This window comes from Nuphar pumila, chromosome 12 (assembly GCF_984573655.1).
Source record: "Nuphar pumila chromosome 12, dmNupPumi1.hap1.1, whole genome shotgun sequence".
NCBI classification, from domain to species: domain Eukaryota; kingdom Viridiplantae; phylum Streptophyta; class Magnoliopsida; order Nymphaeales; family Nymphaeaceae; genus Nuphar; species Nuphar pumila.
The window spans coordinates 29,860,218-29,984,924 of NC_143260.1; the positions used below are offsets into that span (position 1 = coordinate 29,860,218).

Consider the following 124,707-nt stretch of genomic DNA (forward strand, 5'->3'; position numbering starts at 1 on the left):
CAGCCCCATATCCCTATTAAGTGATACTCTCTGTAACAAATATCACGAGAAATTGCCTGAAAGTTTAAAACGACAATTTCTCGTGAGTTTTTCAAAATATCTTGTGAAAAAAACATAAATACCGCGATTTAAACATGATATTTACGCTTTAAATGGCTATTTATAATGAAAAAACCATGTATTTTTATTTTTAAATAATTTTTATCAATATTTTCTTATAAAAATTATTTTTTGTATTTTTTAATTTATTTTTTATTGCCAAAATTTAGCCAAAAATGCAATATTTATGATTTTTTTTTTCAATTTCTCTCAAGTTTTTGACAAACGAAATTTTGCCCAAAAAAAAACGTTTGTCACTATGGTGATATATACTTCCAACAACACCTGGTTAGTTGCCATTTGGACCATAGTTACCAAGAAGAGAAGTGAATACAGGATGTGATGCGTGGAGCAGAGGCAGGGAAGCGAGTATTAAAAAATAATATGAAGCGTGAATCATGATTAGTTTTGGAAACATTTATGGAAGCGAGTGAAAAGCCAAAAACTAAAACTAAAAGAAACCGAGAGGGGAACAAAAAAAAAAGAAAAGAAAATAATAGCATGAAAGGCACGAAAACAAGAGAGAAAGGAGTGGAAAAAGATAAGGATGCGAGAGCAAAGCAAGTTTTCCACATGCTTCCCATTTCAAAACAATGTGGGAAGGTGCTTCTGCTAACTATGATTTGGCCATCCATCCGTTCAAGTGTATTAATGAGTACATGCGTCTATTATGAGAAACAAGTAAATTATCTAATGTGCTGAAAGATATGCTCTTTCAGTTCTAAAATCTTCACGTGGCCACTAGTCTAAACTCTCTCTCTCTCTCTCTCTCTCTGCTTAAATGCAACCCCCACACAAAACAATGTGTATGAAACTATAAAAATAAATCTTGATGTCAATTTTAAAGCAAATGAATTTTGCACAGTTCCAAAAGGGTTTGGTGCAGTGGGATGCAGCCTAGGTCGATAGGCAGGCAGTCTAGGTTCAAATCTCATGAGTGTCATCCCTTATGCAAGCCGCTTGACAGCTCCCTGAGGGTAATGAGTAAGCTCACAGAGTTTTACGCTGCACAGAGCCAGACCTACTAGGTCTCTGATCCTTGGGACGGTTTCTTTGTGTAAATAAATTTTTTTTTGCACAAAAACTGCCGCTAAATCAATTTCAATCACATGACTATCGTGGCAATTATGTATTTCTATCCAGTTGGGATTGATTTAATGCTCAACATTTGGTTTTGCTGGTGTTGGCCTCACCCACATGAACTCCCCCTGTTTGGAAACTTCACTTACTATGCATTAGAAATGGGCCCAAATGACATTATTTCAAGAGCTTCCCCAATTTGCTAGCTAAGGCCACATTCGGAAGAAAGGATCAATTGCCTAACGAAGCATGCCCTAACTTGTTTGGACCATTCAGGTGTTCTGGAAGCTTCCTGCTTCAGGTGTTCTGGAAGCTTCCTGCCTTTGCTACTGGATTTAGCTTTATTATAGCATTAGGCCACAGACATAATCTAGTGTTGTGAGCTTCCTTCGCATCCTATGGTGAGGATTTAGTCAATCCAAGTATTCATGATATTGTTTTATTTGGTTGTTTGTAGAGCCAAGCTGGTGGAAATATTCTCCAGTTGGATTCATGACTCGGCCCTTGGGGTAGTACACTGATCCAGCTAGGATATATGTTCCCATGTATATTGAAATAAAACATTCCAAAACCATGCTAACATAAGACACGTTTGGAAGCAAGAAAAAATCTCATAGAAAGGAAAATCTTTGCCTATGAAAAGTTCTCTTTATGAAATATTTTCTCTTGTTTGAGTGACATGAGAAAAATCAGGTTCGGAAAATTGTTATAGTGTTTTGATTAGCCTTAAAACTGAAAATTTTTTATAGGAAAATTTTCCCCATCTTTTGAGATGGAGAATTTTTTCCAACCAAAATCAAGGAAAATGGAGGAAAACTCTCTTAAAAAATTTTCTATTGCTAGGTAGGGTTGAAAAACTTGCCGTTTTTTTAACTTGCATTTATCGTAGCATTTTCCTACTTTCAAACCTGTCCTAAGAGTATGTTTGTTTCAGGGCATTTTTTATGGAAAAGTACATACTTTTCCCACTATTGACAATAGAAACAACTTTGCAATGGAGAGGAAAAGTATGGGCTGGCAGGTGTGAGCCCCAGCTTTTCTCACCTATTCTCTCTTTTTATGCCGAGTCACACTTTCTCCCATATGAAAATCCTTTCTCGTTTCTGGTCCATTCTAGCATCAAGTGGGCCCTAAAGATGGAAAAGAGCGTTGCCATCCACGGAACAAATGTACCCCAAGGGTGTCTTGAGATTCGACCTACTCTCTTCTGCAATCAGTTTTGCTACAGCACCTGCTACTTTAGCTAATTGTCCACTATCTATTCAAAAACTGCGTTTTTTAGGTCATTTCTTAGTCATGCTTTCCCTCATGTGAAAATCCTTTCTCATTCCTGGTCCATGCTAGCAGCAATGTGGGCCTCAAAGATGTGAAAGAGTGTTATCTCTAGCATGAAATAAGTGTACCCTAAGAGCATGTTTGGAAGCGAGAAAGATGTAGAAAAAGTGATGCAAAATAGAAAATTCTTAAGGATTTTCCGACCCTTTCATATGAAAGAGACTTTTTTGTTGAGAAAGTTTTTCTAAAAAAAATACTTTTTGATAAGAAACATTCTTCCATGGAAGGGGTAGAGGAATGTTTCCTACTAAGAGAAAATTTATTTTACACTCCCTACCACCCATCTCACCACATATCACAACCACCATCACCTTCCTCTTCCTCTCTCATTTTTTCACTTTGTTTTTTCTTATGCTATACATACAAGCGAAAAACTTTCTTTTGAAAAAATTTTCATATCCAAAACTCTCATAGGCAAAACTTTTTTTTCCTATGAAAGTTTCTTTCTTCCAAACGTGTCATAAGGGTGCGTTGGGCTTAAGCCTCAAGGGGTTTGGTGCAGTGGAGGGGACATTGGCTAATGGCTACTAGACAGGTGGTCATGGTTCCATTCCCATGAGTGTCAAACTCCTTGCATTAATTAGGGCAAGAGATAAGCTCTTGCTTAACCTAAGTCAGACGACTCCTTGTGGGTAAAGGGTGTACCACGGGTTTGAACCATCAATAAAGCAACCATAAGTACAACAGACTTACTCACTGTGGCTAGGTCTCTGATCATACTCATGCATTCCCCCATGTGAAAATGCCTTGTCATTCCTGTTCTATGCTAGCAGCAAAATGGGTCCCAAACATGGGAAAGAGCCACGTTTGCCATGCGAAAATCCTTTCTATTCATGATCCATGCTAGCAGCCAATGTGGGCCCCAAACATGGGAAAGAGTCACTTTTGCCACGTGAAAATCCTTTCTATTCATGATCCATGCTAGCAGCCAATGTGGGCCCCAAAGAAGTAAAAGAGCGTCCCTTTCCCTATCATAAAACAAATGAACCCTAAGTGTGTGTTGAGATTCGTCGGTCCAAATCTGATGAATTGGATTTGAGACCAGTGATTTGAGATTTGAGAATCTCTGACCCGAGATATGCGAATCTCTCTTCAAAAACTGAATATCACATCCTCAAAAAATGTGGATCTATTCGGATCTGAATGCAAGATCTCTACTACATCAGATCCTTGGATTTGGATTTGAGATACGAGGTAATCCCATGCATAATAAACACGGTCCACGGGTACAACTTGTATCCCACCTATTAATTAGCTTGTCTGTTGAAATCAATGAGCTTCTCATCATAAGATAACAATAGAAGTGTGGAATAGGATTGAATCAACAAATATCATGACTTCCATGGATCATGGATCAATGTTCTAACAACTTGGATGAAGAAGCCGTATCCCCATGTGGTAAACGGGGTCGTGTACCAAGCTGAAGGCCCAGGTTCGAATCCCTCTGCCACTTGGGGGCTTAAGAGATATCTGGTGGGGGTCTGCCTAGCCCCAGCTTGCCTACTAAAAAAAATAAAACTTGGACGAAGAAGTCGAGGGCTTAGTGTCTCTAGAAAGGTATTTTTCGCTTCTTCCAGTAGCTGACTCGATCTTCGTTACTATTGGTAAATTAGGGCATTAATAGTGAAGTTGATGGAGAAACCCAGAAAGCAGTTTTTCAAGGCAGCCCTAGGTGTCCTGTTCAAGGGTGGAAGTTTCATCCAAAATGCATACATACGGTCACGATGTCGGTATAAGCAAAAACACTCATGTCCAGCATGACCTGATCGGCTTCCGAGGAAGGGTGGTGGTGACAATAAAAAGTTTTTTTTTTTTCGACACATAAAGCTGAGGTTAGGCAGGCCTCAACCAATTATACAATCATACTGTTGGGATTCGAACTTTCAACTTTCCAACACAAAGTGACGTGCACTAGCAGATCCTGCCAGACAAGTTGAGCCCCCCCCGGTTGGTGGTGGCAATAAAAAGTCGGATTGTGCTAAAATTAACCCCATAAAAATCTAAAACTTATTGCCACCACAAAGCAGCCACCTATCAATACACTATAAGAAAAATGCTAATCAGCGACGGAAATTTGCGACGAATTTTTTTCATCGTAAATTTGCGACGAATTAGCGAGAGAAAACTATTTGTCGCTAACATTCGAAATATTTGCAAAATTAGCGACGAAAATATCTTCCTCGTTAAATCCGTTGCTACTTAGCGATGGATTAACGATAACATTTTTTCGTCGCCAAAACACTACAAAAAAATACTAATTAGCGACAAAATTAGCGAGGGAATTTTTTCGTCATTAATTAGCGACGGAAAAATTCCCTCGCTAATTTCGTCACTAATTTTCGATTTAAACCGTCCCACCTGAGGCGCAAAATTTTCCCTTCCCCCGTTTAAAATTTTTCCTCCCTCCGTTTTTTCCTCCCCTGTTCGATTTAAACTGTCTCCACCTGTGGTGCTTCTCAGGATGCCAGAAGCCCTGCCCTTCCTTTGACGACGCGCAGCGGCCCCCCGAGCTGTGACAATGGCGTCGGCCCTCCGAGCGTCCTCCTCCTCCCGCTACCTCTCCCATGTGCCGTCCTCCTCCTTCCGGCAGTGCCTCTCGCCAGTCTCCACTGCCCGTCCCGCCTCTCCCTCACCTAAGGCCCTCCGAGCGTGACAATGGCGTCTGCCCCCGGACCGTCCTCCTCCTCCTGCTACCTCTCCCCCACGCCGTCCTCCTCCTCCCGGCTAAGGGTGGCAATCGGGTCGGGTTGGCGTGTCAGCATACCTCAACCCGAACCCGACCCATTTATTAAACAAGTTGGCTGTGGCAAACACTAACCCGACATGACCTGCCAACCTGTTTAATAAATGGGTTGGGTCGGGAAAACGGGTTGGCGGGTAGCGGGCGGGTCGACCCACCCGCCTAACCCGTTTATTGAACGGGTCAGCCGGGTTGGCGGGTTGGCATACCCCTAACCCGAACCCGACCCGTTTAATAAACAGGTTGGTTTAAGCCCAACCCGAACCCGCCTAAGAGGCGGGTTGGCGGGTCGTGTCAGGTTTTGCCACCCCTACTTCCGGCAGTGCCCCTCGCCAGTCTCCACCGCCTATCCCGCCTCTCCCTCACCAGATCCCGTCTCCACTACGACCCCGAAAAGCTTGCAGTCAGCTGATCGACGCTGCTCCTCTTCCCCCTCCCGTGCGTCCACTCCTTCACTGACAGTTTATTCCGTGAAGCGGGCGCCGGAGGTCCTGCTCGCGTCCCTTCTCCCGTCGTGACTGGCTTGCTGTGGAAGAGCGTCCTGACGCTGGAACGCGCCGGTTCTGTGCAAAAAAAATTGCTCTCTGCCGGAGAACGCGTCGGCAGAGAACAATTTTTTTTAAAAAAATTTAACTACTGATATTATCCATCGCTAATTTAAAATAGCGAAGGACTCGCGATGGATCATGTCTGTCGCTAATCCGTCGCAAATTAGCGACGGTCACTACTTAGCATCGAAAAATTCGCGATGAACGTTATCCATCGCTAATCCGATGCTAATCTGTCGCTAAACTGTTTAGCGACAGATTTAGGTCGTCACTAATCCACAGGTTTCTTTTAGTGACAGGCTTATGTTGATAAAATATTTATCACCAAATTAATTTGAATCATGAGCTGCTCTTCTTTGCCATGAAAAATCTCTTTTTATTACCAACGGGGGCAACCACCTTGTGTTGGGACGTTGCAAGTTCAAATCCCAATGGTATCGTTATATGGGTCTACCTAGCCCCAGATTGCCTTTAAAAAAAAATCTCTTCTTATGCTCATAATTCATTCTCCTATCCTTTTCATTGCATTGGCCATCGTGATTTGTTTTTGTCATTGACGGCTATATATCACATGTACACAACTAAAAGGACATGGGATACATTATTATTTTTATAATTTCTTATTAAGAATACAATATAGACATAAGAGTAAAATTGAAGTGTCCCCGTCACATAGTTTAACAAAATATACCAGACAAACTGAAAGGCCCAAACACGGGGCATCGACTAGGGATGAAGCTAATGTTAAAAGATTGTTGGGCAGAATCAAGCGAGCACACCATAAGCCTAACAAGTTAGGGACATAGTCATAATATCATTGATATTGTGAAAATATCATGCTTTTTTCATGATATCTTTAAAGTCCGATATTATATTGAAAAAAAATGAGATATCGTCTATTTTTTTTTATTGGCAAAGAACCCTCACCGAGAATCGGGCCACTTTAGAACCCACTTCCCTGTGAGGCAAACCCCGGATGGAGCCCATGACCACCTTGTCAAGTGGCTTACCTTCGAAAGCTACAGATACACACGTGCACCAGTGGGGTTTGATCTCGCCTTCATCTCAATGCCATCATAACCACCTTATTGACAACGCGTGTGACCCTGTGCATTTTAACATGAAGCACATTTTTATACTGATATTTCCCCAAAATTTTCTTGAGAAAACTAGATTTTTCAAATTGATGTAAGATTTTAGCAACACTGATCTTTTTTCAAGAATGAGGTTTGTGACTATGGTTGGGTATAGTTTGTAAAATTTTATACCAGACTGGGACCCGACCCGAGTTTCAATTAAGATCTATAATTTTTCAATGTAAAAATGATAAAAAATATGGTTTTACTGGGCATGGTCCGGGTTTGGTTCATGTAGTTCTTATCAGGTCTGGGTATAGTTTTTCTTATAGTGGACCCGATTAGACCCAAGGTCCAGACTCGATACCAAACACCAAAATCTGCTCCAAGTCTGGTTTCACCTATGTTCAAACCAAACCCAACCCGTTGATACCCCTAGGTAGGGGTGGCAATCATGTCGGGTTGGTGGGTTGGCGGGTCGACCCGACGGGTTGGCGGGTCAGCACACCTCAACCCAAACCCGTCCCGTTTATTAAATGGGTCGGCTGTGGCAAACACGAACCCGGCCCGTTTAATAAACGGGTAACCCGACACGACCCGCCAACCCATTTAATAAATGGGTTGGGTCGGGTAAACGGGTTCTCAGGTTCGCAGGTCAGGTTGATGAGTCGGGTTGATGGGTTGACGGGTCGGGTTGGCGGGTTGATGGGTCGGGTTGGCGGGTTGGCAGACGGGTTGGCGGGTTGACCCACCCACCTAACCCGTTTATTAAACGGGTCAGCCGGGTTGGCGGGTTGGCATACCCCCAACCCGAACCCGACCTGTTTAATAAACGGGTTACGCGGGTCAACCCATTTATTAAACGGGTTGGCTTAAGCCCAACCCGAACCCGCCTAAGAGGCGGGTTGGCGGGTCGTGTCAGAAATTGCCACCCCTACCCCTAGGTATAAGCCACGGTCTTAGCACTAATCGAGCCTAAATAGTAGCATTTAGTTATTCAGGGTAGATCTACGAGGAAAATGAAGGGGGGTGCAAAGGAAGGTGCTTATAGCCGGTCTCCTTAGGTTGCGTATTCGGAGGCTCGTACTCGAGACGCAAGCGGGTAAAGATCTGATCTGTTTTAGATTCAGGGATTTTCCTATAAATTCAAGAGGTACCCCAAAGAGACCTCAGATTGATTATGATATTTTCTTCTTTCTTTCAACCCAGAACCCTTTCCCTCTTTCCCTTGAAGTTTCTCTGTTATTATTATTTTCCTTCATTTAATTGAGTTATTAGCTTTCATTTTAGAGTAAAATCGTAGCATTCTGTGATTGAGGGTGCATCAAAAATCTAGGAAGCGGTTTCCATTAGGATGAAAACTTTTCTGACAAACACACTTGAACATCACTTGATTGGACATTAGAAATCTAACTAACATTGCACCGTTCATTACCTACGATATTCAAAAATGTGCAAGCCAACAGCTCTGCTGCACACCTAGTTAGTTGAGTCGGCTTAAGGTGTTGAAACTAAAGAGCATCGCCATTTCGATACTCAGGATGTACATCTCTTGCTATAAGGCCGAAGAGGTCCGAAGACCTTCTTGGTGGGTAGGGAGGGAGTACCTTAGGGAGTTTTACAGTGTGAATTCCAGAATAGGGCCACGGTAAATATGACAGCTCTCGGCCCAATCAACTCGATGAAAAAGACATCTTCTTCCTTGGTTATCTCCCCCCCACCCCAAAAAAAAAGAAAAAAGAAAAAAAGAAAAATGTAAAACCACTTTGTGTGTTCCAACTAGGGTCATGCATTTGCTTGCCTATAAAGAAAATATCAACATATAAGAACAAAAATGGAGCTGTCTTGATTGAGATTGAATCAGAAAATGCCATACTTGATCTGGATGTATCACATAAAAATGTAGATTCTGTTCAATTTAACTCAATAAAACCTAAATCAAACCCATCGTTACCGCCCTAAGGGGAGTTGGCTTAGTGGGGTGAGGCCTTGGCTGCTATACAGGCAGTCAAGATTCAATTCCCATGGGTGTCGCCCCTCTGCGCAAGCCGATGCATAGCATAGGCCCTGGGAGCAGGGGTCCTAGCCTTAGATGATCATAGGTATGGCAGGCTGAGTCAGCACGACCAGGTCTTCATGCCTGGTGCATTTCTTCGAGTTATAAATTAAAAAAAAAAAATCCATCGTTACCACAAGTCAGCCACGTTAACCCACCTAAATGATCTCATGCTGGTCCAATTTCTCACCAAACTAGAATGACCAGTGGTTCTTATCCGTGAATTATGTGAATGTCATTTTAATTTGCTTTAGGTGAAAGCCTGGGTGGGCTCTGCACTCCTGCCTAGGGGTTCAGCTCCTATGTTTCAAGTTGAAGAGACTTGGTGTATTCCTTGCCAGAAGGTTGAAGCTGGGGGGCGGCGCACTCTCGGTTTTACAGTGATTGAGTTTGTTTGGACTAAGACTCGATAAAATTATAGTTATTGTCAGGAAGGAAGTCAATGGATCAGATTTTATCCAATATTGACTAAATCTTATTCTATTTAGTCAGATTTGGTAAGCCAAAACTTATTTAATTATAATTGGATGTGGATATGGTTTTAATTTTTCTACCAAATTTGACAGATATTGTCTAAATCCAGTTACTTGTAAAAATCCAGATTTAGTATGAGTTTTTTATCATTTTAATCCAAATCTAAATCTAAATCTAAATTTGTTCAACCAACATCAGCAAGTTAAGGTTTTGATTGATACCTTGTGTGAATCATTCTGTGTTCTTTATATTTTATCTATTTTTTAGGATTATAGCCCTCTTTTTTATTCGGATTTTAAAAAAGTATCCAATCTTATCATTTTGATTTTTGGATTCCTTCAGCAATGCCTTTAAGTTGTTAGTTTGAGTATATTAGTAATGGTACCTTAAGTTAATCTATACATCAATACTCCATGTGGTATATAGTTGGTGGACCCGGGAGGGAACCCTAATCCATAGCACCTTAAGGGACCTCACATATCCATGGAGTAATTTTTGAGGAGAACTAGAGTACATATTGTTTTTTAAAATCCCACATTACTTGTTTGAGTTTCTATTTAAACCATTATTTGGGGTATCATGAATACACAATATCAAACTCGAAAAATTGTCCTAATCCATTCTTGATGAGACATCTTTAAAAAATTTCACATATAAAATGTCAACCTACAAGATGTTTAACATCATCTTTCCTGAAAAATGACTTAGATTGACGTCCCTTATAAGCTTAAGGGCCATTGGAGAAAAGAAAAAACATTAGCAATCCTAGAATCCAGTGCATTCCAACATTCTCATCATTCTCGCATGGGTCTTCTTATGAAATATGAGACGAACACTTCAAGCACAAGTGACTATGCAAGGAGACGAGCCCCTAGGATCCCATATGTCAAAGCTTTGTCCAATAAAAAACTTATTGGCAAAAATAAGGCGGCATGTGAAAAAAGCAAAGAACATGATAGTAAAAATTCACAATAGGAAAGAGTATGTGCAGGCTTAGAAAGCAGAGACAGAAAGAAAGACCAAACGATCTAAAAAACATGAATATGAGAGACTATAACTAGTGGGTGAATCTCAGGTGTCTTATTAGGAAAGGAAAGTTCACAAACTTTTGTTAACCCATCTAATCCATACCATATTATCAGAATTAGATAGAAAAATAAAGTTCATGGAAGACATGGTATTGAACCTCAGTGCCATGAGATATATGGATATGGATCGAAACGAGTACTCTCTAACACTACAAGAAAAATGTTAATTAGCGACGAAAATTTGCGACGGATTTTTTCCATCGCAAATTAGCGACAGATTAGCTAGATAAAACTTTCTTCATGAATCCATCGCTAAGTAGCGACAGATTTGCGATGAAAGTTTTCTCTAGCTAATCCGTCGCTAATTAGCGATGGATTAATGACAATAATTGTTTCGTCGCTAATTCTCAATACAAGGAAAACATTTTAGCGAGAGAATTTTTCCGTCGCTAATTAGTGACGGATTAGCGATGGAAAAATTCCCTCACTAAATCCCTTGCTAATTTTCGATTTAAACCGAGCGCGAAATTTTCACTCTCTCCCCGTTCGAAATTTAAATCGATCGCGCTTGATTTAAACCGACTTCTTTGGAGGACGACGACGTCGGAGAGCGCGTTGGAGAGTGGAGGACGGCGACGCCGGAGGACGGTCAGCGATCGCTGGAGGACGTCGGTGCCGTTTCACGGAGGACGACGACGCCGGTTCACGGAGGACAGCGACGCTGGTTCACGGAGGATGACAGCGACGCTGGTTCACGGAAGATGACAGCGACGTCGGTTCACAGAAGATGACAGTGCCAGTTCATGGAGGACGGCGACGCCGGAGAGCACTGGTTCACGGAGGACGTCGACGCCAGAGGACGATCGACGATCGTTGGAGGACGTCGGCGCCGGTTCACGGAGAACGGCGACGCTGGTTCACGGAAGATGACGACGACGCTGGTTCACGGAAGATGACGACGTCGGTTCATGGAGGACGGCGCCGAAGAGCATCGGTTCACGGAGGACGGTTCACGGAGGACGGTTCACGGAAGAATGAGAACCCTTTATTAGAAATAGAAATACAACAAAAACATACATTTTGATTTTGATTAGAATTTCAGGCGGGTTACTTGTATTTAAGCTCAGTATGACACTAGATTCAATTTTTATATTGGATTTAGGTCCAGGTCTAAATCATGGATTAGTCCAAATAAAAAATTAAAAATCTAAGATAGCAATAAGTCAATGCCATTCATAAATTAATTTAAACCATTTATCAATTAAATAATTATTTAAAAATATTATCATAAAAAAATTAAGTCTTCCTATTCAAGACTAATCTCGAATCTAGATAGTTAATTCTTGGCACCATCTGCAGCATCCTGCCATTGCTCCATCTCATCTACTCATTAACTGAATAGTTATGATATAAGGGTTAGACTCATAAAGTCTCAATAGGAACACTATAACAATACATGTATGTATAGAACTAAGCATACATGAAAACATACACTCTTTTAGAACATGTGCAATGCAATATCAGATCATAATGCATTTCAATGAACAACTATAATAATTAAATTTGTTTAACATATAACAAATCAAGAACATATCTACGATTATACAACTACATTCTTAGGGCATGTTTTTAATATAAGTTTTCAAACAAAATAAATGTGATCAAGTGTAAGACTTTTGTTTTACTTTTTACCCTTCCTGCAGGTAGTCACAGTACCATCATCGAATAAAAAAAGATTGCTCGGGTAATGCCATGTATTTTAAATCTTTGAATGAGTTACTGGAATAGATCTACTGAAAATGGTATGTGGTCGAGAGAAATCCCATCAGTAGCAACAAACATGATTTATCCTAACACTTTTGCAAAAGACATGGATATACCACCTAGGACACATTGGTAATGTGGCCCCTAACTCCGAGAATTGGAGACCAAGTGAGATGCATAGCTCTCACAAAAATACCATAACAGTCCAACAAAGTTTTGTACCACATATTCTATCCAATGTAAGTTTGAGCCTGAATAAGTTATTAAGTATTTTTATTAAAACAAGATTCAATGTATTTTATCACATGTGTCATATATCATTCAACCTCCATGGCTAAATAGCCAAAGTACCCCTCTAGGGTGACTTTCCATATTGTCTTTTATGGCAAGAACATCATACTGCCCATTCATGACAGTTATACAATTTTATTAGCTCATTCATGTTGATAACCCATTTGGTATACTCTTGTGCCTTTAAACCAATTGAGTATTCATATGCCTCAATGCCTTTAAACTGGTTAAACTTTTATTATGTTATATGTGTATGTATATTCTTTATGTAACTTGGTGCACTTTTGGCATCTCATTGATTCTTTTCAACCATTTGTTTATTCATGAACGCTCCCATGTGCATGTATGCTTTTCATGGGTTACAAAACATTATTATCACATGCCACATAACATATTTGTGCACTTATGATACCACATTAGTTATTTTAAACCACAAATTCATTCATGAGCATTTACATGTGTATGCATATTTTTTATGTTTTATAGCACATCATAACATTATATAATATCATGTTGCATATCAAAATATTATGATGCATATCATAACGTCATATTGTACATTAACACATCATGATGCATATTTTAACTTTATGAGAAATTTTCAGCATAGCATTTAAAAGATGTTTACAAGTGATGATACAATCACACTCACACTACCTCAATAGACCCACATATTGTACATCATTATGTCATGTGTTCCGATGGTTCATTTATGAAATCATGTCATGTTCATTTAGTTCACTTTTGTAGCCATAACACGCATTTGAACACAATTCCTCAATTCAGTGTTGTTAATATAAAATTTACCTGTCATTGTAAATTTCTCCATAAATCATCCAGAATGATTTAGACTCTGAAATTTTAGCATAAGATTCGCACATGTGTTACATGCATACAAACAAAAACTCATAACTTATCTCATTATAGAACAAGAATTAAAAATTTTGTAAGCATAAATTATTTTTTGTTCACAAAATAGTCTTGTTCAATTTTGTCTTTCCAATAAAAAATTAGTCATAAATCCTACAAAATGAATTAAATGTTGGGATTTTTACTGTGGGTGCTTTGATATGTTTGATTTAAGCTCACAAAAACCTAAAATTAAATTTGATTCCAACAGGGAGTTAAAAAGCCTATAATATCTGTTGTTTCTATTATTTGATTGGACATGTTTAAAAAATTACGGGTTATGGGCCAAACTTTCATAAATTTTCATTTCCAAACCATGTGGAATCAACCTCAAGATTTTAACCATGTGTTCTTCTATATCTAGACTAACACACTTTAAAATCTCATCTACAAATACTAGGTATTTTAAGAGATATAATTTTTCTAAAAATATGTTATCTTCATAGTCTCTATCACGATAGGATTATTGTGTCGACTTGCAGAGAGAATATTTCTCAAATCATGACTCAACTGAGTCTAGAATTTAGATTGAGACTACTTTCATATATTTGAAACATCCCCACAATTTTACAGGATTTGTAAGTTCACAGTTTGGGTGAACTGGATTTATCATTAAGACTAGTCGAATCAAAATACACAGTTCAAGAATCAAACAAGAACTTCATAATTTCAATCATAAATATCTAGAAAACACATCCAATGATTTTGATCCATTAATAACACATCATATTCATGCATACATATCATGAATCTACATCCAAAATCAACTATTTTACCCAAGAGAATATGTTGATCTCAAAACCGGTTTCTAAAAAAGTATTTATGATTATTAAGACCTTCATGCACAAAACTATATCAGTGCTTATGTGATTCTAGGCTAATAAACATGTTGATACACATTCAGAGATCATCTCGTGGCATGCTAATGTATCTTACCACTATACACACATACAAAGTTATAGTGTACCTACCTTAAAAATGTTGAATATACTAGAAAAGCTCTCCCAAAATCATATTCACCAACCAGATTTTTTTTCAGCTGCACACCTAATAGAGCAGCCACACCAACCTTCAAAGGAGCTCTTCTCCAATGAAGTGTAAGGGAGGAAGAAGGAAGAGGGAGAGAGAGAAATAGAGAGAGAATAAGAAGGTAAAACTAGAGCGTGTGGGAGGAAGGAGGTAGACCGTCCTTTTATAATTCCTTCTTGAGTTTTCATATGGAATAAGGAAACGCCTTGCATTCATATCTAATTTGAATTTTCCTTAAATTAGATACTAGTTTAATGAATTATGACTAATTAAGTTTCTTATATAATAAGAAAACTATTAGACACATTAGCTAACTAGGTCTCTTAATAAAATAAGAAAACTAATTAGCTAGTTTAACTTAGACTAAGTAGAGGATTCATGAAAGTAGGTGAAAAAAGAAAAGTAGGCCGGGACTTTTCATTCTAAGGGTGGCCACCTCCTATTGGTCATCTCACCGTATGGATCCCAATTCCAAATTCAATTGAAATTAAATCCCAAATTGAAATTCAACATAAATTGGAATTCAAACCCAAATTAAAATTTGAACTCTAAATGAAATTCAAATCCAAATTGAAACATAAATTTTATCCTTATTTATAAGAAATTATGAAAAATTTCTTAGGTGTTACAAATATGCTTCATGGATTAATTATATGAGAAGCATTTTCTTTATATTGATAGGAAAAACATTGAAAAAGGAGTGCAAAAGAAGAAAAAAAAAACACAAAATGGGTAATGCATTTAGGCTAACACCTATTCTGAGTCTATAGCGTGGTGGTAGGCTCTGATCATAAGATTGTCTTAAGGATAGAGGTTAAAAAAGGAAAGCATGTGCTAGGAGAGAACCAATACTCACCATTGAATCTATGGCAAGGTGGTAGGCTCTAGTCATATGATTGCCTTAGGGGTAGAGGTTGGAATGAAAAAACTTGTGTTAGGAGAAAGTCAATACTTACCTCTAGACCTATAACAAGGTGACATGCTCTAGTTATATAGCTTTAGAGGCAAATGATGGATAGATAGTGGCATTCTTCGTGGATAGGGTAGCCATGTGACCCATGATTGCTAAGTCTCAAGTCAAAAGATGACAAAAGTGAGAAATAAACTCATTTTTGAGGTAAAAACAAAGACTCCAAGGAGCTTACCTAGGGATAGAAAGTGTAGTGTAGCACATTCTCATCAAACTCTAGTCTCTTAGAGTTCAAGCTTTAGTGAAGATCATTAGACCTAATAAGAATGCTTTGAGATTTAGTCCTATGTCGATATAACAAGTTGCTTAAAGCCAAGGCAAAATGAAAGGAAAAAAATCCTGATAAAGCCAAGTATCACTATTTTATAGCAACTTGAAAGAAGGAAAGTCTAAGGTGTATAAGCCTCAAATGCATGAACAAATTTGTAAGAAAGGTTCTAAAAATTTTTGAAAAAAAAACAGAGCAAAAGATTCAACCCTAAATGATTGTCGGTCGCTACTGCCACAAGCCAAACACTTTAGACTAGCTACTTTTCTACAAAAAACATACGTTTCATTGCATGTCATAAAAGCATATTATGTACATCATGCATCATATAAGCATAAAAGAGTCCAGTCATAGGAATCCAAGAACTAAGGTGTTCATGAAGAACTTTTTGCTTTTGCATCCTGAACCATCTGGTACAAGTGCCCCTCACTTTTCTCGTTGGGCGGTCCACCTCACATATGATTTTCCCTCCTAAGTAAGAGTGTTTGCAACTTGTATCACCTTGTTGTGACATGCCTTCTTTTGATAGCCCAGGGGCAAGATGGTGAGGAGAGAATGATGCCCAAATTGTTCCAGAAGCACTGGTGGTGGCTCCTATCGAGGCAACTCTACCTTGTTCGTAAACCCATTGGTTTGTTAGCATATCTATCATTTGATCTCTTATTTGTAATCGTGTATGGGTAAAGGTGTAGTATTATTTGTATTTTCACATACAAGCTCGCTATAAAATTTTGAAAAAAATTATTTCAAAGGCATCACAAATCAAAATTGACTTAAAAGGCATAAAGGAGAGCTACATACCTTTTGTGCTATCTTTGTTTAAAGCCCAACATTTTTCCTCTCCCATATAAATAAAGTCATCATTGAGAGCCAAAAGTAGTTGTAGATTCATACCAAGTTAGCAATACAGATCATGAGATGGTGCAACATGCACAATAGGCCTTAGAGTTGCCAGTTTCTCCTCATGAGAAAAGTTAAAAACAATACCCATTTCTCATTTTAAAACTGCCTGACCTCATTCGACAAGACATTCTCGACAACTCAATTCCCTATTTTAAACTATCCCGACCTCGTTCAATGAGACCTAAAATGGTTTTAGCAACCCAGTTTCCTATTTTGAAACATGTCCAACCTCATTCATTGAGACCCAAAATGGTCTCGACAACCCAGTTTTCTATTTTGAAATTGGCTCAACCTCTTTCGACATGACCCAAATGGTCTCAACAACCCAGTTCTCATTTTAAAATTGGCCTAAACTTATTCGGTGATACTCAAATGGTCTCAACAACCTAGTTTCCACTTTGAAACTAGCTTAACCTCATTTGGCGAGACTCAAACAGTTTTGACAACTCAGTTCTTATTTTGAAACCTGACCTCATTTGGCAATACCCAAATGATCTTGACGACCCATTTTTTTTCAAAACTAGCCTGACCTTATCCGATAAGACCCAAATGGTCTCGACAACCCAATTTCTTTTCGAAATTGACTCAACCTCATTTAGTGAGACCCAAATGATTTCGACCACCCAATTCATTTTAAAATTGGCTTGACCTCATTTAGCAAGACCTAAACAGTGTCAATGACCTAATTCATTTTAAAATTAGCTCGACTGTGTTCGATGAGATCCAAACGGTCTCGGCAACCCAGTTATTTTCAAAACTTCCCTAACCTAGTTCGGTGTGACCCAAACTATCTCACCAACCTAATTGTTTTCAAAATTAGCTCGTCCTTGTTCGATGAGACCCAAATGGTCTCGACAACCCAGTTGTTTCCAAAATTAGCACGACCTCGTTTAGCAAGACCCAAATTGTTTTGACAACCTAATTTTTTTTCAAAACTGACCCAACATCATTCGTCAAGACTCAAACGGTTTTGGCAAGGCAATTTTTATTTTCCAAACTGGTTTGACCACATTTGACAAGACTCACATGGTCTTAACAAACTAGTTTTCGTTTTTAGACTGACTCAACCTCGTTCGACAAGACCCAAAAGATCTCAACAACCTAATTATGTTCAAATCAGCTTAATGAGATCCAATCTGTTGTTTGGCTAAAATCTAGGGTTGTCTATTTCTTTGTCATAAATCGAATCACATTTGATTAAAGACAAAGAGGGGCATATGTGAACATCCAACTTTTCATGATCTCAAAATGCTAACATCCTTTGGAAAATATATTCTTAAAAAACCATAAAATTCTAGGAAAAACCAAAAAATCACATTTTCTTTACGAATGACAAATATGTTTTGTCGTCCATTTGTTAGATGACGATAATGTTTTGCCATCCATTGGATGGATGACATACACAACTTGTCATTCAATGGTCGAATGACAAACCTGGTTTGTGATCCAGTGGCCAGATGACAAAGGCGTTTTTCATCCAGTGTCTGAACGACAATCTCATTTTGTTGTCCAGTGGTCGGACAACAAATTATTTTGCTATCCAATGGCCAGACAACAAATATCCTTTGCCGTCCATCCCGTCGAATGTGGGGATAAGCCTCAAGAGGCATGTCCCTATCATATCCATACTCCTCATTCAAGTTTTCAAAGCAGAACACTTCATGAATGAGCTTTATCCCCCCTTTAAGATAAACACATATTCATTTAGATTTGATTCAAATAAAAAATCCTTGATGCATACCCCGTCCACGATTCCTATAAATAAGGAGCACTTGAGATATCAAGATATCCCTTGTCTGAGTGTTGCCCCCTAGAAAGAACACATACTCTAGCCTTGCCCTCACTCTTATCCTCTCTCATTTTGATCTCTAAATTATCATACTTATGCGGAGGTGTTGTCCGATCAAGGAGAGAACATTCTTAAATCTCCCTACATGCCCTAGGAGGGGGGCCTTAACCGTAAAAAAATAGCCATTTGGAGCATAAAAGACAATCAAACCTAAAGTCTGAAAAAGTTGATGCTTAGATCAATTCGTTTGTCTATTCTTTTATTTTAGTTTCTATATTCATTGTCTTGTATTATTCGTTTAGTAAGTTCTTCTATGTTCTCCTAATTTGATTTGCATATTTTGTTTTGTGGGGAGTCAAGATCTCGAATATGGATTTTTTTGATAGTGAACTTCCAACTGTCACTACAAGAAAATTGTTAATTAGCGACAGAAATTTGCGACGGATTTTTTCCGTCGCTAATTAGCGACGGATTAGCTAGAGATACAATCTGTCGCTAATTCGCGACGGATTAGCAAGGAAACAACTTTTATCGATAATCTGTCGCTACTTAGCGACGGATTAGCGACTGCAATTTTTTGTCGCTAATTCTTATTACAAGAACACCATTTTAGCGATGGATTTAGAGAGGGAACTCTGTCGTCGCTAATTCGCGACGGCGTAGCGACAGAATATATTCCGTCGCTTTTTTGGTATTTTGATTTACGACGGCTTAGCGACGGAATTATTCCTTCGCTAAGCCGTCGCTAAATGTCGCGTAAATCCCTAATCCCATCCCTCTTTCTCTTTTTCCTGTTTCGCTGTCTTGCTCCCGCCCGCCGCCCTCTCCCTCCCGCCGCCCGTCGGCTCTCGCCACCGCCCGGCCGCCGCCGCTCGCCAGCCGCCGCTCGCCAGCTGCCGCTCCCCGTCAGCCTCCCGCCACCGCCCGACGACGCGCAGGTAATCTTCATTCTTCTTCTTCTTCTTCTTCTTCTTCTTCTTCTTCTTCCTCCGATTCCTCTTGTGATTTGCCTTTGAGCTGAGGTCGAGTCATGTTCACTATATTATACTAAGAATCATTGTAATTTTAGTAATTGGATGCTATGTTGACCTGATGGGTGGATTCTCTGTTGCCATCCATCATTGTGAATGACTAACATGCACTTTAAGGTAGGGAATGATCTCTTTGTTGAGTTTTTTTCGTGCATGAATTGTTGCATTTTAGATCATCATTCTATTAGGGATATAAATTTGCTACAGTCGTGTGTACACACAATCTAGTAGAACACTTCTTTTCGCATTTTTCCCACTTTTTTGTAGATCTAACTTTATAGATGCGATCTGCATAGTTTATTTAACACAAGTAAATTGGATCATGTTTTTGCAACATGTAAGTTGGTTTCCAAGGGGTTAAAAATTCAGCGGCCTACAATGTACCAAAATTTCATGACTCAAAAATTATATTTTTACAATAAAAAAAAGATGATCCAAAGTGTAAGCCTAGCAAACAAACCATGCTGAACGTTTCTTGTGAATTTTTTACTGCTGATATTTTGCCGTTTTTAACTTTTGTCACTATGATTGTACATACAGTAGACAATAGCAAATATATATGTGTATATATATATATATATATTTCTTCTATCAGACTTTGGAATTTCTGATTAAAAGTGTTGGTTTGGAATCGCTGATTAGCGTAGGGTTTTGTTGAATTCCATAGAAGGTCATTGCAGTCTTATCATTGGTAATGCTGGATGCCACTCATGGTGGGTGATATTTTGAAAATAATATGAAAAAGTGATATTTTGGTAACCATTTTAAACAATCAAAATACCATGTTATTATTCTAAAAAGATTGCAATATTATCATTAAAATAAAAATGTCACAATTTTATCATGATAGTTTATGTTTATATCAGCTATATTACTAAGGGAAAATGTCTATTTTATTTATACATCAAATAAAGGTAAGGTAACTGATTGGCTTCAGTCACTTTCTTTGTTTATTCCTCTCTAGAAACGTGTATTGAACTCATTTCATGATATTAAGCTATTAAACTTGTCACCATGAATATCTTTGGATGGTCAAGAACATATGATTTCTTCAAACTCTCTAGAAAAGAATTATTTACTTGAAAATATTGATAAAAAAGATAATGCTTAGCAAAGTTATGATTTTGAAAACTATAATGCGTTGGGTTAGGGCTTCAAAGTGCCAAACCTAACACATGGATGTCCAGATGCCTTTCGTGTCTTTGTGGAGTCTTCCCTTAATTTTAAATAGTGATTGCCTATCTAAGTTAAAATAGCCAGTATTTATGCTATCAACTATAAGTTGAAACTATTTTGGTAACCTTCTTAATTTTTACCTGTTTTCTTTTCTTTCATTCAAAATTTTGTTTGTCCAGTTTTATGTTTCATGCTTTTATCTGATTTTTTTATGTCTATTTCATTCAAATTTTATTTTCCTGAATTTTTTTACAAGTTCATTTTTCTGTTTTCCTGTATTTCAATTTCCAATTGTGTTTTTCTCGTTATTTTCTTGTTTCATTTTTCTGTGTTTGCTTTTCATCATTGCATTTCATGTTTAGATAATTTCTTGTCTGCATTTCTTGTTCTGCTAATTTTTGTTAATCTTTTAGTTTTTCATTATTGTAAAAGTTTTGTTTAGTCTTTTTGCTTCTTTTGCATAAGTGTTTGTGTTTCCCTAATTAGCTTCAATATTCATTGCAGTACATTACTTGCACATTTTATTTCATCGCATTTCATCATTAGATATATCATCATCAGTTTAGTTGTTTTTTGCATTGCATAAGTGTTTGTGTTTCCCTAATTAGCTTCAACATTCATTTTAACACAGTGTTTTTTGCAGATTTCTCAACGGAACTCGCTTGTGCCCCGCCACCCGTGGTAAGTAAGTGACAAAAACAATGCAAATCGGGTAAAGACCCGTGGTGAGTAAGTGATGCAAGCGCATCACATGTTATTTAATTTATTGAATGTAACACTTTATTGTTCACACACTCACTTAGTTGTTGATATCTATGACTGCTTTGTTGGAGTTCGGAGATCATGCTGAGCATGATTTTAATGTATGAATATGGAAGTGTTCTTATTTTTGGAGTACGGAGTTCATGCTAGGCATGGTAGTAGTTAGTAGGATATTGAAGTGTGTTTGCTGCAGGTACATGTTTGACATTTGTTTGATATGAATTATTTCAATGTATTGCAATGTTTGGTGTGATTGTATCCATGCTTACATGTAGTTACTTTCAATTTGATTATGTCTTTCATGTGAAATTGTATACTGAAAGCATGCTTCAAATGAATGTATCATGTCATGAATAGTTTGCACATGAAAATATTAAGTTATCAATGCATGCATCATAATTCTTGTGATTGTATGACATCATATATTGCATGATAAATTTGATATTTTCTTCATCATAGCATTCTGATGGTTCTCTTTTAACTGGTTAGGATACTATTCGCAACATCATATGACAAAATGACTACAAACCGTGAATGGATGTACCGTAGGATAGTGGACAATGAGTTATCGCATGAATATATGGATGGTGTTGACAGTTTTATTGAATTTGCAACGGCAAGTGTCAGTACGGTAGATCCCACAGGTCGGATTAGGTGTCCCTGCAAGATTTGTAAGAATAATCGATTTGTAGAACCTCATGGCATTAGACATCACCTATACAGGAAGGGTTTTGTGAGTGATTATCAGAACTGGACGTTTCATGGAGAAGAATTTAGAAACGATTTTGATGCACGGGTGAATGTGGTGCACGATAATCCATATACGAATTTGATATTTGATGCCGCAGGAACAGAACTGGGTTCTGCTATGAGTTCTAGTGATGTAAGAACTGCCGTAGATGAAGAATCACCAAACGATGCAGCTAGTAGATTTTATGATTTACTTAGAGATGCTGATGAGCCACTTTGGAACGGTTGTGAGAGTCACACTATCTTGTCTGCAGTTCTTCAACTAATGAATTTGAAGTCCGAGTATAATTTGAGTCAATCATGTTTTGACCGTTTGTGCATGATTGTGAAGAGTATGTTGCCTAAAGATGAGAAATTGCCACAAAATTTCTATCGTGCGAAAGTTATGGTCAACGCTCTAGGTATGGGTTACAAAAAGATTGATGTTTGTCCAAATCACTGCATGTTGTATTTCAAGGAGCAGGAAAATGACATATCATGCCCGTCATGTGGGCATCCTCGGTTCAAGCCAAAGACAAGAGGCAATGGTAGCACGAGATCAAAGGAAGTTTCATACAAGTTGCTCCGCTACTTTCTTATCACTCCTAGATTGCAGCGATTGTATATGTCTTCAAGGACAACTAAACACATGAGATGGCATGCAAATAAAGTTCGACACGATGAAAACAAGATCACGCATCCTGTTGACGCTGAAGCTTGGAAGCACTTTGATCGTACTCATCAGAACTTCGCAATGGAAGTGCGAAATGTTAGACTCGGTTTATGTACAGATGGATTTAATCCATTTGGGGGTAGATCAACTCCATACTCATGCTGGCCAGTATTTGTAACTCCATACAACCTTCCACCAAGCTTGTGTATGAAACGTCCAAATCTTTTCTTGTCTCTGTTGATCCCTGGTCCGACCTCACCTGGCCAAAATCTTGATGTATATCTAAGGCCATTGATTGATGAATTAAAAGTACTGTGGGATGACGGTGTTACCACGTATGATGCCCACAAAAAACAAAATTTCAACATGAAGGTCGTTGTTCTATGGACAATCAGTGACTTCCCTGCATATGGTATGTTATCTGGTTGGAGCACACATGGGAGGTTGGCTTATCCGTACTGCATGGAGGATTCCAAAGCTTTTAGATTGAGGCATGGAAGGAAGCCTTGCTGGTTTGATTGCCGTCGTCGATTTCTACCCAGCGATCATCCGTTCCGACGTCAAAAGAATGCATTTAAAGCAGGCACAACTGAAACGGAAGGTCCATCCTCAAGATTGTCCGGCATAGAGATTCTAAGAAGATTGCGATACTTTCCAGATGTATTAACAGATGCCCGTAGTACTACACCCTTCCGTGGATTTGGGAAGGATCACAATTGGACAAAAAAATCTATTTTTTGGGAACTACCGTATTGGTCGACCCTATTGATACGACATAATTTGGATGTGATGCATGTAGAGAAAAATGTGTTTGATAATGTGTTCAATACAGTAATGAATATTAAAGGAAAAACGAAGGATAATCCGAAGGCCCGTATGGATTTAAAATTAATATGTAAAAGACAAGAATTGGAACTCAAAGAGTATAATGGCAAAGTACTGAAACCAAAGGCGAAGTACGTGCTCGGACCTGATCAAATAAAACATGTATGTCAATGGTTGAGACAACTGAGATTTCCAGATGGATATGTCTCTAACATTGCTCGGGCTGTGAAGATTGACGATGGACAGTTATATGGGTTGAAGAGCCATGATTGTCATATCTTTATGCAACGATTGATACCCCTAGCATTCCATGATATGTTAGACAAACCTATATGGGGGGGTATTGTCTGAGTTGAGCGGATTTTTCAGAACATTGTGCGCATCGGAGGTCGTTGTATCAGATGTAAAGAATCTCGAGGACTCTGTCATCACCACTGTTTGTCTGTTAGAAAAGATATTTCCGTCAGCATTTTTCGATGTTATGGAACATTTGATCATACATCTGCCATATGAACTAAGGGTTGGTGGCCCTGTGCAATATCGATGGATGTACCCATTTGAAAGGTATATGTTTTTTTATATTTGTCTCTTTAATGACAGATATTTAAAATTTGAAATGTATATTCTTGTCAGATGCATGTTCGACCTAAAAAAAAAGGTTCGTAATAAAGCAAGAGTAGAAGGCTCTATTTGTGAGGCGTACACTTTAGAAGAGATTTCAAATTTCTCATCTATGTACTTTGAACCTCATATTCCAACACGTTACACATGCCCGCCCCGTAACAATGATGGAGAACAAGTAACTGTAGCTGACAAGCTGTCGATATTTCAACCACTTGGGCATGCATTTGGTAGTTGTCGATCAAGGCTATTGACAGATTGAGAGCAAGATGCATCACACATCTATATTCTTTTTAATTGCTTAGCGATCGACCCATACATCGAGTAAGTATATGTATATGCAACTCAATTATAAATCCTTTTATGTTCTATATGTGGATACATGGCTCGGTAATATAAGTATTTGTGGTTTGCAGACGATTTGATCTGGAGTTGCAAAGCGAAGTTTCACATCTCACTGATGCAGAAGTACAAAAAGAACGTGAAACTAAGTTTGTGGAGTGGTTGAAACAGTTGGTAAAGAAGCTAACATAAATTTTGTACTTATAAACAACACTAAGTTACTTAATTGATCGTGATCACAATAATTGTTTATGTCTGTGCGTAGGTTCGCCATGGTGATGTTAAAGATCAAGAAATATGTGATTTAGAAAATGGTCCGACCAAAGTTGTGCAATGCTACAACGGGTATATCGTAAATGGTTATCGATTCCATACAAAAGACTACGGTATAAACAAATCAACGATAAATAGTGGCGTGTGTGTCAAGGGTAGCAGCTACGGTGAAAATGAACATGATTACTACGGTGTTATAGAGAAAATAATGGAGTTGACTTAGGCATGAATAACATGGTTACGATATTCAAGTGTCATTGGTTTGATCCAACTGCAACAAGACTCGACAAAGCTTCAGGCATTGTGGAGGTGAATCATAAATCCAGGTTTGGAACATATGAACCATTCATATTAGCCTCGCAAGCTCAACAAGTTTATTATACTTCATATCCGAGTATAAAAAAGTCAGATAGAAATGAATGGTGGGCAGTTTGCAAGGTGAAATCCAAACTATACCCCAAGTATGATCAGTTACAGGAAGATGAGTTAGCTGAAGACAGTGATTACTATCAATCAGATGATGTCTATGACTTCGCTTATGGTCACGATGTTGCGCATGATATGCATGTCATATCTCCATTGGCCGATGAAACATTCATAGAGGAATGTGATTCAAATGATGTACCAAGTGGATGGGCAAACAATGAAGAAGAAGAAGAAGAAGAAAGTCAAACTAGTGACGAGGAAGAATTCTCAAGCTAGTGAGCAAAATCTTATACTACAAACCTCTATTTAAATGCATTGTAATACTTGATGTGAGTTGTATTGCAATACTTGGTGTGAATGATTAAAAATTTTATTTGAATGTATATTAATACTTGATACGAATGATTCGAATGCATTGTAATACTTGATGTGAATGATTTCAATTATCTGAATGTATTATAATTTATGCAATTAACGAATGATTTGAATTAATGCAATACTTGATGTCAATGATTTGAATTATTTGAATGCATTGCAATGCTTGATGTGAATGACTTGAATGCATTGTAATACTTGATGTGAATTATTTGAATGTATTGTATGACATATGTTATTTGTTAGAATATGGTTCATGGAGGTTATAGTGGTCGCTCATTCAGTAGTAGCCAGGCTCAGCCTTCATCTTCACAGGCTCCTGTGATAGGTATATCATATAACTAATTAGATGCTTGATTAGTTCAAATGCACATTCTGAGAATTTCTAATGTATTTTTTTACAGATGATGTTGCGCCTGTACACGACCCACCTACACCAGTTGATCACACAAGTCAACAGCCAACACAGGAAACAAGGTCTTCTCAGGCTGGCACAAGAAGACTCATTCGAATAGTGTATATCGATAATCAGCCCTAAGTATTTTGTTTTCAATTATTGCATATCTTTTAAATATTTTATATTGATATTTACTGTGTAACAATTCATGTGCAGCACGAGGTTTGAGCCACAAGAAGTAGTACGAGAGATTAAGAATTCACTTCTTCAACATCTACCAGGACCAGTTGCTCAATGGAAAGAGTACGCAAAGGAGGTGTTAGACAGATTGTGGTCTTCATTAATGGTATACAGTTGTTCCTCATAGTTAATGTGTTTCATATTTAATTTATTTAAGCAATGTCTACTAACTTTCTGAAAATATTTGTAGGCTTCGAATCGCTTCGCAACTACGGTGGAAGAAAATGATGCAAGGAAGGTGTGGCAGAAGGTGGCTGCCAATCGATTTGCAGACATGCTGCACACTATGAAGACTGCAGCAAAAAAAGCATCTGGCGTAGTAGATGATCTATTACTGTGGAAGGGTCATGGTCCTATTACTATCAGGAGAGATTACTGGGATGAAATGTGCGATAAGTGGGCGGGAGATGCATTTAAAAATCGCTCTGCGAAGGCTTCACAAAATCGATCGAAGATGCCCGAAGCCCATCTACACACAGGTGGATCTAAGACATTTGGGAGCCACCTAAAGAAAATGGTAACTCATTAATATATAATATTAATTTTATAAGTATTGTTGTAAACTTGTGTACTAAATCTTTTGTCATTTAACTTCGCAGGAAGCAGAAAAAGGAGGCAGTGTACCATATAAGGATGTGTTTGTAGAAACACATAAACGGAAGACCACGGGAGTCTTCGTATCAGAGAAGGCGAGAACGACAACGGTATGTATTAATTCTATTAATAATCATTGCAATATATATGCAAGTTATCATTAATTATTAATGAATACTTTAAACATTATTTTGTAGGAGGCATATGAGCAACAGATGGTAGAGCGATATGGCGATGACGCTACTCAGCATCCATCATTTGATCCTACAGCATGGGTGACTGCAGCAGGTGAACCCAAAAAAGGTCGCGTGTTCGGGTTTGGGAGTAATATGAACACTTCACTAGTTATTGGTTCTTCCAGTTACGGCTCACCGACTTCTTGCGCCGACATAAGCTCCAAGCAGTCGACTATTCTTTCCGGTGATGATGTACGCCAGATTATTAATGAATCACTGAATAACTACTTTCAATACACCGTCGCCCCCTTTCTCCGAAATGAGATCAAGGCCGCTGTTCAGGATAGGGGATCTTCGATTCCAGATCCCTCTCAGGTATAATCACATATTCAGTTTTTTGACTGCCTTAGAGCACATATGAGCATGCTATAATAACATATAGAGTTTTTTTATTGCATTAGAGCACATATGGGCATGCTATAATCACATATAAAGTTTTTTTGTCTGCCTTAGAGCACATATGAGCATGATAGAATCACATATAAAGTTTTTTTGACTGCATTAGAGCACATATGAGCATGATGAAATCACATATAAAGTTTTTTTGACTGCATTAGAACACATATGAGCATGCTATAATCACATATTCAGTTTTTTGACTGCCTAAGAACACATATGAGCATATTATAATCACATATTCAGTTTTTTGACTGCCTTAGCACACATATGAGCATGCTATAATAACATATAGAGTTTTTTTACTGCCTTAGAACACATATGAACATGCTATATATCATTTATGATAGAATCACATATAATTTTTTTTGCTTTGCCTGCCTTAGAGCACATATGAGCATGCTATATTCACATATTCAATTTTTTGACTGCCTTAGCACACATACGAGCATGATCGAATCATATATATAGTTTTTTGCCTGCCTTAAAGCACATCTGAGCATGGTAGAATCACATATAGAGTTTTTCTAGATGCCTTAGAACACATATGAACATGCTATAATCACATATTCAATTTTTTGACTGCCTTAGCACACATATGAGCATGATAGAATCACATATATATATATATATATATATATATATATATATATATATATATATATATATATATATATATATATATATATATATATATATATAACTTTTTGTCTGCCTTAGAGCACATATGAGCATGATAGAATCACATATAGAGTTTTTTTATTGCCTTAGATCACACATGAGCACATGATAGAATCACATATAGTGTGTAATTTATTTCATTATATTTTGTTTATCAATACTGACTGTTCTTTTCTTGTGTAGGCTGCTAGCGATAATCAGGGTAGTGGAGCTGAAGGGACAGATAAAGACAATGAACAAGAAGACGCACAAAATCTTGGCGATGATTAGCGGACTGTGTTGAAGAAGTTCTATTTTTTTTATTTTTTCTAATTGTAATTGTTGAATTATAAATAATTAAACTTCTTAATTTTAAGGTGGAACGATTAATTGTTGTAGATTCTTGTTATATGATTTTTTTTGTGTGGTTTGTTTTTTATTTACAGGAAATATAAATTATACAGGAAATAGAAATTGTACAGTTCTCGGTATTTAATTTTTAAATAATTTTTTTTTTTAATTTTTTTTCGTGTTTACGACGGAACCATCCGTCGCTATTCATATTAATCTAGCGACGGAAGTAAATCCGTCGCCAAGCCATGGTCGCCGTTTAGTACCGGCGGATTGGCGACGGAATATAGCACTCGTTATTTCGTCGCAATTAGAGACGGACATGGCGACGGAATAATTCCGTCGCCAGTTAGCGTCGAAATATTCGCGACGTAAGCATACTGTCGCCTCGTTGTCGCTAATCCGTCGCTAACCATGTTAGCGACGGATTAGCGACGGAATGTGGTCGTCGCTAATCTACTGCTTTGTTGTAGTGTGTGAATATCAAACCTGCCTCTGCTTTACCTTCTCGCAGAGAAGGATGACCAAAGTTTGAAATGGGTGTACCACATCTTTTAAATAAATTTAGAAAAAGTTTTGTGAAATCAAGGTGAGTGCATATTTCTGTTATCGCAAAATGTTTGTTAACAAGAGCCCGTCGGTTAAAGGCACCCACACACCTGTTGGAGTTGAAACTAGGATGAAGGGGTCAACACATTCTCCCTAGGCCCGCTACCACTCGATGACTCAAGAGGGTTTTACTTTTACATGACTATATGATGCAATCCCAAGGTCAGATTTGTAGGGCAAACCACTCAAACTGTGGTCTATTCTAGGAAAAAGTAAAAATTCAAAGAAAATGCAAGAAATATCTAGGAAAAATTAGAAATTAACTGAAATAAGTGAAAAACTAACAATTCTAAAGTCCAATAAATCCTTTCTCATTTACTTATAGACAAGAAATTTCTAATTTTGATAAACTTTAAATAAGTCTCTTAATAGAGATAAGCATCCTAAATAGATATGGATCCAATATAAATCCAATATGTAAATGATCCAATGGACCAAGTTTGTTTTGCTTCGCTCCGCTCCTTTGTATCAACTGCATTTTTTCATAAAGGAAAAACACTATTTTATCAACTAAAGTCTCTTTTGCAAATTTAGTCAAGCTTAAATTAGTTCTTATCACTCTCCTTGTAATCAACATATTTTGCATGTTAAATTTTAGCCACCAATGTTTTTTTTTTGTTGGTTATGAAAGATCTAATTTCTAACAAACAAGCTTCAAGGAGTTTCGCAGAGTGGGATGGAGCATAGGCCACTAGGCGGGGCAGTCTAGGTTCAAATCTCATTGGTGCCACTCTCTTACTCAAGCCAAGACAAGGTGAGAGACCATATGTATCTGTATGGTAGGCAGAGCAGCACAACTGGTCTTTGATCTTATATATATATATATATATATATATATATATATATATATATATATATATATATATATATATATATATATATATATATATATATATATATATATATATATATATATATATATATATATATATATATATATATATATAAGGCAATCACATTTGTGATAAGCCTTAACCCAAACCATATCATATGGATATCTGTTTATTGGATATAGATCCAAATGAATCCAAAGCAAATCTCTTCAAAGTTTAGGCTTTATCATCATACGAAACATAAAAAAATGAAGTTTTTTCAAGCCCTAAACATACATAAAAAAAGAATTTGTTACATGAAAAGGTTATATTTTAAAGTTGATCTCTTGGAAAGAAAGAGAGGTAAGGATGTAAATAGGTTGGATTTGGTTCGGATGTGGGATGGATTTTCTTTAATCAGATTCAAATGTAAAATCATTTCAACTGAATCCACACCTAAATATATAAGAGTAAAATCCAGAACTGACCAAAATATGTTTTTTGATATTTACACGGAGAAACAACCCTAAAAAACAGAGACCTAGCCATGCTGGCTTTATCCTGGTAACGTAAAACTTTGTGGGCTTACCCCCATGCACTCAGGGAGTCGCCAAACTATGTTGGAATTAAGTTAAATATTGATAAAGGTTACCGCCACTAATGCTGTTCATCCATGCAATGGATAGGGGTGTCAGGGTTTGGTTTGGTGATACATAAGGTCTGATTACAATCTGGGTTCAGGTCTAGGTCTGGTTTTACATAGGTCTGAATCAAGTGTAATTAATGCCACCTATCCCACTGGTATTAATTTAAACGAGGCTTGTGTTCATCTCTACTTTCATGACATGATTGCCATCCGTACCCGTGACTTGATCTACTCTAAAGATACTCTGCCCAGTGATCCAATGCAATAGATTCCACCCCACCCATAGACCACGCCCATCTCTATTGTCTGAATGCTTGGCATCCAGTATCCGATCACTGGAACTACTTGGTTGCAAGATGTAAAATAGAATACGACACGATACGAAAGGACACGGGGCCAAAGCTTTGACCTAATTGATGCTGTAGAACGGTATTTTTAAATGTGTAGGCATTCGATCAGATGCAGCACAAGAATACGGTTAAGGTTTGGGGTTGAGGGTTTGGATGGACTCATTGTTATTGATACTTTTTGACAACACGGATCCGAGAAACGTTATTTTTTTCGTGTAATTTTTTTATAATAGTTAGCATGCTGGTAGACACGACACTGTTTAAAGTTAGAGTAGCTCTGTGACATTTGCGGATTTGCCGTTGATTGCCAAAACCAAAAAAGAGGGGTTCACCCCTTGTGTGGGTGCTCATGGGATGGTGATCGAAAGGAGAAGAACATAAGAATTCTCCTGAGGTGTCTACCCAAGGAGAAGGGAAACAATAAAAAAGGGAGGAAAATTGGTTTCTTGTTCGGTAGTTGGGGGCCAGGAGATGTTGAGGCGTCTTCACAGAGCCACTCAGCACCATGTTCTTCAGCTCCCCATCAAGCTTCAGGTCTTCCCATCCTCACCTTCCCCCAAAATTTCATTCACTCAAGGCGTATTGCTCATTTATCCCGTTCTTGTATTTGGTGTTGCGAATTTTATTGTTCTGTTTGTTTTTTGAAGAGAGGGGGAATACACAGCAGGAACAAACAGGCCATGGAGTTCATAGCGAGAGGGTGGAGCGCGTTGAAGGAGGTCGACAGGGTCATCGACTACGCCGACCTCAAAGACCGCCGTCTCGTTCCCCTTCTCTTGGTAAGGCCTGTTCAATGTTCACGCCCCTTACAAATTTACCAATGCCCACCATTTTTATTTTTCCTTTTCTCTTGTCATTTTTTTTACCATACAGTGGTAATCATGAAATCACAACAAGGTCTTTATGTTATTCTTTTTGGGTTTTAAATTATCACATGGAAATGCAACAAAAGCAATTTTTTATTTGTTTTGTTTTGGTATCTGAAGATACCTATGGAATTCAAAACAACCAACTCTCTCTCTCTCTCACGCACACACATACATGTAAAATTAACTTTAAACCCTCTTTATTAAAATACTCTCAAGTAGTGGCGTCTTTGTAAAACAAAAATGCAGAGTACTTTTTAAGATCAAATTATCAAAAATGACCATTTTACTTTTTCAAAGAATAAAGTCCCTTTTATTACTTTTTGAAATTTGAGTTTGATTAACCCATATATATATATATATATCAACAGGCATATGACTCATATTGTTATTTGTGGACATAGACGGCAAAGGAGAATTTTGAGTTAGCTTTGGAGGCAGATAATTTGAACACCCATGCTCGATATTGGCTCTCTAGGTTGCATCTCAAGTACCACGTTCCTGGTGCCTGTAAAGCTGTGTGAGTATTTGCCTTCTTCATGTATTTTCTTACCAATTCTTTTATTCATGTTATATCTATATGCAGTTCTGATGCCAAACGGTTGATGGAATTGTTAATTGCTAACTTTAGTTTTATGAAAGGGACCATTTTGATTGAAATTACCAATCTTTTTTATTGAAAACAATAACATGGATCTGATACATCAGCAATCTATAGAAGTTTGTGTTGTGGCAGTTGCAATGAATTAAAATAAGGTTAAAATCTAAGTAATTTATTATGGATCATATATACAAATCCTTTTTTGTGTGTTACCGAGGATAAACCATATATTTATGGTATGACCTATAATCAGACTGGTTTGATGCCAACTGTATGCACTATCAACATGAAACTGAAGAATGGGCCTGCTTAATGAATTAAAGCCGGAACATATGATATAACCGCTAAACATGACCTAGTTTTGGTTTATCTACAATTTGGACCAATAAATTGCAGGAGAAGCATTGATGTCAAAATGCTATTAAGTGCCATTATTTGTTTCAGGAAAAAAAATAAAATCCAACACCTAGCATATAACCTGATACTTGAACTGGTTCTATAATGCAAAGAATTTAAAATATTTTGTCATAAATTATCAAGCCAGTTTTAGTTAATTCCATCTTTCCTACATCCATTGTCATGTCAGGCTTTGAACAATGGTATATGTTTGAGCTATATTTGGACTAGAGAAGTGTGTATATATCATTGCTTATACAAGAAGCTATGTTGTTGTCTACTTTCATGTTAGAGGTATATGATTAGATTCTGACTTTAAGGCTCCATCTTGGTCCACCAGAAAATAAACAAGAACAAAAGATACTTATCCCGTATTTTGAGGTATCCCTGCATTGTACTACAGAAGCTTTAATTATGACAATCAAATTCTAATGGAAGTAAATATACACTAGTGGTGTGATAGAGAAAGCATATTTCAGTGTTTGGGGGAAAATCACTTGCATTTGTAATTTTTGGATTATTCGAAAATTTCCCTAGATGGATATTGCTTAATTGTTTGAGGCAATTAGTACAGAAGGTGCAGTCTCATGTTCACTGTGGAGATGCCATAGATGTTCAAGCAGATTGGGCATTTGAGAGATGGTTGTCAGAAATCATGGAATCTATCTAATTCCACAAGTGTTAGATGCAAAAGACATCCAAATTCGTGATGACTTCATTGATGAATAGTGTCTTCAAGACTTTGACAAAGGTATTAGCTGCCATTCACAGCAGGAAGAAGAATTCATGAATTGTGGTATATTACAAACAAAGTCATTCATACCATGCATAAGGAGAATTGATCAGCCTTGCTACCTAAAATAAGATTCAAAGAAGTCTTTAATTTGATTGTCTTTTTTTTCTCTCCCCTTTCTTTCAATGCTTGGATGGTATGGATCTGATGTAAGATGGAAGTGATAGATTAGATAGACTAAAGGCATCCTTCAATTAGCTGCTACTTCAATTTTCCTCAAACGGAGCATTTGGCCTTTTCTTTATAATGTTAAGAGAATTGAGGTAACTAGATTTATTGTCATCATCTTGTTTTATTACATGCGAGGGCTCTAGTCTGCTCATGAAAAAGGTAGTGGAATTGAATTTTCTATGAAGCCTTTCTCTACCTACTATCCTCATTTACCCACATTCAATTTTCTGATGATACTTTTGTTTTTCTTTACAATGTTAAGAGAATTGAGATTACTAGATTTATTGTCATCATTATGTTTTAATACAACATGCAAGGGCTCTAGTCTGCTCATGAAAAAGGTAGTGGAATTGAATTTTCTTTGAAGCCTTTCTCTACCTACTATCCTCATTTACCCACATTCAATTTTCAGATGATACTTTTGTTGTTGGTGAAGCTGATCCTAACTAGGGGTGTGGTTATGTCCCACTAGTTGGGCAGAACACTCATACACTGGATCTGCTCCCTCCTAACTATGGGCACATTTGCAACACCTTGTGATTATGAAATTTTCACAGCTTTTTGTGATTCCAAATCACAATCACAACGGAATCACAAGGCATTGTAAACATGAAAATTCTTGCCTGTGATTACAATTCTCCTTGTGAAAGTTCTAGAACATGTTTACTTTGGTCATATGTTTCACAAGTTGTGAAAGTTTGCCCTTGAGAATGTTGATGATGTGACACAGTACAGCTTCTTAAGGGCAAACTTTCTCATGTTTTCTTTTGTGAAAAATCATAACCTTTGATGTGATACACATTCTTAGGGCCAACTCCCTCATGTTTGCTTTTGCAAAACAACACATTTTTTTTTAGAAAAAAACAAAATGTCAAACCATTGCTTTTATGAAAGCTAAAAAGATGTCAAATTATTTCTTTTCCAATGAAAGCAGATTGTATCCTATATTTAAAAAAATTTATGAACTCGCTCGTGTGTTGAAGTGTCAAATGTCATATAGTACTTGTGCCATTGCAAGATAGGTTGAGATTCATTTAAGAAGGATTATAAGAAAAGGCCTTGGTGCTGGTACACTTATCAATGAAATGATGACAATGCCGATAAGACCAGGGTTACCGAAAGCACATTAGGATCTGGGGAAGCACTAAACATGGTGCTTCCGAAATGTGCTGAGAAGCGCCAAAAAAAATTGGGAGAAGTGCGCTTAGTGGAAGCTCACTTCCCCTTCACTTCTTTTTTTGCTTCCCCTCGCTTCTTAGGTCACTTCCGTTTCGCTTCCTAGGTTTCTTCCAATTCGCTTTTCTTCTCGCTTCCGAGATGATTCCTGGTTCACTTCTAAGTCGTCCCGCATTTTCTGCTTCCTAAAATTTTGGAAGTGTCTCGCTTTCCGAAATGCTTCCCGCTCCCATTTCCCCAACTATCAACTCTAGCTAAGATTGCAAATGATTTTCCTGAACTTCTGATCTCTCTCCTTGTGGTAAAGTAAAGCAGCCAAGGAAAACTCTTCTAATCAATGAGCAAAGGTAATATAGAGAAATGCCTATTAAGAGATAACGACATTGGATCTGGGATCCAAACCCAGATCCAATATTGCTGCCATTTCCTATTGATGCTGGTTTCCTATTGTTTCTGGGTTTCTTTGTTGTAGAGCTTGTGTTATATGCAAATATGGAAAGCCTTGTAATGCTTTCTATATAATAAAATAGACCTACCTAATGTCCCGTCATTGGGAATCATTATACAAGGAGCTACAACCCCAATCTTCATTGTCTTCTCTTCTTCTTCTTTGGTTATGTCCTGGAACACCATAAGGTACCAAGTCTAATATGGTGTCAGAGCAGGGGAGTGTTTGATCATATTTATTAATGTACGTTTTAAGAGATCTTGGGTTCCCTTTTCCTGTTTGCCTCTCTTCAAGTTTCTCCTCTCCTGTTCATCTTTCTTCTTATGGTTCTTTTACTTCTTTTCTGCTTTAAATCCCTTGTTCTTCCAATATTATTATTCCCAATCCATTTAACTGAAGTTACAACTCAGTCTGTCCAAAGGAAAAGATTATGATTCTAATTTGTTTTTCTTATTCTCTTATTACCCTTTTGACGTCAGTGTCAGTTTTTCTCCTCTTTCATTTCTTTTGCCTTGACAATTGACATCATAAAGAATTTCAATAACCTGTTATTTCTGTCTTTATTTGGATCCAAATCGAGCATATCCAAATATGCATATTTTGTTTATCATCTTCAAATTTTCACAGATTTGCAGAGTTCCTTCTTGGTTTCATATATCATGTCACCCGTATTGAAAGTTCATAAAATATTTTTTTTCAGAAACATCCAGTTTCTGATCAAGCTAATTCTGGTCTCTCCTTGCTGTGACATCCAGATCTAAAAAAAAAGTCACCAATTATTTTTTTTTGGTGTGATAGTCTGAATATTTCATTCTTTTCCTTCTCTTATTTCCTCTACTATTCTTATTATTCTTTTATTCATGGATCCAAACCCACAGTTGTTCCTATCTTCAAACTTTTTACCTCAATTACTCTTTGAAAAATTGAACAATTCCAATTTTCTAACTTGGAAGAGGCAAATAACTCCTTTAATTAGAAGTCAAGATATCTCTAGACACCTTGATAAGTCCATCGTCCTTCCACTAGAGTATATTCTCAAAGAAGAAAAGGATGACAAAAGGGTTGTGATTTCTTTTGTTCACGTCAGAAATCCAGATTTTATTTCATGGATGAAGCGAGATCAGGCATTGGTCATCTATATCATCTCCACTTTGTCTCAGGAGGTGCTAATTGGAGTGTGTGATGATTGCTCAACATTGCAACTATGGACTAGACTAGTCCAAACATATTCGCAAATTTCAGAATCCAGGATAATGTTTTTGAAGCGAGAATTTCAGAATTTGAAGGATCCATGTCAATCATGGAGTATCTGAACAAGATGAAGTGCATCACTGATCAACTTGCTATGGTTGGCTACGAGGTATCAGATAAGGATATGGTTCAACATGCTCTCAGTGGTCTTGGTCCTGTATATCACATCCTCTTTACCACCCTACAATACTCGGACTTGCTCCCTACATTTGAGAAATTATGGGCCAAATTATTACATTATGAAACGACTCTTTCGGCTGATGCAGATGCCTCTAGAGAGAAACTCAAGAAATTCTTGTCACTAATGTTTCACGAGGCTGTGGAAGAGGTGGATACTTTAGAGGAGGCAGGGGACGTGGTTGTCGAGGTAATCAAGAAGGCCGAGGTATACTGCCCACACCAATTTTTTCTCCTGACACTGTTGCTCAAGGGCGACACCTTATTCCTACTTGCTTTATATGCAAGAGACCAGAGCATGTCAAAGCAAATTGTTGGTTCAAGGATGATTCTAGATATAATCAAGGGGTAACACAGAAAAAGAATAAAGGCAAAAGCCAATTTGAAAGTTAGAGTAATGTGCAAAGTAGTGGAGAAGGTCAAGTGTCAATAGATAAGCAATTGCTACTTGCTGCCCTTGCCGGACTCAATTTAAAACAGAATGAGCAAGGAGTCCGGTACCTTTATTCTGGAGCTGCTAACCACATTATTGGTGATGAGGGTAAGTTCTTATCTTTGGTTCGTTATTATGGTAAATATAGTACTGTTACTGAAGATGAGACTTGTCGCCCCATCACACGCTAGAAATGTGTCCATTCCTTTGTCTAAGTCTATCTCCAGAAATTTCTTAAATGCCTTTTTTGTTTTCAATACCAAGAAAATATTATTTCTGTTTCTAAACTTGTGGATAACACTATTCAAGTGTGATATTTATTCCGTCCTCTATTTATGTCAAGGATCTTCGCACAAGAAGGATATTCAATGAAGGCAAAAGATCGGAAAATATGTACATTTTTAAAGAATATCTTGCGTCTAAGTCAGTTTGTTCTCTTTCGAAGCCTAGTCTAGAGTTATTCACTCCAGTTTTATTTAATACTTTTAGATCAATTAAAGCCAATGTTCGACATAGTCATCTTGCTCATTATAGTCGTGGTTTCATTGAAAGATTGGTTTCTAATAAACTTATTCCTGAATCTAGTTTAGAATGTGAGTCTGCTAGTGTCATTTGTTCAAGTTGTCAAATTGCAAAGAGTCATGTACTTCCTTTTAACTCTCTGAATGAAAGAGCTTCGAAACCTTTTGAAATCGTGCATTCTGATGTATGGGGACCAAACCCAGTGTTTCTCCTTTTGTTAGTTATTATGTTTTCTTCATTAACAATTTTCTCGTTATACATGGATATATTTCATGAAACACAAACATGAAGTATTCAATATATTCACAAAATTTCATGTGTTAGTTAAAAATCAATTTTATATGTCTTCTAAATTTTTAGTGTGATGGTGGAGGCGAGTACTCTTCGAAGGAATTTATTACTTATCTTGAAAATAATGGAATCAATAGAAGAGTATCTTACCCTTACACTCCTCAGCAAAATGGACTAGCTGAAAGAAAGCATTGCCATATTGATAAAAGTGCTATAGCGATATTACATGCTGAAAAAACTCCTTTATATCTTTGGACATAGGCCTTTTATTCAACTGTGCATGTTATAAACATATTGTCCATGAAGATTCTAAATTACAAGTCTCCTTATTATGCACTGTTTGGAAAGCATCTTGATTACGATTCTCTATGAACTTATGAGTGTATTTGTTATGTCCATATAGATAAATCCCAAAGAAATAAATTTGAACCCAGAGCTCATGTTTGTAAATTTGTTGGCTATATTGATAGTTATAAAGGGTTCAGATGCTGAAAATAGATGTATTCGTATTTCTATATATGTAGTTTTTGATGAAAATTCCTTTGAGTATGATTCTACTATAGAACAGGTTCATGCAACAAAAGAGAGCAGCATTGAATATTACCAGCCATGGTTAAGCGAAGAGGTTCCATTGATAATGAAACAAGGCAAGAACCAGGAAACGTGGACAATCATGAGGCTGCCATCGGCTCGTGTGATGAAATGATAATACAACCAGAGTTTAGAAAATCAAACAAAGTTAGACACCCTATTGACAGATGGGTAAGTTATGAAATTTTAGTGCAGATCACCTAACTTTTCTTATGCAAATAGAAAAACAAGAAGAGCTGACTTCTTATTCACAAGCTATTCAAAATAAGAAATGGGTTGAAGCCGTGAACAAAGAAATGAAAGTGTTGCATGAATGCCAAGCATGGAAAGTTGTTAAAAGGCCTCCAGATAAAAATGTGACAGGGTCGAAGTGGGTTTATAAGATTAAATATAAATCAGATGAGACTATTGAAAAGTGTAAAGCTTGACTTATTGCAAAGGGTTTCACGCAAGAGTATGGCATAAATTATGATGAGACATTCAACCCTATAGTTAAAACGGGAAAAATACGCATTATCTTGTCTTTAGCAGTGGTTCATTGTTAGGCGCTGAACCAACTTGATGTTAAGAATGCACTCTTATACGAAGACTTGAAAGAAGAGGTTTATATGAAACAACCATAAGGGTACACTGAAAATGATGCAGTTGAATATGTTTGTAAGCTTAAGAGGGCTATATATGGCCTAAAGCAAGTCTCTCATGCCTGGTTCGAGAGCTTTTCCTTGGAAATACAAAGACATGGCTTTTGTAGATCTTCACTTGATCATTTCTTGTTTGTCCGTAAGGGGTATATGACTGTTTTGTTAATATACATGGATGACATCATTGTTACATGGAGTTCAAATAAACATATTCAGGAAATAAAGGAAGTGATGAACAAACGTTTTAAAATTAAGGATCTTGGTCAGTTGAAATACTTCTTGGAAGTTGAGGTTGATAAAAGAAAAGATGCTTTGGTCTTAACTCAGCACTATGGATCTCCTACGCAAAATAGGTATGTCTGATTGCAAGCCATTGTTAACTCTTGTCCCAGTACAACAATTGAGTGTTAATGATCGAGAGTTGTATAGTGATCCTACTGAATACAGTAGTATTATTAGAAACTTCAATGGTTTATATCTTTGCTGCAGCAGCTTAACTTGATGAAGGAAGGGTGAGAAAAATAAAGTATGTTCTTAATGCTTGTACTTATTGAATCATGTTAACAAGAGACAAATCCAGGCAAATAATCATGCCAAATTGATATGATAGTTCAATCATGTTAACAAGAGACAAATCTAGGCAAATAATCATGCCAAAGTGATATGATAGATAAGGAAGGGATCTAGGGATACCATAGCAAAGAAGTCGAGACCTAACAAAAGAAGTAGACTTGAAAGGAACGAGTCACCCTTACTCTTCCCTAGGATCCATATTGTTGCCAACATGGAGGTGGTATGAGAATGGGTTTTCATCCCTCCCCTTTTGTATATCGGTTTGTTTCATCATGTTTGTTTCATCAGAGGTGGGAAATGAGCATAGTGCCAACTCAGTGATTTCCCACTTCTTTCCGTAAAACAATAGGGCCTGAAGTGTCATCAAACACTGGGACAAGAAACAAAATGGGAAATGCAAGGCTTTTAGCACATTATATCAACATATATTTATATTTTGCTGCTTTTGTGTTCTCGTACTTCTAACTTTGCTTCGTCATTTGCTTAATTGCATCATGGAAAACATGTATATGGGATGTAGATACCAGCAAGGTTGTATGTATCGTATCGTAACCTATGTATTTTATCGTAAACATATTATAAATTTAAAAAAAAAAATTCTAAAAAACCAAGAAAAATCAGAAACATTTAGCACAAATTCTAAAAAAATCACATCACATAAAACAATGATGAATTGCACAAAATGCAACCATAAAATCACATATGAAGCATTTATGTATACATGAGCCACATAAGACATCAACTAATATAGAATCATAGATAATATTGCATGCATATCTCACAAGAACAATGCAAAATATTAAATATCTTGCAATTAAGAACATGACACAAGAGTGACAAGACTCATAGTTTCATATTACATAAACAAAAACAAAAATAACCAAGTTTATGAACAATTAATTGTTAAATAACCACGTTTTTTTTAAAACATATTACATAAAACCTCAGTAATCATAGTCATCTTCTTCATCATCATTATCCTCTTCTTCTTCTCCTCCGACATCCACATCGTCTCCAAGATACATGGGGTCTTCATCATCTACCTCTTATATTCCTTTTATGTTAATCCACTGAATGTCCTCTTCATTCAAAAGTGTCTCTGCTTCTTTTTCAACCCATGCGTTCAATTCATCAAAATGTTCCAAACTGATGGGATCAAATTGCTTTTTGTGCCTCCTTGCTGATAACTTTTCGATTTGCCTAAAAAGATGATATGAACAAATTAAAATTTGTTGAGTTTTGAATGAAAATGACAAATAAACTTTATAATTTTATATCTCTGACTCAATCGTAAGTTGTAGTGGAGGTCATTGAGCCTTTTGTACTCCAATCTATTTCTTCTTTTGGTATGGATTTGCTCAAAGACAGTTCGGTTTCTCTTAAATTCACTTGCCCTATATATTTGACTAGGAATGAAAATGAGAAAAGCTTTCAAATTTGAAACATCAGTTCCAAACCTGACTCACCATATGTCTGAAAAAAAAAATAAGAAAATGAGAAATCAATAAGACAATAACATATATACAATCATACAAAACATCATAACTAAATAACAATATGAAATTAAAATTAAAATAGACAAAATAAATTACTTGGATGCATCGTGGCATGGTTTCGCATTGCTGCAGGTCTCCCCATATCATACAATGCATTATCATAAGTTTTCATTTCATTATGAATTTGATCTTGAATGTTATAACCAGGGTTCAACCTTTTGATCCAATCCAAAATTCTCTTATTGACTTCCTTGTCCATTTTAAACGTAGGGGAGTATCTAAATGTAGGATTTAAATAATATGCTGCAACATGAAGAGATTGATGAAGTTGCCCAATCTACTTATGATCAATGATGTTTCATGTAGTTATGTAAAATATTTTCTTCCCCTTCAAATTATCTCTAATGACCTCTTTTGCCTTATCCATGGCCTCATAGAGATAACCCATAACTGGTTTGTCTTCACTGTCAACCAATCGAAGTACCTTTACCAAAAGTATAATTATTCTCAACAACTTCACGCACAGTTTTTCTGGGCTTTCTTTTTTGTGCAAGAGGATATGCATTCCACTCATTTGATGAAAACTTTTTTTTAGTGCAACTCTATTCTTTAATAGACTTTTTACTGTCAAAAAATTCATAGCAAATCTAGTAACTGCACTATGAATCAACTCATCACCACCAATGTACTTTCTTATTAGGATCAAAACTCATGAATGATTATAAATAAATTTAGTAATTTCTTGGCAGTATTCAATTGTCTGTTGTACCTCATCCATGATGTTGATGTCTTCAAGCATGAGGTTTATGCATCGGGCAATACATAAGGTCCAATCGTCCAAAAGAATGACCCAAAATTTTGTGCCAATTCTTTACCTACTTACCTATAATTTGCAACATTAGTTTTAGATACTAATGTAAAAGAAATGAAGGCATATTGTGATGAGATGAGAGTCATGGAAAGAAATTGGGTGTAGCATCATGGCAGATAGGTGGACAAACAGAAAGTCAAGAGCCTTGATAAATTTTTTTGTCTATTGCCCCAAAAGTAGGGGAGTATCAAGAACTTTGTTGACTTCAAAAACATAGTTCTTTTGGGGCAATAGACAAGAAAAATTATCAAGGCTCTTGACTTTCTGTCTGTCCACCTATCTTCCATGATGCTACACCCAATTTCTTTCCATGACTCATCTCATCACAATATGCCTTAATTTCTTTTACATTAGTATCTAAAACTTTTCTTCTTAAAGCATGATATGAAGGCATCTTGTATCCATGCCCGATACTAGTTATGGCATCTGCCACCTGAAAATGAAAGGAATTTGCCACATTAAAAGGAATACAAGCATCATAGAACCATCTCTCAACCACGACATTCACTTACTCGACTAAATGTTGAGTAATCATAGCAGTATGAATGTCAGGTTGCGCCCCAGGGGCAGTCCTACTTGGGGAAAATCTCCTAATAGAGCCTCTAGCTCTACCTCCTCTCGTAGAACTCCCTCGTACTCATCTTCTTTTTGTGCCCACGACACTACTACTAGCACCAACCACACTTGTCCCTTTCACTGCAAAACTTCCTACTTATGATGTTATGCTAGGGGCTGTAGGATTAGAAATAGGGAGCTCATCTATGTCCTTCCAGGGCTCTACATACTTTATTTCTGCCTTACTCATCTCTTTTTCTTGTCTTTTTTCTCTTAAATCAGTAAGTAATTACTGGCATTGTCATTTCACGGTATCCGACAATTTTATTGACATACAGGTCACAACATTGAGATTTTTCTCAGCTAAATGATGCTTTAACCGAAAGATACCACAAAAATAACAGTATGAAAATAGTTGCACTCGATTTTCACTCATTATTCGAGTGCCCCATTGTCATGTTGGATCATTTGATGTCATCTTCCCCCAAAAAAGCTCAATAAAAAGGAAAAAATAAGTTTTTTTACCTTAATCCACTTCCTTGAGTGGAAAAATGATGGAAATGCACTCTTACTTGATGAAATTGCAAAAGCTCTATCCCTTGCGCACAAATTGGCCCCCAAATCGCTCTCACGAGTCTTAGGATATATGGATACCTCTCTAATGAACTCTACACAAATGAGGGAGTCGGCCCTCAAGAGGGCGTTAAAACCCAAAAATGAAAAGTTTACTTTTTGGCCCTTTTTAGGTGTGTCGAGCTTGTATCATACGATACACCCTGTATCATACGATACAGGTATGATATGCACTCGTATCGCGATATGAGTGTATTGTATCGTATGATACAAACAACCTTGGATACCAGCTTTACTTTTACTTTAGAACCTCATTATTAAAGATTTTCTAAAATGACCATGTTTAGTATGCAAAGTGAAGTTTATGAGGCATGAGAATAGCTTTTGTGTAATTGCCCAATGATGAATTAGTTCATTCTGACTAACTGGATAAAAATTAGTCTTTAAAAAAGCCTTTTCAACTGAGATATTTGCTTCCCATGAAAATCCTCTCATGGTCAACTTTTATCTTCTTCATCCTTCTCTCTCTCATCCAATTGGTAACTATAGACCTCGTAATGTTTCTCCCTATTTGACATTTCAGAAAGTCTATCGAGTTCATCCATTTGGAGTGAAGTTTCTAGTGTGTATGTGTGTGCTCCCACCGTGCTAACTTTGTTCTTTCTCCTGATTCATCTCATCTCATGCATAGTGTACTTTTATGGGAATCTGGGATGTAGATACCAGATTTATTTTATTATTTTCTGCAAATTTTGTCAAGAGTACCAGCTTGTTTTATTTTCTGCATTTTTTTTTGAGAATGTCACTATTGTATGTGATCACAAAAATGATTATTTAATCATGATGTTTGTTATTTTCTGCAAATTTTATTGGGAATGTCACTATTGTATATTCTCCTACTCATCTGATAACCTTGGGCTATGAATATCTAGCAGGCAAAATGAAACTTATGAGGTGAAAAATTAGTTGTGTATAAAGTTACGGACATAAATTAAAAGCGACACCCAGTGTCAGCTTGGAAAATCTGCAAAATATATCTTCATTATATGGGTAATCGATGGTTAGCTCCTGCTGTTTTACACTAGAGCTTGTTCAAAAGCTTCATTCTAATCAAAGGTTAAAAGTCTTTGTTTTATGCAAAATAATTGCCAGTCTGCACGCTACATTCTTCCAGTTGCTGATGTGCATGTTATGTTTATTTCTTTGATCAAAGGGGTGCTGCTTTGCTTGTGGAAGCTGCGGACATGGGTGATCCTGATGCACAATATGAGCTTGCTTGTCATTTACGAGCAAAGGTTACTCTTCTCCAGCATAGTTTAGCATTCATCATGTTTCTATTTGTCATCTTGTGAACTAATAGATATGCAAAATTATATGGTTTATTCATTTCTGTCATTGAACCTACTCTGCTCTGTTACTTCCAGTGCTTTTGTTCTTTTGACCATCTTTAGCTCAATATTAAATGTTTTGAGTGATCTTAGATTAAGCTTCTATGACAAGACCAACATGTATTCCTGTATATAAAGATGAAAAGGATTAATATGCACATAAATATCAAGAATGAAGCCAAATTAGTATATATAGCCATGCCTCCATACCCATCCTCTCAGAAATCCTTGTGTCATAACCCCATACCTGCATCCATACCTATGCAAAATAGGTGCTTAGGGAAGGAGAAATTATTCATGTCTGTACTTGCATGTTTATAAAGCTCACATATATTGGAGGTTCACAATTCTTATTGCGCACGAACAATTTGAGCAAATGCTATATATGGGGGGAATATGTGGAACATAATCTAGAATGATGAGAAGCGCCAGTATTCTTGAGTGTTTTAGGTATTGTTATTCCATTTTGAAATAGTCTGAGCATTTTATGTGTTTTGTTTCTCCACTATTTTCAGTAGACATTAGCTAGTTTCACCAAATTTATGTCACTATCTATTTACCAAGTACCATGGTGGTGCCTTTTAACTAGTAGGCATCACCAGAGGTACTTCAGTAATTTTAAGAAGTGTACTAGTCACACTTATTTTTTGTATGTTCATATTATCAAAAAGTGTATGAACTATATTCATTAGTTGATTTTTTATAATTCAGTTTATGAGCCACATGTCATTAGTTATATTTTCATGTTGTAAAGAATCTTTACAAAAACAGTGTCTCTTTCTATAAGATTTAAAAAAATAACTGGTGTGTACTGATGCAGATTATGACAATGGTATTTCAAGAAGAGTAAAATAGGAAGGTGGAATATTAAAATTCATTGTCTAAGATCTATGACATGCTTATGTTAAATAATAAATAATAAATAATAATTGTTGGCCTATTTTCTATGCTTTTACTAATGTTTCTGTATTGATCTATTTGAGAAAAGCTCTCCTACAACCGATAACATTTTTTTGTTTTTTTTTTACCTTTTCATGCCAGCATGATGTTATTCGTGCAGAGCAGCAAGCTTTCTGTTATTTAGAGAAGGCTGTTGACCAGGTAGTTATGAGGCTTAATATGACAAGTTACCTCATCAGAAACATTTTGAAATCTTTTATATGATTCTCAGAAGGTTAGCAGCAGTAGTTATCATAAAAAGGATGCACACACACACACACACACACACACACACACACACACACACACACACACACATAGATATGTATTGGTTTAACATGGAAGCCGTCTCCAATATCCAAGTCCTAAATTGAACTGCTTTAATTACGAGACTTTCTGTTTTTCAGTTACATCCAGGTGCTTTATATCTTCTAGGAGTTATGCATCTGACGGGAGAATGGGTTAAGAAAGATATTGATTCAGCTGTTTGGTGTTTTCATAGAGCATCAGGAAAGGTAATTACAATGGCTTTTATACTTTAAGGTATTATGTATATGTTCATCTGCATGTGCACACTGTTCTGTCATTTAAACTGACATCTATTGAATGATAGAAGATTGTGTCAGGTTCCACTTCAATGCTTATCTGTGGCGTGTATCTGTTCTCACTATGGGAACATATCTTTATGGATATATTGCACAAATGGTTTCAACTCCAACATAAAATTGTTAAATAATTTCAACATATCTATTGATGAACCATATAGCCAAGAGAAACCATAGATCAGAATAGAATTTGCCCCAACTTATGTGATCTGTCCCCATTTTTCTTATATACTTTCAAAGGATGACTCATTACTTGGAAAGAACGGTTCAGTCACAAAAAAAAAAGAAAACTGATTTGATAATATGCAAAGAATATAAGAAATAACAACAAGATACATTCTAAAAGCAAATTGGGGCCATGCTTCATGTGTAACCAGGGGTTCGGGTTATCCAAGTACATTTATAGGGTGCACACCTTTCATTTGTTTTGTTACTGATTCCATATATATAGTTATTGGGATTTGCCATTTAGATATAAAATAAAACACTCATTTATTGATTCTAAGCATACATTTCATGCGAGTCCACTCTCATCTAGTGGGAGCATCCTGGAGTGTGAATCATGCTCTTCATTTGCCTGAACATGAATCAAAATCTGAAGCACAACTCAACTGGGAGAGTTATACTCACATCTAGGAAGTAGGTAAAATTGTTCTCTTCATGGATTACACTTTTTGGTTTGAATCATTTGATGATTGAACTGACATGATGATATTATGTCTTTAAAACTGAGAAATGTGGAGGTGGTTTTATTACCGCAATAGATTCCAAATTTTCATGGATTGAACTTCCATCTACTAGTAGCTGAAAGTAGGTAACCAGAATACTAGTGAAATAGTTTTAGCAGCATCAGAATTCCAAAAGTAGTGTGAGTATTGGCATCCACATATAACAACACCACTGGGATCGTACTGCATGAAATTCTCAAAGATCATGAATAACTTTAGAGTATGATGGATGCCCAGAATCCTGGTGGAATATTATTGGAGCGCAAGCAGCATCAGAATTCCAAAACTAGTGAATTATTGGCATCCATATAGTCGGATACAAAAAATACCATCAGGAACATATTGCATAAATTTTTTATGCCATAGCAAATGAAGAATATTTTCCGTTCCTCATGCAACTATCCTTCATTTAGCAACTCCAATTGAAGATTTCATGAGAATGTTTTCACCCCATGAATCTAAAAATAAATGGTTATGTGTAAGCACTATTTGTCATTCAAACCTTTTTGTTGTGATAAGTGGTTGGCTAAGCTAATTGTCAATTTTATGTTAGCTGCACTCCAATTGGATCACGCTTTAGAGTGATGGCTAGTCTTATGTAAGATGGTGTTTGTATAAGAATGAGTCCATTAACAAGAGAATTTACTTTATACAAAATTTCCAGGGACATGCCGGTGCTGCAATTGCATATGGGTCACTTCTTCTGAAGGGTACACTTTTCTCGCTATGAGGCTCAAAGTTTTCCTAGATTATTGCTAATTTTTTTATAATAGTATGAACAACTATTTTTGCTTGAGCTATAGACCACATGTATCTCCTCTCTTTTGAAATTAGTATGATATTAATGAGATTTTCATAAATGGTGTCTGGAAGCATTACGTTGCTGTAGTTCAAAATATGAACAATATTCAACATATTGTGATAATACCTGCAAAAAAATTCAAATTTAAACAAACTCTTTCTTTATCTTTGTAACTTTTTCAGCAATTTGTTGCTTTATACTTTTTATATTATATGGAAAAATCAAAACTTTTTGGGTAATTTACATCTAGCAGCTTCACTTATGGCTAATTTTATGCATAACTGCCTATTCAATCCAAATCATCAACTGACTTTGGCTTTTCATGAAATAGCTCAAATGAGCATGTTCTTCACTTCTGTTAATCAACTGTAGTTTCTTGTTAATCCTAGCTTATTAAGTGAAAATGATACTTCTACTCTTTCTTTCCTCTAAATATAATGGGTAACCTAAGTCACGGGGACTCGGCAAAGCAGGTGCCGCACCCGCGTCGACGCGACCCTGGGTGCGGTCAATACACCCAGGGTCGTTTTCGTCCAATTTTCTAACGTTAAAAAAAAAATTCTGATGCCCGATCAAAAGGGGCTGCGAAAGAGGATTAGGGCAAAATTTGTTTGCCCTAATCCTATTCTTGTCCTCCTTTTATTGTGGTTTTGGAGGAATGTGCATTTGGATTTAGGTTTGTTTCAGAGTTGAGGCCAATCATGAGTACTGCATTGAAGATCTTGGAAGGAAGAATTTGGATTGGTGAACTTCCAAAGCTATTACTTCATCAAACAATTAGAAGGACAAATCATTTTTTCAATTGGTGAAGGGTAAAATTATAATCTCAGAATTAACTTTCTGTTTGAAAAACAGACAAAATCTAACTTATGCATTCTTTGAGCAATTTCATGAAGTCAAGGAGTTATTCTATGATTTGGATAATTTAGGCAGTGTGTAAAATAGCCATAAGATATGCCGAGTGTGTAGATTTCCCTTCTTTCCTTTTTATCTATTTTCCTTTTTTTAAATTGCCAATTATTTCTAAATTCTGATAAGAAATTGCAGTATCAGCAACTTGCTGATATTGGTTTTGAAGTCATATTTTTGTTTCTGAGGTGATATTTCATCTTCCACACTGTTATTTCATGTACTTTGACCCTCATTTTAGGGGATCAAATTAAACTGAAATATCTGGGGAAACTTGTCCACCACCAGTTTCTTTTTTCCCTTTTTTTTTACCTCTCTCTCTCTCTCAACTAGTTTATATGTTATTCAAAAAAATGCTTATTGTTCTACAACATGAAGGTGTGAAGGTTCCCGAGTCCATTAACAAATTCAACCTTAAGAGGGCTGTCTCGAGCAGGAACACCAAGACTGACAACACAGATCCTATTGAACTGGCAAAGCAGCAGTTTGAAATAGCTGCAAATGCAGGATGTGACCTTGGTTTCCAATGGTTGAAACGACTTTCCGAAATTGAGAAACTAAAATCAGACTGATGGCTTGGTCAATGGAACAACCCGATTCTAACATCGGGATTTAACTTGTTTCTTGTTTCTTTTCTTCTCAATAGTGGTGTAAATTTCTGTGCTTGCCTCTTGAGCATAAATCACTATCAGAGGCTGATCTGTGAATGCCTGTTAAGAGTAAATCGCACTGGTCATAAATGGTTCTGGTTGTCTTAAACTGGTTTCCTTTTTCTCTTCTGGAAATCAAAATTACAAATCAATATTTTGCTCTGAACCCTGCCAAATTTCTTATTTCATATCTGAACACTTCGGTCAAGGTGGTCGATGATTTGGATTTTGGTTCTTGAAGAATTGAACTCTTTGCTCAACTTTGATAAGATGTGGACTTTGATTAAGCTTATTGAGACTTTACCAGGTCTTGTGATCTTTTTCTTACTATTCTTCATATTGAACCAACTCCTTGCTGTCCTAGCTGTTAATAAAATGGAGTATGTCTCAAGCAAACAACACTGCAAGAACCATGTTGCATTGGCAGCTACAACTGTCTAACATGAGAGAAAGTTGCTCTCTCTCTCTCTCTCTCTCTCTCTCTCTCTCTGTGTGTGTGTGTGTCTGTGTGTGTGTGTGTGAATCTGCAGTTGGATGACCTCAATGATCCTTAATTAAATACATACTCGGGCCTTTGTGGCTTTCAATATCATCAAAATTGGGTCTTGCTTAACAATCTGAATCAAATCTTCCCTTCTAGAACTAGTCCAATTTTCTTTTACGATGATGAATCCACCAGGATCGAACCTTAATTGGCCTCACCATGTATCGATTAACCACAGAGAATGGGCTCTCACAATGCTGCTCTATACTTGTTGCAGGTCTGAACCCAGTGGGAATCGTGACATCTGAGTCCTCTGGACTCACATGCTATGGGGCTCTTGCAGTCACATCCCATGAACAAAATTATACGGAACGAAACATTGAAATCCCATTTCATTAACTTAACAATTATGTTTTGGCAAACCTACAGTAAGAAATCTCTAGTTCACATTTAAAAGCTCTTGTTCATCACTGTAGTTCGTGCATGATTGTGAGCCACAAACGCTGTTGCAGCAGGATTTGCAGATGGAAACATTCATTTTCATAATTAGGGTATGCTTAACCCATGCAAATTATTCTAGTGAATACAGCTACCACAACCTCAGGGGAGTCGCCCATGCATTTTGATTTTGACCTTGTGGGTATGTTTGGATTAGGAATCAACTTCAAAAACTTGGCAGTAAATCAAAATCAGCTTGATTGAGGATTCCTACAAAAAGACCGTGAAACCCAAGCGATCAGCAAACCTTGTGATTCTCTAAAAAAAATCGAATTGTCATTGGTACATAAGGTGACAAGGTGCTCAGAGTGGCGATATAGAATCACCTTAAGAAAGATTATGCTTATCCTCATTTTGAATAGGGAAGTGGGGGTGAAGTTGTCATTGACTTTAGCCTTTCCATTGGAGCAAAAAGAAAATGCTGGAAGTCCACAAGTTAACCTTTACCTAGATCATTTTTAACTGGTTTTCTAACAGCAATCAGGATAGGAAATACATTTGTTAATTCCTCATTCCCTGTATGCTACGCATCAAAAGAAAACCTCCATTGACTTGCTTTTAATCCCAGAAACCACAGTCAATTCGTCTTCCCGAAAATGCTCTCTCTCTCTCATTTGTTCTGGAAGTGACTGTTCATTATAGCATTCAAACGCTCATTTTTTTACACAATAAGAAAAAATGGATAAAGGCCAGTTACCTGCACGGGGCATTGCCTGCCTCATTATAAACTTCAATACTCTTGGTCAATATCTGACATTACTAAGGAAACCCTCTATTTCACTTGAGGAACTGAAGCACTCACTGTCGAAGAGAGCATCCATGAATTCTTCTCATAATGACATTATTTCAAAACCTAAGAACTATTGCAACAGCAAGCTGAAAGGCATGAAATACCAATAATCATCGCCCGATATTCAAATAATGCTGCAGTGGCATTAAGATTCTTCTATTGAACTTCATGCAACACAATCAAATGAATGCCAACTGAAGACAACTGGGCAAACATACAACTAGAAAAGATAAGAATCACAAAGAAAAGAAATGGACCAGGAACTCTTCCTACGTTCTGACAACAATCATAGTTTATGGTAGATGGAATCCCAGGATCATCCATGGCAAAAACTCCTGATCAACTAAATGAATCAAGATGAAATATCTGCATGTGCTAGTGAGAAAGAAGCTTCTTTTTTCTTTTTGTATTCATTGTACCGCAGGAAGAAGTACCCCAGGTAATCAAAATCTATAGGAGACACCTTTGCCTGTCCATCGGAGAAGAATAATAAATCTGTAATTATTCTCTTGGCAGCAGAAGCTTCCAACATGAGAATGTTGTATTGTTCACGCCAAGAAAAATGTCATGGGCTAACCACCAAGGGAAATGAAAATTACCTGAATCAGTGCCCATAAGGCCCAGTATAGATGCGAAGCTAAAGCATAACAATTTGTCTCAACATAAAGAGCATCTAGGTCTTCATTAGATGCCTGTATGTTAACAAGTCAAATACTTGCAATACTTGGAAGTATGTCGGATAGATTTGAAATGCAAAGAATGAACTTCTTCACCTTAATCTAGCTTCAATTTTAACACCATCTACTTTGATTCCCATGACAAGGAAAAACTATGAGAAAGAAATTCTAAAGATCAACTGTCATGCAGTAAATTTGAACAAATGACACAAACGCTAGTAATAACCTTCCAAGCTTGGAACAAAATCTAAAAGAAATTATCGAAAACAATGTTGTAGTTATCCTTATGACATGGTTCAAGAAAGTGCATGAAAAATCACAGTAGAAAACACTGGCTGATCAGTCACCAAGTAAAAATTTAGGTTGTGAAGCAATCTACTTTGATCACCATGACAAGGAAAAATTGTGAGAGAAATTCTAAAGATCTCTATCATGCAGTAAACCTAAACAAATCACACAAAAGGGAGTAACAATAATATGATATCAACTGTTAAAATGCATTGTTTATATATATATATATATATATATATATATATATATATATATATATATATATATATATATATATATCAGGGGTATTTTGGTCTTTTTATGTATTGTAATATATGCAGTTCAATAGGGACTTTACAGTCTTTTTATTTTTTATTTTTTATTTTATTTTATTATGTAATTCAGTAACTGATTGGGAGCAGTCCAACTAATTGTTGGACTACTCCCAACGATCATAATTCTGACCGCTGGGAGGCAGTCCAACAGACCTCCCTTTTCTCCTTTTTGGCTGTATTCCATGCTCTATAAAATAGAGCCTTATGTAAACCTGCTAGAATTGCTTTCAAACATATTTGATAAAGAATACAAAGAACAATTATCTTTTCCTTTGTGTTCTTGTGAAGTTTGGGTTTTTCATCTCTTCTATGAGATTGCATTCGATCCATTAGAGACCATAGTGTGATTGTGCACTTGTATAGCCTTTTGTTGGCATTGTGGTTGTGCACTTCTTGTTTCATTTCATAGTATAAGAGCCTTGGGCTCTTGTAGTGTTGAAAATCATCTTGGGTGTTCTCTCTTTGTGGTGGTGGTCTTCAAGCTTTATACTTTTACTTCAAGCCAATTATTTCACCATTAAAATGGGTGAAAGAGAATCCGCCTCTGTCATCTCCTACAAGCTCAATGAAAACAACTACTTGATGTGGGCTACCGCAATGAAAAACCACATCAAGGGAAAAAAGCTTTGGGGTTTGTTAGTGGGACCACTAATGAACCCCAACTAAAGCTAACTAGTGAAGCTCTTTCTGAAGAAGAAAAGGAGAAGGCTTTGCAAAACTATCAAGATAAAATGAAGGATTGGGAAGCTAACAACGCTCAAATATTCTCATAGTTCATGAATACCATGGAGTTCAAGATTGTCACTAAGATCATCAAGTTAAAAACAGCATGTAATGCATGGATCTTATTAAAGAGCTCATTCATTCAAAAGGATATCGCTAGACTATATTATCTCTAGGACAGATTTTTATGGTCTCTTATCACCTATTTGGGATGAATTGGCTATGTTAGAACCCAAATGGGAAGGTTAGGCAATTGAAATGAGAAAACAACAAATTGAAAGAGAAAAACTTTTCTCTTTCCTATATGATCTTCGACAGAAATTTGAGCAAGTTAGGTCCTCTTTACTTCATAAGACTTTGGTTCCTTTTATAAGTGAAGCCCTTACTCAAATATGTCAAGCCAAAACTAGACTTGGAATGCACAAGTAGGTGCTTGTCGTATCAAGACCTGGTAACTTTGTTAAAACTTATAAACCTCCTCATTTTTTAGAGAAAATTCAATAGAAGAGGACATAATGGAGGAGAATATAATGGAGGATACAAGGGAGGAAAAATTACTTGTCACTATTATAAAAAAACAAGGCACATAAGACCGAATTGTCCTAAACTCAAAAAAGTGGCCGCGGTAAGTGAACCTTAAGAATCAAAGAAAGAGGGCAACTTCAATGATTTGACAATTGCCCAACTTCTATGTCACATTAGGTGCGGGTGCGGGTGCGGGTGCGGGTGCGGGTGTGGATGCAGGTGCAGGTACGGGTGCGAATGCGGCACTTTAAAAAAACTTGGGTGCAGGGGTGCGAGGAGGGTATATCTATATATATAGTTTTAAGTCAATACTACGTGTATGCGTGTGCGTTTATGTATTTATATATATAATATAGATAAAAATGGACTTGATTAGGGTTAACTGAATCTACTTTTGGATAGAAATGGACCTCAATGTGGTTGACTTCACCTAACACAAAAGAAGATGTATCCAAGTGTCGTGTGGGTGTGGTGCCCTGTTAGATGAGTCTGTGTTGCGTAGCCCAACTTGCAGAGGCTTTTTCACAAATACTAAAAATCACTCCTACTTCCGGTGTTGTCGTCTCTTCTTCTCCTCCAGGTAAGTCCTCTTGGATTTTGGATTCAGCAGCATCTTTTCACATGACTCATAATGAGTCGCTACTATCTGATTGCACTAATTCATATTTTTCGTGTGTGTCAACCGCTGATGATACTTCTTTAAAGGATAAAAGTATAGAAAATCTTGACAATAATTGAAAAAAGTTCTTTGTTCCAAATGTTAGGGTTATTCCAAAACTTGATTTAAACATTTTTTCGGTTTCTCAAATTTTCGATTATGGGTGTAAAGTATTCTTCTCATCTAAGGCTTGTTCAGTGCAGGATTTTCAGTCCGGGAATCTGATTGGGCAAGGCCATAGAAGAGAAAACCTTCACTATATGGATTCCTTATGTCTACCATCATATTCTTTTTGTAATCATATTTAAGAAATTAATTTGGATCTTTGGCAGAGAAGGCTAGGACATTCAAGTGTATCCAGATTCCAAACTATATATTTTTCCGTTTTTGGAAAAAAATTGTAAGGAAAAGGAATTTGTATATGAAGATTGCATACTTGGAAAAATGCAAATGCTGCCTTTTGGATCTAGAACTTTCTTGACTAATAAAAGTTTTAAATTAGTGCATTCGGACGTATGGGGTCCCGCTCCCGTTATGTCAAAAGATGGTTATTTATACTATGTCACATTCATAAATGATTTTAGTACACACACCAAATTTACTTCCTTAGGCTCAAACCTGAAGTTTTTTTCGTGTTTTAAAATTTTTCATAATCTTGTTAAAAATCAATTTAAAACAAATATTAAGATCTTCCGCTCTGACTCAGGAGGAGAGTTTCTTTCAAATGATTTTTAATCCTATCTAAAAACCCATGGTATTTTGCATAAAAAATCTTGTTCTAGGATCCCTCAACAAAATGGAATTTTCGAAAAAATACATCATCATGTTATTGAAACTACTTGGACCATTCTTATTTCAAAAGAAGTCCCAAAGAAGTTTTGGGCGGAAGCCACCCTCACCGTGGTTTACTTAATAAATAGAATGCCTTCTCAAATTTTAGAAAACAAATCTTCAATTGAAAAACTCTTTAAGGTTACTCCCGATTTGAAAAGATTAAGGGTTTTTGGATGTATGTTTTGTGCTTCTTGAAAAATACAACAAACTCTCTCCTAAAGCTATTAAATGTGTTTTTCTTGGATATGCCGAAAATCAAAAAGGCTATCAATGCTATGATTTTAAAAATGATAAACTTTATGTATCTAAAAATGTAACATTTCTTGAAAAAGAAGAGGAATTTGATCTTGAAAAAACTAGAGAAGAATCCGAGTATGCTTTCTTGTTTGACTTATTGCTTAAATTCAACATTGAAAATAATGATGAAATTAGTGATAATATTGAAACAAATGATGAACCAAGTGAAGAACCAACTAATAACATTATACAAAACTCTAAACGAGATAATGGGAAGCATCTATGTGCCATTTAAATAATATAGTCAATCAAAAAATATAGAAGAATCTAGTGTTAGAAGATCTGAACGAATACCTAACCTCTAAATAGGTTTGTCTTCTACGAATCTTTTTTCTCAAACTATAGGGCATGTCTTCTAGCAATTCACTCATATCATGAGTCATCTAACTATAGAGAATCCAAAGACATAAAATAATGGGTAAAAGCTATGAAAATAAAATTAGATGCATTACATAAAGCATATACTTAGGAAATTCAACATTTTCCTAAGGAAAAGAAGACAATAGGATTTAGATGAGTATTTAAGGTGAAAACAAAGAGTAACGGATCCCTAAAAAGATATAAAGCAAGGTTAGTTATGAAATGATACTCCCAGGAATATGGTATACATTATGAGAAAACCTTTGTCTCGGTAGCTCGCATGACCACAGTTACGACTCTAGTTGCAGTAGCATTCATTAGGAATTGGCCTAATGCTTTTTAAATGCCAATTTAAATGAAGAAGTTTACAAGGATCCTCTTCCTGGTCTGACTATTGAAAATAAAATGGATCTTCATCTTCAAAAGGCTTTATATGGGCTTAAGCAGGCTCCTAAAGCGCGGTATGATCACTTTAGTGGAACTATGGTTAATTTTGGATTTAAATCATGTTATACTGACACGTCTCTTTTTATAAGATCTACAGGTACTTTGCTTGCCATTTTGCTCTTACATGTTGATGATATGATCATCACTGGAAATATTCAGAAGGAAATTGAAAAAATTAAAATTATGCTTAAGAAATCTTTTGATATGACTGAACTTGGTTTTTTGAGGTACTTTTTAGGTATTGAAGTAGCATATTCGCCAAGAGGATACATTTTGTCTTAAAATAAAGTTTGCAACCGATATTGTTGCACATTCATAAATCACAAATACAAAATATCCTGACATAACTGAAGTGATAAATGTCATAATGAGAGTTGAAGATGGAGTTTTATTAGATGATCCAATTCCTTATAGGCAACTTATTGGATCACTAATATACTTATCTATTACTAGACCAGATATAGTTGACAGTGCATGCAGCAAGTTAGTTTCAGCATGAGCCTACGACAGTTCACATGAGTGTCGTGTTAAGAATAGTTTGATACATCAAAAAAACTATATCTAAAGGGCTATTCATATCCTCTTCTTCAACTTTAAATCTTATTACTTACACTGATTCTAACTGAGAAGATCCCAATAATCGACACTCAACTATGGGTTTTTGTGTGTTTGTAGGTGATTTCTTCATTTATCGAAGATGCAAAAAGCAACAAAATGTGTCTTTATCTTCCACAGATGTTGAATATAGGGCGATGACTAAAGCAACAACCAAGGTTGTATGGATAGTTTGATACATCAAAAAACTATATCTAAAGGGCTATTCATATCCTCTTCTTCAACTTTAAATCTTATTACTTATACTGATTCTAACTGAGAATATCCCAATAATCGACACTCAACTATGGGTTTTTGTGTGTTTGTAGGTGATTTCTTCATTTACCGAAGATGCAAAAAGCAACAAAATGTATCTTTATCTTCCACAGAAGTTGAATATAGGGCAATGACTAAAGCAACAACCAAGGTTGTATGGATGACATTGTTACTTTCATATATGGGTATTGATGTTTCAGAATCTTCAAAGTTATGCTGTGATAACAAAAGAGATATACATAGCCAACAATCACACATTTTATGAACGAACAAAACATATCAAAATGGATTGTCACTATGTTCGAGAAAAATACTTAAAGATAATGATTACATTATCATATGTTCAGTCTGAATTTCAGATTGCGGACTTCTTCACCAAAGCTCTTACTCTACTATGATTTTTGTTTCTTCTTAACAAACTTTTGATGATCTCATCGAAAGTTTGAGGGGGAGTGTTAAAATGCATTGTTTATATATATATATATATATATATATATATATATATATATATATATATATATATATATATATATATATATATATATATATATATCAGGGGTATTTTGGTCTTTTATGTATTGTAATATATGCAATCCAATAGGGACTGTACAAATTTTTTTTCATTTTATTTTATTATGCAATTCAGTGACTGATTGGGAGCAGTCCAACTAGTCGTTGGACTGCTCCCAACAGTCATAATTCGGACTGTTGGACTTTTTGGCTGTATTCCATGCTCTATAAATAGAGCCTTATGTAAACCTGCTAGAATATTCTTTCATGCATATTTTATAAAGAATACAACATTTATTTTTCCCTTTATGTTCTTGTGAAGGTTTTTCATCTCTTTTATGAGATTGTATTCGGTCCTTTAGAGACCATATTGTGATTGTGCACTTGTGTAGCCTTTTGTTGGTGATTGTGCAGCACTTGTTTCATTTCAATCAACATTATTAGCTTACCAAGCTTGGAATAAAATCTAAAAGAAATTAATGGAAACAATGCTGTAGATAGAGTTATCCAGGAAACTTAAGCAGCAAATCACGCAAAAGGTAGTAACAATAATATGATATCAACATTATTAGCCTTCCAAGCTTGGAATAAAATCGAAAAAAAAATATTGAAAATGAAGTTGTAGATAGCATTATGACATGGTTCAAGAAAGTGCAAGAAAATTTGCAGTAGAAAACACTAGTTGATCAGTCACCAAGTGAAAATTTAGGTTGTGAAGCAATGATCTCAAATATCTAATGAACTAGTAAATGCCCATATGACAACCAATTCTGGACCTGTATCAAACATCCCAAATACACCAATCCATGTCACAAGGATATGGCCTTGGATATGGGGTTACAGCTATCTTTATGGAGTTCACTACAAATGGCACAAGGAGATTTGGTATGAGGGTAATAAGAGGTACAAGTGGCAACTGCTAATACATAATTTGATTCCAAAGGGAGAACAAGAAGAGATACTACAAAATTTGAGCAAGCAATGTAGCATGGAAATCTAAAGGATATTTTGGGTATTTCAAGGTCTGCAGACCAGAGTTGTCAGTCGGGAAAGCGGAAGCGGGAAGCGAGGCACTTCCAAAATTTTAGGAAGCAGGAAGCGCTGAACGACTTACAAGCGAACCAGGAATAGTCTCGAAAGTGACCTAGGAAACAAACCGGAAGTGACATAGGAAGCGAGGGGGAAGCGAAAAAAGAGAAAAAAGTAAGACAAAAAAACACAAAAAAATTTAAAAATAAAGAGAAGCGGGCTTCCCTAAATGGGAAGCGCGCTTCCCAAATTTTTTTTTTGCGGTTTCCCACACGTTTTGGAAGTGCCACGTTTCGCGCTTCCGAAACGCGCTTCGCTGAAGCACGCTTTCCCATATTGTTGTAATGAAGAATGCGAAAATACAAATAACAAGATAACTCTTAAAAGAGTTTAACAAAGAGCCAAGTAGCACAAGCACATAATGTGCACAATACACAAACCCACTAAGGGGCAAATGCCAAAAAGGCAAAAAAGAATATTATTAATGAGTGAAAAAAGAGAAAAAAGTATGTTAATATGAGGGAGAGCACCTCAATTTATAGAAGAGGGAGCCATTATGGCTCCCATTATAGTCGTTGGGGAGCCCCAACGGTCATTAATCCGTTGGGGACCCCAATGACTATAAAGGTGGGGCCCCCAATGGTTCCAATACATTGAAAAATAAAAAAGAAAAGAAGAAGAAAAAGAATACAAAAAAATAAGAAAAGGAAAACCTAAGAAAAAATAAAAAGTACAGCAAAATTACCAAAATACTCCTACCAGGTATTTTGATATAAATACACAAAGAAGAATATATATATATAAACACCCCTCGTCAAACTTTACGGGGAGAAAACGAAAAGTTTGCTAAGGAGAAACAAGAAGCAAGAAGTCGGAAGCACCTTGGTGAAGAAGTCAACCAGTTGATATTCTGATGTAACAAAAGATAATGTAATAGTTCTCCTGAGGTATTCATCCCGAACATAGTGACAGTCCATTTCAATATACTTGGTGCGCTCATGGAAAGTATGATTGCCTGCAATGTAGATCGCACTCTTGTTGTCAGAGCACATCTTGAAAGGAATTGAGATGATGACCTCCATATCACAAAGAAGGCTTCTAAGCCATACAATCTCCATGATTGTAGTCATCATAGCACGATATTCAACTTCTTTTGAAGACAATGATACTTTCTGTTGCTTCTTGCACCTCCAAAAAATAAGTGAATCCCCTAAGAAAATACAAAAATCAATAGTTGAGATTCGATCATTGGGATTACCTCCTCAATCGACATCGGTATAAGCAATTAAATCAAAAGACGAAGAAGAGGATAAAAAAAACCATTTTGAGATAGTATTATTGATATATCACACAATTCACATGACAGTTGCCATATGAACTGTCATAAGAGTATGCTGGAACTGGCTTACGGAATGGACAGCATGAGCGATATCCAGTCGGGTGATGGACAAATAAGTAAGAGATCCAATTAGTTGTTGATAAGGAGTAGGATCATCAAGTAGAACACCATCTTCAAGTCTTAATTTGACATTTATAGCTTCAGGAGTTTTTACTTTCTTATCATCTGAAATCCCCGACTTAGCATAAATGTCCGTTGTCAACTTCATTAGGGATAGAATATAACCTCTCTGTGAATAGGCCACTTCAATACCTAAAAAGTATCTCAGAAAACCCAAGTCAGACATATCAAAAGTTTTCTTTAACATAGACTTAATGTCATTTACTCCCTCTTTATCACTTCATGTGATGATCATATCATCAACATAAAAAAGAAAAATCACAATAAAATCACTTGTTTTCTTAACAAAGAGAGCAGTCTCAGTGCAACATGAGACAAAACCCAAGTTAATTAATACATTACTAAATTTGTCATACCAAGTCTTGGGAGCTTGTTTAAGACCATATAATGCTTTCTTTAGTTTCAAAACTTTTTCATTTAAATTCATACCAGGAGGAGGATCCATATAGACCTCCTCACTAAGATCTCAATTTAAAAAGGTATTTTTAACATCAAGTTGATAAATATGTCATTTTTTAATAGAAGCAATAGCAATAAAAGCTCAAACATTTGTTATTCGAGCTACCGAGGCAAACGTCTCATCATAATCTACCACATACTCTTGTGCATATCCTTTGCCTACCAATCTAGCCATATATCTTTCTAAGGAACCATCACTTTTCGTTTTTACCTTAAAAACTTATCTACATCCTATGAGTTTCTTTTCTTGGGGAGGATTAACAATTTTCCAAGTTTGAGCTTTCTTAAGTGCATTAAGTTCATGTTCCATGGCTTCATTCCAATGTGCATATTGTCTAGCATCATTGTAATGAGATGGTTCATAAAATAAGTGGATGACTAACAAACAAACTCTAAAATGTGGTGAAAAAGACTCATAAGACAAATCTATTTGGTGATTTAGAGATACGATTTGACCTTCTTTGAGATGATTCTTCTAAAGATATATTTTGAGAAAATTTGTCAAAAGCACATGGATGAGTATTTTCACTTCTAGTATAAACTTGAGTATTATTTGTTAAATGTACATCTATATTTTTATAAGAGTCATTTCTTTCATCGTTAAAGGTTTGTTTATTTTGATTTTCAACATCATTAGAAATTTCAAGGTTCTCAATTGAATTTGATTCATATTGACGAGGTAGTAAATCAAGTAAGAAAGAATAGTCAATGTTTTCTTTTGGTTCATTATTTGTAAAACCGTTTTCTTCTTTAAGAAATGTAACATCTTTTGAAATATAAAGTTTATTATTTGACAAGTCAAAACATTGGTAACCTTTTTGTTTTTCACCATACCCTAAGAAAACACATTCAATAGCCTTTGAAAAAAGCTCATCATTTTTTTAAGTAAAAACATAACATTTGCAACCGAAAATTCTTAGCCTTTTAAAATCGAGAGACATTTTATAAAGTTTTTAAAAAAGAAAAACATTTTTTAAAGATTATGAAGGAGTCCTATTATTAAGATATGTTGAAGTTAAAGCGGCTTCGGCCCAAAAAGACTTTGGAATATTTTTAGAAATTAAAAGGGTTCTAGTTGTTTCTATAATATGCCTATGTTTTCTTTCCGCAAGACCATTTTGTTGCGGTGTGTTAGGACAAGATCTTTGATGACAAATTCAATTTTGTCGTAAATAAGTTTAAAATTCATTTTACATATATTCTCCTCCAGAATTCGATCTTAGAATAAATAAATTACTTAGAAATTAATTCTTAATCATTGCATGAAAATCTTTAAAGACGAAAAACACATCGGATTTTTTATTTAAAAAGAAGATCCATATGTATCTAGAGAAATCATCCACAAAAATTACATAATATGAGAAACCTCCCTTAGACATGATAGGAGAAGGACCCCAACCATCGGAATGAACCAATTCAAACGGTCAAGTAGAGACAAAACTTCATTGTGGAAATTGAGTGGCTTTTAATTTACCAAAGATGCAATCTTCACAAGTCATGACTTTTTCATTACAAGAATTTCCCAAAAAGGAGAAAAAAGCCATCTTTGAAAAATTCAGAAGGCAAAGTCTCTTGTGTCAAACTTCTATACTTTTGACATTTACAAAATTATAAAATGACTTGGATGGTAGAGTAAAAAAATTCATAAAATATAGATCACCCCTCCTATATCCTTGCCCAATCAGCTTCCTTGACTGGAGATCCTGCACGGTGCAATCTTTAGGTGAGAAATATACTTTGCAATCTTGATTAGTAAGTTGAGAGACTGAAAATAAATAAGTTGATTTTTGGAACCACCCTTACTTTTGGAACAAAAAAACTTGAGAATGTTTTAAATCAAGTGTTTCAATATTTTCAATTTTCAAAGAAGTCGCATCGGCCGTTGAAGCATAAAATATTATGGGGGTGGAATAGACATTAGAAAGAAAAAATTTATGTGGTGTCATGTGAAAAGAAGAACCAGAGTCCAAAATCCACATACCTGGAGGAGATGAGGAGGTTGCGATGGTGGCACCCGAAGTAGAGGAACACTTAAGAAGATGTTGAAGTGCCTTCGAGATTTGATTTAGAGTGTCTTTAATGTCTCCTCCATTGTTGTTCACTTCTTTATTTTGGACATTTTCAACCGCGGGCACTTTTCCTTTAGGCTTGTGGCAAACCGGTTTGATATGACCCGATTTATTACAATAGTGACAAATAACACCCTTTCTAAAGCCATTATTCTTGGTAAAGTGGGCAGGCCTATAGGGCTTAACATTAGATCTCGGCCTAGTAACAACCAAGATCTCATCACCTTTATGAGCCATACAAAGACGTCTTTCTTTTTTGCATACTTCGGCAAAAGCATCTTCAATAGGTAAGGCCTTGCTTCTATGAAGAAGGGATGCCCTTACTTGCTCAAATTTCAGTCTAAGACCATGAAGAAATTGAAAGAAATGCTCTTTTTCAATTTGTTCTCTTCTTAATTTAATATCTTCCGGAGCCACCCACTTGGGCTCAAGAAGAGCAAGTTCATCCCAAAGGAGAGACAAAGCACTAAATCTCGGATACTCATGTCCCCTTGTTTAGTGGATCTAATATTTTCTTGACAAAAAAAATGTTTAGCTAGATCCTTCCTTTTGGGTATGCATACCCTTAACAAAGAACCAAGTTTTATTGGCTCTTCTAAATTTAACAATGTTGGCACAAATCTTTATGTCAACATTGTTCATGAACCACGCCAATATTTTCCGTGGTTACTTTCCCAATTTTCTACCTTAGTTTGATGCTCATTGATTGCTTTAATGTGATCCTCACCATCAAGAGCCTTTTCAACACCACCTTTGATCTTGGTGAACTTTAATGTCGGTTCAAAAGTGGTCCTCATCACGAAACCCCATAGTTTCTTTCCACGAAGGTGATTCTCCATTGCCCACATTAAATAATTTGATTCGTTGAGCTTGAAGGAGAGCTTCACTCTTGTGTCATACTCCATGATGACGAAGAAATGTATAAATGAGAAAAAACTTACAAAAGAACTTCCAAGATTACAAATAACCCAATCGGCTCTAATACCATGTAATGAAGAATGCGAAAATACAAATAACAAGATAACTCTTAAAAGAGTTTAACAAAGAGCCAAGTAGCACAAGCACATAATGTGCACAATACACAAACCCACTAAGGAGCAAATGCCAAAAAGGCAAAGAAGAATACTATTGATGAGTGAAAAAGAGAAAAAAAAAAGTATGTTTACATGAGGAAGAGCACCTCAATTTATAGAAGAGGGAGAAGATCACAAGAGGGGGCCATTGGGGCTTCCATTATAGTCGTTGGGGAGCCCCAACGGTCATATTAATGACCGTTGGGGACCCCAACAACTATAAAGGTGGGGCCCCCAATGGTCCCAATACATTGGAAATAAAAAAGAAAAAAAGAAAGAAAAAGAATACAAAAAATAAGAAAAGGAAAACCTAAGAAAATTAAAAAAAAACAGCAAATATATATATATATATATATATATATATATATATATATATATATTAACAATTGTATGGTGCTTCCGGTAACTCTGTTGCAAACCAATCTTTAACCAGCACAAACAGTTTTAATTTTTTGATATCCAAGTCATCAAGGCCATATATACATATTAAATAGGATGGATAATATGTTTAAAATATTATGGGCATTTTAGGATAAACTAATCACTGACTTTAAGCATATATATATATATATATGGAAATAGAAACCTACAAAATGGGCAATGTGCTAAATGAAACACGCTATCGGATTTCTGGTGTTTTTTGAAATTCCGACAGTATAGATGTGATATATATGCTTGTTTCTATAGGAATCAATTCTTGGAGCATTTGATTCCGATGCATGGATGGGTTTTTATAAGGTTTCAAAAAGCGCCGACCTACAATTTTCATAAATTTTTGAGGCTCAAAATACCATTTTTTTCATCCAAAATGCATGATCCATGTGTCGATTTCTAGTAAATCAATCATGCTGAACACGTCTATGGGGTTGAAATTTGAAAAAAACACCTGAAATCCATTAGCATGTTTAATTTATCAACGTGCCCATTTTGTAGGTTCCCATTTTCCTTTATATATATATATATATATATATATATATATATATATATATATATATATATATATATATATATATATATATATATATATATATATATAAACTAGCAACTGTCTTTTTCCTTTATTTTTTATTTGATTCAAGGGAATGACAGTGCAGATCTTAGTTTTCTCAGTCGATTCATTTCATAGCTGTCTGAGTGTTGCATCCACTCAGAAAATATGACCATCTTTATCTGGCATGGGTGTTATATTGGCAGCATTTCACCCATTACCAGGAAGAGAAAAAAAAATAAGACAAAGATTATAAATGACAATAAGAAGCTAAACATGCATTAAATAAAAAACTGGAAAATATGCATATGCCTGCAATGAAAGGAAACAAGCCAACCATTTAAAGCATACCTCATTCGGTTTCTCAGGATGTAAATAGTGTTGAAAGAAATGGTATTGTGAACCCTTGTCAGGGTACCTACATCAATATCTGAAAACTCAAATCATATTTTGGATTTAAAGGCTTGTTGGATGAAGAAGATGCAACAAATATCAAGAAACATACAGGCTGTAGTCACAATCAAATCCAGCATATTCATTGAAGTGATTTGCAATGTCATATCCTCGATAGCTGTAAGATCCATACTCAAAATCTATGAAGTATAACTTATCTGAAAGAATGAGGGAAAAGGTCAGTTCAGGATCAACTGAATCACAAAGAAAGAAGACCAACATAAGATGACAAAAGACTTCTGGGTCAACATGGACAATCCAGTATGCATGATATTAGTCTAAGTGTGAGACTACCAACAAATTGAAATATGTCACAAAATTTGACATAGAAATAATATGTTCACAATGTGTTAATAAACCCTATTACATTGTGCTTTCATTTTATAATCATCATTGGGATATCTTCCCAAGCATCTTCACCGTCAAAGAAGGTTTAGAAGACTGACAGCAAGAATGCAAATGCCTTGATTTTTCTGTTTTTGTTTTTTCTTCCCAGTTGTCAATGTTTATATCATCATGGAATCAAACTATACTTGTCAAAGAGTTAGAAAGTGAGGTAAAAATACCACAAGGAACATATCAAATGCACCCAGAACAGAGTCAAAGAATTAACAGCCCTAGAAATAAATGTATGCAGTGTTTGATGTATGTAATTACGGTTTATCTGTTTATGTTTAGTATAAGCAGAAAAAAAATGTTCAGATGAGTACAGATGATTTCAATCTCAGTATACATATTTGGGACAAATACACATAAATAGACTATAATTAGAAGCACGTAAAGATTGTAATATGTTCATATAAACATTAGACGCAACATTTATTTCAAATAAAAACCTAAAAAAACTTGTATCCATCATTTACAATGTTGCCACAAATAGTCATTCTAGCGAAAAAACCTGACTTTTCTTGCTACCTGTATAATCATCCGTCTATTTATAGTCAGTTCATTTTTGTACTCATACAAGCTTATTTTTTGGGGGAATATATTCAGTTATATCTATTGCTACTCAATACTTTCTAATTGCATATGCTTGATTATATTCATTTTCAGTATGGCAAAGATAGCCGGTGAAGGCATTGGTTGAAGATTATCAATGAAGACCTGGATTCTTCCCTTTGTTTTTCTATTTTCAAACTTTCAGTAATCACACCTAAGTTTGAGGGGAAGTGTTAAAATGTGTGTATATATATATACATATAACTGCTTATTATTGTAATAGGTTTTGCCCATGCAAGGGCATTTTGGTCATTTTATATATGTAATAAGTACTGTCCATTAGGGGCAGCTTTATCTTTTCTTATTTTTTATATTTCTTGTCATTTTCCTTTTTCATAAGGGCATATTGGACTTTGTCCAATGTAGCCGTTGGGATCTTCCTAACGGTTATATTTATAGCCATTGGGAATTCCAATGACTATATTGGCCTTGTATGGTCTATATAAAGGGGTTAAAACCAAGGTTACCGGAAGCGCCCTTATTAGAGGGGAAGCGCGCTTCTCCGAAGCACGTTTCGAAAGCGCAAAACATTGTGCTTTCGAAACGTGCTGAGAAGCACACCCAAAAAATGGGAAGCACGCTTCTCCCTTTTTTCATTTTTTTTTGTATTTTTTTCTCTTTTTTCGCTTCCAAGGTTGCTTCCGGTTCGCTTCCTAGGTCGGTTCTGAGATGACTCTTGGTTCACTTCTAAGTCGTCCCACGCTTCCCGCTTCCTAAAATTTTGAAAGTGCCTCGCTTCCCACCCTCGCTTCCTCGACCGACAACTTTGGTTAAAACCAGAGTTACCGGAAGCTTCTTAGATAGGTGGGAAGCCCACTTCCCGGAAACTCGCTTCAGAAGCGTGATACTCCTATCTTCTGAAAGTTGATGGGAATCTCTATTCTCCCATGCTTCTCCTATTCTTTCCATACGCTTCATTTATTCTTCTTATATGTTTTTTCACTCTACTTTTTATGTTTTTTATGTGTTTCCTCTTACGCTTCTCACTCACTCTCATGTGCTTTTTCTAAAATGGCAATCATCATTTTTAGATTTTGTTAAAAATTTAATTATTACACTAAAAAATCATGAAATTTAAGAATAGTTACTTTTATTTTAGTTTTTATTTGTGTTCCATTTTGATTCCCATTCAATTCTTATATTGTTTTTTATTCTTCGCTTCCCGCATCCTATACATTTTAAAGTGCATTGCTTCTCGCTTTTGCTTCCCGTATCATTTCCCTCTTTCGCTTCCTAGTCTGGCAACCACTAGCTCCGTGCTTTTCTTTTGGTTTGTCCATTATTCTGCAATTCTTTCTTTTTTTTTCATTTTATAATAAAAGTTGCTTTTGATTGGCAACTTTTCTTTTTCTTGGCACCATAATTGACAACAAATTATGATCTATATCACAGGGACATGCCATTTGGGTGTGTGTCCCTGGTGACACGAGCAGAATACGACATTATTTTAATATTTTTAAATAATATTTTATTATATTTTAATTTTATTTCAATAAAAAGCTATTTTTAATGTTAAAATATTTTAAAAGTATTTTTATTGATTAAAAAAGTTTAAAAATTATGTTTCCTCATGTCCCATTTATTGAAAAAAAATTCAAACTTTCGGGTCAAATCCGAATCTCACATCCTCGAGTCCATGAATCATTGTGACATAGATTATGATATGTATAATGTTGACTAGGATCTTTTATTGCTAAGTTGTATCTTTCATGAATGCACTATTGTACAACTCACAATGATCTAACCTAGTTGACTCCTAGCAAGTTAATAAGTCTGCAAGCCAGGTCTAATGACAGTTCTAGACCTTAATTGTGCTTCATATGGATCAAAGCATCTCAGAAGGCCAATCTTGACACTTGCATAAATTGCTTACATACAGAGCACATCAAAAAATACACTGCTTGATTTATATTGTCAAGAATTTAACATACAGAAAATGCACAGTAATGTGGATTCGACGTGCAAGGAGGGCATTTACTCATTAAGGAAGCAAACATAATAATGATTGTTTTGGTAATCTGAAGGAAGGATTAGTTGTTCTTAAACTGGGTGCAAATCTTGTCAGCAACCCCACCACATTCACATGGTTTGGCCCTTAGCCACAGACTTCTTATAAAGAATATCTAAATAAGAACAGCCAAAAAATAATGCACAACATAAGCTCAACAAAAGATAAAAGTAGAATGGTGATATCTTAGCCTCTATGTCACATAGATGCATCTAACAAGCAGCCGTACCCATGTCGACATGGCCCGACATGGGTACGGGTACCGGACACGGCACGGATATGTGTTGGTCCAGACCGGGTCGGGTCCAACCTTGACCCGACCCAAATAACATTTTTTTTTACTTTTGATCTGGGGTCGAAGGGCAGGGAGGAAGAAGAAGAAGAAAGAGAAAGAGGAGGAAGAAAAAGTAGACGGGGAGAGAGAGAGTACCGAATCTTCTTCCTCAACCTGCTCCTCTTCTTCTTCTTCTCCACATCTGCCAGAGAGAGAGAGAGCAGATGAAAGCCCCCTTTTGTTCCCCAATCTTCTTTTTATTAAAAAAAATTCAAATTCCTCCCCTTCATGGAGAGCCACACCTGATCCATACCCAAACTCTCTCTCTCTCTCTCTCTCTCTCTCTCTCTCTCTCTCTCTCTCTATATATATATATATATATATATATATATATATATATATATATATATATATATATATATATATATATATATAACTGTGTCCCCATATCATCGATTTTTGAAATTGTCGTGTCATACCTCCATACCCATACCCATGTGACATAGATTAGCTTCTATATCCTCAAGAAACCGACAATTTGTAAAATCTTTAGATTAATGTTGTAACCTCTTACCTTCATCATCACTGAGCATCAAGTTTCCAGCAAGCAAATCATTATGAGAAAACACCACAGGAGCAATTAGACTGTCTGTTAAGGCCTGTTAAAATTGGACCAGAAGACAAAACATTTGAATAGCATAAGGTAAGAATGCCCAGATTTCTTGAAAAGTTCAAGTTAGAGATCTTAAGTACATGAACTAGAATAGCAATATATAGAACAAATGGAGGCTTTAAGACTTATAGTATTAACTTAGCATGTTATAGATGGAAGATAATAATGCATCCTCACTTGAAAAAAAATTGGGAATTCTGCATATGGAACATGTTTAACCTCCATCGTATATTTTTATAATTTTGTAATGGTAAGAACCCCAAAACAATATCCCAGAGAACCTAGTTCTGCTCTTTTTTTCAGTCTAGTAGATGTTTCCTCTTTCCTTTCCAGTGTTGTCAGTATTGTATTGTATTGTACGATACGATATATCGTAGTATTGGTGGGGGAACTAGTAAATCGTACTTGGTATGATTATCATACCAATACAATATGTATCGTACGATACAGGGTGTATCATATGATAGACCCTGTATCGTACGAATCAAACCTGTTTTTTCTTTTACTTTTTTGGCGTCGGAAAAGTGGCGACCAGCCACTTATGTGGGCCATTTTTTAGCCCCCAAGGGTCATTTTAACCCTGTTTTTTCATGTTCTCCCTCCCCAAACCCTTTTCCTAAGCCTACCCTAAAAATTGGGGCCTTTGCTAGATTCGAGCCCTAGAAATGTGATTGTCTCAAATCTCATCAATTTCCATCCTATCCAACCTTTTTTTTGCTTTTAACCCTCAAATCTCACCCATTTTCATACTACCCCACACTAGAAATAGGGGCTTTTGCTAGATCCGAGCCTTAGTGACATGATTTATTCTAATCCACCCATTTTCATCATACACACATTTTTTGTGCCTTCTAACCCTCAAATCCGAACTCTAGAGGGTTTGATTCAACGTATTTGGAGCATAGCTAAATCAACAAATTCAACATGAGATTATTGTGCACGTTTATCAAGAAAATAGGATGTTAAACAGGTGCAACTATTGTAAGAGGCAGATTCATGGAGGCATTTTAAGGATGAAGTATCATTTAGCCGGCACAAGGAAAAATACAATAGCATGCACTTCTTCGAATATACCAAATGTTGTGAAATGTATATGCATGAGCTTTTGAAGGTATCTCAGAGGAAAAGGCATGAAAAACAACAAGAGGCGGTAGAAATTGGGGGGTACAATATGTCCCAACCTTGAGAAGAGACAAAAATGCCACCTGAGGCGTATAGGGAAGCAACTGACAGTGTGACTTGCCTGCCCCACTGAGGAGTTGGAGTTTTTAAGGCAGCAAAAGGGCAAGGGAGAGGAGGTGCGGACAATAGTGGTACTGGACATGTATCATCTCGTGGTGGACTTGGTGGTAGTAGTAGGAGGAGGGGAGAAAATAGGGGATTTACGAGTCTAGGATGTGGGATTGGTACCTATTTCTCACCTAAAACGACCCCTTGAGCCCAACCAGATATACGTTCTACCATGGCTTCCAAGCAAATAATTGAGCAGGCAGCTCTAGCAGTTGGGCATTTTTTTTATAAGACTCGTGCACCATTCAATGCTGCAAACTCGTATCATTTTCAGGCTATGGCAGATGCAATACTCAGTATATGAGTTGGTTACAAGATGTCCACCTATCATATATTGAGGGGTGAGATTTTGAAGAAAGTTGCAAAAGTGAAGCAGTGGTACGGTGAGTTTAAAGAGTCTTGAAAGACTACAGACTGCACCATCATGGCACATGGGTGAACGGACAGACGACAATGAAATCTGGTAAATTTTTTGGTTTTTTGTCTTAAAGGTGTTATGTTTTTTAAATCTGTTGATATGTCTAATAAACAAAAGATGATAGATGAGCTGTTTGTAATTTTTAAAGATGTGGTGGAGGATGTTAAGCCTACAAATGCGGTCCAATTCATTACTGATAATACAATAAACTTTAAAGTTGTTTGATTAAAGCTACAAGAGGAACATAAATGTTTTGTTTGGTGCCCATATTCAGCGCATTGCATTAATCTCATGCTTGAAGATATTGGTGGGATAGAGAGCATTTCTAAGTGCATTGAGATGTGTAAAAAAATAACAAAATTAATTTATAACCATTCAGCCATCCTAAACTTGATGAGTAGGTTTACCAAGAGAGCCGAGTTGATACGCTCTACATTGACAAGATTCGCTATGAATGTTTTGACTGTACAGAGCCTCGTCATTAACCAAAATACATTAAAGCAAATGTTGGTTTCAGATGAGTGGTTTGCAATGAGAATTGCACATAAACCTATTGTGGTTGAGATAGTCTTCCCCATGAAGTTTTGAAGAGGCACAATTAGTTTTTGAGGATGACACTGCCACTCGTGAAAGTGTTGATGAGAGTGGACAGTGACAAGGCTCCAGCTCTGACCTACTTGTACGATGACATGGACAGGGCAAAAGAACATATTCGAGAAAATTTTAGAAACAAGAAAAAGTATTACATGCCAGTTTAAAAGGCGATTGATAAGAGATGGACTCACCAACTCCATTAAAACATTCATGTTGTTGTCTCTTATTTCAATCATGCCATCAAATTCTCCCCCACATTCGTATATGATAGGGAAGTACAAACAAGTGCTTTGAACTCTATTGAAAAACTTCATAGAGATCATAGTCCAAGTATGAACAAAACGAGAGGGACTTTGGACGAAGGAACACAATCCAATTGCATAGCTCATTGGAGCTAGGTATGCATTTGAAATTCAATGTTATTATATTTAATTATGTATTTTTGTGTTGTAAGGTTTTTCTCTCATGATATATTTTTCTTTTGTTGGTTTAGATCAATGGTAGAATAGGTTTGGTAGAGATGTTCCTTCATTATCTAGGTTTGCACAACATATATTGATTCAGAGATGCAATGCAAGTGAATGCGAGAGAAATTGGAGTTTTTTTTAGCTCATTCACATAAAGAGAAGGAATAGATTGGAGCATTCTTGATTAAATGATCGTGTATTTGCCGCCTACAACATGAGATTGAAGCAAAGGTAACATTAAGACTTTCATATATTAATGCATGAATTCACAGAGTTTAGGGTTTAGGGTTTAGGGTTTTAGGGTTTACGTTTTAGGGTTTACGCTTTAGGGGTTTAGGGTTTAGGGTTCAGGGTTCAGGGTTCAGGGTTCAGGGTTCAGGGTTCAGGGTTCAGGGTTCAGGGTTCAGGGTTCAGGGTTCAGGGTTCAGGGTTCAGGGTTCAGGGTTTCAGGGTTTTAGGGTTTAGGGTTTTAGGGTTTTAGGGTTTAAGGTTTAGGGTTTAGGGTTTAGGGTTTAGGGTTTAGGGTTTAGGGTTTAGGGTTTAGGGTTTAGGGTTTAGGGTTTAGGGTTTAGGGTTTAGGGTTTAGGGTTTAGGGTACATGCATACCAGCACTACAACTTTGATCTCTATCATAATAAAACCATAAATGGTGAATTGATTATTGATGAATACTCTAGGAGATCCACTGATTTGTTTTGAGCAAGAAAGATCCAAGAGGAAGCTTCTTAGTCTAGTGTAAGTATTGAACTTTGGAGTAACATAATATTAATATATGGCAATACATGCATATTCTGCTAAGGGTCGACAGCTTTCAACCACCCCAAGTTTATATGAGCACAAAAAAAATCAGAGATTAACACTACTGCAGAGACACTTTAGTCAATTCCTGTACCACGTTATCATATTACCTTCTTACATATGTTATCTTGATTTCTTTATGCATGGTATAAGGTTTGTTTGGCTTTTCCAATGTGCATTAGCCTGTATGTGATTGATGATTTTGCATTATCTGAGGTATTTACATAGTTCTGTCACACTGAAGATGTCACACACTTCAATGTTGCCTAATAAAATCAATATCAACCCAAATTATTCTGCAAAATCCAACATTATAAGAAATGAATTTATTCCAGAAAAGTAGGCAGTGTCACCAATATTTGAACTGATTGCATTACAATAATGAAAAAGAATCAAATTTGAGTACATTAAGAACTAGAAATAATGAAGCTATATTGCGTAAATGGTTGAAATTTATAAAAGCAAGCAAAAGCAAGGTTAATCAGGAACAAAGCTACCTTAAGTTCATCAATCTCATCTCTGATTTTACTGAAGGAAATTGTAGCATATTTCATTTGTTTGTCATAATCATCAAACTCAAGAGCAGATGCTGCGAGTTCAAAGCTCGATTCAGAATTGGAGAAGAGACAAAACACATGCATCACACAAGGGAAGTCATCAAAGTATTCATGAAACACGCACATACTGTTAGTTAAACACCAATGCTAAAACAGGGAAGAACACTTCATCTAGTGAAGAAAGCACCTCTCTTGAAGAACTTGAAGATATCATTCCATAATTGTGGCTCTTTAGAACCTGGTATCTCAATCTGATGGAAAATACGTAGCTGTCTTGCAATTTCAGCCGCAAGTTTTGGCTTCCCCATGTCTGCAAAAAATTGGAGATCAATGCAATGATTGCTGCATAACCCAACTCAAGTAATGAATGTCACTTGTGCACATACATTGGATTTGTGCACCACAATTTCTACAGAAATCCATGTCACTAAACTAGATCAAGAGTCACGACCAAAACATGCCTAATTACACACAATACCTAAGCACCAGCCTTGTGTTGATAGACAAGTCCAAGTAATAATGGCTTAAGAGAAGATGTCCCTTTCTCTCCGGTCAAGATGTTGCAAGACAACAGGGAAATTCTGCTTTTGCCACAAAAATTTCTTTAACAAGCCTTACCACAGCCCAAAGGCCAAGTGGCAGGGTATTGAATGCAATCAGACAACCCTACTTCAAGAAAGGTTTAGTTATGATAACCTATGTCACATAGGTGCAGGTGCGAGTGCGGCGATGCGGCACTTTAAAAAAACTCAGGTGCGGGGTGCGGGAGTGTGTGTGTGTGTGTGTGTATATATATATACACGTCCCACCCCGTCAAGCCCCTTCTGGACACTTCTCGAGCCTCAAGCCCCTTCCCCTCTCTCTCTCTCTTCCCCTTTTTCTCTCTCACCTATGTCACAGGTGCGGGTGCGGCACTTTAAAAAAATTCGGGTGCGGGTGCGGCACTTTAAAAAAATTCGGGTGCGGGGTGTGGGAGGGTGTATATATATACATATACCCGTTAAGCCCCTTCTGGACCTCTCTCTCTCTCTCTCTCTCTCTCTCTCTCTCGGACTGCTGAGCCCAAAATCGAGTCCTAGATTAGCTTGGTCTGTTGTGTGAAGCCCTTATGAGCTAATGAGACAGGCTGGGCCAGGCTCGATACCCAACACGAGTCAGATTCGAGCAAGATCGGTCTAGGCTCAGATCGAGCTTGAACCCGTCTAGTGTCCTAGTCTATTTTGGATAAAGATAACCTTGGTGCAAGTTGAACGCACCTAGGGTTTATTGACCGCACTGGTGCCGCACCCGCATTGTGTTGCATCGATGCGGGTGTGCCGGCCTATTTGGCAAGTCCATGTGACATAGACAATAACAATCCCCGAATATTTTACAATAGTGGGCATACATATTATGTGAAAATTAAACTAATCTTTTGTTATATGATTTTTGTTACAAGGCTTATCCCTAAAAGTCATTCTCCAATCTTCTTTAGTCTTGTGGGCAGGAATATTATGTGAAAATTAAACTAATCTTTTGCTATAGGATTCTTGTTACAAGGCTTATTTCTACAAGCCATTTTCCAATCTTCTTAGTCTTATCTCTATTCCTTTAAGTGCGTATTGGATCACACATACCACACACACATAGGATTATGATGATGTCAGTTCTCATCATCAATAATATATCATTTCTACATTGTTTACAACTCAAGTTATGCTTCACTTCAGCATGCTTCATCAAAATCAACTAATGTGTAAGGTAAGAATTAACTCCAATTCCCCCTCATGCAATGAGACAATGCACATATATAGCTATTACATGGATGGATAAAGACCGGGATCGTATTCAAATATGACAAGTAGGTGTAGTCTCCAGTCTCCACTGCGTCACATCAGCAGCCGTTGTAAATATCTTTCTTAGCAATGTTTCATTGCCTAAATATGCTGAAATTTAGATCAGGGAAACATTACTTGTTAGTACCCCTTGTATCCAATGCTTCTCAAATTGTTGACCATACTCAAGCTTGAACGTGCTTCAGGCAAGTAGGCAAGGTAGCAAGAGATCTTAATCAGGAAAATCAAAATGATGATCTCTACCAAAAGAATTCAATATGATAGCTAGAACAAAACACCTAACTGACAAAAGGACAGGTGGAACTCAATGAATTCTTTTTAAGAGCTATGTTCGGAAGGAAGTTTTCTCCGACTAAACATTAATTTCTTTTTCAAAGTAAAAAGATACATATTGATGAGTCAACCCCATTGTAGAGTGTAGGAATACAGCTTAAGATGGACATAGGTTTCAGCCACAACAAAATCGGTCCCCTGCCATTTGGCAATAGCAGAAGCATAAACATCAGCTAAAATTATTTTGTGGATAATATAGATGTTTAGAGAGTGATTCAACAAAAAATACCCTCATATGTGTGAATATATGTTTTATAGGTTGCCTGCTCTTACTAGAACTTACCAGGTGGAGAAAGTGTGCGAGCATTGATGTAACTCTGCACCATCCCATTTCCAAATATTCCAAGCAACTTTGCACCAAATCCTGCAACTGAGAGATGATATATCGCCTGAAACAATCAAGGTAAGCAACCTCCAATAAAATACAGAGAATGAGAATGAGAATGTATTGTAACAAAATAATTTAAACAGATGGAAATGGTCATAGCTTGGTAAAGAACAGAGCTTAAGAAATTGAGAATTCAAGAGATCTACATAGAAAGCCATCACATTAATCTGTTGACAAGATCCATCAGCAACGGGGACACAGAATCAAACTAACAAGAGATACTTTTCATCCAGCATTACTTGCTCTATAGAACAGACTCAGTGCAACCAGTAGAGAGGTTTAATTCATATTTTCTATCCTAAAAAGCATCAAGCATAGCTACAATAAAGCAATAATCAGTAAACCAACAATGATAGTCTTGAGGAGGGCACAAATACTGAACCCCTTGCCCAGGGAAAATGCATGGATCATCATACATGAGTTCTCCATAAATGCAAGGAGACCACTGGTAGTCAACCAATAAAAGATAAAATCAAGATTACCTATTATCAAGGCATATATACAAAGAGGGTGAGAAATAGAATATGCACAGTTACTACATAACGTACGGTCTATGGACACCTTTTTTGAGAGAGAGAGAGAGAGACAATACACACCTAAATTTGACACATACGCACTTCACCACAACCCTCAAAATGGTTGAGGGATTGTTCTTAAGGATTGGTGAGATAAAACAAAGGCAGCAACATTAATCTCTAAAGGCAATGGGTTTAGCATTTATAATGCAGTAAAATTTTCAAGAACATGGGAATAAGTTAAAGACTATTCAACACAATTATGTATAAAGCTATAAACTAGGGGAGGCACGTTAATTTTATCTGTGGGCTAAGGGCCATGAACATTTTCATTGTATGATAGCGCCCAAGGTTGTCCATATCATGTCGTATCGTATCGTTACTTTTTGGTCTAACGATACAATAGACACTCATATCGTGATATGGGTGTGTATCGTACCTGTATCAAGTGTATCGTACGATAAACCCCTGTATCGTACGATACAGGTTTGGCGCACTTAAAAGACCCAAAAACATTTTTTTTTTTCATTTTGTGTTTACAAGCCCTCTTAAGGGGCTGATTTTCTCAATAGTGCATTTTCACTCATTTTCTCAAGAGTAAGACTGAATATATGGAATGTCGGTTTAGTAAGCAACGAAGTAGTGATGGGAGTGTAGTGAAGCTTGGTGAGCAAGAAATACCGGTGAATGATTATTTCAAATATTTGGGATCCATCATTCAAAAGTATGGAGAAATTGATGGAGATGTAAATCATAGGATAAAGGTTGGGTGGATGAAATGGAAAAGTGCAACTGGAGTGTTGTGCGATCGTAGAATGCCATTGCGGTTGAAGGGAAAGTTTTATAGGACGACTATTAGAACCGCTTTACTATATGGTACGGAATGTTGGGCTGCCAAGAGACATCATATTCAAAAAATGAGTGTAGCTGAGATGCGGATGCTTAGATGGATGTGTGGAAATACAATAAAAGATAAGATTCGGAACGAGGAGATACGTAAGAAGGTAGGTGTTGCACCCATTGAAAATAAGATGCGAGAGAATCGTTTACGGTGGTTTGGACATATTCGGCGAAGGCCTAATGATGCTCCAGTTAGAAGGTTGGAGAAATGGGAAAATATATTAGTTAAAAGAGGTCGGGGTAGGCCTAGGAAGACTTGGATGGAGATGATAGGAAAGGATATGAATGCTTTGAACCTCACCGAGGACATGGCATTGGATAGAAATGATTGGAGGAAAAGGATTCATGTGGTAGACCCAAAATGAATTTCTTTTTTGGTTCATAGCGCTGACCCCAATTGTTTTGGGATGAAGGCGTAGTTGTTGTTGTTGTTTGTTTGTTGTTGTAAAAAAATCCCTATTCTTTACTTAATATTGAGTGGTTTTAGGAGAATATGGCATCGAAAGATCAGGCATGGGAATTGTAAAGAGTCTTACACACAATCAAGTCTACAAACAACTTGACAAAACATGCATTCACCCAATATGGTAAACCAAAATAGCATACAAAATGCTCCACAGCACAAACATAAGAATAGTGCATAAATGCACTTGAATCTGAATATGTAAGAGGTAAAACCCTCTACCTTTATATTTCAATTACAATGGGCAGCATGCCCTTATTTATAGAGAGATTACATGAGAGGAGCTATTGGAATAGCTGTTGGGATAGTTGTTGGGCTACTCCCAACAGCTCTAATTAGAGCCGTTGGGAGTAGCCCAACAGCTCTATTCAAACAGTCAACATTTTGACTGTTTGACAGAACCTGACAAAAAGGTTGTTGGCTGTTTTGACAGCCCAACAGCTCTAGTCAATTATGACTGTTTGACAAAAAGACAAAAAAAATAAGAAAGAAATAAAATTACAAAAATAAATAAATAAAAAAGTATTACAAGAATATAAGTATATACTTTAAATATATAGTTATATATATATATATATACATATACATACTCTTGTATTACGAAAAGTATGTATATATATATATATTCAAGTATATACATATATATGTTATTTTCTAAGAGTCTCCCTCAAACTTATGGTGAAATCACCGAAAGTTTGTCAAGTAAAAAGTTGAATCTTGGTGAGCACAGTGCCTTGGTGAAGAAGTCAGCAAGTTGATATTCTGATGTCACATAGGGAAGATTAATAGTCTTCTTCAAATATTCTTCACAAACAAAATGACAATTCATCTCTATATGCTTAGTTCTTTCATGAAACATATGATTTCGAGCAATGTATATCGAACTCTTATTGTCACAGCACAATCTTGTAGGATTTTGAAGGTGAATCTCCATATTTGAAATCAGTTGTTTGAGCCACATGACTTCCATAGTAGTAGTTGTCATTGCTCTATATTCAGCTTCTGTAGATGATAATGACACTTTTTGTTGTTTCTTGCACCTCCATGAAATCAAAGATTCACCTAGAAATATACAAAAACCAGTTGTTGAGCGTCTGTTATTTGGATCTCCTCCCCAATCAGCATCAAAATATGCAATAAGATCTAAGGAGAAAGAAGAGGACAGAAAGACTCTCTTATTTATAGTGCATCTGATGTATTTAATAATTCTCATAACTGCACTCATATGAGCTGATGTTGGAGCATGTTGAAATTGACTGGCTATATGTACACCATGGGCTATGTCTGGTCTTGTAATACTTAAATACATAAGAGATCCCACTAGCTGTCTGAAGGGAGTTGGATTGTCCAAAAGAACTCCATCATCGGCTCGCATTTTCATTCCGACAATCTCTGGAGTATCAACAACTTTATCATCTGAAAGTCCTGACCTGTCAATAATATCTGAAGCAAACTTTGTTTGTGACAATATGTATCCTCGATTAGAGTATGAAACTTCTATACCAAGAAAGTATGTTAGAAACCCAAGATCTGTCATTTCAAAAGAATTTTTCAAAAACTGTTTTACTTTCTTGATTCCCTCCTTATCACTACCTGTAATTAACATATCATCAACATATAAAAGTAAAATTATAATACCAGCAGAAAAGTTCTTGATAAACAAAGTTGTATCAGTATCGCATGGTTTAAAACCATACCTTGTAATAACATTGTTAAAAGTATCAAACCAAGCTTTAGGTGCTTGTTTGAGGCCATATAATGCCTTTTTTAATTTAAGCACTTTACATGAAGGAATTATTAATCCAGGTGGAATATCCATATATACTTCCTCATTGAGATTCCCATTTAAAAATGCATTTTTAACATCCATTTAAAATATATTTCAATTTTTAATAGCTGAAATAGCTACAAGCATTCGAACTGTGGTCATCTTGGCAACAGGAGCAAAAGTTTCTTCGTAATCTACTCTGTATTCTTGAGAATATCCTTTGGCAACTAGCCTGACTTTATGCCTTTCCAAGGATCCATTACTTTTGGTTTTTACTTTAAAAACTCATCTACAACCTATTGTCTTCTTTCCTATAGGTAAATCCAGAATTTCCCAAGTATTAACATCTTTAAGAGCTTCTAATTCTATGTGCATAGCTTTTATCCATTCAGGTAAATTTTTTGCTTCATTATAACATGAAGGTTCAAAATATGAGTGGATAGCTATAAGACATGCTCTATGTTTAGGAGAGAATGAATCATAAGACACAAATTTATTTGGGATTCTTGAGGTTCGTTCTGATCTACAAATAGTGGTTTGTTCTGAAAGAATTTCTGATGCTTCATGATTACTTTGATTTACACCTTCATTGGATGTATTTCGATTTCTTCTAGTGTATACTATTGGTTCAACTGTTGTTCTATTTTCAATAAGAGGTTCTACATAAATATTTTCATCATTAGACAATAGTTTGAACAAGAAAGAATAATCAGAGTTTATGTCTTTTGACATGTTTTCTTCAAATCCACTTTCATTTTCAACAAAATTAACATTCCTTGAAATGAGAAGTTTATCATTTTTGGTATCATAACATTTAAATCTTTTTTGTGTTTCTGAATAACCAATGAACGCACAGGAAATAGCTTTAGAAGATAGTTTATCTCCTTTATCATTCAAAACATAACATTTGCAACCAAAGATTCTCAGTCTTTGATAGTCAGGTTGATATTTGAATAATTTTTCAAAAGGAATTTCATTAGATAAAGTTTTGGAAGGCATCTTATTTGCAACCAAAGATCCTCATAAATCCGAATGCACTAACTCAAAGGGTCTTTTCGAAATGAAGTGGCTATGTTGAAAATGAAGAAAATGCATTTTTTCAAGGATACAATCATTGCATATAAATTCATTTTCATTATAAAATTTCTCAAAAAAAGGGAAGAGATATACTTAAAGAGACTAGGATGACCAAGTCTTTTGTGCCAAGTGGCAACATCTTTTGTTTGAACATGATTGCAAAAAGACTTAGATGATAATGACAAAAAATTCATATAGTATAGGTCCTATGTCACAGGGACTCGGCAAAACAGATGCCGCACCCGCGTCGACGCGACGCGGGATCGCTTGCGGGTGCGGCACCGGGTGCGGTCAACACGACCCTGGGTGCGGTCAATGCACCCAGGGTCATTTTTGTCCACATTTTTGGGCGAAAAAAAAAAAATTTCCCCCCGATGAAAAGGAGGAGGATTAGGGCAAAAAAATTTTTTTGCCCTAATCTCTCCTCTCTCTCCCCCTGAGCTCGAGCTCTCCCATCGCCGCCCCAGCTCCGCCGCCCCCAGCTCCGCCTCCCAGACTCCTCCTCTCGGCTCCTCCTCTCCTTTCGCAGGTATGTCTCTCACTCTCTTCTTGGGTCGGCTGGGGAGGGGCCAAGCACCCCCCCCCCTCTCTCGGTCTCTTGTTGGGTCGGCAGGGGAGGGGCTGAGCCTCCCCTGCTCCCTCGTTTTTCGGCACAGGAGGGGCCGAGCCCCTCCCCCATCTACTGTCAGAGGAACACGTTTTTATTTTTTATTGAACTGTACATTATTTTAACTGCAATTGTTATAAGTCAGCCAGCAAGACAGCCTCTTGTCAGAGGAACACATTGAGGGAGCTAAATCTTTTTTACAATGGGATCTGGAAGAAATGGTTGTTTCCTTGGCATAGTAGTTAGACATAGATATGACGAACATGGTCGCTGTATGCAAACCAATTAACTCAGCAGTGTGATCAGTTTATTCTCACGCATTCCGCCCAGTTAATCTGGTTTCTCAGCAAGGGGAGAAGATATGGTGAATGGACTGCTTCACGTCAGTGATGCTAATCTTTTTTCCGCTAGGCCCTTCTTTAACCTGCATCCCCAAATTGAACATGTAAGAAAGTATCTTCATTAGTTCCATGTGTGTGGAGTACGTGAGTTTATGACAATGTTTACTGTTAAATGTTAAACTGTTAAAACTTCAAAATTAAATATATATATATATATAAATTTTTTTTTTTACATTTTTTCCCCTGCCGCACCCACACCCGCACCCGCACCCGCACCCATGTGACATAGTATAGGTCTCATCTTCTATGGCCTTGCCTAATCCGCTTTCCGGACCAAAGATCCTACACGTAGCAATTTGATGATGAAAAAGAGGCACTACAACCAAGATCGGATATTTGAGAAACCGAAAAAAGATTTAAGTTTTGGAATAATTCTAATTTTTAGAACAAAGAATTTTTTTTATTGATTAAAGTGGTTTCAAGAGTTTCTATTCACAAAATATCTAAAGATGTACCATCGGCCGTAAAAACAAAAGATTTGAAAGAATTAGTGCTTGGTTGGGATAAAAGCGATGCATTTAGAGTAATATGAAATGAAGCACCCGAATCAAGAATCTAAGAAGACATATCGGGAATTGATGAAAGTGTGACACCAAAAGTAGAAGGTGTGAAAGAGTTGTTCCTCACAAATTGTTGAAACACTTCCGTAAGTTGTGCAATGGAATCCTTGATATCTCCATCCCTTTTTTTAATCTCCATTTAAGTTGCTTGAGTTCTCTCCAACGAAAGCCACCTTTCTCTTAGGACAATCGGGCCCAAGATGCCTCTGTTCATTACAATGATGACAATTTTTTTTCCACCACCATAGTTATAGTTATTTTTTCAAAAGTAAGGAGACTAATATGTCTTCATATTATTACCCGATTTAGATACCGAGTGTACTTTATCAATATCTTTTTTTAGACCCAAGCATATTTCTTCTTGGCATAGATAAGCAAGAATTTCACTAAGAGGAGTTGAAGCCCTATGAAGTAGGGATCCTTGTAGTTGTTCAAATTCAGGCCTAAGCCTATGAATAAATTGAAAGAATCTCTCTCTTTCCATTTGTTCTTGCCTCATAACAATAGTTGTAAGGACCCCCAAACTGATCATCGAAAAATGCAAAATTCTTTTTTTTTAAACAATTGCGAAAAATCTCTCAAGGACCAGGGGCGCATTACAAATTTATTATTTTCATTCCATCAATCATTTCAAACATAGAGTCAATTTAAACTATAAATTGAAATTCATTTATTTAATCAAATAAGTCAAGAGAGTTCAGAAATTCAAAATCAATTATATTTTATCTTGCGCACATCAGAACCCGAGCCACCAAACCATAAACCTCGAGTCTTCCAGCCAACCAGTCCCTCTCATTACTGAGTCTCAATGCCTGAAAAATATTTTTAGAAAATGGGTAAGAACCGAAGTTCTCGTACGAGATCCTTTAAAAATACAACAGTAAAAAATAAGATAAATTAAATCAAGCACAAGTTTAAAAGGAAATCGTAGGCAACAAATCATCATAACTAACTTACCATTTAAGTTGTTCAAGCAAGCATTCAACAATTTTATGCCAAATCAAACATATCAAAGATTTAGAGATGCATGAAATTAATGCTAAACATTTAAGAATGCATGAATCAATGTAGCATGCATCAATAACTTTTTAAGTTAATTATCGTAATTGTTTTTGCATGCATGTCCCTATTACATGCACACAAATTTAATTCACTTTCTTACAAACATGTGGATACTCAAAACGGGTAAAGTTCTTGATGTTCAAGGCAGTTCATAGTCATAACTTAACACACAATTTGTATTTTAATCAATGGATTCTACATTTGTTTCCTGATCGATATCAAGAATCATAACCATCAATCGAAACATTAAGAATTATCACCTAATGTCGGGACATTAAGAAAATCATCATTCATTAATGTCACTTTCTTGGTATACTAATAACTACAGTTGAGTCAACAACATCACCCTCAGGCAAAGTTACTGAAAGTTCCCTATAACCGTGGCCGAAAACACGAACCACACGTCAGGTTCTTGAGGACAAAAATTGCACACGGTGTTTAGTATCCTCACGGTCTCCCACAACCGCCATCCAAGATTCTCACCTTTTCAGAGGGACACTAAGGAAGAAAATTATTACACTGTTTGATCTCTTTTATCATCTTAATCAATTAAGAGTTCTTTTTACAAGAACAGTTATGCAAATCATGATGCAATAACAAATTCAGGCTCTTGCCCCATCAAATTCAAAATTGTAATTAATTTAGGAAAATCAATTTCCAACAAAATCATTTTGCAATGCAAAAATCACATTCTAAGATTTCGTAAGCAACACATGCTCACAACCTTCAATGGCCTGCCAGTGGATTAAACATTACCACAATACATTAGCATTGCAAAAATTTTCAGTGAACATGAAACACACATAATAACCAAAATTTTATTCTCGAATGCAGACAACATATTTACATATCAACACATATATTGTCGCAAAGCTGTTAAAAAAGAAAACAGCATTTATATCTATTTTATGCAGTGCACCCATTCAAAAACAATCCGCATATATATATATATATATATATATATATATATATATATATATATATATATATATATATATATATATATATATATATATATATATATATATATATTTGTTAGACTGCGAATCTGTTCAAAAGCGCAGAGAACACACACAACCAGTGGCGGAGCCAAAAGTTTTTCTTTGGGTGGGCAGATTTCGGGTCTCGGGGACAATGCTATGGTCCTGAAGGACGATCCATTTATTCGGACCAGTGGCGGAGCCAAAAAAAAATTGCCCACCCATCGTCAGAAGAAATTTTGGTTGTGCGTGACAGATCTGACATGCTCTTCTAGAAGCGGCCTCCCTGGCTGGAGAAGGCAATGGCCATCAAGTTGATGGTACCATCTGGTTTCATCATTCTGAGGGCCTTTATGACATCGGCCTGCCCGTGGCCAGGCTACAACACACTTTCAATCCCTCTTTTCCTCCATTTAGTGAAGCAAGCATAGTGTTTTGCATGACACCCATAACTAGATTTAGGTTTCGGTCATCCATGTCGCCATTCCTGTGATTAGGACCTCACCGATGCAAGTTGTTTCATCAAATTGGACCCTGTGTATGTGATCTACATCATCCATTTAGTGAAGATCGACATTTGAATAGACAGAATCCGACTTATGTGCAGGACTTTTTGTTGATTCAAAAATCAATAACCAATTAATAAAAACATGATTTTTTTTGTTAAAGAACGTTGTCAAAATAAATTGAAAATCATGTTTTTTTTTGTTAAAGAACACTATCAAAAGATTGATTTCTATTAAATCAACTGTGTTGAACCCATCGATAGAGCCAGATTGATCAAAACAACTTAGTACCAATGAGATCCCAGAGGGAGTTATGACCACAGAGGATGATACAGGGATAAGTGGAGTCGAGTTCCCCATAAACGTAGGTTACACGGTTTCACAAAGAACAAATGACAAAAGAAGAAGCTGGGGGAAAAGCACACAGATCTTCGTTGAATATTCACAAGAGAGAACTCCAACTCCCACGAACTAATAACCCGTCTCTTCTGCGGTTTTTACACAGTTCAATAAGGTAAAAAAAATTAAGGGAAAAGATTAGCACTACCATCGTCAGAAGAAAACACACATGGACGCATATTCTTTCTTTAACATCGTCAGAAGAAAAAAAATCCGGTTTCTAATTCTGGGGTGGGCGACCGCCCACCCATGCTCACCCCTGGCTCCGCCAGTGCACACAACCAACATAAGGCACGCAATATAGCGTAAACAACATAATGCAGATAGCATATGTAAACAATGTACACAATTGGCATGTGCAAACATTATATGCAAATGACATGTGCATGGGCAGCAGGTGTAAACAGCATATGACAACTTATATATATATATAGGCTGTTGCGAATCTGTCCAAAACGCGGACTGATTTAAATGTACATCAGTGCTATGAATATAGTCAAATTCACACACTGATATACATGTAATTCATGCTGTGAAATCAACCCAAAACGCAGGTTGATATACATGTACATCATGCTACGAACTCAAAACGCAGGCTGATATACATGTACATCATGCTGCTGCAAAATCAGCCTAAAACGCAGGCTGATATACATGTACATCATGCTGCAAAATCAGCCCAAAATGTAGGCTGATGTGCATGTAATTCATGTTGCGAAATCAGCCCAAAAGGCAGGTTGATATGCATGATCAAGAACGCAACAATACATGTTTTATATATACAGAAAATTATAGGCACGATTAAGGATGCAGAAAATAAATTTTTAAGCATCAAAACATAAAAAATATTATCAATATGCATGTTGAAAATTTGCAGACATGATTAGAGATGCATAATCTTGGATTTAAGCATCAAGAACATCAAAAATACATGGAATATGCATGTAGAAATTTTAAGACAAGATTTGGGATGCAAAAACATGGATTTAAGCATCAAGAATATAAAAAATGCATGGAATATGCATGCAAAAATTTCCAGATATGATTTGGGATGCAAAAACATGAATTTAAGCATCAAGAACATCAAAAATACATAGAATATGCATGCAGAAATTTTCAGACATGATTTGAGATGCAAAAACATGAATTTAAGCATCAAAAACATAAAAACATATGGAATATGCATGCAAAAATTTTCAGACATGTTCATGGATGCAAAAATATGGATTTAAGCATCAAGAACATAAAAAATACATGGAATATGTATGCAAAAATTTTCAGACATGTTCATGGATGCAAAAACATAGATTTAAGCATCAAGAACATAAAAAATACATGAAATATGCATGCAAAAAATTTCAGATATAATTTGGGATGCAAAAACATAGATTTAAGCATCAAGAACATAAAAAATATATGAAATATGCATGCAAAAAATTTCAGACATGATTTGAAATTCAAAAACCTGGATTTAAGCATCAAGAACACCAAAAGTACATGGAATATGCATGCAAAAATTTCCAGACATGTTCATGGATGCAAAAGCATAGATTTAAGCATCAAAAACACCAAAAATACAATGAATATGCATACAAAAATTTTCAGATTTGATTGGCCCTTAAACTCATGATTTAAGACATGTTAAACTCTTGTTCTATCGAAAAAAGAGAGAAACCCGTACCTTGTTTGCTGAAAATACGCAAAAAAATAGAGGAAGAAAAAGAAGAAGATGGTGGAGAAGGTAATGCCTCTCTCTCTCTCTCTCTCTCTCTCTCTCTCTCTCTCTCTTATAGGAGAGAGGTCTTTAGGGGGTGACGGCCCCTTCTAGATGGATAGGGGTAGAGTTCTACCCAAGGTAGAACTCTACCTCTACCTGCTTCTTATTTTTTATTCATATTATATATTTATTTTTTTATTATTATCTTGTAGAAGTTTCCACATTAGGGGGACGCCCCCATATAGATGGGTATTAAGTGGGTATCATATCCTCTTTAAATAAATATATGTATTTTACTTATATGTTTCTTAAATTTTATATTTGTTTTTTTTAAAAGGTATGGATGGATTATGGGTCTGGGTTGGACCCATGACCCAAATCCATATCCATAACCAATTGGATCTCAGCCCATTCATGAGCACTAGTCAATATGGACCTTGGAAACGAAGTGGGTCGAGTCTAATCCAAAACAAAAAAGACCTAAAAATAGAGGTTGGTCAAATCAGAAAAATGCATTTTTTGAACCAACCTATATCCGAATTTGATAAAACAGATCTCCTACGAGATCTACGCTCCATAATGGATCTAACTACGGTCCTAAATCTATTTCACTCCTAAATTTTGCCTGAATTTAACCTGAATTTCGCTCAAATTTAAAGGTTAAAATAAATAGATTCCACATGTTTACATATCATATTAAATATCTTAAATGGGCTTTAGACCAGGTCCAAACCCCCACTAATGTCAGCCATATTTAATGATTTTTAAGCAATTTTGATATGTTAAATGTAAATATTTAATTAAAAATTATATTTTTGAGCTTAAAAATATGAAAAAAAATTATGAGATATTACAATAGCACTTCCTTTCCATTGGGGTTCAAGGAGAGCAAGTTCATCCCATAGAGGAGATAAAGTGCTATAGTAATCGTTAATACTCATATCTCCTTACTTGGTTGCTCTCACTTTTTCTTACAAAAAGAAATGTCTAGCAAGATCTCTTTGAGTGTACATAGCTTTTATGAAGAACTATGCTTCATTTGACTTCTTGAATTTGGCTAGAATAGCACAAATTTTGAGCTCCACATTGTTCATGAACCATACCAATATATTGGCATGATTACTTCCTAATCTTCAACTTTGGATTGGTATTCATCAATGGCCTTGTTTTTTTCTTCTTCATTCAAGGCTTTTTCCTCATTTCCTTCCTTCTTGGTAAGCTTTAGTTGAGGTTCCAAAATCGTACCACATACAAATCCTCAAAGTTTCTCACCTTTGAGGTTGTTTTCCATAGCGGCCGCCCACATTCTAATAGTTAGTCCCATTCAATTTAAATGAGAGATCAATCTTTGCATCATTGTCGGCCATTATGGAAGAGAGGAAGGGAAGAAGATAACAACAAGTGTGCAAAATATACAACAACAACAACTACGCCTTCATCCCAAAACAATTGGGGTCGGCGATATGAACCAACAAAGAAAATCATTATGGGTCTTCCACATGAATCCTTCTCCTCAATTCATTTTTATCCAATGCCATGTCCTCGGTGAGGTTCAAAGCATTCATATCCTTTCCTATCACCTCCATCCATGTCTTCCTAGGCCTACCCCGACCTCTTTTAACTAATATATTTTCCCATTTCTCCGTCCTTCTAACTGGAGCATCATTAGGCCTTCGTCGAATATGTCCAAACCACCGTAAACGATTCTCTCTCATCTTATTTTCAATGGGTGCAACGCCTACCTTCTTACGTATCTCCTCGTTCCGAATCTTATCTTTTATTGTATTTCCACACATCCATCTCAGCATACGCATCTCAGCTACACTCATTTTTTAAATATGATGTCTCTTGGCAGCCCAACATTCCGTACCATATAGTAAAGCGGGCCTAATAGTCGTCCTATAAAACTTTCCCTTCAACCGCAATGGCATTCTACGATCGCACAACACTCCAGTTGCACTCTTCCATTTCATCCACCCAACCTTTATCCTATGATTTACATCTCCATCAATTTCTCCATACTATATAAGCACACAAAAAATAAAATAAAAGAGAGTTCCAAGAGCGCTCAATCACCTAGGGGCTTTGATACCATGTAATGAAACACTAGTGCAAAGAACAATGTCACAAAGTGACTACAACGAATGCACAAGCACATAAACAAGAAGCCACCTATGTCACACGGACTCGGCTCCAAGGTCGCCGCACCCGCGTCGACACGCACCGACACGGGTGCGGACACGGGTGCGGCTCGGACTCGGTCAACCCGACCCTGGGTGTGGTCAACGCACCCAGGGTCATTTTGGTCCATTTTTTGGAAATTTTTTTTTTTTTTGAAATTTTTTTTTAAAATTTTCTGGGCTACAGCTGTAAGGAAAAAAACCCATCACAACTAAAAAACCTGTACACTTTCAAGTTTTAAGTACAGAATGGGCACAACTCAAGTTTTTGTGGTTTTTTCCTGTATGAAGAAAGTGAATTATTACAGTGTATGAAGAAAGTGCCCAAAAGTGAATTATTCTTGTATGAAGAAAGTGTACAGAATGCCTTCACAACTCATCACCTGTCCCCTAATGGGCACACCTTTGACCGAGTCTTTTATATATATGTATATATATATATATATATATTTTTTTTTAATATATATATAGCCGAGTCCCCGTGTCCAAAAATTTTGAAATTGCGCCGCACCCGTGTCGCACCCGCACCCGCACCCGCACCCGCACCCGCACCCATGTGACATAGGAAGCCACTAATGGGCAAAACACAATAAGCCACAAAGGGCTAGGCACCAAACACAATGTGAGAGAGAGAGCTTGAAATATAAAAAATAATATATTGAATATGAAAAGCACAATTTGAAATATAAAAAATAATATATTGAATATGAAAAGCACTGGAGAGAGGTAGGGGCAAAAGCCCCTTTTATATACTTTATGGGACCAATGGGGGGTCCCATAGAGTATGGGTTGGACCCTCTTGCCCCTTCACAAATGAAAAATAATAAAAAGAAAGAAAAATAAAAAAAACAAAAATATCCTTATTGGACATGTCTATTTACATAATAAAAAAAGATTAAATTGCCCCTAGTGGGCATTACAAAAGATAACAGAGAAACAATATATATATGGTATACACAGAAATTACTAAATTTATTTACAATCATACATGGGTTTTGAGCCTAATGAGAAAGTACACTAATGGTGTTGAGTTGATTCATAGTGCAGTTACTAGATTTGCTACGATTTTTTTATAGTGCAAAGTTTAGTAAAGAATAAAATTGCACTAAAAAAAATCTTTTCATCAGAATAGATATTGTATTCAGAAGTGAATTCTAAGATTCATGCGTGAAGTTATAGCGTGCTTTGATTGGTTGATAGTGAAGACAGACCAAATATGGGTTATCTCTATGAAACCATGGATAAGGCAAAAGAGGTCATTAGAGATAATTTAAAGGATAAGAAAAAATTCTACGTACTTATATGGAACATCATTGATCATTGGAGGATTGGGCAACTTTATCAACTTCTTCATGTTGTAGCATACTATTTAAATCCTGCATTTAGATACTCCCCTGCTTTTAAAATTGACAGAGAAGTCAACAAAGGACTTTTGAATTGCATAAAAAGGTTGAACCCTGATTATAGCATTCAAGATCAAATTTATAAAAAAATGAAAACTTATGATAATGCATTGTATGATATGGGGAGACCTGCAGCAATGCAAAACCGTGCCACAATGCATCCAGATAATTTATTTTGTCTATTTCAATTTTAATTTTAAATTGTTATTTAGTTACGATGTTTTGTATGATTATATATTTGTTATTGTCTTATAATTGATTTTTCATTTTCTTGTTTTTTTTTCAAACTTATGGTGGGTCAGGTTTGGAAGTGATGTTCCAAACCTAAGAGCTTTTGTCATTCACATTTTAAGTCAAATATATAGTGTAAGTGGATGCGAGAGAATTTGGAGTGTCTTCAAGCAAATCCATACCAAAAGAAGAAACAAATTGGAGTACGAAAGGCTCAATGACCTCGTTTATGTTCGCTACAACTTACGACTGAGGCAGAGTTATATAAAATTGTAAAGTTTATTTGTCATTTTCATTCAAAACTCAACTAATTTTGATTTTTTTCATGTCATCTTTTTAGGCAAATCGAAAAGTTATCAAAAAGGCGGCACAAAGAGCAATTTGATCACATCAGTTTGGATTCTAAAATATTTTGATAAATTAGATGCATGGGTTGAAGAAGAAACTGAGGCTCTTTTGAATTAAGAGGACATTCAATGGATTAACATGGAAGGAGCACAAGAGGTAGATGATGAAGAACCCACATATCTTGGGGACGATGTGAATGTCGAAGAAGAAGACAATGAAGATGATTATGATTATTGATGTATTATATATTCATGTTTTATTAAAAAACTTGTTCATGTTTTTGTTTATGTAATATGAAAGTATGACTCTTGTGGTATGTAATAGAGACATAAATGCTTTATAATATGATTTTATGTATGTAATTTGTGCAATTCATCATTATTTCATGTGAAATGATTTTTTTAAAATTTGTACTGATTTTTTTTATTTTTTTGAATTTTTTTATTAAAAATTTACAATTAGTTTACGATACGATACGATGTTACTATTGGGTCAACCGATACGGATAACGATACGCTATTTACAACCTTGATAGCGCCAAAACCAATAGGTGCCTCATGATATTGTTACTTCAGTATAGTCTAACAGATAAAGGATAGAAGCACAAACCTGTAACTCGCGATTTCGATCAATCACATACTCCGTATTTGGGCCATAGACACGAACTGTAAAAAGTGCATCTTTCCCATTGTTTTCATTGACAGAAACCTTCAGCACTGCAAAAGCACCAATTGCAGATAATCAGATGGGCAAATTTTTAGTATCTTATTCAAATAAAAGGTGCATAACAAATAGAATGTATATATAATTAGATGATTGTAGTCAACAGAAAGATCAATAGACAAAGCAAAAAAAGAAGTCTGAGGCAGAAAAGATGGATGGCCTAGAAAGTGTTCATACATCATAAGGGTAATACATACATACAGAACACCTACATATATATACATGCATGTCCGCATATGTACAGACTACAAATATACATAATTGGTCTATAGTGGCCAACACAGAGGTCAATCAGTAGGGCAAGGAATTGTGAGGCAGAAAAAATGATCGGCCGAGAGCATTTGCACAAATATATATCTGTATGAACAAATGCATACATAAATACATAATATATGCATATATAATAAAATTAATGAACCTGACAAAAATTATCTATCACAGCATTATGTATAATTATGTATATATGCATGTGAAGATACAATCTGTTGTACAATATAGAAGTGTTGCATTTATAGGCATTAGATTTTAATGCTTATTTCAAAATATAAATGGAATTATAGGATTTGCATTATGATAAACCTTAACCTTATTAGGATGTGAATACAAGGTTATGTGATGTTTTACATATGACGCCTTAGGAAAATGTTGAATCTTATGTTATTTTGCATCCATGATTACCAAAGCTTCTATGGGAATCTTGCTTTCCAAAAAGCCACTTCCGAAGCTGGAAGCTAAGTGCTTCTGAATCTTGGTTCCCATATCATGGGGACCATGCTTCCAAGGACCTAAGATGTTCAACATGAGAATTTAACTTTCACTACGAAAATCACATTTATATAATTAATGAATTGCAGTTCTTATAATGAAAATACCATAGTTGACCTATTTTAATTATATTGAAAACTTTATCTTAAATGGAAATATATTTTTATGGTTTCTTAAAATACAAATGTTTTCATTTTTTTAAACTAGATATTTTAGGCCATTTATTTAAAGAAAAAAAGTCAAGGCACAAATATTCAAAAAAAAAATCTCATTATAAGAGCTTGTACCCTATTATGTATTCTCTAGATCAATTACTTGCTGCTCGTTTTTACAAAATTTGACTTTTGCTTATTCCCCAAGCTTGGTTGTTGAAGAACAAAATAAATAAAATAAACAATGCTTTCAGTTAGCATATGAAGGGAGACCTTTTATTTGGAAACCTTATGCAGATCAGTATGAGTTTAAGCTACATGCCAGTGCTTCACCTCATGTTAGGATAACTCCTTGTTTGTTACCCCAACCATATTCACATAGAAAACTTGCCCCAAACAGTATTTATTGTCAAGTTAGACTAATTTCAATCGTAGTGGCATTGAACGGGATCACCAAGAAAAGCCTTGAAATTTCTTTAACAAGAATTAAGCACAAATAAAAGGCCAAGAAGATCACTGCCAAATGCCCCTAAATAGCTGGGTTCCAAAGGTCTACATACCCAAACACCCATATTGAACTGGTGTTGTACTTGAATAAACAAGTTTTTTTTTCGATAGAATCAATAAGTTTATGAAAGAACAAAGGATAAGCATACCTAAGATAACAAGCATACTATTTTCCTTATAACACAATAGAAAAGGTTTCAAGCTAAAACTGGACAAAAGAGAGGACCAACAAACCGAAAAGTTGGAAAACCCCAAAAGACAGAAAGAGGGATGCACTCACGTAGATTGGTGATGCCTCCAGAAACCGTCTCCACGTCGAAACAAGAATCATCCAACGAATCCCATTTCTTGAACAGATCGTTGCACAACTTTCTGGACGATACCAAGCGAGACTGCTCATCAATAATCCCAAAAAAAGAACACCACATACACACAAATTGGAAAAAATGCAAGAAAATGAGGAAAGGGGAGATGGGGTGTGGCTAATTCTGTTGAAATACGGACATGATCTGCTGCTTGATTTCAGGGAGCGGGTGGGCAATGTCGACGGTGATGGAGGAGGATGGAAGGTCCTCGGTGGCGCCATTTCTCGCTGCTTCTCGCGCTAAAACCTCCATTGAAGTATGATGGTTGCTCTGGTGGTGAGCGGAGTCTCTCTTCCCGACCATTCTTCTCCTCGATCGGGGGATTCGAGTATTTGGAGAGGGTCCTGAATTCCAGGAGATCGAGTGGTCTCTCTCCCTCTCTCCCTCTCTGACCAAGCCTAGGCTGCTGTTGATAACGAAAGATATTGAATGGAACACCGACTGAATCTCTCCCTCTCTCTCTTTCTTTTTCTGACCAAGCCTAGCCGGGATATTCATAACGAAAGGTGATGAATGGAACCGACTAAATCTCTCTCCCTCTCTCTATTTCTTTTTCAAGCCTAGCCAGATATTCGTAAACGAAAGATGAATCATGAATGGAGCCGACCAAATCCGTGGCGTCTCTCTCTGTAGTATATACACCCTTGTTTTCCACGAGCCTAGGTGGACTGGGAGGTCCGGGTGGGCCAGACAGTCCTAATGTGGGGGAGGGGAGTGTGTGGTTGCTGGTTGGCCTTACTCCAACTCATCCAGACAATGAATCACTGGCTTTGTAGTCTTTTTTATTTATTTATAACCCCAAGAAATTACACCCAGGCTGAAGATCTGATCACAGCGGCTCAGCTTGCTATACCTACTGTCGTCGTACCGACACGGCATAAAACTTCAATTTTTTTTATAAAATTTATATGTTTTAAAATAATTTCAACTGTATTTGAGAACTGATAACTAAGATGAATATGCATTCGGTAAAAGCCTATTCCAATTACCTTAGTGGTGGCTGTTGGAAAATTGATGTTACGAGAGTTTATACATTTTGGTAAAAGCCTAGTCCACCAAACTTCGTGGTAGTTATTTGAAAAAATCATGTTGAGAGGTAGTTTATGCATTCGGGAAAGGAAGTGAGATGGTCTCCCTTTTATATTTGCAATAAACTCTGAATTTAGTAACTACCACCTTTTAGAGATCCGTAGCTGCCAAATCCAACAATTGGAAGATATCACTTTCCGACTTTTGAAACAACCTTTTGTACAAGTGATTGACGTAATACAAATTATTTTTTTGGCTGTTTTAATTTTCAAATATTTAAGATAAATTCTCGGCTGTTTAAATTTTCAAATATTTATGATAAATGCTTACCTTATCAAGGAATTGCTCAGATGGCTGCTTGAGTTACTTTCTATATGACTTAGCTGTAATAACTCTTTAAGATGAGAATTTTAATCTTTTTTTTTTAATTATTGACTACCACTTTTTTATCTCCTCATTTTTGTAACTATATTTAAGGACAAATAAGTAATTTGATTTTTTTTAAATAGGCAAGTAATTTGAACATTAAGAGTACCACAAATGAACACTTGAGGAATTTCTTAAAAAGGTGGGCAATTATTAGAATAGATCGGGTCATATCATGTATAACAAATCTTCCATTATGTTCAATCCCCATCACTCAATCTCCCTTGGGAATCAAAAGTGTGAGAGTTATTTTCCATATGATGGGTCGGTTATATGCAATGTGACTTGATCTGCTTTGGGCGTTTATTATAAATATTTGAAAACCGAGGCAATTAAACATAAATTCACTGTATATCAGGTGCATACTTGTAATATTTATTTTGTTATAAAATATACATTTGATAAATATTTTTATTGAAAAAACTTATAACTAGTTTTATCATATCTTTGTTGTTGCTTTTTACTTGCCTTCTTTTATGCTAACCACAAGTTTTGCGTTTTACGTATCAAAGTGTTTCTTAAGCACTTGTTTGGTGCATTGCTCGTGGGGTGCCAATGGATCGGGTATGACCTGATTTCAAGTTATATCGGGTCCAATATGATTTGGTGATAAATGAGGTATTAATTAGAATTCAGGATGGACCCATAGTTCTGATTGGTGGTATACAGAGTCGGGTATGGTAGTTCATGAAATTTTATATCAAATTAAAGTTTGACCCGAAGGTTTAGTTTATCTAAGCCTTATAGGACCCGAGTATGGTTTTTCTTATGGTACATCTGTCAAACACAAGTTTGGACTTGGTACCTGCAACTCAAAGTTGGATCTAGGTCTGAACCCAAGGTCCAACCCTCCTCACCAATTCTATGATTGATCAATTTACGGACCACCTGCCTTAAATCTCTGCTTGGTGGAAAGTCTCATATATAGATTCCCTTTTCTTTTTCACATGCCAATCAGAATCTCTTTTTGCTACCACTAGAAAAATCCCTCCTCACCAATTCTAGGAAAAAGAAACTGTCAAATGATGGCACGTTACAAGGTTGGCAAGCAGGTGGGTCCTTGTCTGCCTTTTTACATTGTGATAACTAAGGGCATGATCCATCAACTCATCAGCTGCCTTCTAAACTTTCACAAGTCCTTCAAATGATTAAAACCAAGAAAGTTGGATCCAAATCCTTCCTCAAATCCCCAACTGCCTTCAACATCCATCTCCCAAACAGAGTGCTGGATTTATCCATGTCTTGTTTTATCCAAAGATATTGGTCATCAAGTGAAATATAACCAAGTTGGTCAAGTTGAGTTGATGTCATGAGTTCGAATCCAATAGTTGCATGTCTCTTCCTGTGTATCCAAAACTGAGTATATATTATCTTGTGGGAAAGGGGAGGTTAGGGGTTGGTAATGATGAGCTGGGTGAGCAAGGCAGTTTCTTCGAGAGCAGATCAGGTGATATATATGTAAGAAAGTGATTTGACATCTTCACCGTCCATTGCTTCATCCCACAGGGATGGCCATGTCTTGGCCGTCCCATCCTTGACGATGGCCATGTCTTGGTCGTCGCTATCTCCAACCTGCCCAATCCTGCCCTCTTTCCCTATCCCAATTTTGTGTTGGTCGTCCCTAGCTTGCGTTCTATTCTATGATGGCAGACAATGTTGTTGTTCCTGTCTTGGACGACATACAATTTTGTCGTCCTGCCCAGTCTTGCCCCCTTTTATCCCCAATTTTGGGATGGGACAACATACCTGGTGCCATCCCTGGCAATCTCACCTGTTGGATGACTGTTTATTTAGCCGGCCTTACTTTGGACGGCCAAACAACTTTATCATCCCGTGCCTCGAGTGGCCTTCCCACATTTTGTGCGATTTTTATGGGGGGGGGGGGGGGGGGCTCTTTCATATAGGTCTTATCCCCGTTTGGGATAAACCTAGACTCATTGGGTTGGATTCATATCCCATGCAAAATTCTATAAATAAGCGCTCGCCCTTATAATCTGGTAATCTGGAAACCACATACGTGAGTGTTGATCTTGGAGAAGAAGCCTACTTAAGCCCTTGCATGCACTCTATCCTGAAGTCATTAAAGAACCCTCGTCCCTACACAAAAGTGTTGTTGGACCAAAAGGAACCGAAAAGAAATAAACAAACCCTCGAATCCAAAAAAAGTACTTTCCATATCCATGGCTCATTTATCTTGATTTTATTTAATTTGTCAATCAGTCTTTATACATGTTTAATCTTTATTTGCATACCTAAACAAACAGTTGTGTGATTCGAGCAGCAAAAATCGAAAACTTATCTCGGCTTTACCTTTCCTTCAGGCAAAGGACGATGAAGACTTGCAAGCAGCATCTCCACATCTTTCAAAAAAAATGCTAATGAAATTCGGGTAAGTCAATCATTCCACTCTACAAAATTTTTATCAACAGTTTTTGGCAATCATGATGGGATGCCATAGTTTTTTATCCAATTTTTATAGTTAGAAAAACATTTTGGGACCCTAAAAAGTCCATATTTTTTATTCGGATGGCTAAACCCTTTGCCGTCCGACCCTCAGCGGTCCACATATTTTTTCTACAAAACCATTTGTGGGCCCAACCATCCCAGGCTCGGCTATCTGACCTAAGCTATTTGCAGGACCAGTCATTTAGCCCTGATCGGTTGTTCGATCCCCTTGCAGCTTCAGCATGACCTGTTGTCTGATCCCCTGCATCTTCTATGAACTCGTTGTCCAGTTACAGGACTCATCGTCCAGCCCTGATCGGTCTTCTGGTCCCCTTGCATCTTTTGCAAGACCCGTTGTTCAGCCCTGATGGGTCATCCAGTCCCCTTGCATCTTCAACATGACCATCGTCTGATCCCCTGCACCTTCTGCGAACTTGTCGTCCAGTCCCTTGCATGTCAAGCAAGACCCACCATCTGATCCCCTGCACCTTTTACAGACACGCTGTTTGGACTCTTGCACCTTCTATAAACCCACCATCTTATTGTAGGACCTGCCACCCAGTCCCCATACATCTTCGATAGGACCCGTTGGCGAGTCTCCCTGTATCTTCAGTAGGACCCACCGGTCGGTCCCTCAATATCTTCTGTAAGACCCGTTGTTTAACCCTGATCGTTGGGCCAGTCCCCATGCATCTTCTGCAGGACCTGCCATCCAACCCTGATCGACCATTCGATCCCCTTGCATCTTCGGCAGGACCCATTGTCCGATCACCTGCACCTTCTACAGACCCGCTGTTTGGTCCCCTACACCTTCCGTGGATCTGTCATTTGGTCCCCTTGCATCTTAGATAGGACTCACCATTCGGCCCCCTGCATCTTCGACAAAACTTCTCGTCTGATCCATCATCCGAACTTCTGTCATCCAAGCCCTCGACCGTACAAACTCTTGCCATTTAGGTCTCTATCATTCGGACTTCTGTCATCTGGAACCTTGTTGTTTGGAGTTTCCCGATCACTTCACTACATTATTTTAGTGATTTTCCCAATAGTCTTTTTTATTATTTATTTTGCTTTAAGATTGTTTTTCCTTTTCTTCCCTTGTGTATAGGTTATTTGCATTAGTTGTATTTATTCAGAATAGGATTAGGTTTTATAACACTATTTAGAAACCCTTGCTCAAGATTATCATGTTATATAAAATTTAGAAAAAATATCACTTACACCAAATTAGGATTTTTATGTGAGACATTTTTTTATCTTTTTTTGTTTGCTTGTATTTATATCCCTCTTTTAGGATTAGAGCTCATCTTTTTGAAAAAAAAAATTATCCCATCATTTGTATCTTTTTTTATCCTCCACTAGTAATCTTAAGCAGTGAGCTTGGGTATATCGTTGGTGGTACCTTGAAGTTGGATAATCCATCAACCAATACCTTTAAGTGGTTAGCTTGGTTATATTGGTAGTCGATCAAAAAAGAAGCTCTTATAGATCCATAGATATATCTTTCGAAGAAAAATAGGGTACGTATTAGTTTTTTAAAAATCTCTCATTACTTGTTTAGGTTTGTGTGAACCAATTGCTTAGGGCATAATGAATACCCAATCTAAAACCCTAAAACACTAAATCTAATACATCCAAGGGCTGCCACCCCATATGAAACTCTAGATAATCTCACATACAGGATGCCACCCCATATGATGCAAAACATCATATTCGATTAGGATCCAGAAGACAGGATCTGTACTGACAATTTTGATGAGTTTATGGATGATAAAAAAAGAAAGACCTCGATGTTTTCTAAGTCCAGCTCATGTCGGTACACTCATGTCGGTACCCTCATTGATTTCGTAAAGTCTCCCATATAGGTTAGGAAATGAGTAATTCTAACATTAATGAGTTTACAAAAAGGTGAATCTCAGGGACCTCACATTTCAAAGCTTGGTCTGAAGAAAGGCATATTTACCAGTCTCATAAAAGTCTCTATGTGTGTTAAGAGACAAACAACTATAGCATAAGTGAGTCTACCAGAAGACGAACCCCTAAGACCTCACATTTCAAAGTTTGATCCAAAGAAACAGATGTTTTAGCTCAAACTCGACATAACATGGAGAGGATAGAGGAAAAATGAAAGAGATTGAAGAGAAGCTAGAACAAGAGCAAGCACAAACCAACAAAAGGGTTAGGAAAGCCCAAGAGTCATAACGTGATGGAGCACATGCTTACAAGAAGGATAAGAGAGCCCAGGAATCAGATTTTGAGAAAGCCTACAACTAGTACATTGAGTCTCAGGTGTTTGACTGGAAGAAGAAAATTTAGACCCTGGTTGACTCGCCTGGTCCACACCATATCCTCAAAATTAGACAAGAAAATCAAGTCTTTGTAGGACATGGTCTGAAACCTTAGTGATAAAATGAAATGCATGGATTTGGACCACAAAGAGTACTCCATAAAGGATTTCTTGTCTAATGAGTATGATGATGATGATGAGAATACTTCTCTCAAGTTTCTAAAGTTCAGTGGGAAGGAGGATCAAAGAACTCACATAGCCTTGTTCATGAGAAACGTAGCCAAATATCGACACAATGATAAGTGGTTGATCAACTGGTTCCCCTAGAGTCTAGAGGGAGAGACTCTGGAATGGTTTGTCACCTTAAACCTCCAATAGGTTAGGGAATTCAAGCAGATCATGGACCGTTTTCGCTTCAACATAGAGGCCCTCCCAACTATTAGTCAACTTTATGACTTGAAGCAAAAGAAAGAGAAAGGCGCCCATGAGCTCATAAAAAAATAGCGGTATGTGGTGAATCAGACAAATGAACCGATATTAGACTCTCATGCCTTAATGATTGTCATGGACTTCTTCTCTCAACCTGTAAGGAGCCTAATTAGTATGGCTCAAGTTGAAACATATGTTGAACTCATCAAGAAGGCTACCACCTTTAAGGTAGGCATCAAAAGAGGCATATATAGGAAGTCAAACTCATCTAAAGGTCAAGTCAACATAGTGTGGGTCACGGGACAAAAGACCAAGAAGAATGGTAGTTAGCGGTAGAATACAGGTAACCAGAAGGGCTCTCTAAAAAAGCTTAATGAGAATGGATATGAAGGCAATCCAAAATAGACCAGAGACTGGAGATTCACAAAGTTCAAGTAAGCTCAGTCACAAATCATTGATCTTCTATTGTATGATGGCCTGATGAAGTTACTTGAAGTGTTGAATCCACCATAGATGAAGGGTAAATACCCATCCAAATATTGTCGATATCATCTAGTAGTGGGTCATAACACTGAAGAATGCATCGCCCTTGTGCACATTATACATGATTTGTAATATCCAGATAATGAAACTTTTGAGATATTATTCATGAATTTTGAGTTTACGATTGCATTTATATCAAAATTTTAAAGAAAATAATTTTCATTTTATAAAATATGGAGTTGATTTGATATCAGTGTGAGCCTATTATGTTTTGGGGGTATTTTTGTTAGTTTGGGAGAATTTTTAAGGTATTTTTTGACTGAGGGACATAGTTGTCCAACCCAGCATTGATTGGGTAAGTCAAACCTCATGAGGGGATATATCTGGTGTTATTTGAATTGTTTGAATGGCATTATTAGAGTTTTAACTTTGGTGAGGGATAGTTTTAGAGTCTTTTGATATGTTTGCCTTTTGGGGGCATTTTTGTCCTTTTAGGGACTGAGCAACTGCCCAACCTTGCCAAACCCAACAGTTCAAACCTACCAGGGTCAGTCGGACTTAGCCATACAGTTGAGCGCCTTGAGGGCTTGGTTAGTCTAACTAGGCTTTCAACCTAGTTAGCCTAATAGAAGGCTAACTAGGGCCCATAGTCCTTTTCTAGTTGGTTTTCAGATTGGATCTCAAAGGATCCAATCAAGGACTCAACCCAACTCGGTTCATCCCTTTTCAAGAGACCTAATGTCTCTCTCGTCCCCTTTCTTGAACTACTCTCTTATCTCTCCCATTCAAAATTCCCATTACCATTCTCTCTTTTCCTCTAATTTTTTGGAGATGTGGGTGTATCTCTTCCACCCATCATCTTCTTCCTCATGGTGTTGGTGTGATGCACCTATCTCCTCCACTAACCACCATTGAAGCTGAGTTGTGAAGCTTGTGGATCATAGTTGTTGGGGTAAAATTGTGAGGAGGATTAGCAAGGAAGGAACGACCCAAGGTATGCCATCCCTCTTATTGATTTCTCCTCCTATTTGTTCTTCCTCTCTTTTCCCCATTCTTATCTCTTTTGTGTTTTCTGTTTTAGGGTATCCTCAAAGCAAAGGATGAGTCGTGGCAAGCATGCTACAAGGGACGAGAGTGTGTAGTTCCTTGCATTGAATTTTTCTTGTTGGATCTAGCGAGCAAAGGTAAGAGCTTGATCCCCCTCTCATGATAATGACATTCATAGGCTCAAACTTTGTGTATGTTTGAATGCATGTGAGATCTGAAAGGTATATCATGCTAGTTAATTTCTGTAAATGCTTGAAATATATATTGTGTATCTTCATGAAAGTATGTTTCAGGGAAACAAATTTTGTAAGGGAGTGTTTCCACTGAACTTTGTATGTGATCGAGTTCAGTAATGTAGAAGTGATGGGGGTTCATGTTCGTGTTGTTAAATCATATATATTGGCGTGATAGAATGTTGGTTTGATGATTTTTTACTTCTATGTGGTTTCAAAAGAGGAATCTATCAAAAAATTGTGTATTTACATATGGTTTTTGGACTTCTATAAACACAAGGGTCGACCCGTGCTTGTTACAAATGGTTTACCGAGGGTTGACCCTTAGTTTGGAGGGTCGACACTTAGGGTGGTAGTTTGCCCCCTGTTTAAGAAAAAAGTCAACTGCTGATGTTGAAGGGTCAACCCTTTCTGAGTTGAATGGGCCCCTATGTCAGAGGAGTCAACCCCTGCTCTGAAGGGTTGACCCCTGCTGCTAGGTTGGGTTTATAGAAGGGCACGAGGGTTGACTCATCTTGTTTAATGTAAATTATTGAGAAACCTACAAGGGTCGACCCTAGTTTATGGGTGTCGACTCTTATTGGGCTATTTCTTTTGATTCCTTGACTTGTGAGGGTCGACTCTTACTGTGTCAAGTGACCTCATGAGTCAGGAACTGACACTTGCTGAAAAGAGACAATTACTGACTCCTGTGAGTTGACTGTTGGCTTCAGAAGGGTCAATTCATGGGTTCAAAATGTGTTATTTGATTATTTTTCATTAAATATTTGGAATAAAAGCTTTTGTTTTATCCGACATTCATTTTAAAATGATACCGTTGGAGAAATAGATGTATAGTTTTATACGCATGTTGAAAATGGTTGATAAATCATTCTCTCTTTCCATTGCAAACGTTTGCTAAAAACATGAGTTGGAAATATTTTGTACATTTCGGTAATATCTTAGAATTAGGTTTATATTGATAAAAATTCTGAAATTTGTATTTTGACAAGGGTTTTAGAAATCTGTATTTGCATATTTCAAATTTGAAATGTATATTTTTGACAGATGCATGTTTGACCTCAAAAAAAGGTTCGTAATAAAGCAAGAGTAGAAGACTCTATCTGTGAGGCGTACACTTTAGAAGAGATTTTAAATTTCTCATCTATGTACTTTGAACCTCACATTCTAACACATTACACATGCCCGCCTCGTAATGATGATGGAGAACAAGTAACTGTAGCTGACAAACTGTCGATATTTCAACCACTTGGGCATGCATTTGGTAATTGCCGATCAAGACTCTTGGCAGGTCGAGAGCAAGACACAACACACATCTATATTCTTTTTAATTGCTCAGTGATCGACCCATACATCGAGTAAGTATATGTAGATGCAACACAATTATAAATCCTTTTATATTCTATATGTGCATATATGGTTCGGTAATATAAGTATTTGTGGTTTGCAGACAATTTGATCTAGAGTTGCGAAGAGAAGTTTTATATCTCACTGATGCAGAAGTATAAAAAGAACGTGAAACTAAGTTTGTGGAGTGGTTGAAAGAGTTGGTAAGGACGCTCACATACATTGTGTACTTGTAAATAATACTAAGTTACTTAATTGGTTGTGATCACAATCATTATTTATGTTTGTGTGTAGGTTCGCCATGGTGATGTTAAAGATCAAGGAATATGTGATTTACAAAATGGTCCGACTAAAGTTGTACAATGTTACAACGGGTACATCGTAAATGGTTATTGATTCCATACAAAAGATTACGGTATAAACAAATCAATGATGAATAGTGGCGTGTGTGTCAAGGGTAGCAACTACGGTGAAAATGAACATGATTACTACGATGTTATAGAGGAAATAATGAAGTTGACTTACTTAGGCATAAATAATAGAGTAACTTTATTCAAGTGTCATTGGTTTGATTCAACTGCAACAAGAGTCGATAAAGCCTCAGGCATTGTGGAGGTGAATCAAAAATCAAGGTTTGGAACATATGAACCATTCATATTAGCCTCGCAAGCTCAACAAGTTTATTATACTTCATATCCGAGTACAAAAAAGTCAGATAGAAATGAATGGTGGGCAGTTTGCAAGGTAAAGTCCAAACTATACCCTGAGTATGATCAGTTACAGGGAAACAAGTTAACTGAAGAGAGTGATTACTATAAATCAGATGATATCTATGACTTCTCTTATGGTCACGATGTTGCGCATGATATGCATGTCATATCTTTATTGGTCGATGAAACATTCATAGAAGAATGTGATCCAAATGATATACCAAGTGGATGGGCAAACAATGAAGAAGAAAAAGATGAAGAAAAAAAAGAATATGAAAGTCAAATAAGTAATGAGGAAGAATTCTCAAGCTAGTGAGCAAAATCTTGTAATACAAACCTCTATTTGAATATATTGCAATACTTGATGTGAATGATTTTAATTATTTGAATGTATTGCAATACTTGATGTGAATGATTTGAATGTATTGCAATACTTGATGTGAATGATTTGAATGTATTGCAATGATATGAATGATTTGCAGGTATTTCAATGATTTGAATATATTGTAATACTTGATTTGAATTATTTGAATGTATTGAAATGTATTGCATTCATGTGAATGATTTGAAACAGTTTGAATGTATTGACATTTTTTATTTATTAGAATATGGTTCATGGAGCTTACAGTGGTCGTTCATCCAGTGGTAGCCAGTCTTAGCCTTCATCTTCATGGGCTCATTTGATAGGTATATCATTTAACTAATTGATTACTTGATTAGTTGAAATGTATATTCTGAGAAATTTTAACATATTTTTTATAGATGATGTTTCACCTGTACATGACCCACCTACACCAGTTGATCATACAAGTGAGGAGCCAACACAGGATGCAGGGTCTTCTCAGTCTAGCACAAGAAGACTCATTCGAATAGTGTATATCGATAATCGACCATAAATATTTCATTTTCACTTATTGCATACCTTATAAATATTGTATATTGATATTTACTGTGTACCAATTCATGTGCAGCACAAGGTTTGAGCCACAAGAAGTAGTACGTGATATTAGGAATTCACTACTTCAATATCTATTAGGACCAGTCGCTCAATGAAAAGAGTATCCAAAATAGGTAATAGACAGATTGTTGTCCTCATTCATGGTATACAGTTGTTTGTCATAATTAGTGTGTTTCATATTTAATTTTTTGTTATAGTCATGTCTACTAACTTTTTGAAAATATATATAGGCTTCGAATCGCTTCGCGACTACGATGGAGGAACATGATGCAAGGAAGGTGTGACAGAAGGTGGCTGCTAATCGATTTGCAGACATGCTGCACAATATGAAGACTGCAGCAAAAAAAACAACTGACAGAATAGATGATCCACTACAGTGGAAGGGTCATGACCCTATTACTATCAGGAGAGATTATTGGGAGGGAATGTGCAACAAGTGGGCAGAGGATGCATTTCGAAACCGCTCAACGAAGGCTGCACAAAATCAAGCGAAAATGCCCGAAGTCAATCTACACACAGGTGGATCTAGGACTTTTGGGAGCCACCTGAAGAAAATGATAACTCATTAATATATATTGTCAATTTTATAAGTATTGTTGCAAACCTGTTAACTAAATCTTTTATCATTTCACTTTGCAGGAAGCAGAAAAATGAGGCATTGTGTCATACAAGGATGTGTTTGTTGAAACACATAAACGTAAGACCATGGGAGAGTTCATATCAGAGAATGTGAGAACAACAACGGTATGTATTTATTGTATTAATAATCATTGTAATATATAAGTTATCATAAACATTGCAATTCTTAATTATTAATGTATACTGTAAACACTATTTTATAGGAGGCATATGAGCAACAGATGGTAGAGCGATATGGCGATGACTCTACTCATCATCCAGCATTTGATCCTACAACATGTGTGACTGCAACAGGTGAATTAAAAAAGGGTCATGTGTTCGGGTTTGGGAGCAATATGAACACCTCACCAGTCGTTGCTTCTTCCAGTCACGGCTCACAGACTTCTCCCATCAACATTAGCTCCAAGCATCATATTTTTTTTGGTGATGATGTACGCCAGATCGTTAAGGACACAATGCGTGACTACTTTCATGAAACAATTGTCGATGTTTTCTGAGATGAGTTTAAGAGTTTTTTGCAGAACAGGGAAACTTCGATTACAGGTGCCTTTCAGGTATGAAAGTTTCATGTGATATATTGCATGTCGTTAGATTTTATATAACTTTGATTGCCTTAACTTAGGTGCATTGGATATCATTTATTTCAGTATATTTTGTTTATCAATATTGACCTTTTATATAATATTTTAGTATAATATTTTTACTGCCTTAGATCACATATGAGCATAATAGAATCACATATACAGTTTTTTTACTGCGTTAGAACACATATGAGCATGATAGAATCACATATACAATTTTTTTACTGCCTTTGAACACATATGAGCACTATATAATCACATATACATTTTTTTGACTGCCTTAGAGCACATATGAGCATAGTAGAATCAGATATATATATTTTTTTGACTGCCTTAGAGCACATATGAGCATGATAAAATCACATATACAGTTTTTTTACTGCCTTAGAGCACATATGAGCATGATAGAATCACATATACAGTTTTTTTGACTACCTTAGAGCACATATGAGCATGATATAATCACATATACAGTTTTTTGCCTGCCTTAGAACACATATGAGCATGATAGAATCACATATACAGTTTTTTGACTGCCTTAGAGCACATATGAGCATGATAGAATCACATATATAATTTTTTTACTGCCTTAGAACACATATGAGCATGCTAGAATCACATATACAGTTTTTTTACTGCCTTAGAACACATATGAGGATGATAAAATCACATATAGAGTATAATTTATTTCAATATATTTTGTTTATCAATACTGACCTTTCTTTTCTCGTGTAAGTTGCTGGTGATAATCAACGTAGTGGAGCTGAAGGGACAGATCAAAACAATGAACAAGAGGAGGCACAAAATCTTGGTGATGATTAGATTCATGTGTTGAATTTGTTCTACCTTCCTTTTGTTTCAAAAATGTAAATGTTGAATTGTAAATAATTAGAACTTGCAAATTTTACAGTGGATAGATTAATTGTTTTAGTTTTCTTTTATATGTATTTCATTGTGTACTTTATTTTTTATTCACAGAAAATATAAATTGTATCACGAGAATTTTTTTCTCGATATTTAATTTTCAAATATTTTTTTTTAATTTTTTTCCATGTTTGCAACGGATTAGCGACGACTATACATCCGTCGCAAAACCAAAGTCGTTGTATAGTAATGACGACCTTGCGATGGATGTTGGCATTCGTTATTTCGTCGCAACTTAGCGACGAAACTGGCGACAGATACAGTCCGTCGCTACTTAGCGACGAAATGGGCGACAAATATATTTTGTCGCGAATTAACGCCAAAAAATTCATGATGGAATCTATTTGTCTCTAATCCGACGTTGATCCGTCGCTAAGCTGTTTAGCGACAGATTAATGTCAGATTAGTGACAGATTTAGGTCGTCGCTAATCCACAGGTTTCTTGTAGTGAATGTTCATATGAATTTCTTTGTTATTGATATATTTCAAGCTTCATATGACGTACGTATCTATTCCGTGAACATCAACAAATTCACTTGTGCGAAAGGTAAAAATGTCTTAAAAAAATCAAGAATCAAAATTTTATTTTGGGCATTGGGGGATATTAAAAAATTATGAGGCATTTCCGAAATTGCACCATTTTACAAGAACAGTACAATCATTTAAAAAAAAAAAGGGCTTGTATTCATGCTTGTTCTGGATAAGAACTGTTTTCTTATTAGAACTGAAAAATACAAAAAGATCTTTGGGATATAAAACATCACCATCACCACCAGCATTTACAGAGGCTACGAGCATGACAATTTATATGTATTTCTCATCGTGTGGCTCTCTTTTATTCACTTATATATATATATATATATATATATATATATATATATATATATATATATATATTGCATTTGACATTTTCTTAAAATGGATTTAATTTAAGGTCTCATTTTTTAAATGGGTTCACGCCTTCACAATGATACCTATGTTGGATTTGGCCTACTTATTGTGAGGCATTTCTGAAATTGCGCCATAACTATGGTTCTTTTGCTTGGTGCAGCGCACCGGCACATTGCTAGTTTACTAGAAAATGCTACTTGGATTTTTTTTCAATGAAAAATTATAAAATTTTAAACTTTACTTTTATGAAGATTTTAAACCATCGGTTTTTAAACCTCATAAAAACCGACCCACAAGTCATAAAGAACAATCCAATAGTCCATTCTTATATAATCATGCATACATAACCATAGTTACAAAAAAGTGAAATGGATAGGAAAAGCCATACATGAAGCAAAAGCAGGAAAGTGAGTCTTAAAAAGTAGTATGAAGCGTGAAGTAGAGAAACGAGTGTTAAAAAGTAGTATAAAAACGTGAAGCAGATAAGTGAGTATTAAAAGTAGTATAAAACGTGAAGTAATATTCGTTTTGGAAGTGATTGTGGAAGGAAAAGAGGGAAAAACTAATGGAGACAGAGAGATGGAAAATACAAACACAAAAGCCCAAAAAACAAGAAGCAAGAGGGAAACTGTGGAAAAGTGATAGGAATCAAGTGAAAAATAAGAGATGCAAGAGGAAAGTAATTTGAGAAGTGTGGGAACTGCACCCTCACATTTCTTTGGGAGAAGTGTGGCACTTCCCACTTCAGAAGCATGCTTCCCACTAAGGAGGTGGCACTTCTGGTATCGATTAGTGTACCTTCGGATTTGTGATATATATATATATATATATATATATATATATATATATATATATATATATATATATATATATATATATATGTGGGTGCTTTGATAGTGGTACATACTTGATTTACATAGATCTAAAGCTTAAAATGCAAAATCTTACATTTTAACATATTCTATTTAGTATTTTCATGTTTTATTAAATATTCCAATATGATGTTTTATGTCATTATTAAACCACCTTTATTTTCATGAATTGTGAGTTGTCGATTTTCAGAGTCTCAAAAAAGGAATCCTATAGTGTATTAAACATGATAAAACTTTCTAATATACCAAATAAATAAAGCTGAACGCATTTATATGATTATATTTACCATTTGATGGCTAGAACTATGCAAACAAGAGTCTGTACCATTATATGGTATCACGGTACAGAAGCACCATATATTTTCCCTATATATATAGCATTGTTTTTTTTTTTTGAAAGGAAAGCTGGGGTTAGGCAGACCCCCACCAGTTATTATTCAATGTGCCACTGGGGCTTTGAACCTGGAACGTCCCACCACAGGGAGACATGCAATGACACCTCCTACCTGCCATGTGGAGTCCCGTCAAATTTTGGTGCTACCGAAGGCACCAAATTATATGGAATTATTGAGCTGAAAATCATTGGTTCTGGATTTTATTTGTAAATTAAATTTTATAGATGTGATCTACAATGTTTGCTTAGTGAAAAATGAGTTTTAAATTATATGAATGTGACACATAAAGGGGCCCACAATGCACAAAAATTTCATGACTCAAAAATTCATATTTTTTGAATCAAAATAACACTGTCCAAGATTTGATCCTTAAAAAAACAAACCTTCCTCAACACATCTATGTGTTCAGATTGAGTTGATAAGGCTTGAACCTATGATTTCTAACACAATAGTTCTGATTTGGTGCCTTCAATAGTACCAAATATTAACCTTTTATATATATATATATATATATATATATATATATATATATATATATATATATATATATATATATATATATATATAAACCGACTATTTCGTTTAATGCCTACCACAATCTACCGCCCAAGTGAATGGGGTTTTCGGATTGTTTTTCACAAATCTAATCCTGAAGATGTGTTCAGCAGAGTCGATTCGCCAGTAAATGACACTTAGATCATGTTTTTTTTTATAGAAATGTGTGATTTTTTAAGCCTTTGATGTTTGTGATATTTATAAAAAATTTACACCATCAATTTCAAAACCTTATAAAAACCTAACCACGCACTGGAATCGAATGATGCAAGAATCGGTTAGTACAAAATCAAGCACATAAAATGAATCTGTATGGTCAAATTGGAGAAAAATATGAAAAAGAACCCTTCAAAAGCTTAGCTTTGTAGGTTGCAGTAGCCACAGATGGGTGTAGGCAGCTCTCTCTCTCTCTCTCTCTCTCTCTCTCTCTTTGTATATATATAATATAGGGTAATACATCCGTGCTACATAAAATATACTAAATGAAACACGCTAAATGGGGTTTTCCGGCTTTTCTGTTATTTTTTTCGTGGTTGCAACCCCATAAATGTGTTGGGCATGGTCAATTTACTAGGAATTCAGGTCTGAATAATGTATTTTTGATAAAAAAATGATATTTGCTGCCTAAAAAAAATTACAAAAAAATTGGACCATCGACTTTTTGAACCTTATAAAAACTCATCACTCATCCATGTGTCGGAATTGAACGCTTCAAGAGCTGATCCCTATAAAATCAAATACATAAACCACATCTATATGGTCAAAATTTAAAAATAAGACGAAAAGCCTGAAAATCTCATTTAGCATATTTCATTTAGCACAAATGTATTATCCTATATATAGTATTTGCTATACTCATTTGGAGGTACAAATGTCTTTTATTTCTTTTTTTATTGTTGTTTTTCATAATACTAACCTTCCAGATGTGATGCACATATTTTTCTTAGTGAAAATCGGCTCTTAGATCATCAGATCATGACACATGCAGATTTTTATAAGGCTTGAAAAATCAACAGCCTACAGTGTGGGATACTTTTTCAGGTAGAAAGAGAACGATTCAAAAGCCGATTCCCACTATTTTAGTCATATTGAATCTATATATGAGGTAGGATTGGATCAAAATAACCTGTGCTATAAAGATCCAGAGGTGTTTGTAACCTACAAATGTTTGTAACCTACAAATGTTTGTGATAATACATTACCTATATATATAGGAAAATGAAAACCAACAAAATACAAAACCTACTAAATGAAACATGATAGTGCACATTTCTGATATTTTTTTTTCGAAATTCGAACCCCATAGATGTGTTTGATTTACTAGAAATCAACACTTATTGTGCATTTTAGATGAAAAAAACAGTATTTGGAGCCTCAAAAATTTATGAAAATTTTAGGCTTTTGATTTTTGAAACCTTATAAAACCTATCCATGCTTCAGAATCAAATGTTCCAAGAAGTGATTCCTAAAAAAAGAAGCATATAGATCACATCTCTACAGTCAGATTTTTGAAAAAACACCTGAAATTCATGAAAATTCACTATCATGCTTCATTTAATAGGTTTTGTATTTTGTAGGTTTCCATTTTCCTATATATATATATATATATATATATATATATATATATATATATATATATATATATATATATATATATATATATATATATATATATATATATATATATATATTAGTCCTCTACAAAACCCAGTCCCACATTCGCACCTTCATTTTTGGTAAACAATGATGCAGAACGAACCGCCGTTATCTGGAGAGTTAAGCTTTGTATCAGGACTATCCAACAAACCCAGCAGCAAAGAGGTGCGGTTAGGTGATCGGACCCAACTATTTTAGAAAGTACTTGGGCCACACAAAACACAGAAAACCATTATGCGACGGAGAAAATCACTGCACATAAAATCGCTACATGCACAACAATTTTCTGATTTTTTGTAAAGCACTTGGCTCCGATCACTGGATTTGCTCCGAGCAGCAAATTGTACACAAAAGGGATCAATCATTAGCACTTGAAAGGTTGGCAGCACATGAACCATTCAATTTATAAAATAATCTATCAATATGTGAAACAAGTTCCTTAATTTAGTATCCAGTCAATTGTGTATTTCCAATCCTATTAGGTTTGTTTCAAAACTATTTTCCACTTCAAGATGGGTTTATACTCTTCCATTTTGTACATTAATATCCAAGAGTCTTATCTATTCCTCGAAAAGAATAATTCAATGTCATACCAAAACATGAAAAAAAAAATCATGCAATAAATCTTCTTTCAATTCATAACACGGATATGAACAATTGTTACACTTCATTTATTAAGCAAAAAACTCAAATTATCAGGAGATGCAATTCTGAATCATTCCTTTTAACCAACAATTAAAACTTAGATTAGAATCATAAGCAAAGAATTTAGAAATAGCAAAGATGGTTATAATGCACAGCAAGAATGGATGAGGCAATCCAGGTTGAAGGATATAATTCAGAGAACTTTAACCTAATCAAAGATGCACTTGTATAAGATCTGGTATTCAAGCAAATAAGAACAATAACATGGCAGATTAGATATACTCAGGAAAGAGAAAGCACAATAGCGATATAACATTCTGCAATCGTCCTTCTATTGCTGCTATACAGCAAACATGATGCAGTAGCCAAAAGCTGACCTAATTATTATAATTAACTGTTTATGTGACAGTAATGAATTTACATACAATGGAGTCCAAGAAATATGAAGCACAAAGAAAGAGATGCTATTTCAAGAGATTCTTATGGTACATGTTTGAAGGATAACATCTTTTACCATTGTACCTAGTAAAATGTTTCAAGAAGCTTTTTTCGACATAATATACTAAAAAAAAATATTCATGATTATCTCTATTTTGCTGAGCTCCATTCTCTTCTTCCAATCTACAAGCAAGATAGTTGGTAGTCATCAATGTAAAGTGCTTCATCTGTCAGAATGAGTGAAAGTTTAAAGCTTTCAATCCTTCAAAGAGCAACAATTTCTGATCATGGTCCCATCGAGTAGGTTGTATAATAACATCTTCATGGCATATGAGCTATCAATCATCTGAACATACCAAGGGCACTGAACTAAGCAATGAAATCACTATCGCATTATGTTCTCAAGTGAGATATTCAAATAGATTATGACATGAGTATCTTTTGATGAAAAAGATACATTTTCCAACCAGCACGAACTAGAGAAGCACTGGATCCAGAAAAGAGCCTCAGAGAAAAGTGCTTGGTCCAACATGTCCTCTTGTGCAACAATAGTATGTGCCACACAAAATGTTAGCCTCATGCTTGAAGCACCTGACAATGAACAATGTGACTCTTCAGACGACTCCTCCCAGCAATGCTTGACCAAAGATTTCTAACGAATGTCTTGAAGTGCCCTTTACCTGCAATTGTCTCCCAAAGCTGATCCACGCTTATCTCATTAGACTTTGACACATCAACCAGACTGATACTCATGTTGTTGCGGATAATACATAGTTTCCCATTGAGAGGAACAAGAGCAGCTGCCTCCAAGGCTCGAGAATTCCCTAAGTGTAATTTGCTGTCTATTTGCTTGCTCCAAGAATCAGTTGTGCCATCATATACTCTTAGTTTGCACCCATCCTTGCAGTCTAATGCATAAAGCTGCCCATTCAAGGAGACACTTGGATTTCGCCAGCCAGCAACCATGCCATCATAAACGGGGAACCAGCTGTTGCTTTCTGGGATATAAACTTCACTCATGACCTGACGATGAGAGCCAAATCCTTTCAAGAACCACCTTCCCTGATAAACAACTCCAATAAATGGAACCATAGCAGTACTCATATCCGCAACAAAAGACCATCTATTTTTATTGGGGTCATACATTTCTGTTGATCTTAATGACCTGTGGACTCCTTCACTTTCTCCACCTGCAACATATAAGCAGTTATTTATGACACAAGAAACAAAGAAATGCCTTCTCCTAAGCATATCTGGAGCCCGGTGCCACTTATTTGTCCTAGCATTGTAAAAAACGACTCGTCTCATGGATCCTTTCAATGGGTCTTTACCACCAAATAAGTATAGATGGCATCCACTTAGAACAGCACAACCAAATCCAAGTGCTTCAGAATATTCACCAGGAACAGGTGGAAGCGGCTGCCAAAGCTGGTATATTGGATCAAAGGCATGCCATGAAAATTTTCCATCTTTATCTCTTTTAATGACATAGATCCATTCCTCAGCCATTCCAAGGCTCTTACGAAGAGAGTAAAAAAAGTTTCCTGCAAGGAGTCGATACCACCTTTTGCAGACTAGCCGAAGTTTTCTATGTTCCACATGTGGAACCCGAATTAAACATGCTATTGCAAGGTCATCGGGAAGGCCTTGCAGCAATGGGGATTGGCCCCTACTCCGATCACCTCGAATAGCCTTGTTTCTAGAAGAATGTATGGATGGCTTGATATCAGGCTGAATGCAAAGCTTTGTTCCAGGGACAAACTTCCTTGCCCCTGCAACAGTTTTCAGGCCTGCATCTACCCTACAGAAACATGCTGCCGTATCAACCTGAATATAAAATACAGAAGAATATTAGAGTCAGAAATCAGATGTAATCCTTTAAATCAAAAGTAAATTCACAAGCAGCAATTTTCTTATGAATGTGTGATGTCCGTGTCCACATTTGTAAAGCATTGAATTAGGAAAAAAAAGGATCACCTTTGACAACATGATAAAGGAATAACTAGAGGCAACAAATCAAAGTTGTAAGTATCCTATCGTTACCCATATTGGTCAGGCCCAAAGTAACACCGTATCGTAAGCATATCGTACATTTTTAATAAAAAAATTCAAAAAATCCAAAAAAATCAAGAAAAATCAGAAAAAAACAACAAAAATTATAAAAAAAAAAATCATAACACATGAAACAATGATAAATTGCACAAAATACAACCATAAAATCACATTTATGTCTATGAGCTACATAAGACATCATCAAACATCAACTAATATAGAATCATAGATAATATTGCATGCATATCTCACAAGAACAATGCCACAAGACTCATACTTTCATATTATATAAACAAAAACAAAATAACCAAGTTTATGAAATACGATTAAAAAAAATATGTATCTTACGACATGGTACAATACAAAGGGTGTGTCGTACGATACACCCGATACAGGTACGATACACACCCGTATATCAAGATACGGGTGTGTATCGTATCGTTTTCCCCCAAAGTAACGATACGGTATGAAACTTACAACACTGCAACAAATTGAGCTGCTCAAGTTATACATTGAAACCCATTTATTCAATAATGTCCAGAGCTAGAGCCACATTTTAAGTTTATTTAATAAATTGAGCCAACCTCAAGCATGAAAATGCTCAGTGAAGAAAAGAAAAGAGTTAGAACATTCAACCTCCCTTTCCTTATTCCTTCAACTTTAAAATGACAAGAACAAATTACCTTTTCAGAAAACATGACTGGCTCTCCCTGACCCAAGCTCAGATGAGCCATGCTTGAGCACTATTCATGTAGGCTATATCCTAATTTATATTATTTACTATTCACATTCTATAATTCTTTTTGCCTTTTGACAGTTAGATGTTAGTAAACTAGTAAAGTCACTAGATGTTACTTAATTGTAATTTTTTAATATTTTGATGTCATATATATTTTATCCATTGCATATAATTTTTCAATTTATACTATTTTTATACATTAAATAAAAGTTAACAAAATTCCACGAAGGCAATGGGTTTACTAAGCAAAGTCCCAAGTCAACAAGTCGAGTCACAAGTCACTGAGTAAAAAAATCACACTATTTTGTATGATATGATATGATATGAATAATTACAGCAACCCGTGGTCATTGGACAAGATACAATTCTCATATTAGAAAAGGTGAGAATCATGTCATATAGTATGACACAATATTGAATTGTACAGGTCATATCCTATAAGATACAAACCATTTGGCAGTTTAAATCTAAATTTTTCAAACAAATTTTTATTCTATTTTAGTAAGACTATTTGAATAAATAGGATTCTATTATAGATCAACCAAGGTTGCCAAACAAGGAAGCAGAAGTGGGAAATGATACGGGAAGCAAAAGCAAGACGTGGGACATTTTAAAATTTCTAGTTAGTGAGAATCAGGAATCGATTTGGAAGGGAACTGAGAATGAAGCAGAAACTGAATCAGGAATTAGTGAGAAGCGAATCGGGAATTGAACAAGAAGCCAAAAGGGAACTGAACAAGAAATAAAATAAGAATTGAACAACCAAAAAAACACTAAACACAAATAAAATCAAATGGGAAACAAATATAGAAGTTAGCAGCAGAAGTAACTAGAGCATATGCACCTAGTTCTGGTGAGGTAACATTTTTAACTGGGGACCATCTTTACAGTTTATGGTTCTATCTTTGTCATATATTCTGAAAAAGCTACTTTTGTCCAATTTTTGACTAGATTTTTACTGATGTACATTGCCCACAAGTTTTTATTACACATATTTGATTTTTTATTATGAAAATATTTGACATGAATAAACACATACCAATCATTGAACCACCCAATAGGTTATTTATAGTGACATAAGCGTATCACACCAGATGTTCCCATATCTGGCCAGTGGCCAAGGGGTAACCTCTCTTGATACTGGAGAAAATGGATATGAGAAGCAGATCTCTTCTTAGTTTGAGAAAAGTTAAAATTTTCATTTGTGGATGCTAGGTATCAATCTAACCGTGCTATTCAATATTTGCAAATAAAGCATCAAATTTATTAGCGAGCATGTAACAAACCAATCATGGCATGCCTATCATTTAAATAGTGTAAAACTGGTATCAACAGTGTGAAAAGTTAAAATTTTCATTCATGGATGCTAGGTATCAATTTAACTGTGCTATTCAATATTTGCAAATAAAGCATCAAATTTATTAGCAAGCATATAACAAACCAATCATGACATGCCTATCATTTAAATAGTGTGAAAACTAAAAACACAACCAATGAAGTTCTTTTTCCATGTCTGAGATATCAAATCAGCTTGTGCCTGTGATAGTATTTATCAAGCAGCTGGGTTTAGAGACAGCCACCAAGCATGACAATGTAGACAATAGATATTTTTTACAGAGACACTAGTCAAAACATAAACACAAGATTACCAAGCCTTAGCTCATTGGCACATTAATGTTAAGAGAAGGGTTTTCTATTTCACCTTCATGTATTATTGTTCTTTTATATAACTAGTCCATTGCCCAGTACCTAAATAATCACCATCTAAAACTTTCATCTTAGGAATTGGCAAAAAAAATGTCATTCAAAAACCAAATAGCAATTATTTTGGATAAGAAATTAACTTCTTATTCTTGTATTCTAACACAACAGAACTATATTATTGGATCCAGGAAGACAAGGAAAAGGCTGCTTCATAACTGTAGAGGCCAGATTCAGTGATCATGTGAATTTCTATGGATAGCTAACCTAAACCTGAATCTATTATATCAATGAATATTGAACTTATTGCTGAGAATTGAAGTCTTCACCAACATTGACTGTTCTCCCCTATCTTTTTAGTTTACTTTTCTAGGGGAGCTGGGGTTGTGGCATTGTTCTTGACAAAGAATCTAAGCCAATCTGGACCTGAAGTCTAATTTAATCAACCCAGAAGCAACAGTATTTGGAGAGGTAAATATGGACACCAAGAGAACACATTATTTCCTATAGAAACATCAAGTATCAAATCATGATCTTCTATAAGCTCCTTATGTTCTATCCCTTACTATTAAATCTGAGAGTGCAAATGATCATATATCCAGAATTTTCATGAACAGACTATCCAAAGTAGTGATCATAAGAACACATGCCAAATGCCCACTTCTACCATATCATCTTGAAGCTTCTGATATTTCCAGCAAACCATAACAACCAGCTTCCAAGAAACAGGTCCTTGACAATTCCAATAGACTGAAAACCTCCACGGTTGTCTTCAGCCAGACAAAAGCATAAAACATAAAACAAAGAAAATCCAAAAGCACAACAAATTACCTTTTATCCTGAAGCACTAGGGCTGGTAAACAAGCCGAACGAACCGAACATGGATTGTTTGGGATCAGCTCATTTACCATTGAACCCAGCTCCAGATCGGCTTGTGCATGTGTTTAGATGAGCCAAACTCGAGCTCGAGACAAGCTCAAGTCAAACAAGTCGAGCCAAAAGCTGGCTCATGTAAAAAAAATTGAATCAATTTCAAAATTGGTGCCATTAGGTTTTGAACCCCAAACCAAGAACATGCCAAGAACTACATGCTTTTCACGTGCCAAGAACTACAACTGTACAAAACTACTTTTTGTACAATATCTTACACTTAAATGCTATATAGTATATTTCCACGAGCCGAGCCGAGACAAACACTCCTTGTCCATTCTCACCCTTTTTATGCTTAACGAGCTGTTCATAGCTCGGTTGATCACCTACATAAACCGAACACGGATGAGTTCATGGCGAGCTGAGCCACCAGTTGCTTGGTTTGTTTACCAGCCCTATGAAGCAGCAAACACAGCCACATTATCTCAATCAAACTACAAGAACTGGACTCCACAAAGAGACAATATCACACCTATTATGTTGCATAAGGGGAGAGGCAATAATCAACAGGATACTAATTTATGAAAGAATCCAGAAAAACATAATGTCTAAAGTCCCTTCTTGTGAAACATACATAACAACTATATCCAGTAATTTGCTTTACCAAATTATGGATTAAGAGTCGTGACAAGATTGCTCAGAATTTTATACATCAGCCTTATATCTAAAATATATATCATGTATAAATATCTTAATTTTTCGTATATGATTGAAGCATTTCCTGCATGTATTACTATCAGCACTTTAACAAACCTCATGATCATAGCTTAAATTTTTAAAGCAATATGCATGTTTTATTGATGTTTGACTTGAATTCAAGATAAAATCTAAAACAAATGAAGTTTGAGAATACAGAATGATGGAATAGGCTCTTTATGCACATCAAGATAAATTTTTTTGTTAACTAAACAGGATTTGTGGAAGACCCAAAATGAATTTCTTTTTTGGTTCATATCGCTGACCCCAATTGTTTTGGGATGAAGGCGTAGTTGTTGTTGTTGTAACTAAACAGGATTTGGCAACAACAATATAGGTAACTCTTTAGCAATAGCCATGCATGTGACCTATGTTCAAACTTATAACTCCTTACAGGATGCAGAGTATACCTGCAAAGCATGATAGATTCAGCACTAGTTTAAGATCCTTCATAGTGCACACTCCCTAGTACAGAAACAGGACTCAAGTTGATTATTCGGTCAGGCTTGTAGAATGAAAAACTTTGTTTTCACATGTACCAGCCATAGGAAAAATCTGATACAAAGGATCGTTGGTAAAAACCTGACGGTTTGTATTCATCTAAGATTTGAACTTTGAATCAGCCCACACATGCTATGTATAAGCATTTGACTAATGGAAAATAGTCACATAACGAATACAAGTTATATAAGAAACAAAGTTTGAAATGTTTCATATCTGAAACATAGCAAGGAACAGCAATCAACTTTTCTGACTGGAACTACATAGATCTTCACAGGAAAGAAACCAAACCTTCTATACAAATGAAATAGATGGTGATTCATGTCACTGGGTACAAATAAATTAAGAAGTGGGAAGTGAAGGAGTTCACAATATATCCACCCTAAATGTAGACAAAGTTGTAATGGATCAGACCAAATAAAGAAGGAGAGGGAAGAAATAAGGAATCCAATTTCCCTTAAGAGAACAATCACTCTGATGCAGTATCACACACCTAATGTCTACTTACAAAAATCTCGACGAAGTAACCAAATAAATATTAGAAGAGCCAAAACTCTCACTGACAACTACAAGCATGACCAGCATCTGCCAGTGATGAATGCTGAGGTGAAGAAAGCAAAGCAGCATCTTCCAAATGTGGTGCCTACCAAAACTTTAACAGAAAAGTACCCATAAGGTGGCGAAAGTCTTCAATATCCAATATTCAGCAAACAAACGCAACCCAATGCCTCCAAAGACATCAGTCAGGCGCAATTTTCTAACATCTAATTGCAGGATTTTGGTATTTAATCCAAAGATTCGCCATGCACGGCGCCAAAACGTAGTGCATATCGATCCACAAGTGGATTAAAAGATCCAAAAAACTGTGAAATCAAGCAGAAAATCCAGATAAAAAAGAATAACCATTCATCAATCAACTACAAAGATAACAATGGATCGGAAATTCGACCTCATGATCTAGCGAAAACACCCATGAGAAAAAGAACAAAGAAAGAAAGTTTAGGGCAATTAAAAAAAAATCTCAAAACGAATCAGAAAAGAAATAAAGAAACAAATCAGGAATCGGCAAAACCGGACTCACCAACGGAGGCTGTGGCCCTCGTTCCATCCCGATCGAAACAAGCGCCCTTCACGCAGGAAACCGAAGACCCATTTCACCAAAAAGACTCTAGAGACCCGGAAATGGAGATATAGGAGGAACCCCAATTTCCCCAACAAAGCCAACAAAAAGAACCCTAGTTTTTCTACAGATTGGTAGAGAAGAAAAGCACAAGAGAGTGGTAGAGGGACTGGTATGACTAAAACATAACCAAGAAACCCCTAGCTTTTCCACAGATGGATAGAAAAGAGGAAAAAAAATAAGGGGATGGTTAACGAACTGGTATGACCCACATTAACCTTGTGAAAAGAATGAAGACTACCTCCACCACCACCCCTACCACCACCAACAACAACAACAAAATAGTGCGAAAAAAAAAACTCACCCTAACCCTAATCCTAGCTTGGGGACAGAAATAGTGGGTGTCTTCTCTAGAATAAAAAGGGGAGAATGGTGGTAAAGGTGGAACCAGAGCTTCACCCAATGAAGCAAAAAGCCTAACATGAATGACCCACCATTAAACCAATATGCACCAGGGGAGAGAGAGAGAGAGAGAGAGGTTTAGGGTTTTAATGGGTATGGGGAGGAGAATAAGCCTTGGAGAGTTACAGTCATGGAAAGTAGGAATGGTGATGACCCCACCCAAATGAATGACCCTATCCTTTTGTTATCATCCATCATCATCATCAACAATTCACCAAGATCATCATCCATCATAGTTGTTATTCAACAATGATCAATAATAGGAACCAATGAACCATTGACGCAACACTCCCAACTACCATAATCATGGACGCTCTTATGCCTTTATTGGGCAATATATACTTAAGAGAGCCGTTAACTGAGGGGTTAAAAAATTAAAATCACTGTGTTGCAGCCTTCATTGAAAATTTTCTTGAGGCAGTATTGACTACTGACTTACTATTGAGTACTAAAATAACGGGTAATGGATTGGTACGTACAAACGAGTTTGGATCTCCCATGTGTAAGTGTTTTGATCCAAACCTACCTCATTAATGGACTCAGCTTGTTCAAAATAGCGTGAACCGGCTTTTGGATCATGTTTAAAAACATGATTTTATGTCTCAGGAAATTATCACACAGTGTAGGCTGTTGATTTTTTAAGCATTATAAAATCCTACCTGCCTCTCATAATCGGACTATTCAAAAGCCGATCCCCACTAAGTGAAAATAGTGGACATAGCCAATTAACTTAAAAAAATTAAATTTATTTATTTTTTTTCTTTGTAAAAATTAACTTAAATTATTTTTTAATTCAATTTTTTGCTGTTTATCGCCAAAAATATGTGAGATTTATAAAGAATTTCAAATTTATTTATTTTTTTCTTTGTAAAAATTAACTTAAATTATTTTTTAATTCGATTTTTTGCTGTTTATCGCCAAAATATGTGAGATTTATAAAGAATTTCAAAATACCACGAGATTTTAGCTGCCGATATGTATAAAAAAAATGGTTGTTAATTATGGGGTTATCCTTTCCATAATATTATTTTTTGGTAAAAGGGATAACGATCATTCGTGCAAAAGCCTCAAGTCCATCTTGGACACCTGTGAGTTTCGAACTTGTAAACTCCCCTCAGCCTGGTGTCACCTCCTAATCCTATAACGATCTTGCACTGGATTTGAACAAGACTACAATTTCAAACCATTGATTTTTAGTGCATTATAAAATCCTATGTACACAAAGGAAAATTTTGCTTAAAGGCTAGTTACTAGGCTTTTAAACACGAAGATACAGTTGGATTTGCCAAAAAAAAAAAAACACTTCTACAATTGATTTTCGAAAGTGGTTTGGACTGTAGAGAAATAAAAACCTCCCCAATGGAAAACCCTCTCAAACCTTACCAATGGACATTTTATTAGATTTTTAGTATTTTTTTTTTCAAAATTCCAACCATACATATGTGATTTATATGCTTGTTTTTATAAGAATCAATTCTTGAAGCATTTGATTCCCATGCATGGATAAGTTTTTACAAGTTTCAAAATCAACGACATACAATTTTTATAAATTTTTGAACCTCCAGATACTACTTTTTTATCCAAAATTCATAATCCAAGTGTCCATTTATAGTAAATCAATTATACTGCCGTCAAAATTTTGAAAAAAAACACCACAAATTTTTCATTGAAGAGGTTTGAGAGTATATATATATATATATATATATATATATATATATATATATATATATATATATATATATATATATATATATATATATATATATATATATGGGGGCCTAATGGGCGGGCCGGCGCCCACCCCCAGTTATACCTGCCTCCCAAGTCCCAAGTTTGATCAATGACCAAGCTCAAGAGAACATTTGGTCTTGTTGGTGTCCACGGGCGCATGCTGCATTTTCATTTGGGGTTGATAGAGCACCTGGGCCCCAATGAGAGTGGAGCAGATACCTGCGGGCCCCGATAGAGTATGGATCTAAACATACACATGTTCTCAGTGGATTGGCAAGGGAGAGCATGATGCTGATTGATGGTTTCGTGTGAAACTCGTTTGTTTAGGGTAAAAGAGATGGGCCCAATTAGCTTTTTCCTGCCTGGTGTTCATTTCATCTCAGGCAGAAAAGAGGAGCTTTTCATACGAAAGGGGCCCCCCTTTCATGTGAAAGGGGGGCTGAAACAAAGCAATGGTATCACAGCTGGAAGCAAAAATTTTGGGCCTTAGACATGTCACTGTAGCTGTACATGACACTAGTTTCCATTTGTTTGAGGGGAAGATCTCACAACTCAACTGTGAGCAAAAAACTAAAAAGCAATGGTATCACAATAAAATCATTAGGTTGAAAATATCCCTTTTTTATTTTAATCTTTGAAAATTATATCAGGTGATATGCCAAATCACCCATCTGTGGTGTTTTGGTCCATCATAGACTAGCACCTAGTAGGGCAACTTATATATGATGATGTCACATGGGCGCTCGCTTGGAGATGAAGGGAAAGGCCGATGCCGAAACAATTAAGGATTGTTTGATTTGGCATATCACCTCATCTAAATGTCTCTATGTTGCAGGGATACTTCAATTCACTCTCGTATCGGGTCCTCTTATATGCTATTCTTAATGAATCTAAAAACAATGGCGTGTCCCATGTTCTTTTTTGTGGTGTCCATGTGACAGAGACCACATGTACTTTCAACTCAAGCACCTGATTGGTTTAGTGGGGCCTTACCCCTTGGAAACACATTGCCCCGAATTGGGGTCCAGTCTTTTCTCAGTAGCTAGTGATAATGAATTCACACCTTCAAAGTCATAGGAATTTTCACCAATTCCATAGTAGACGGCCCTGCTTTTACCATGCATTAATTAATTGGTGTTTAGACTTTTTTCCTTTTCTAATTATCACTGCACTAACATATTAACTTCCAACCATAAATATATAGGTAGCATTTCATTTATCTCCCGTAATTCTCTCTCTCTCTCTCTCTCTCTCTCTCTCTCTCTTTCATTACCACTGCAATAAGATATTGCCTTTTTTTCTTCATCACTGCAATAAGAGAATTACTCTCTCTCTCTCTCTCTCTCTCATTACCACTGCAATAAGATATTGCCTTTTTTTCTTCATCACTGCAATAAGAGAATTACTCTCTCTCTCTCTCTCTCCAATCAAGTTGACCCCGCTGTCAGCAAGAAGCGTTAGACTTGGTGAAATGAATACCATATCATGTTTCATGCTTTGTCACTAATGGCTAGTTTCTTTCATCCAACATGGTGGGCAGGGAGGCTCACTTTTCAGGTGATCGCTTGGGGGGTGAAACGCACATCCAAGTGAGAAAGAAGCTGTGGGGCTCGCATATTAAATGGTGGAGAGTCATTTTGCCAGCAAAATCAAGTTGCACCCGGCCTCCCTTTTTCCTGAGAAACGACTTTCTATCCAGTTCCCCTCTTTCATGAGAAAGAGCTGTTCCGCCCCAGCATGTTGTAACAAACATCCTTTAAGGGGTTGTTTGATCCCCCGTCCCCGGCGATTTCAGACAGAAACAGTACTGAGAAGGGGAGGGGGGTATAACAAACTAAGGATGCTGGGAAGGACTTTCTATCCAATTCCCTTTATTTCCAGTAATTTCATTTTCACCCTCTATTATGGTTAAACCGGGGACAGGGGGAACGTTTAAAACAAAAAAGTCGGGAGAGGGGTCCTCTGACTCTCTCTCTCTCTCATCCAGGCGTCACCGGCAAGGCCTCTTTCCCTTCTTCTTCGTTTTTTCCTCCTCCTTTTTTTCCCTCTTTCATTTTTTATTCCTGTCTCCCTCTCTCCTCTTCATTCTTTTTCTTTTCGTTCTTCTTCTTTTTAGTTTTTAGTTCTTCTTCTTAGGATTTTAAATCAATTTTTTTAAAAATTAAGGCTTTTTTAGTTAATTTGATTAGGGTTTTTTATTTTCTTTGATTATGACTTTAGATCAATTTTTTAAATTAGGGATTTTTATAGTTAATTTGATTAGATTTTTTTTATTTAGGACTTTGAATCAAATTTTTTATGTCAGGGCTTTTTATAGTTAATTTG

The 124,707-nt window shown here is 36.2% G+C and overlaps 3 protein-coding genes across 9 annotated transcripts; 1 reads left to right on the plus strand and 2 right to left on the minus strand.

Annotated features, from left to right (window-relative positions):
- Positions 1-31,152: 31,152 nt before the first annotated feature.
- Positions 31,153-49,616, plus strand: LOC149820480 (binding protein). Of its 3 annotated transcripts, none has more exons than XM_089983935.1 (8): positions 31,153-31,417; positions 31,531-31,662; positions 32,154-32,269; positions 44,522-44,603; positions 45,738-45,797; positions 46,043-46,150; positions 47,633-47,678; positions 49,058-49,616. In XM_089983935.1, exons 1-8 carry the CDS (start codon positions 31,355-31,357, stop codon positions 49,249-49,251), a joined length of 801 nt encoding a protein of 266 aa, XP_089840061.1. In that variant the 5' UTR covers positions 31,153-31,354; the 3' UTR covers positions 49,252-49,616. The 3 variants fall into 3 exon arrangements, with proteins under 3 accessions (XP_089840061.1, XP_089840063.1, XP_089840062.1); XM_089983937.1 differs by having other exon boundaries at positions 49,066-49,301; XM_089983936.1 differs by lacking the exon at positions 45,738-45,797.
- On the minus strand, positions 40,632-94,061 carry LOC149820481 (putative ethanolamine kinase). Of its 5 annotated transcripts, none has more exons than XR_016426883.1 (12): positions 93,600-94,006; positions 93,376-93,467; positions 91,558-91,664; positions 75,727-75,832; positions 73,463-73,585; positions 73,216-73,307; positions 69,053-69,137; positions 65,250-65,355; positions 65,096-65,162; positions 51,875-51,930; positions 51,701-51,793; positions 51,087-51,570 (listed from the first exon to the last, which is right to left on the minus strand). XR_016426883.1 is itself a non-coding variant. In XM_089983933.1 (11 exons), the coding sequence occupies exons 1-11, from the start codon at positions 93,956-93,958 to the stop codon at positions 51,454-51,456; spliced, it is 1,347 nt and encodes a 448-aa protein (XP_089840059.1). In that variant the 5' UTR covers positions 93,959-94,061; the 3' UTR covers positions 51,087-51,453. The 5 variants fall into 5 exon arrangements, 3 of the variants coding, with proteins under 3 accessions (XP_089840057.1, XP_089840059.1, XP_089840058.1); XR_016426884.1 differs by having other exon boundaries at positions 51,529-51,570; positions 51,875-51,902; XM_089983933.1 differs by lacking the exon at positions 51,875-51,930 and having other exon boundaries at positions 93,600-94,061.
- An 18,396-nt stretch (positions 94,062-112,457) lies between these two features.
- On the minus strand, positions 112,458-120,958 carry LOC149820482 (F-box/kelch-repeat protein At1g55270-like). The gene is made up of 2 exons (XM_089983078.1): positions 120,151-120,958; positions 112,458-114,277 (listed from the first exon to the last, which is right to left on the minus strand). Exons 1-2 carry the CDS (start codon positions 120,175-120,177, stop codon positions 113,027-113,029), a joined length of 1,278 nt encoding a protein of 425 aa, XP_089839204.1. The 5' UTR covers positions 120,178-120,958; the 3' UTR covers positions 112,458-113,026.
- Between the last annotated feature and the right edge of the window lie 3,749 nt (positions 120,959-124,707).

Coding starts and splice junctions, on each gene's coding strand:
- LOC149820480 (XM_089983935.1), top strand. CDS start 31,355: ATGTTGAGGCGTCTTCACAGAGCCACTCAGCACCATGTTCTTCAGCTC. Junction 32,270..44,521: donor CCTGGTGCCTGTAAAGCTGT/GTGAGTATTTGC, acceptor CTTTGATCAAAG/GGGTGCTGCTTTGCTTGTGG. Junction 44,604..45,737: donor CTTGTCATTTACGAGCAAAG/GTTACTCTTCTC, acceptor TTTTCATGCCAG/CATGATGTTATTCGTGCAGA.
- LOC149820481 (XM_089983933.1), bottom strand. CDS start 93,958: ATGAATATCCCGGCTAGGCTTGGTCAGAAAAAGAAAGAGAGAGAGGGA. Junction 73,308..73,462: donor CTTCAAGTTCTTCAAGAGAG/GTGCTTTCTTCA, acceptor TTGAACTCGCAG/CATCTGCTCTTGAGTTTGAT. Junction 65,163..65,249: donor TTTGATTGTGACTACAGCCT/GTATGTTTCTTG, acceptor ATATTGATGTAG/GTACCCTGACAAGGGTTCAC.
- LOC149820482 (XM_089983078.1), bottom strand. CDS start 120,177: ATGGAACGAGGGCCACAGCCTCCGTTG. Junction 114,278..120,150: donor GAGGGCCACAGCCTCCGTTG/GTGAGTCCGGTT, acceptor TTTTATATTCAG/GTTGATACGGCAGCATGTTT.